At 51.0% G+C, this 142,566-nt stretch overlaps 2 protein-coding genes, 2 long non-coding RNA genes and 1 other non-coding gene across 6 annotated transcripts; 2 read left to right on the top strand and 3 right to left on the bottom strand.

Moving 5' to 3' along the window:
* Nucleotides 1–32,415: 32,415 nt before the first annotated feature.
* Nucleotides 32,416–51,314, bottom strand: LOC116576054. The gene is made up of 3 exons (XR_004280037.1): nucleotides 51,229–51,314; nucleotides 50,721–50,858; nucleotides 32,416–33,485 (listed from the first exon to the last, which is right to left on the bottom strand). It is a non-coding gene; the product is annotated as an uncharacterized LOC116576054 (long non-coding RNA).
* Nucleotides 51,109–51,182, bottom strand: TRNAR-UCU. Its single transcript has one exon. It is a non-coding gene; the product is annotated as a tRNA-Arg (tRNA).
* A 5,864-nt stretch (nucleotides 51,315–57,178) lies between the features above and the next one.
* Nucleotides 57,179–89,880, bottom strand: LOC116576055. The gene is made up of 4 exons (XR_004280038.1): nucleotides 89,312–89,880; nucleotides 64,832–64,900; nucleotides 60,133–60,204; nucleotides 57,179–57,859 (listed from the first exon to the last, which is right to left on the bottom strand). It is a non-coding gene; the product is annotated as an uncharacterized LOC116576055 (long non-coding RNA).
* CADM3 (cell adhesion molecule 3) lies at nucleotides 73,498–103,051 on the top strand. 2 transcript variants are annotated; one of them, XM_032317812.1, is made up of 10 exons: nucleotides 73,498–73,753; nucleotides 91,128–91,229; nucleotides 93,204–93,344; nucleotides 93,840–93,992; nucleotides 94,627–94,764; nucleotides 95,083–95,253; nucleotides 97,427–97,517; nucleotides 97,971–98,140; nucleotides 100,807–100,932; nucleotides 102,007–103,051. In XM_032317812.1, the coding sequence occupies exons 1-10, from the start codon at nucleotides 73,672–73,674 to the stop codon at nucleotides 102,123–102,125; spliced, it is 1,293 nt and encodes a 430-aa protein (XP_032173703.1). In that variant the 5' UTR covers nucleotides 73,498–73,671; the 3' UTR covers nucleotides 102,126–103,051. The 2 variants fall into 2 exon arrangements, with proteins under 2 accessions (XP_032173703.1, XP_032173704.1); XM_032317813.1 differs by lacking the exon at nucleotides 91,128–91,229 and having other exon boundaries at nucleotides 73,501–73,753.
* A 1,098-nt stretch (nucleotides 103,052–104,149) lies between these two features.
* Nucleotides 104,150–107,166, top strand: ACKR1 (atypical chemokine receptor 1 (Duffy blood group)). Its single transcript, XM_032317814.1, has 2 exons — nucleotides 104,150–105,745; nucleotides 106,145–107,166. Exons 1-2 carry the CDS (start codon nucleotides 105,722–105,724, stop codon nucleotides 107,114–107,116), a joined length of 996 nt encoding a protein of 331 aa, XP_032173705.1. The 5' UTR covers nucleotides 104,150–105,721; the 3' UTR covers nucleotides 107,117–107,166.
* The last annotated feature ends 35,400 nt before the right edge of the window (nucleotides 107,167–142,566 follow it).

Here is a 142,566-nt window from a genome sequence, read left to right as displayed (position 1 = left end):
AGTGCCCCCCGTCCTGTCTAGGGAAGGAGGAAGGGGAGCTGACATTGGCTGAGTGTCTACGACATGTAAGCCGTCCGGTCAGCATGCTTCCCACCACTTTGTAAGAATTTCTTCTTGTATAAGCCACTTACATAATGGCAATGGCGTTTGGATACATTTTACATATCGTAAAAGAAAATAAAGGCTTGGCTGCTTCTCCGAAGATCTGCTTTTATCTTGTAAATGTAAAATTTGCATTTTACTGCAGAAGATTTGTTGACCTAAAAAATGTTTTAAAGTATTTGTCGCATGGTAACATTTATGCCCTAAGAAAACGCATTCGGATCTCTTCTCTCTTAGAGCCCCAGGACTGCAGGGGGCACATGCTAGCACCGCGCCCCGCATGTGGCTGATCACAGTGGCACCCTTCCGTCCCCAGAGCCCTTTCACACCGCTTCCGGCAGGTGGGCAGGAGGACAACCTGCTGCTTCCCTCTGAGATGGGGATGTTAACTCCTACCTTTCAGGGTTGCTTGGAAAACAGGGGCTATAAATACTCAGCGTGGTGTGCCTGGTACCCAGTTTCATTGATTACACCAGGTACTACAGATTAAACTCGGTGTCTGAAGTGGAATGACAGACCCAAGGCCACACAGACAGTAAAGGGAAGTACAAGTTCACAACATCCCAGGTTTCTGAATCCAGGCGCTCTGCGCTTTCTATCGGCAACTGCTTTTTTATTGGGCAAAAAGTGTCCCGCTGAGTAAGGGACAGGCAGGGCTAGGTAGGGAGAGAGAGGAGGGAGCTATGGGATCAGGTTCAGGGAAATCCCAAAAAGGCAGAGGAGTAAAGAAACCAGAGATACGAGAACAAACCAGACCACCCTGCCCCAGGTGTCAGAGGTGGGGTCTTGTTCTAAGAGTCACTTGTGACCAACAAAGCATTACCAGGCGCTAAAAAGGAAGCAACCCATTAAAGGTGTTATCACTGGTCTTGACCCAACGGATGCTACTTATCAGTAGAGACGTTCCCTGCTTGCCTTCAATAATAGAGCAACCCTGAAAGCCCTCGGGGCAACCCTGTCAGGACGCCTCTCACTCCGGATTTTTCCTGTATCCTTGCTTAATAAAACTACGGCTTTACTCACTCTGCTTTGTCCACACGATTCACAGATTCGTTCTCAACTCCATGAGGCAAGAACCTCCCTCTCCTACTTCAAAATGATTCCTTGTGTAAAATATAGACATACATTAAAAAGCTGGTGCTATTGGCTGTGATTGGGAAGGAACCGGTCATCTTCCCTCGACACACATACACAACATCAAGCCCTCTTCAAATTCTGCCATTTTTAAAAAATGTGTACAAAGATGTTTATTCTCATTCAGAGAAATACAAAGTAAGACAATGGTGAGTTCATCACTTGTCATCCTTTCAGTTGTAAAAACTGTATACAAAGGTTTTATAATACGAAGTTTAGGTTAGGATATGACAAAATGGGACTCATAAACAGCATATAAATCATGGTCGTATGGTGGAGAATGACTTGGTAACACTGTCACAATATACGACAATATGTTGGGTCATAAATAGATGCCCCAATAAAACAATTTCTGATTGCATACATGTATTTACATAAACATGAACCTATATTTAAGGAGACTTATGTTTGCAAATATGCAGTGTGTCTCTAGAAAACACCCCTGTGATTCAAAAGTAAATATATTAACACTTTTTGACAGTTTTTGATCCTCATAAACACATAACAAATACAAAGAAGAGTCAAAATACTCAGATAGAAGGTCTGACTTGTGAAGTTACTTCTTTGAAAAGAACAGCTACTCTTTTTACCTCATACTTAATAAAAGACTTTTCCTTGAGATCTTGCCATTTCCTGGGGTCCGGGAATCTAGTGAGACTGGGCTGACTGACTGCTTTGGAGTGGTCTTGCCAACAGAATACGGCTATGCCCTCAGGGGCCTGAGGGATAGGTCCTACACTCTCCGAGGTCATTATTGGTCATTCTTTTCTTTGCCTGAACCATCTACCTCTCCTCACCTGGAACATCTGCCCAGGCTGCCAACACTCCATTTAGTGTTCAGGGCCCTTGTCTCACACTAAGCTCAATCTCCCCTCAGTGAAAAGGAGTTTTTCTCAGGATATATCAGTAACTGAGACCATCCCATGTGGCAGGAAGTCATGGTGATTTAAACCAAGAGTTTACACAGGATGGAGAACTGAGGGTCAGGTGGAAATCGGGGCCAGGCGTCAAGCCATCTGGCCTTTCATGGAATGACCTTACTTAGCAGCAGGCGTATGTGAATCCAAGCTGTAGGCGAGGGGCTTGGAGTGTCGAGCTTGCCAAGCAAGTTAAGCGTCAGAGAGTCTCACTCCCAGGAGGATGAAATGTCCATCGGGAAACAGAGGCAGCAGTCTGTGCTACAAACCCAAGCAATTCGGTGACAGGAGGTCAAGGGAGCGAACAGAAGATGTCCAGTTACATGCGTCTTACTGGCTCTGTGGCAGCAAGACAAATGTTAGACTCCTCTGCAAGCCTGGTTCTTCCTGTCATAGGCCAGGACGGGCTTAGAGATTCAGTGGGTTTTAGCATCTGGAGCAAATGACAATAACAAAGGCTAGAATTTGCAAGTGAATGTCAGGCTTCCCTCAGTGATGGAGCTGAAAAATATTCTCTCCAACCATGATGTCCGACTTTTATTACTCACACATCACTCAAGACATTCAATCACTGCCTGTTTCTGCAAGCTTCTAAGAGAGGCTCCTTTCTCCATCTTTTCTTTCCTTTTTTTTTTTTTAAATTCAACAAATATTTAACAAATACCATATCTATAATATCGTTTGGGGCACCGTGAATAAGGAAATAAGCAAAGGGAGAAAAGATTGCTTACAGTCTCTTTGCTGGAGGAGGAACTGAAAATAAACACATGTCCAAGGATATAAAAATACCTTGGATGGAAATGTGCAAGTTAAAACACTCCTCTTGGAGGAAGCAAAATGGAAGAGGAGTAGGACTCTGAAATAGCATCAGGTCCCAGGAGTTCAGCTGGTCATCAAACCATTCTGAACACCTACAGACTCAACCGGAGATAGACAGGAAGAAGAGCAGCAATTCCAGGAACAGAAAATCAACCACTTTCTGGAAGGTAGGACATGAGAAGTGAATCTGAAGTGAGGGGAAGATAGACCATGGTGGGGAGAGGGGTGGCTCCTGGCAAGCGGTGGAGCAGTGGAGCAGGAGATCAGAACTTTTAGAAGTCTGCTCCACTGAGGGAGCTCAGCAGGGTGTGGAGCCCTCATGGGGACGGTGTGGGCTCAGGACAGTGTGGGCTCAGGACTAGCGTGGTCACAGAAAGACCAGGGATGTCTGGGTGTGGCAGAAATGCCAGGTATCAGAGCAGGGAAGCCAGTGGCAGAGATGGAGCCAAGGAGGGGCTGTCAGCTCAGGGTTCCCTTAAACCATGATCCAAGGCACAGCCAGGCCACTGGTCTTCAAGCAGGGTTTCCATAAGTAGCAGTTGTGGGGAGACTCAAATTCAACGAGGAGGAGCAGCACAGGAGTGCACTGCAGATATCTGCTGGGTTTTGGAGACTCCAAATGAGGCTGTGCACTAGAGCTAGAACCACTAGCATCACACGCCGGGTGAGCTCAGAGTGCAGCCAGAGATCAGGGAGGCAGGAGGGATTAACTGCTTTTCTCTGAGGGTGCACTGAGGAGTGGGGCCCTGAGTTCTCAGCTCTTATGGGCTGGAGACTGGGAGGCTGCCATCTTCATTTCTGTCCTCCAAAGCTGTATGGAAAGTGTTCAGGGAACAAAAGATACTGAGACCAAAACTGTGCAGATTACTTAGCCTGGCGCCTGGCAAGGGGGGTGCAATTTCTCTTCAGGCAAAGACATTTGAGAATCAGGACAACAGGGCCTGCCTCCAGAAGATCAGCAAGAGCATCCAGCCAAGACCAAGTTCACTAATAGGTGGGAACTGTGGAACTCCAGAGCTAGGGGAAAGCAGCACATAGAATTCATGGCTTTTTTCCCCATGATCCTATAGTCTTGTAAAGTTAATTTTTTTTAAAATTTTATTATTTTCTTATTCTATTTTTTAACTTTTCCTCTTTCCTCTTTTAATGTTATTTAACTATTTTATCTTATCAATACCATTTTTTAAAAAAATCTTTTTAAATTCTCATTGTTATAGTCACATTTTATCCCTTCGTTGTATTTAACCTTATTTTTTGTATACATATAGGGTTTTTTTTTCCTTAAAATTTTGAGATATAGTATCTTCTAATAGATCAAAATACACCCTAAATCTAGCTCCAGCCTGATCACATTCTCTCCTCTTTTTTTTTTCTTTTCCAACCAACTTATCATATCAATTCCTTTTTTAGAATTTTTAAAAATTTTCATCTTTACAGTCATATCATCCCTTTATCACTTTAACCTTTATTTTTGTGTATATATATAAGTTTTTCTTTCATTATAATTTTTGTGAGGTAGTTCCTTCTAAGAGACCAGAATACACCCAAAATCAAGTGGGTGGCTCTGTTCTATTCACCATTCTAATATATGTGTGTGTGTATATACATATACATATATATATAATTTTTTATTTTTTCTCCCTTTCTTTTCCCCCCAGTTTCGGTTCTCTTCTGATTTGGTTAACATATAGTTTTCTGGGGTCTTTTCCAACCTTTTAGTATTTTACTCTGTCATTCATATATTCTTATCTGGATAAAATGACAGGTGGGAAAACTCACAAAAAAAAAAAAAAAAAAAAGAACAAGAGGCAGTACTGACCGTTAGGACCTAATCAATACGGACATTGGTAATATGTCAGAACTAGAGTTCAGAATGATGGTTATCAAGGTGCTAGCTGGGCTTGAAAAAAGCATGGAAGATATTAGAGAATCCATTTCTGGAGAAATAAAATTCCTTTCTGGAGAAATAAAAGAACTAAAATCTAACCAAGTTGAAATAAAAAAAAGCTATGAATGAGGTACAATTAAAAATGGAGGCTCTTACTGCTGGGATAATAGGGCAGAAGAGAGAATTAGTGATACGGCAGACCGAATGACGGAGAGTAAAGAAGCTGAGCAAAGGAGAAGCAAACCACCTCTGGGCCACGAGGGGAGAATTCGAGAGGTAAGTGACACCCCAAGATGAAACAACATTAGAATAATTGGGATCCCAGAAGAAGAAGAGAGAGAGAGAAGGGCAGAAGTTACATTGGAGCAAATTATAATAGAGAATTGTTGCCCTAATATGGCAAAGGGAACGAGCATCAAAATCCAGGAGGCACAGAGAACCCCCCTCAAAATCAATAAAAATAGGCCCACACCCCATCATCTAATGGTAAAACTTACAAGTTTTAATGACAAAGAGAAAATCCTGAAAACAACTTGGGACGAAAGGTCTATAACATACAATGGTAGAAATATTACATCGATAGCAGACATAACTGCAGAGAAAGCTGGGGTGGCAATCCTTAGATCAGACAAATTAGATTTTAAAGCAAAGACTATTATAAGAGATGAAGAAGGACACTATATCATACTTAAGGGGTCTGTCCAACAAGAAGGTCTAACAATTTCAAGTATCTCTGTCCCTACCATGGGAGCAGCCAATTATATAAACCAACTAATAACAAAATCAAACAAATCCATTGACAATAATACAATAATAGTAGGGGACTTTAACACCCCCCTCACTGAAATGGAATAAATCATCCAAGCAAAAGAGTAACAAGGGAACAAATGCTTCATGGCCTCCAGGAGCCTGGAGCTGAGATGAAGGGTGACACTGCAGGTAATGCCGTGGGTCCCATCAGAATACAGATGGTGTTGGTGGCGTAGAGCAGGGGAGCGCGTCAGGACAGGGCTCGCCAGTAAGGAGGAGCCGGGCCTGGGAGCCACAGGCGCTGGGACAGTTTGCAGCTGGGCCGAGGACGAGGAGTCGGCAAGGGGGACTTCCAGGGGAAGGCCAGAGCGGACGGGAAAGGAGCAGGAGCCGGGGGAGTCCCGGAAGGCCAGACCGACTTTCCAGAAGGATGAGGTTCAGACCTAGAAATCCTTCCAGGAAAGAGTCACTAGAGAGTTGTTCATTTTCTCCGAATGTCACCCTCCTGCCATGATTCCGGCTGGTTTGCTCTGCGGCCGCTGCCTCCCCACCTACTGACGCAGAGCCAGTGAAGGACGGCGGAGACCCTCGAGCCGATCCTCAAGCTTCCCAGCCCCGGGACCACATACATGTTTGCGTGAGTTCTCCGTGCCTCTTCCTGGCTAGTGCAGGCCCTGGCTGGGGGGTGTGGTCACCACCTTCTCTGAGTGCCGTGGTCGGGCCTTTCCCCACCTCCCTCCACCCCTGGGGTACTAAGCTCTAGGCCACTCCGCACCCCTGGCACGTAGCCCTCCTGCACTGCACAAATTTCCGCTCACTCTTCATAGTTCACTTTCTCCAAAAGTATTTTCAAGTCCTGCCAGCCTGAGTCCAGGTTCTGGGCTCCTACGGTTCATTCCCAACCCACCCAGGACTTCTCCAAGGCCGATCCTGTGCCAAGATGGGCACAGGCTCTGACACCTGCCGCAGGCGTGCGAAGCCCCACCCCACCCACCGTGTGACCTGGGGCCCATTTCTTAACCCGTGCGGGGCCGAGCGCCGACTCCACACGGGATTACGAGTCGATGCGCTTAAAGCACGAAGCGAAGGATCGGACAGAGCCGGCACCCCACAGCCACCACACACTCAGGGACACCTGCACCGTGACTGTCATGTACCCACTTACGAAGCCCCATGTCTTGTCCGCCGCATCCGCTGAAACGGAAACTCTGTAGGGGCAGAAGCTGAATCTATTGTGTTGAAAAACACGAGTAAAATCTCAGCACAGGGACAGGAATGTAGCAAGACTGCCACGGGTTAGATACTCGATTCTCTCGTGCTGCGTGTAAAGAAGGATTCACCCAAATGATCACGGTTCCCCCCTCCCCGGCCGGCCTGAAACTCGGGGTGTGCGTGCCCACCTCACGCTGCCCGTTTCCCTCCAGTGGAGGACCAAAACCCAGCCTCGGTGCACCTGAAGCAGCATGGCCGAGCCTTTCCCGGGCTTCGCCTCCTGACCCTGCAGGTGGAGCCTCCCTTCCCGCAGGGAGCAAGTCTCCCACCCCCCAGCCTCGCCCCTCCTGGGCCCCCACCACTGGCCAGTGTCGGTCCTCAGACAACTAGCCACTCGGCTGAGACAGCGGGAAGGCAGGAATGACAGCAGCCAGGCGACGCTGTGATGAAAACTCAGGGTGACCCCCATACCTGAAGCTAGGTTACCCTTCCAGCGTCCCCACCGGGAAGCCCCCTGGAGGAACCCACCCGCGCAGGGAGCTACGGGAGCAGCCCTGACTTAAGAAGGGGGGAGGGGGGACCGGGACGGCGATGTGGGCATTTAAATCTCAACATCTGTATCCATCGTGTGTTAATGGATCTTTAATGATGAGCGTCTGCCACACCATGTGTGCCATGAAAGACCACCCCAGGCGGCTCCTTCCGTCTGCGGAGCTCAGTGCTGAATTTCATCGTGACAAGTCACGCCGTCGGGGAGATGCCCGCAGAGCCAAAGGGCTCTGGGCTCCCTCGGGCTTTCTGGATCATCGGAAACTTACCTGTTTCTCATTTACCAGCGGGAAGGCAGCCTGTGACCAGCTGGGAGAGCCGGACATTGGGGACACCAGGTGGGCAACAGAGGGACAGAACAGCACAGGGGACTTTGACATTATCGTCCTCAGCCCACCGACTGTCGGGGGTGATGGAATTGGCTGCACGGCGTCACGGCCGTGTGGGGCAGACTCGGAAGCTGTGTCTGGGATGCCTGGATTGTCCCTCTCCTGACCCCAGGGCCAGGACCTTGCTTCCTGGGTGGAAGCGGGGAGACTCCGGGAGCCCCGGGAGTCACGCAGGCCTGGGTCTGGGCACGACCTACAGCTTCGGCCTGGCTTTCCCAGGGACATCCCAAAGCATACGCCCCTGAGGAGGCAACTGCTGGTCATCGATGGAGCCCAGACGCCTGGACACTGTGGGCTCCACTCGTGCCCCAGTGCTGTTCCCTCCGTGTGCACGGCTCAGAGTACCTGTTCCTGAGCTATCTCCATTTATCAGCTGGATTTTCATCGTCATCCAACCCACTGAGTCTCGCTCCCTCCTCTGTCTTTTAGTCAGAGAAAGCACAGTGGTCTTGCTAAGAAAGGACGGTCCCGCATGGGAGGTGGACAGGTTTGCACAGCAGCTCCCGGCTTGGGTGACCGGCCACCTGCCCAGGTGCTTCACATATGTTTCCGTTAAGGCTGCTAACCTGTGCCAAGGGAGCAGGAGCTCTACCCGTTCCTGTAGATGAGGAAGCAGAGGTTAGGGACCCCGTCAGGCAGATTAGCATTCTGGGAAGGGCGCTGCAAGCAGTGTCCTCTCCAGCCTGCGAACCCCAGCCCCTGCAGGTGGCACAACACTGGCGCCCGGCAGCAGCGCACACGACTACACTCTAACCGCAAGACGGCAGGAGGAGCAGGTGGGAGACACAGAGGCGCCTCTAGGTTCCGGAGGCTTCTGTCTGGGGCTGTTCGTCCTGCCCAGTTGCAGCCGGCTTCCCTACTCAGTCTCTCTCTCTGGTTCTTCCTTCACAAAGACACCTCCTAGTTTCGTTCCTTTGCTCTTGGGGCAGCTGGAATGCTGCACAAAGCGCAGGGCCACTCAGCTTGGTTCTTCAGGGTCTGGAGCAGCCCAAAGGCATTTCCCTGAGCCTCCAAATCCCAAATCCTGACTGCGCCTGTCTGGAAGCTGCAGAGTGCCCCACGCGTGCCGGAGACCCCTTGGAGCAGTGGCTGCCTGGAGAGCCAAAGAGGGCTGCCGACTTGAGGGTGCACCCTCGGCAGGGGTCTAGCAGAGGCTCACAATCCCAGCCCGCTCACCTGGCTGGGACAACTGCAGGCCCTCTGACTCCAGAGACCCCGGGAGATGAGCTGAGACCCGCCGCCCCTTATGTCCACTTCACCCTTTGCCCGGTCTGCCCCGCCCCCGGCTCCTTTCAGGGGCTCCCGAGCGCACCCTCCCAGAGCCACCCCACAGGCCAATCTCGTCTGTTTCTTGGGGGGCCAACCTGAGACAACACTCAGCCCCCACACTGGGCGTGTGACAAACGCTGTCCCTTTATGTGGAGCCCAGGGGCCCCGGGGAAGGTCTTTACCAGAAGGGCACCTGCCTGAGGTAGAAAGAACTCGTGAACTGGAAGTCAGGCAAGGAGCCTTGCCCTGCCTCGCCCACCAGAGGGGGCCTGGCCTCACGTTTCAGCACTTCGTGCCCCTTGAACTCCCTGACCTCGAGGCGTCTCGTCTCCAGACTAGTTAGATATTCTCCATGCGCACTCTAGGCTGAGTCCAAAACTTCATCTTAAATCTTCCTAATGAAACCTCTGTCTTTCCTACAAGGTCGTATGAAGGTTACTTTTGTTTCGTTTTTGCCCTGAGCTGAGCATCTGATGCTCTCAGGTGTGACGCGAGTCTGGGGTCTTTCCGCCAGCGCCCGCATCGGATGTGGGTAAGGCGTGGAGCGGCTCGAGGAAACCTCTGAGCCAGCGAGTCTTGATCCCCTTCTGGGGTAAAGCTCTCTTTCCAGGGGATGCTGAAGATGTTCACTAGGAAACGCTCTGCTCAACCACGTGAGCCGGAAGGGTCTTGGCCACAAAGACTCAAGCTCTTCTGGGTAACTTCCCACCGACCTTCCTTCCCTGAGCTACTTCTTCAAATGGAAATCCAGGCTGGAACGGTGGGAAAGACGAATCAGCTGAGTGAGAAATTTTAGTCTGAAGCCTTACAGAACTCCGCTCGTGAGGTCCTCTTCTGCCCTAGGAGAGCAGGGGAAAAAAAAAAAAAAAAAAACTCAGGAAAAGATAAAGCAATGTAAGTAACATAGTTGAAAAAATTTGTGAGATCAATTTTACTCACAAGCATGGAGGACAGGACTTCAATGGGATTATAACCATGCATGCTTGGAAGGCCCCTGAAAAGAACAGGGCTGAGTCAGTGCACAGTGACACACAGGCCTGGGGGACCCTGTCTTTCCATTTTCATTTTATAGGTTGAGTTCCTTCCCGTGTGCCCTCTGGGGAAGGGGAGGAGGAACTCCCGTGATCCCTGAAGACTCACAAGTCGCGAGACCACCCTGTATGTTTGGGGGCAAACAGCGTGTCGCCGAGGACAATGAACAACACTGCACCCATGGAAGATACCGGCGTCACGTGCGTCCTCATCATCTCTGTTGCGGGAGCAGCCTGGAGGATAGCGTGAATCAAGGCAACCAGCTCAAGGTTTCCTCTCTGGTCCTTTTTCACTCGGGAGGGCTGCAATGCAAATGAAGTGTTACCACGTGCCGTGTGTGTGTGTGTGTGTGTGTGTGTTCATCAAAATGCCTGCAATTTCCAAACCACAAGAAGTGTCTTTGTCCCTCTCCATTGGAAAACCCGTCGTAAAGGGGTGGATATCTAAACCCATCTCATCTACAAAGACGTTCTGTCACGAAGGGGGCTTCAAGGGCCCACGGGACACAGAGAACAGGAGGGAATGGTGTCCTTGGAGTTTCGCAAGGGAACCGGGGCGGAGGCGGCAAAGAGGGAGTTTGTCCAAAGACACACACCCTCTCGAGAGAGCCTTGATTCTGCTCACAAACGAAGGAAGACACGACCAACGTGACGTCCTTAGATTTGCCGGGACCTTGCGGTGACTTAAAGGTGCTGGAAAAGAGAGAGCAAGCGCCATAACGCAGCGACGCCCTTGCCGGCACATCACCGAGGGAGCACGTGAGTGAACTCAGATCTAGCGTAAGTGACTACTCATCCTAACCCAAGCTGAACAGTCAACACTGAAAACGCGACCTGCAGAACTGAGAGTCCAACCACCAAAGGTCATTGAAGAGGAACGTGACACAGGGACCCGTGTCCTGTGTGATCTGAAAACAGGAAGTCACTCGGTGCCGTACACGAGATGACCTACGTTCTGGGCATATATAGGCTGCAAGCGCTGGACAGCACGTAGTAGTTTCCACCCTAACTGGGCAGAAATTAAACTCCACGAACATGCCCCACCATTACACAGATTAGCAACTCGCCTGCCCCACAGCATCAGACGGGACCAGGCCGAGGTTCTCTTCTGGCGGGGGGAGCACATGGGGCCTGGGGACACAGACAGCCGATGTGGGGAAGCTGAGAGGGAGAAAGGGCATCCTCCTGACTTTTCGGGGATTCTCCAGGCCCAGCCACAGCCCTGCGGATGGGACCAATTCTGGTGTCCGTCGTTCAGCTAGAGAAACGAAGGGTGAGGAGGGTAGGTTACCTGCTCAAGGTCACAAGGACATAGTAGACGAGTCAGAATTTGATTCCAGGAAGTTTTTCTCCAGAGCCTAAAATCTTAACCAAATACCAATCTGTTTCTGCATAAATAAAAAAATATGACAGAGATGCTCACACAAACACACACACACACACACCCCTCCGTGACATTTACAAATAGAAAAAGTATTGGCGGCAGCACGCGTAATTCCCACGGCCTACGGGTCCTTCAGCTCTCCTCCCTGGCTCTGCGAATACTCAAACATCTGGAGTTCCTGCGGGCTGGAGGAGGGATCTCGCCAGGCACGTGCGATGCAGGGGGAAACTGGATTTAATCTCTACAACAGATCACCTAGAAAAATATATATATATTGATACTGATTAGTGCCTCTGCAGGTGCTTTGGAATGTGCACATCTAGAATTCTGATTTGTAGATAAAATTCAGCCTAGAGAAACACTATGTGTGTGTGGTGGGGGGTACCAGGATTCTGTCGTGATCTAGCTGTTGATCATTCCCTCAGAGCCACGGAGAACCCTGGGCAGGGGTCTTGAAAACCCAGAGACGGAAGTGGACGCTTACGGATATTTTGGTCGGCACCACAGAGAACTCAGATAACCTAAAAGCACCAGAAAATTCATACACCAAAAATTGGCAGAATTAATTTTCATCAAGTTAAGTTATGGAACAGGAAAAAAAAAATGTATCTGTGCATATTTGACCAGGAAGAACTGTGTTAATCGTACATTGCATATTTTATTCCATATGAAATAAAAAGGAAATGATACTCATAAATCCATTTCAATCGATCGAAAACCAAGGTGAGAAAGACAAAATCATAACACTTTTAGGTGAAAACATAAAACAAGAGCTTCACGGCCGTTGAGGGGTACAGGATCCAGGATGGAAACCAGAGGGAAAGAAGTTGATAAATTATATTACATTACAATAGAGACCCTCCGTTAATTAAAATAAATCAGAGAAAGTGTAAAGAACATGCCAGAAACGGGGAGAAGGTCCGTGCAGACCCATAACTGAATGACCATCCGTGTGCAGAACACACCGAGCAGTAAGTCTGTGAGACGGACGGAAGCCCCGCAGCAGACAAACGAGCCATGGTCAGGGGTGGCCCTAGGCACAGACGAACTCGGCAGAGGCCGCTGACCCTCCTCCCAGGGCATCCAGGAAATGAGCTCAGCAACCGCAGTGAGACTGAGCTTCATGGTCCGCAGGGAAGCACATGCAGGTCTGACCGATCCAAACCCGGGCGGGCGTGAGGCCAAACAGGAAATCCTACCCCTGCAGGCAGAAGCCTGGGGGGGCACGGTGTTTGGAGCGGAATGTGGCATTACCTGTTAACAGCAGTTTTTGAGATACGATTGACCTACGAGTGTAACGTCCACGACGATGATTCAACATCTGTATGCATCGTGAAAGGATCACCACGGTAAACCCAGTTAAGGCTCACCCACACCCAGAGTCACAGTCCTTTCCCCAATGATGAGAACGTTTCAGACCTACTCTCTTCGCTGTGACACGGTATTGTCACCTGCAGTCACTGTGCGGGACGCCACATCCTCAGAATGTTTTTACCTTACACGTTTGTACCTTCTGACCCCCTTGGCCCGAGCCCCCCAGCCCGACTCCCCGTCCAGCAACCATAAGCCTGACCTCTGCTGCTGTGAGTTTGGCTTTTTCTTCATCCCACCAGGAAGTGAGGGCACATAGTATTTGTCTTTCTTTGACTTGGCACAATGCTTTCCAGGTACATCTCGGAGAGAACGCCCTCTCGTGTGGCTGGATGACACCATGGCAGATACACCACGTCTCCGCTACCCGTTCGTCTACCGATGGACACTTGTCGTTCTCCTGTCTCAGCTACGGTGAGCAAAGCCGCAGTGAGCTCAGGGCTGCCCGGATCTGCCCAGGACAGTGATTTTGTTTCCTTCGGAGTTACACCCAGAAGCAGAATCGCTGGTTCGGGTGTGGTTCTATTTTTAATTTTTTGAGGAACCTCCCTACTGTTTTCCACAGTGGCTGCGCCAGTCTGCATTCCCGCCAGCAGTGCGTGAGGGTTCTCTTTCCTCTGTGTCCCTGCCAACACCTGTTATTTCTTGTCTTCTTGAGGATGGTCATTCTAACAGGTGTGAGGTGATATCTTACCATGGTTTTAATTTGCATTTTCCTAATAGTTAGTGATGTTGAGCATCTTTCCGTGTACCTGTTGGCTACCTGAGTATCTTCTTAGGAAAAGTCTCAATTCAGGTTCTTTGCCCATTTTGAAATTGGAGAATTTGTGGGGTTTTTTGCTATTGAGTTGTATATGAGCTTCTTATTTATCTTGGATATTAACCCTTATCAGATGTGCAGTTTACAAATACACACTGCTTACTAATTTTACAGATACACCTATCCTGGGGTGCCTGGGTGGCTCAGTCGTTAAGCGTCTGCCTTCGGCTCAGGTCATGATCCCAGGGTCCTGGGATTGAGCCCCAGATTGGGCTCCCTGCTCTGCGGGGAGTCTGCTTCTCCCTCTCCCACTCCCAGACCTGCTGGTGTTCCCTCTCTCACTGTGTCTCTCTCTGTCAAATAAATAACTAAAATCTTAAAATATATATATACACCTATCCTATGACAAAGCACTCCAAGTCCTAGAGGATTTTTAGAAGCAGTTTGTTAAAGCGAAAAAAAAAAATATTAACCAACTCCCAAGTGAACAGATAAATTGTGGGATATTCATAGATTCGTGTACTGGGGTATCACACAACTAAACTGTGGCAACAGTCCTGATAATAACACAAATCCGTCTAACCGAGCTGCAGAAGAATTGCACAATATGATTCCATTTATTTGACACATAAAAGTGAACGTATCAAATAATAAACTGTTGATGCAAAACTTGAAAGAAAAGGAGAAAGATAAATACCCACAAAGTTCAGGTTTGTAGTTATTTCAGGGGAGCGAGAAGCGGCTGGGCCTGGAGAGCAGCGGGGAGTTCCAGAAATGACAGCAATCCTGTATTTTATGTGTCGGGAGACTGGCGCGAAGGAATCCATTCTGCTGTGTCATACTATTTGCATCTGAAACAGGGGCTGTGTTTATCTACGCCGTATTTAATAATTTTGAAGAGTCAAATGTTCTCAATGTTTTTTTTAAGTCTTGGCAGCTAGGCACAGCACAAAACTCTTCTGCAACTGTTTATAAAGATTTTCATTTTTAAAACTATTTTTTCCATAGTTCAGGATTTTGTTCCACCTTTCTGTTTCATATGTTCAACTTATTTTCAGCCAGTTGTTCCTGCTCTAGGCGTCGATGCGAGAAAAAAAAGTAAAACAAGGAATATGAAAATAACTATTTTACTTTTCCTTTCATTAAGCTCATGCTGTTTTCTTTTTGTTGTTGCTACAAAAGCAATTGAAATCATGACTGAAAACCAGAAAATGTAGCCAAACAAATGCAGAAAAAAGCCAACACTCATAATCCGCCGTCTAGAGAGACAGGATCCCTGACCCTTCTGGGATGAGCCTTTCAGACCATTTTCCTCACTGGCTACGAGTCAGTGTAGTTAAAGGAAGAGAAGTGTTTTGTTGGACATGTTTTATAATCTCACATAATACGATCTATCATAATATAATCTCACATAATCTAATTCGAAGTGTAGACACGTCTGGGTTGTCCACTCTCTTTCTCTTCTGCATCCTAAGGGACTCGATCTTTTCCCCCAGGGCGGGACACGCTAGAGTCGGGATGGAGAGTAGTTTGCGCCATTAGTGTGGACGCCAGTCAGCCCACAGCGGTTGCCTGGGTTCTGTTTTGACTCACTGGATAGGGATGCAGCTAAGCCTCAGGCTCTGGGCTCCGTCCGTGCCCAGGGCAGGAGAGGCAGGACAAGGGAGCTCAGCCGAGTCTGCAGCCCTCTGTTCACACCAGCGTTCCCTCTGCTGTCTCCCAAGCTCAGAGCTCTCGAAGACTCTCCAGTCTAAACAAGGGGAGGTGAGAAGACTCGCCTCCCCTTGTTTATTTCCTATGTCACAGCCTGTATTGAAAGGAGCCTAGGGCACCTGGGTGGCTCAGTGGGTTAAAGCCTCTGCCTTCAGATCGGGTCATGATCTGAGTCCTGGGATCAAGCCCCGCATCGGGCTCTCTTCTTGGTGGGGAGCCTGCTTCCTCCTCCCTCTCTGCCTGCCTCTCTGCCTGCTTGTGATCTCTGCCTGTCAAATAAATAAATAAAATCTTAAAAAAGAAAGAAAGAAAGAAAGAAAGAAAGACAGAAAGGAGCCTAGTTCATCTAATAGCCCAAGTGTCTGTAACTTGAGCTCTCTAAGTACCACACTTGACTTGAGGTAGAAAGACGCACTCTTGAAGCATCATGGATGCCTGGAAATCCGCAGTGGTCAGAAACACTTAAAATTTTAATAGCCTACCTGGCAACACTGTACATTGTATACTAGCAAGAATTCCCCAAGGAGGAGGTAAGAACACTGAAAAGAAGACATCGCAGCCTGGATTTGTCCTTTATACTGATGAGTATAGAAGTTTCTGTTCAAGTCAAGGCCACCCCGGTGATGGGAGGAGCCAACCAGAGAAGGGACTGCGGACAGTATGGACTTGGACCAGGATTTCACATATTAAATCTCAACGAAACTGGAGCCATCACATCACACCCGTGCATTTTCATAAAATCTCCCCGGTATCCTAAACCAGACTGTAATTCATCTCGGGGGAATAGGTCTTGGCTCTAAGAAGGGTCTACCACCAAAAGAGAGGGTGCTGGTTCCTGGAACCCCTGTCTTTAGAACCCGGTGCGCCGCCTCTGCTGTGCACCCACGGTGTCACTGCACGCTGGGGACACCCCCTTTAGCTCGTCACCCAAGACGTCTCACTTGGGACTCAAGATGGCACACCAGTACAGGGATAGGAGCAGGGTCTGTACAGCGTCAACATACCTGCACATCCTCCAGGCACAAGTGCTGGCCTTTGGGCATATGGCTGAGCCTCTCTGAGTCTTATCGGAAAAGAAAGACATCGCGTCCACCTTGCAGGAATGTTGTGACGAGGGACAGCCCAACGTGCCACCATCACCCAGCCCCCAGGCTAGCTCAGTGGTTGCTGGCTGGGCCATGCATGGAAAGCCAGTGAAGAATCACCTAGGCTTTAACAAATCAATTTTGCCATTTATTTTCACTGGGAGTGCTTTATGGATCCCGATGCTGTTAATCCGTCACTTCCTTTTCCAGCTTTCAGAGACATCTTTAAGTTATTGCTTTGCTGGGCAGCCGTTCCACATTTTGTGTCATGCCCGTGGCCTTCCGGCTCTCCCGTGAGGGGTGAGCACAACCAGAACAGCAGGTGGTACTTTCAGGGAGACACATGTAGGGCTCCTCGCTGAGGTCAGAGCCGGAGCCGGCCACCAGGAAGGCTGGGAGCCTCAGGATGGAAGCAGCAATGAGCAAACCGGCCATATACGTGGACTGTGGGTGACTCATCTCCTGGAAGGGGCTGGCCTGGCCTTTACTGACATAACCTATTCTGTGTTTATGATCTGGGTTACCTCCCAGACGTTTGGTTCCTCTGATATTAAGGCAACTCTAAGACACAGAAAATCTGAAATTGCAATAAAGACCTCAGGCCTCTCTTTCACATTAGAGGAAAATGAATCCTTGAACTGCAGGGTATAGAAATGTCATAATTCCCCGCAAATCTTCGGTAACTCCCTAAGTCCTGTAACTGTGTAATCTCTGAGCTCTGGCACTGCTTAACAGCCGATGTGCTCGCATTTTAGGTTCTTCACTATGCATCCTACTTCGTGCTTTATAAAGTCCTTCTACCCACACGTTTTATGTAATTTTGAAAACCAAATGAAATAAGTAACATTTCCCAAAACTTCATCAGTAAGAAACCAAAGGCTCTAATTCCAAGGTGAATTCTTTGCCCTCCAGACTGTGCGCCACCCCATGCCTTAGTCATTCAGCCCCTGCCCTGCCAGGCTGGACACGAAACCACTGAGTTTGGGAAGCTCACCCCACAGGCACGCACACGATGCCACAGCCCACGGCACACCCGCGGTCGGACGGATGAGCACGGTGAGGGCGAACTACTGATTGTCAAGGCAACACAGCGAGAGCAGAGCCTCAGTGCGGGGGTTGAAACTCGTTCCTGCATTTCACTGACTCAGCACAGTGACCACAAGCAAGGCACATGTCCCAGGTTTTAACTTCCTTATCAGTAAGTGGAGAGAATGGTGGAACTTGAGGGTCGTGTAAATTAATGCGTATAAGTCACTTGGATGGACACTCGTCGTAGGGCTCAAACCTTGTTCGCTCACATCACTAAGAGGTAGTAGTCCATGCCCGGGGGGAGAGCCTTCATTTTTCTTATTTTGGAGACCTTCAGACAACTCATGAACATGCATTTTAAAGAATGCGCCATACAGTTCGGAGCAGAGGCAGAAGCAGCATTTCTGTCAGGAACTCCTCTACCTGGAGCCTCGCACGTCTGCACGCCTTCTGCACACACGATAGAAACTTCAATCTCTTGAGCTCCTCAGCACAGACCCCCAAAGCGCTGTAAAACAGAATTTCTTCACAGGTAGCCTCCATCTCAGCACTGTAGGGATCAGTCCGTAAGAGTCACACTGTCTACAGTTTTCCCGGGAACCTGTGCTGGGAACTGGGACAGAAGAGGGACCACGGTCCCTCGCCTCACAGAGCCCCTGTGCCCTCCAACAGCCATGCCCCCACCACACGTGGCTCTTTAAATTTAAAACTGAGTAACACCAAATAAAAGCAAATATTCTCTCGGTTCCTTTGGCCACACTGCGGGTGCTGGGCAGATCTCTCCTCTCATCTGCCCTGCTGGCTGCAGAGGTGACAAGGACTTCCTCCCCGAGTGCCAGGTCGGAAGCAGGGAAGGGAATTCTAGGGGGAGCGAGTTCCCTCTCTTTAGTTTCTTACCAATCCTCTTCCTCTCCCAAGTTCACCCACGCCAACTCAAGGGGGATGTGCAGGGCTTTCCGCGGAAATCAAAGGACTGATTCCAGAGCCTCATTAAGCAAAGGCTCTGGCCTGCAATCTAATCTGGCTTTTCTCTCCACCCCAGATGGCTAAGAGATAATCCAATCTCTCTGGAATTCTCTTGTATGTTAAGCAGAGCTAGTAAGGAAAACCCACAAAATTTTTTATTAGTTTAATGACCTTGTTTACATTTCTCCAAGCATGATGTGGGATCTGTGTAATTCGGGACATTGGACGTTAATGCTAAAGATGAAGACGGGAATTATGGGCTGAATGTCTGAAGATCCAGAAAACTCAGGAGAGGAGGGTCATAAGAACACTCAGGAATGGGGCAAATGGGGCCAAGCCAAAATGGCAGGGGGCCGCTCCCAGAAACCAGAGCGGTCTGGCGTCATGGGCATGGACCTGGCCTTCAGAGCCCCCTGCACAGCAGCCACCAGCCACAGGGCACTCTGGGCACTCAGAACGTACCAGAGAAGGTCTGAATTTTACACTGTATTTAATTTTAATTTAAAAACTCATACTCGGGGGTGCCTGGGTGGCTCAGTTGTTAAGCGTCTGCCTTCGGCTCAGATCATGATCCCAGGGTTCTGGGATCGAGTCCTGCATCGGGCTCCCTGCTGGGTGGGAAGCCTGCTTCTCCCTGTCCCACTCCCCTGCTGTGTTCCCCCCTCACTGTCTCTCTCTGTCAAATAAATAAAATCTTTTAAAAAAAAAAGCTCATACAGTTCAGTTACTGGAAAGCTTTAGATATGATTGAAATAATTTGAGTATGGAAATCTGCTTTTTCAACTATATGCATTTAATGAAATCTCGATATAGATTAAGTATTTCCGATTAAAATTTAGAATCCAAATTGAGTTGTGCTCAAAGAATAAAATGCACACCACACTTAGAAGACTTACTACCAAACTTTGAACTATTATATTAATAATTTTATAAGGTTGCATATTGAAGAATTCAAGTTTCGATATATTGGGTTACAACGGAACACATCTTTAAAATTCACTTCATTTGTTTCTTTTTACATTTGTTTCTTATTGAACTATAGCTGATGCCCAATGTTACGTTAGTCTCGGGTTTACAACATAGTGATTGCACACCTCTATACCTCTGTACCTTGTGCTCTTCTCACCACGAATGTAGCTGCCATCTGTCCCAAGACGATGGCATTACAGTACCATTGACTATGTTCTCTATGCTGTGCCTTTCATCCCTGGGAATTACTCATTCCATAACTAGAAGCCTGTACCTCCCACTCCCCTTCACCTATTTTGTCCCTCTTCCTACTCCCCTACCCCTGGGGTAACCACCAGTTTGCCCTTTGTATTGATGGGTTTGTTTCTGCCTTTGTTTTTGCTTTTTAGGTTCCACATATAAGTGAAATCTTATTTGTCTTTTGTATTTGTCATATCATATTTGTCTTTCTCCATCTGACTTACTTCACGTAGCATAATACCCTCAAGATTACATGGATGTTTCTTTTCACTTTTTTTTAAAGATTTAATTTATTTATTTGACACAGAGAAAGATCACAAGTAAATAGAGCAGCAGGCAGAGAGAGAGGGGGAAGCAGCTCCCTGTTGAGCAGAGAGCCCGATTTGGGACTTGATCCCAAGACCCTGAGATAAGGACCTGAGCAGAAGGCAGATGCTTAACCCGCTGAGCCACCCAGGCGCCCCATCTTTTCACTTTTTAATGTAACTACTGGAAGATTAAAAACCACATGGGTCTTCTATTTCTATTGGACAGCACTTTTCTGGAGCACTTTTCTGGGCCACGTGGGTTCAAATTCCCTCTCTTCCAATCTCTAACTGTGAGATGGGCTCAAATGTGCTTTTAGGACCTTTGCGGATATGGGCAAATAATAATGTCTGCTGTGGAGAGCTGATGTGAGATGTAGGTGAATTACCCACGCACTTGGAATAGTTCACAACATGCAGTGTGCTTAGTACAAGGTAACGATTATCACTATTGTTGTGTGTACAGTTGTCTTGGTTGTAAGAGTCGAGGGACACGGGGAGGGGACTGTAAAATATCACAAGAAAGAGATTTTTTTCTGTTTCTTATGAAAGCCTTTCATGAAGTGTCCATTTGGATCTGGATGGAAAATGCCCCTGACCTTGCTCCTTTAGTGTCCATTCAGCTGTGTCTTGGGACGGGGATGGCATCCTGTCATGTGCTGTGGGTCACGACATTCTGTCTCCTGCATGCTTTCCCCAAAGACCCCAGAAGGCATGACTAATGAAAGGGTGTCCTGATGTAATTAGAAAGGGACATCAGACATAGCGAGGCACTAAACCAGGCATGGGAAGTCACTTTGCCACTTAAACACTCTGCTTAAACATAACTAGCCATATATCTTGCAGGAAGTCATTATTCTCTCTGGATTATGGTTCCTCATAAACTGAAGAGGGATAATACAACATGCTATTTTAAGGATTAAATAAGACAGTGGGATTGGAGAGCTCCATAAACCACATAGCGTGATGCCAACGTTGATACTTTTTTACTTTTAGAACCATTTCTGCTGGTTTAGCCTATCTTTTAGATAAAATAGAGAGATGCTTCTGTGGGATTATTTCTAGGGATTCTAAACACTTGCCTCTTTTCCAGGTTTCCCTTAAACTGGTCTGTGACAAAATGGTCAAGTCCAATGCTGTAAAATGTTCCAGTACTCCTCGGAAATAAAAATAAAAAAGATATGCAGTTGAGGGAAACACTAGGAAGTCATCACCAGCTAGTAACCCCTCGGATCTTTACAGCTAGACAGTCACCTGGCAAGTCTTTGGGGAAAACAGAACTTGAGTTTTCATTCATTCTTTCAACAAGTGTGTACCGATGTTTACTGTGGGAGGCGTTCGGAGGCTTTTCTGATACACGAGGGAACAGAAAGAAGGCCTATGGTCAACCTATGTCTCACTGAGAAGGTAAAATTTAAGCAAAGACTTGAAGGAATTGATTATGCAGATAGGCCATGGAAGAGTGTTCCAGAAATAGAAACAGCTCCTGCGAAGGCTCTGGGGGCAGGAGCACAGCTATGGGCTCAAGGAACAGTGGGGGGCTGGGGACAGCTGTGGCAAGCGAGAAGGGGAAATAATAGGACAGAGAAATACATCGGAGGGGGTGGGGGCGGGGGATGGAGGGCCTTCGAGGACAAACAGATATATGCATTGTCCAAACCGGACCCACTTCAGAGTAAACATGGGGCATTAATAATGACGTGGGGACAATAGCCACAAACCAGGCAAACCGGGACGATGGGCGACGCTACGGAACAGACCTCTGGCTTTTACTTTAAAGCAAATGGGAAGTCACATGCAGAGCAACGTCTCCCTGTTCTCAGAAACCATTCCAGTGTCAGAAGGGTCCTTGGGAAGGGTACGTGCAGACCTTGTGCCAAGTTCCTGGAGGCGTGGGCGGGACAGATTCTGGCTCCGCAGAGCAGGTGCCCACAGGACCACCAACGTCCCAGAAGAGAGTCCTCTTCTGTCCTTTGGAAAAGGAGCAGGATGGGTTGGCCGTTGGGCGGACGCAGGGAGGCTTGGCCGATAGCTCGCTCAGTGAGCTCCGCGCTGCTGCACTTTGCTCCGCTCAAACAGCTTCCTTAATGCGACAAATATTGTTTTTTTCATTATTGATTTATTTTGCTGTGCACTCACCAATGGCAATACGGTTCAGAATATATTTTAGTGGGAGAAACAAATAAAAGTGCGTCAGGTGGCAAGAAAATCAATGAAAAGAAATCAATGAAATAAAATGACTGAACTCATAAATTAAACTCAGGTCACCGGAGCCACCGCTCCTCTCAGCGCTCCGTCCACTTACCTCAAAGAGATCCGGATACTCAGGCAGCTGCCGGAGAGCCCCGCGGCCAAGGAGGAAGGGGAGTCCATCACAGAAGCTGTGAAGAAGAGAGAATTTCCAGACCCCGCGGTGTGTGTCATCCCGGGTGGCCGTGACCTTGCTGAGTCACGGGACACAGCTGGGCAGTGACCGGCCCACAGAACAGAGGCCTCGGCGGTGACAGGACAAGACAGCTTCAGTCTCTTCCTGATGTCTGAGCAGGTGGCTGAGACCAAGACCGTGGCCCTTCCTCCCCAGGAAGGAGGCCTTCTCCAATGAAGGCTTTGGGAACAAGAGTCTGAGCTGCCAAAAACATTCAGGCACAAGCATTTATTCACAAAAATGTGACCATTTATTCAGAAAACGCCCCAACACTACAATCTTCCGGACCCTTCCATTGTGCCCTCGGTGCCAGGGTCTACGGGCCTCAAGTATCATTCAACAACAACAACAACAATGCAAAGCTCTTGACACAGCTGTCCCCCACTTTCCGGTGAAAGAGAAAGACACCAGCGCACAACCCTCACACCACCAGCAGCCCTTTGCCAGGGTGTGGGCGCCTCCCTGAAGCACTCGCTGACCGCAGTCTGAAGCCCCAGTGGACCCCCCCCCTCACCTACAAGCAAAACGTGTGGAAGACATTTTGTCCCTCCCCCAACTCCTGCCCCGTCAGGTTCCAGAAGTGGGGTCTGCACCACATGGAAGACTGAAGTCAGACCCTTCCCTGCACGTGGGTCGATGATTTAGTGGCCAAGATGTCACCCATTGTCATCCTCCTCCTTTGCCCGGACGCTCAGGACTTACCGTGTCTGCAAGGCAAGGGGAGACCGCGGGGCAAGGGTGAGGGCACCGGGCCCTGGCAGCTCCCATTCCGTGTGTGGGGATCACACACTTTCTCCCTAATGCACGCTGGTTGGGGGGAGCCCATCAGCCTCCAGCCACACCCCTCGCTGGGCGTCTTCCTGGGATACAGCGTTCAGTGTCTGTGATAAACACACACCTGAAACCAGTGCAGTGTTATACGTCCGTCACAGCTCAGTTTTAAAAATTACAGAATCAGGCAGGGGCGCCTGGGTGGCTCAGTGGGTTAAGCATCTACCTTTGTCTTGGGTCATGATCCAGGATCCTGGGACTGAGCCCCACATCAGGCTCTCTGCTCAGCAGAGAGTCTGCTTCTCCCTCTCTCTGTCTTTCTGTCTTTCTCTGTCCCTCTCATATAAATAAATAAAATATTAAAAAAAAATAAAGTCAGTAGGACAAGACTCAGAAGAAGGTATCCTTGCTGACACTAGCTCAGAACGTGTCATATTTTGGAACTAGACAGAGGTGACAGCTGTACATTATGAATATACAACATGCTGTAGAATTACTCACTTTAAAATGGTTAATTTTAGAGTCTGTGAATTTCACCCCGATTTACAAACGAGAAAGAACTTGTTGCTAGATATTCAGACAAAAAGGCTGCCTCAGGAAACAACTTGCTTGGACTTTAAGAAAATGGCGTGTGGCCACAGACACAGCAAACAGGGTTCAAGGGAAATGTGTGAATATCGGTCCTAGGAAAGGATTTTATTTTTTTTTTAAAGATTTTATTTATTTATCAGAGAGAGAGAGGGGGAGAGAGCGAGCACAGGCAGACAGAGTGGCAGGCAGAGGCAGAGGGAGAAGCAGGCTCCCTGCCGAGCAAGGAGCCCGATGCGGGACTCGATCCCAGGACGCTGGGATCATGACCTGAGCCGAAGGTGTGGGGAGCCATGCACTTGTGGATGGCAGTCACGTAGGTGACTAGGCCCAGGATAATGGGACTGTGAATGTTTAACCCAAAGATAATGGGTGCGCTCGTGGACGACGCACGTTCAATGCCTGGAGTCACAAGGAGGGTATATGATTAACCTGTAGTTTTGGGGAAGGGCACAAGATCTGTAGAACAATAGAAACCTATGGAGTCACGTAGGTGCTCACGAGCATCTCACATGCTCATGGATAAGGTCACTAGTAATCCTTCTGATTGGTGTTTAGGTGAATCGCATGATATGGTGATTGGGCATTTGTAACTACTGATACTATAATAAGGGGCTTAATTTGAGGAGCGGGGTTCCCGGATCAAGATATGTAGAAGACTGACAATAAAGAAGTTTGCCACTCAACCTCGTCTGCGGGTCGTTCTTGCGGGTCGAGAGCGACACGAAGGCAGCTGCTTAACCCACTGAGCCACCCAGGCGTCCCCTAGGAAAGGATTTTAAAAAGAACGATGGGAACCTAGACCAGAAAGCATAATATGAAAACAAATAGTAACACCAAGTCCAGACGTGTCAGTCCCTCCCCTACACATAAACTGAACTCGCCGGCTGACGGAGGGTGTCAGAGTAGATTGCGACGTAACGCAGCTCTGGGGCTGTTTGCAAAAACACACACTCAATGCATGAAAGCACCAAACCATCGGGAGGCCAAGTTGGAGAGGAGATACATCAGCCCCAATATCAACTGGAGACAGCCAGTGTGGCCACATTAATGTCAGCCGCAGAAGACGCTAAGGCAAATCGCATCATTCAAGAGAGTTTCTGCGGCTGATTCAAGCTACCAAAGCCATGCAACCCTTCTCAACACGGACGCGCGTGACGAAGGAGACTCTGGGTCCACACAGCAAGTCATCGACTTGCAGGCATGATCTGATAAATCACCGTGAACGTGGGAGCCACAGCACGCGGCTCGCCGTAAATCAGACCTCAAGCAGCCACCAACCTGCCGCCCAGAGAGAAGAGTCGAATGACACAATTAAAACTTCCATCCGACGGCACGTTTAGAAATATTTATTATATTTTCCATGAGGCTTTAAAGATGTCTCAGCAAGTTTTAAAGGGAAGTAATCACATGACATGAATTTGTTCCCCAAAGTCTGGGAATTCAGCTGTGACTGTGTGAAAAAGGGGGTCCGATCTCAAATGGACGGAAGTAAAATTTCTGTCATCAAACAGACTACAGAAAATGGAAATGAAAATGTGGAAGAGAAAGCATTTAAAAAGACATCCTTCTCCGGCTCCTGGCTAATCAGGGAGACTGCTTGTCCCGGGCCCTCCTCTCCTGTTTGTGCTCTCTCTCTCTCTCTCAAATAAATAAAACCTTCAAAACAATATAAAAAACCAAAAGGACATTCTTCTTGCCTATCTGAGTTTGTGGAGTGGGAGTTCACCTGCGAGGCACTTTTTTCCTAATTGCAGGAATACCGTAGAACGCAGTTTTGTGCTCGGATGTCAACCTGCTAATAAATTTTGTCACGCCGTGGCTCTTGCCTTTTCCCTGGGAACTGCTCCCCGGCTCTTAAGCTTCCCCCTCCTTCGGCCAGAAATCAAAAGCCTCCGAACACAAACGCGTGTCAATAAGACACCCGCCGACCAGCACCCCCAGAGAAATCAGAATTCCTTTTAGACTCCATCTGGGTCAACCTCCTGCGCAACATATCCTAACTCCCACCTCAGCCAAATGCATTTCCGTTGTTAAGGTCTCCGTCGTGGTAAAATAAAAGGTGACATCTACCCCCTCCCCGTCCCCTGAAGGTTTAAATTCAGACAACCCACGGCCTTTCCTTTTCTGGAATAGAGTCAGTAGCTGCTCTTCCTCCCACGGCAGAAACCGGTAACTAATGTTCTGATCAACAACTGGCTCCCCAGAGCTTCTTCCAGAAAACCCCACCCAGGCCTTACCTGGCTTGGCCCTGGCTCCTCAGCATACTAGTCCTTGAGCCAAAGGCTTCAGGGGGGACTGTTTGTCCTGGTGGAAAGACATGCTCGGTTAAGCTCTGCGTTTATTAGCAATGGGACATGATAAAAAGAAGGTTTTGAAAGACAAGGACAAGGTGCTGCCTGCTTGCTTCTACTTGCCAACTGGACCGGCTCCTGTAGGGTCACTGGGTGCTGAGCCCCAGAAGCAAGGGTCTGCTTACAGCAGGGCTGTAGGGTCCCTCCCTTCAAGTTCTTAGCCTTCTGTTCCCTTTTCCACTCAAGCCAGAACTGCTTTTCTCCTAATCACTTGAGACCTCAGCCAAAGACGTTTCAGGTGCAGGAAGCGAAAGCAGAGAGCTCTTGCTTTGCCTCCTCTCCCTGTTCTCAAGGGAGTTCGCGCTTAGGGTTGTGGTCCCTGGGCCAGCAAAGTCAGCGTCACCTGGAAACGTAGTAGAAACGGATCACCCAGATCTAATAAATCTAAAGTTCTTGGTCCCCCGCAAGCTGTCGCCATGGGTAAAGTCTGAAAACCACCGCTCAGAACATGCCTCTTTGGTTAGGTTTATTCCTAGGTGTCTTACGGTTTGGGTGCAACTGTAAATGGGGTCGATGCCTTAGTTTCTCTTTCTTCTGTCTTGCTGTTGGTGTAGAGAGATGCAACTGCTTTCTGAGAATTGATTTTATATCCTGACACTTCAATGAACTCCTGTATGAGTTCTAGCAGTTTTGGGGTGAAATCTTTTGGGTTTTCCACATAAAGTATCATATCTGCAAAGAGCGAGAGTTTGACTTCTTCCTTGTTGATTTAGATGCTTTTATCTTTTTTTTTTTTTTTTTTTTTTCGTCTGATCGCTGAGGTGAGGACTTCTAGTACTGTGTAGAACAGCCGTGGTGATAGTGGACAGTTCTTGTGGCTCTTATATTTCTGCTGGACATCAGCCTGGTCAGCTACTGACTTGAATTTACTATTTCTAATATGGTCCGTCCGATCATCTTGTACCTTGTGTTTGAGCTGACACCATGCTGGACATTACCATATGCAGAACCCACCTCTGGTGTGGGGGTGCTTCCAAGAGAATCTAGACATGGCTTTACGTGCCCCTGCCTCGGGGCTGGGAGAGTATCTCGATTTCCTAGTGGACCTGCCCACGCCAGCTGGAAGACCTCGGCGTCGGACCAGTGTGGTAACTGGTGTTACCAGCCGCCTCACTGCCCCGTTTCTCTGGTGGGGTTTGCCAGCTCACTCACTGCTCTGCCTGGCTACAAGGGTAACCATGACTGCAGCCTGGACCTCACTCGAAGCTCCAAGAATGTATCAGCACAGAGAGATCCAAACAGGATCGTCTGAGGCACACAAAGCCGTACTGAGATTGAGAATTCTTGTCTACACATCCCAGAACAGGGATAACCCCGTTCTTCTGGTTGCAAGACTGAAACCCCAAGTGTCGTGACAGGCGCAGTCTCATCCGAGAGCAGCTGGGCATCCTGTTCTGAGACCCTCCCCCGGCCTGACTGCACCCTTAGTTGTCACCCGGAATCAGGGAGGAGGCGTGGGGAGGCTGCCCGCGGCGGCCGGCAGGGCCGTGAGAATGGTCATTTAGCAGACAGCACCTGGAGGTCAGCTGTGCTCATTGCTCCGGGGCAGAACTGCTTCCTTTCACTGCACAAAGCAAACTCCGGCATCTTCTCTCCCCGCCCCTTCTCCCCGCCTCCCCCCTACATATGGATCTATAACATAGATTAACCCTTCACATGGATTAGGTCGTATACAATACATGCTACAGTTTATATGGATTATGTGCGATCACATGACACATGATTTTGAGCTTGTATTGATGTTAAACTTAAACTTCTTTGCTTCCGTATTTTCTTTTCTCATATAATGAAAACCTTGAGCAATGCACCTGATGGTCCACAGATCTGTCTCTTGCTTCAGCAGGGTTTGGATGGAACAGACCCAAGGATGCCCCTTACCAGCCTCCGACCATCTCCGACCTTTCTGTCAGTCCTAACCTTCAGAGCCCTCTCCTTGGCCACCCTCTGTCTCCAGGGCCAGCCAACACCCTATTTTGAGCTTCACTCCTTATTAATAATCAACCGTGAGCTCCCAGATTCGACAGAATTATTCCACAGACGTTGAAGCCTCTGTCCACTCCTGATCACCCTCCATCTGTGGGCCTCCTACACCGGCCTCTCTCTGAGCTTCTGTTTCCACCAGGAGGGTGTGGATCTCAAGGGTGTCGGCCATTTTTGCAAGCCCACTGAGAAGTGTGAGGGTGCTGAGTGTCTCTCAAAGATGCAAATCCCTCGCCGCAGCCACACCCCCTTGGCACACTTGCACAGAAGCCACCCTAAGAGGAGTGGGGTGAAGCCTCCCTGATCTAGAGGATGAGCCTGACCAGACCGGTGTGGATCCGTATGGCTCGGGTTCTGCCCACGCAGACCCCATCTCTGTGCCTTCTCTAGCCACTTCCTAGACGAGGAGTGAAATTCACCAAGATGGTGCGCAACTTCCTGCCGCCTGCCTGGCCCCTAGGCGGAGCTGGGCAAGCATCTCTGCAGAAGGCTCATCCCCAAGGGTAAGTAGGAGCCTCTGGAGCTCAGCAGCCTCCGAGGGGCCCCCCGGCCTCCCTCTGGTGCCAAGGTTTGTGCCTGAGCTTCTCCCTACGGCTGTGAGGCAGCTTTTTAACTCCCCTGAGCCCTTTTCCAAACTGTGGGCCAAATGGAAACAATAAAGCTTTTTGCAGAAAAAAAAAAAAATGTGTGTATATATGAAATGAAAATATTGGATTCTAATATCACCAACAGCTTTTACTTATTTGGTTTATTCTACAACACACATACAATAATCTCAAAATTATAACATCTACAATGAAACAACTCATTTCCCTGAGTCCTTTTTATACTTAGAAAACATTGCCCCAAAAGATGTTTGGAGTCTTATGTGCAAAAGACATTTGAAATCACTCCTTTTCCGGGGCAGTCACATGTTACCTACCATACAGGCCACCCAGCCAGCTTGCCGCAGCCTCTAGGAGCCTGGCTCACAGGAGCTCACAGGAGCCTGGAGGACCAGGCACATAAGGTCTGTCTTGCACAAGGAGCCTTGGGCCACTTGCTCAGGGGGCCAGTCCCCTTTCTAAAGGCCCATGGTATTGTCACAGCTGTTGTTCTGTCACTTGCTCCTAGACTTAACTGTTGGCCGCCACAGAGCTGGGGAAACTCGAGGTAGTCCATACCCTTACACCAACTTCAAAATCTCCCCCACCGTTATAACTCTTTAATAATTGAATATTTGCATACATTGAGAATGATAACCACAAGAAATCTAGTTGACATCCATCACACAGTTACAAATAGTTTTTCTCGTGATGAAAACTTTGTAGAGCTAATCTCTGAGCACTTTCCCTTATGACGGAGTCCGTACGTGGTGTGCCTTGTTAGAGTTCTTGAGCCAGACCTCCAGGCTTGGACGTGCGTGTGTGTAATGGCCAGCAGGGTGGGGCCAGGATTCCAGGGAAGACGGGGAGAATCCATGGGGAGAAGGGACAGAGCTGCCCGCAAGAGAAAAGCCTTGCGCCTGACCGTGCTGCTGGAAGGGAAAGCCTAGTTACGCCTGGCATGACGCACAGACTGGTCGAGTCACCATGTCGTATACCCAAAGCTGACGTAGCACACCGTGTCTGCTGTGTTCACATGGAGGCAAGAGTCTGAGGGCACGATCAGCTGTGTTCCGTTCCAACAAAAGCCCAAAAAGGAGGAAATGTATTTAACCCACAACAGAAAAACAATAGCGATGGCCGATTGTGATTGAGCCGTTACTGTTATAACGATTCACATCTACTAGGTCGTTTAATCCCTCTGGCAACTCTCTGTGGTAGGTCATACGATTATTCCCATGACTGATGGGGAAACTGAGATAATTTGCCCCAAGTCCCAGAGACAGTAAGAGGCAGCGTCAGGCTTCCAACCAGAGTTCCCGTCAGAATCCAGCTCATCACGCTCTGTCCCCAGGAACCACGTGTTTGGGGACGGAAAAGTTAAAGGCTGATTCAAGACGGATGGGATTCTCTAGTTCCTCTAGGAACGAGCGGTAGGAGCTGTGGAGGGAGCCCTCACACCCCATTCCCTGTCCCGGTTAAGCCGCTGAATCACTCACGGGACTGGGGAGGGATTTCCTTGCTTAGAAACCAGGCTTACCACTCGGCTGCTCAAGTGACAGACATCCTGAGCACAAACTACTTGACACTGTGAGTACCCGTGAGCACACGCCCCTAAGTGGGAAAATTATGGGATCTCAGGGACTAGTCTGGTGTGCTTTTGTAAGAGCCTATTTTTGTTTGGTTTTCTTTCCTAGATTTTTATTAATTAGCCGAGTACGGGTGACTTCAGCTTTCGGCTTCTCTTCTTTCCAAGTATTTAAACCTGGGCTCTGGGCACTGAGCACGATCTTAGGTGGGAACAATGGTCTGGTCTTCCGGGGTCAACCTGATAAACCAGGTAACGACCATAGGGTGCTCCACCGACAGATCCTACATTTCAAGGGCACACTGCCAAATAGAACATAAGAAATGAAGAAGAAACAAACCCCCTAGGTGTAAAGTGGTGGCAAACACTTTTCCTCTCGGCTCGCAACATGGAGTCCCACCAAGGGAACTTATGGACTTTCCCGCCACCCAGCACAGGAGCTTAGACCAGGTGCCCACCAACATCTGTCCCTGGGTCCCATCCAACTCCTGGGCTGTGGCCATGCTGCCCAGTCACGTAAAGGGAAAGAAGTGAACGGGTGAAGAAAAGAATTCACGAGTGAAACAATCATTGTTCTGTTCCCTCTGCTCTTTGTCTCTGTCATTATTCATCCGAGGACACGACAGCGGGGAGGGTAGAAAGGATCCGGAGAGCGGAGGGAGAGGACAGGCTCAACAGGAAGGTCTAGTTGATCCCACATACAGAGAACAGAACAGTCTGGGAAGGTTTGAGAAGATCAGAGACCATATTAATCCACGTCCCAATAGCTGCTGCCCCAGAAAACCCCAAATCCCACTGGAACGCGGACTTGCTGCTCACATTCCAGTCCCGTGAAAGTGTTCTCAACCGGGCAGCTCTCCTTCAAGCAGTGACCCGGATGCCCCGTTTCCTTCCATCTGGGGACCATTTCATCTTCAAGACTTGGTGTCATCAATATCTAGTAAGCAGCAGACAAGAAAAAAGAAAGCAGACAAAAGGCTTTTGAACCACGTCGGCTGTAAGAGACACACATCAATCCACTCACGTGCCTTGGCATCCAGCCCCATCCAGACACAAGGCGGCCCTTGGAAGGGGAGCATGAATTTTTGGTGGAAACGTATCAATCCGCGTCATCATAGCTTCAAGAGGCTTTGTCAGGACGCTGTTCTAAGAATATGTGTTGGGGAAACACAGCCCCAGGAAGGAAGTCAAAGGAAGAAAGGTCACCAGCTGTCATGTCTCAGACACCCTACTCCTGGGCAGAACAAACCCGCCTCCATCACAATTGTGCAGCCCGGTGCCCAAGACCTTTGCTCTCTTCCTGAATGCCTTGTTCCCACCCAGTATTCTTCTGACAGGCATCTGCTGTTTTCGTGGTGACCCCAAGCTCTCCAGACCCCTTCGGGGCAACTCTGCTGCTTTCCCTGAAGACATGGCCAGGGGACCAGTTAATCAGGAGCACGGATGCCCACGGGTGAATCGGGTCCCATCCTTGATACATTTGGTTTTAATGTTTCTTATTTTCATAACCTGAGGACTCTAGAGACTTCAGATCCCTGGAAATGATTTAATCACGTTGTCACAGTCCGATTCTGCAGAAATCTGACAGGCAGTTTGTCCCTGGGAAACCATCCATCCCAGGACACAGCCAGGGGTGTACCAGGAAAGTCAGCCAACTACTGCAACACTAATAAGTAAGAATAAAATACTGAAACTAATAATATCTCTGCCATAATCATAGTTCTTAATACTCTACAAAGTGCTTTTGTGCCCGTGTGCAAATCCAAACAGTGGAATGAAATAGAAACAAACAAACAAACAACAACCACCCTATTATCTCCATCTCCTCGATGAGGAAACAGACTCAGCTGAGCTCACCGGCCGGCGGCCTCGGCTGGGAAGGAGCCGGCTAAAGATCAAAGCCAAGATACTTCAGGTTTCGGTTCAGGGCTCTTCCGGAATTCTGGGGAAATGGGTCTTTCTTGGGATGGCCGCTGTTTCTAGGGTATTTAAAAATCTGTCTTTCAAATTATCTTCTGGCGAGGAGTAGCCGGTTGCCCTGTGTTCCCACCTGGCTTAGCGTGGGACGGTCCTTCCTGCTTTTCTCCCGGACACCTGTTCCCTCTCAGCTCCTGTTTGGATTTCCCCTTCTCTGCCGTGAACAATTTCTGATGATCTGGGCGTGAAAACGGCTTGTGTTCTGATGAGAGTTACACCCCTGCTATTCCTGCATCTGTTCCGCGATCCACAGAGAACGTCCGCAGCTCCTGCTGCCTTCGGACGCCCCGCGGCAATGACTCCTTCCCTCCCGCCGGCCTCCCCCTCTCTCTTTGACCCTGAAACGGATGGAAAGAGCATGAACCAGCCGGAGAGCGGCAGGGAGGTGAGTGAAGGGCCGTGACGGGTCATGGTTGAAAGAGGACAGCAGCGGCGGCCACAGAAGGGAACGAATCCCCACTCAAGCCCCCACTCAAGTCGCCACACAGCAGGACGCGTGTCTGCCGGCTTAGGAGAGAGAGACTGTGCCTCGCTCCCTGCGCTGGCCGGAGCCTCACTGTGCTCCGGACGCTGCGTGCTTCCTCTCCCTTCCCTTGTCCGTTCTGCGCCCCAGAAACTGCCGCCCGAGTCGTCGCGCTGGATCCGCTCTCTCGGCTCCCGGCTCCCCTCAGAACTGAGGCATTCAGACGCCCGCGGCGCCTCCCCTCATATCCCGGGACTCTCGAGTGGAGGGTGTCCTCACAGGGCTGGGGTTGGCAAGCGACAGGCCGCGTCAGCCTGTGGTCCAGCTTCGTAGGGATCCCAAGCTACGAACGGTGTCTGTAGTTTCGACGGGACTGTAAATCCACACAAAGGTTTATGTTCCACAGGACAGAAGGGCCCACAAAGCCTGAAACATTTCCTACCTGACCCTCGGCCGAAAACGCTGGCCAGCCCCTGTTCTAGACCCCGCAAAGCCTCAGGAGTCTTGTCTGTTGCCATTCCCAGAAAACTTGATTTTCTGAGATGCTCTCCCCAGTTTGAAAGCAGAGGATCCAGGTTCCAGCAACCAGCTGCCAGAGGAACTGAAGCCAAAGGCCCCGTATTTGCCTTCCCGGGCATGACCCTCACGAGAAGAGTTTAGGATTCGTTCCACTCCATCGTCCTGTCTTGGGGCTGGCCATAGAGAACAACGCCTCAGATCATGGCCTGGACATTCCCGAAGCCCACAGGGTCCGCTGGAGAACCAGGTGAAGCGGCCCCAGCATGGGAGGCAGCAGGATGGTGTGCGGGGGGAAGGGCTGAGCCATTTCTCCTCCTGGTTCACCCCACGTGGTGGCAACTGGACGTCCCGAGCCTGCAAGAAGGAGACAAATATTCCTCTTTTCCTACATTTGAGTGATATGGCCTCGCTCTGGCCCTGCCCCGTCAGCAGGCTGAGGTGTTCTCAGACAAGTGAAGGGCCTAGGAGGCCGTGACGGCCACGTCCCCAGGGACCGGGACACTGGCACGCTGGGTGTGCTGTCAAGCCTGACTGCTTCTCGGAGACAATCGTCGGAGCCAGGGGCGGGGGCGTTTGTGCGTTTGCACGTCCCAGGAAAGCCTCCACTAAGAGCCCCGAGCATTAGGAGGGGGATATGATCTTGGCCAGCAAAACAGGGCGCGAGCAAAATAACACACGACCCCCAAGACACCGAAGCCAGCCTGAGAGCCAAGACCGGCCGGACGGAGGCACACGGGAGCGGCAGGCTAACCCCGCAGGCAGTGCGTGCCGACCTCGGAGACAGACACCAAGACCATGAGCATAACAAGGTCAGGGAGAAGGACCCTGCGGGGTCCGGAACGCCGCTCTTACTAGCACGGACGGGGCCTCGTGGTGATTTTCACTGTTACACAAGGGGTTACGGGAACAGCTACTTTTTCGTCTAATGTCCTTGTTGAGGCCACAGGGCGACGAAGGACCGGACGACAGAAGAGCGGGGGCAGATTCCACAGGTGAAATCGGACAATGCGGATGCACTGCTTTGGCCACCTCGAAACAAGTCCCCGTCCCCCCCCACCCGAACCTCTGTTTTCTCATCCCCGAAGTTAGCACGGCCCCCACTCTTCACGGGTCTTGTGAAGATTAGACTCTTTCTCTAACGTGACTGGCTCAGGGCTGAGCCCGCAGGGAAAGGGAGGGCGCGCAGGGTGCGCGGGGGCCCGGCCCGGCGTTCCAGGAAACGCGGTGGCCCGAGCGTCAGGACGGCGTGACTTCCGTCAGTGATCCCACACTTCTGTGTCCGTTCGGGATCAGTGACTCTCGCGGCAGCCCCACAGGGACTATGGAGGTCCCAGCTGCAGAATCCCTCCACTCTGGTCCAGGAATTACGGCCAAATGTGTGCCAGTCAGCCCACCTCCGCCCAGGGCCCGACAGGCCTTCCAGACTCCCCAGCGCCCTCTGCCTTTTCTGCCTCTGACCTCTCACACCTCCTGCTTGCAGACATCCTCAGCCTCTGGGACGCCCCCAAACACCTCCACGTGGTCCGAGATCCTCCTGTCTGAGAACAGGAGTTAGTGAAGGAAGAAATGAAAGGAGGAAAATGTGCGGCCAGAGCGTCTCCGGCCTGCCGCGTCCCCCATTTCCTGCGGCGCAGCGGGCTCCGTGAGGGGACCCGGCGGGAGCTCTGCCTCCACATCGGCAAAGTCTCTGGGATTATCGGTAACAGAAGTGCAATCCAAAATTGGGAGAATCGCTGTAGAAGTAATGACACATGTGCCGGTAACAGGAGTATAGCCTAAGATTCAGCAATCTCACTCCCGAGCGTGTAATCTGCACAGTCTAGCGCTGGAGATACAAGACTATCCCAGCAGCATTGCTTATAAACGAGCAAGCGTGGAAACAGACCACGTGTCCACCAAAGGCAGGGGAAGTTAGTGAATTGGGGTGTCTTCCTGCCATGGAGCCGTGTGCATGGATGAAAGCAGGTTAACTGTTTTGCCTCTAAAAGCCAGGATAAATCTCAAAAAACATAATCACTAGCGAACAGAGAGAACATATCTCCGTGTATAAGAAGTTTAAAAATAAGCAGAACCAGGTAACAGCATTTCGGGATAGCTACGTTTGAGGTCTAACCATGCAGACAGCTAAGGGGATGGGTGAGGGCTGTGCACGGGGGCTGAGGGCAAACACCCAAGAGCTGTCCAGGGAACGGGCAGTGGTCTCATTCCCAGCCGACTCGTTGGGACTTGAGTATTTTATGATTGAAACTACATGTTTTCATCTGTGTCTGTATTTTATAGTCGTCATTGGGTAGGAATAATTTATTTCACAATAAAGAATTAATGGAGCCCAGATGAGCACGGGCCCCTTGGGCAGTCCCCACTCTCATGCACACTATCCTGTGTCCAGCAAGGGCACCGGAGCAGCCTCCAGAGTCGTGGCGACTGGACTACGTCTGCGGAGGGTGGAAACGCACTTTCTGTGCGGCACGTGGCGAAACTGGGCCTTTGCCTCACGCACCTCCATCCCGCTTCTTCTCTACGAGGCTCTCAGGTGGTCCTTCTCCAACAGCCGTCTCCTCCGAACCTTCGAGAAGCCCCTCTGTCAGCCCTGATGAGTTCTTCTCCCACTTCACAAGGCCCACCGCCCTGCCGGCTGTTGCCCGCAAAGTATGATATGCTGCCCCAGGCACCGACACAGAATTTTAAATCTCATCAAAAAAAAAAAAACCAAAATAAAGCAAAAACAAAAACAAAAACAAAAAAAACAAAAAACACAACAACAACAACAACAACAACAACAAAAAACCCCAATAGAAACTGCCACAACCGGTGATGCAACATGGGGGCTTAAGTGGGTAGGAGAAGAATAAATGAAACAAGATGGGATTGGGAGGGAGACAAACCATAAGTGACTTTTAATCTCACAAAACAAACTGAGGGTTGCTGGGGGGAGGGGGTTTGGGAGAAGGGGGTGGGATTATGGACATTGGGGAGGGTATGTGCTTTGGTGAGTGCTGTGAAGTGTGTAAACCTGGTGATTCACAGACCTGTACCCCTGGGGATAGAGTATTATGCCTCCATCAGAAAGGATGAATACCCAACTTTTGTAGCAACATGGACGGGACTGGAAGAGAGTATGCTGAGTGAAATAAGTCAAGCAGAGAGAGTCAATTATCATATGGTTTCACTTATTTGTGGAGCATAACAAATAGCATGGAGGACATGGGGACTTAGAGTGGAGAAGGGAGTTGGGGGAAATTGGAAGGGGAGGTGAACCATGAGAGACTATGGACTCTGAAAAATAATCTGAGGGTTTTGAAGGGACGGGGGGTGGGAGGTTGGGGTACCAGGTGGTGGGTATTATAGAGGGCACGGATTGCATGGAGCACGGGGTGTGGTGCAAAAATAATGAATACTGTTATGCTGGAAATAAAAAAAAAAAAAAAAGAAACTGCCACAACCAACAACTTTCAGAAAACAAAAAGCACAGGTGAACAGGAATCCACTCATGGCCAAAAGCAGCAGAAATCCAAGACGGGCTGCCAGACGGGCGTTGATGATCTCTAACCAGCGAGTTAGCGTCAACGCCACGGGGAGAACGGATGCTCCCTCGGGGAAGGACGTCACCTCATTGCTCGGTGAGAAAGTAGAACCGCTGGGTGCACAGTCCCCTCTCCTACCTAAAACCCACCTCCGAAGCCTCTCTTCTTCCAGATCTCCCCAGATCAGTGCACGGCCACCCATTACCTGCCCTCCGTTTTGTCGTCGGCGCCCGCAGATCTGATCACACACATCAGCAAACCTAAATCAACGCTTATCTTTAGAACACCTCCGACCTACAACCTTGTGTCTTTCCTGCCATTACTCCCTGGACGGTACCGTCCCCTCCGCTGTGATGCTCCTGCTGTGCCTCCCCTCCCCGCAGTACACCCTGGACAGGGACCAGCCCAGGTCCCTGCACAGCCCCGTGCGCCTCCCGGGGAGGGTAGGGGGTGGGGCCAGCCCTTTCCTCTGTCCCAAGCCGCCTCTGGAGGATTCCCCAGTTCCCTCCCATGTCACCCACTGACCAAGACGTCGAGTTCCTCTTCACCAAAGTAAGGCCACCGTCCTCTCTTACTTATTCCCGTCACGACGAACTCACTACAAACGGCAACAACTCCGCTTCCTGCTTCCGGCGGCTTCCCCTTCCATCTGGTCAGTCTCTGCGACTGGCACCCCGGCCTCGCGAGGGTCGGGACCCTGTGGGTCGTGTTTCTCATCACTCTCCCGGCTCCCGGCACCGTGACCTGCATCGAAGAGCTGCTCCATGTGGCCACAAGCGAGAGAAGGACAGACTCATCCTAAGCCCACAATAAAATGACATCAGTCTTGAAGAAGTCACCCCATCTACAGTGTTAGTCATTGCGGGAGGCAGGGGTGGGGGGAGAAATAAAGGACAAGCAATCCCTCACGGAGAGCACCATGGCAGGAGCACTGGCGATGTGATGTGACAGCCAGGGCGGGGGGGGGGGGGGTCAAGAAAGGCCCCAGGGAGGAGCCCATTCCCTGAGGGCAAGTCCGCTTCCTGAACCTGCAGGACGAGCTCACCCGAGAGGGCACGGCTCCAGCACCACAAACGCGCAGGGAAAGCAGAGCCTCTGCAACCAGAGCTGGGACCCGCTATCCAAGAACCTTCCGGAACTGTGTGTTAATGAGAGGCTCCTAGAGCAGCAGTGTTGAAGGTGCACTTTAAAAAAAAAAAAAAAAAAATTATTTGTCAGAGAGAAAGGGAGAGAGAGAAAGAGCTCAAGCAGGGGGAGAGGCAGGCAGAGGGAGAAGCAGGCTCCACACAAAGCAAGGAGCCCAGTGCGGGACTCGATCCCAGGACCCTGGGACCACGACCTTAGCCCAAGGCAGAAGCTTCACCAACTGAGCCACCCAGGCATTCCAGGTGAAGGTGTTCTATCAAAACCTTTATAACTGGGGGTTTGGGGGAGAGGCAGGTAAGGAGACAGTGACAGTCAGACCCTGAGTGTAATCGCCAGTTTCTAAGATCTGCGAATTCACAGGTGCCGTTTCTGAATTATACTCCATTAAGAAGATGTTTCCACACCAAGAACTTGGAATTTTGCTTTAAAACACAAAAGTTATAATTAGAAGGACCTTGAGAAATAATCTTGTTCACCCTTCATTTTATAATTGAGGAGAGTAAGACCAATATATTGAGATGATACGTGCAATCAAGGCAGTTGTGATGGTTAATTTTATGGGTCAATTTCACTGAGTCACGGGGGCCCCGACAGTTAGTCTAACACTGTTCTGGTGTGTGAACGGGTGGGCTGAGTAAAGCAGACTGCCCTCCCCAGTGTGGCGGAGCCTCCGCCGGTCAGTCCAAGGTCTCAGTGGAATTAAAGGCAGAATAAGGCAGAACTATTCTGTGCCCGGCTGTCTTTGAGCCGAGACATCAGTGTCCTGCCTTTTGAACGAGTACTTGGACTGGAACTTAGATCACGGACTCCCGATTCTCAGACCTTTGGACTCAGACTAGAATTATACAATCAGCTCTCCCTGGTCTGAATTCAGCCTCGGTCGTGTGGGAGCCGATTCCTTAAAATAAATCTCCTTCCTCCCCTCTCGGTCGCCTCCCCTCTCCTTCTCCCCTCTTCTCTCTGTCTCTCTGTCTCTCTGTCTCTCTCTCACACACACACACACACACACACACACACACACACCCCGTTGGCTCTGTCTTTCTGGACAATCTGCAGGGATGAAAGGCACCCCGGGACAATCACCGTGCCCAGCCTCAGCACCTCCTCCAGCCGCCCCCGGTCCTGGAGCCGGCTCTCACTCCACACCCTCAGCAGCCTCCTCCACGCTGGCCCTGCCACCGGCCCGTGGGCTCTGTGTCTGCACGGGTGGCCTGTCCAGACTCCTGCCTTCTCCATGCTTGACTTTTCCATCTCTCAACCGTCTCTTTAATTCTGCTGCAACCGGTTTCTTTTCTTCCTGTGAAACACTACAGCCCCAACCCCATGCTCTGAGCATAACTTTGTATGAAGACAGCCGGTTCACGGACTCCTCCCAGGGTCCTGTCTGCAGGGACCGTCCATTCACCCCGTCTGACTTCACTTCCCCGCACATCTGGCTTCAGGTCCACGGCTTCTCTAGAAAACCACGCTCGCCAACATCCTAAACCCCGTCGGTCTCTGCCTTCCTTGGCACTCACGGCCCGCCCCAGACTAACTCAGCCGTGTCAGTGGTCGGCCCAGGTGGCTTATTGCCACCAGAGGAGCTTGCAGGACTCTATGCACATGACAGCTGACTTGCTCTGCACAAACACTCAGCCGGCTCCAGAGGCCAACAATTGCTGCAGGGTCACTCTCCGCAGAAACTCGATCCTTCCCCGTCTGAGTTCGCACTCAGAAAATGACTCACGTTCCCCCCTCCCAGAAGATACGGCGTCCCTTAGGCAGGGCTCCCTCAGTTTTCTAGTTGCAGCAGAACACACAGGCTGTGCCCAGATCTTCCAACCCATGGGCGTGACCTTATTTGGGAAATGCATCTTTGCAGGTGAGATGAAGTTCAGGATCTGGAGATGAGACGGTCCTGGGTTTAGGGTGCGTCTTCGATCCTGTGGCAGATGTCATCCCAGGAAAGGGGCAGAGAGGTTTGGGATGCAGAGAAGCCAGCCGCACGAAGACAGAGGCAGACAGTGGAGGTGTGCAGCCCCGCGTCAGAGAGCCCCTTCTTGAGATCTTGCTGGCCTGTTAACTGTAGACTTCCAGCCTCCCAAACTGCGGGAGAATAAGTCCCTGTGGTTTGTAAGCCACCCACTTTGGGGTAACCTGTGACGGCAACTCTAGGAGACTAGTAACACCCACCACCTTGACACCTGCACCCCCCCCCACAGGGTCACAGGGTGGGGCTGGACATCTCCTACTTCAGCCTCCAGCTGGGCTGTGGATCCCGTGACAGGATCTCAGGGTTAGTGTCTCGAGTCTCAAGACAGATGCCTGGGGATGAGTCCCAGCTCCACCACTTCCCTCAAGGCCTTGGTTCCTCCCAGTATCCAACCGTGCCTCAGTTTCCCCAACTCAAAAACTGGGGTCCTAACAGCAGCACCTCTCTGAGAGGGTCTGCATAAAAGGGACAATGCTCTCGGAACGGTTCCTGCATCCGGATGGGCACGACAGCAGTTTGATTAACTCTGGCTGCCTCCTCAGGGACTCCACTCCCTACGGACGACCCCCGCTGGATCCCTTGGCCTTCCGTTCTGTATGTGATGACTTCCATGAGTAGTGAGACACTCTCAGTTACCCCATTTCCAAAACCAGAACATCCCTCCCTCATCACCTCTGCCCCTTGCCTCCCATTCCAAAGGGGGAGATGAACTTAATCAACTCGCTGTCTCCACTTCCTCCCCTCCACGCACTGTGAACTCCCAGAAGCCCACGGTCACTGCACCAGGACCCCACCTGACGAGGCCACCCACCACTAAATCCCAGAGAAAGCATCGGCCCCTCTCAGGAACGTGTACGCTCTGTCGTCTGCACCCTTTCCAGAAGCTTCTCCCAATCGGCTCCGCGCCGGCCCTCCTGGTCTCTCCCCTTCTGACTGTCTGATTTGCCGGCTTCCTTGTCCTCTAACAATTCGTCAGACGGCGGGGCCTCGGGGCTCCTTCCGGGCTGCTCTTCCTTGCCCACTCTGCCTTCTGGGAGCTGCTGACCACAGCCAAAACATCGATTCACTCCCTAGAGGACGGTGACTCCCAACTTGGATCTCTGGCCCAGATTTCTCTCCAGGGCACCGGGCTCCTTCCTCCAGACGCTCCCTGACATATCTGCCTCCACACGTTGATGTCTCAAACTCGGCACGTGCAAAGGGGAACACTCATCCCCCGGCCATTTGGTGAGTCTACTTCCATTCCGTACTCCCTGTCTCGGTAAATGAAACCTCCATTCTTCCCTCTGCTCAAGACAGAAAGATAAGCCCTTCTCCTTCCCGTACCTCGACAACCAATTTCCAGCAAGTCGCAGCCCTGCAACCTCTCTCCGACCCATTCGCTTGTTTCCGGCTCCCCTGCCCTAGCAGAAGACGAGGCCCCATCACGCACTGTACCCACGTCCAGCCTGTTTCCCCCTCAGTCCTGCTCCAAACTTCAGCAAGAATAACCTTTCTAACATACAAGAACCTTCCCAATATATAGATCTGAGTGTGAACAGCACCTCCCTTACACATACACACTGAGAATCTACCTGGTATTTGCTCCTAAAATAAAGTCTTGGAATTAAGTCCAGGGGTACTGGCCAGGGTGGGCGACATGAGTAAAGGTGGTCAAAAGGTGACAAATTTCCAGTTATAAAATAAATAAGTCCTGGCGGTGTAATACACAGTGTGTTGAGTATAGTCAATAATATTGCACCGTATATTTAAAAGTTGCTAAAAGAGTGGCAGTTTCAAAAAATAAGTTTTTAAAAACTTCTTAAAAATTCTCATCACAAGAAAAAAAAAAAAAACTGGGGCGCCTGCGTGGTTCAGGGGTTAAAGCCTCTTCCTTCAACTCAGGTTATGATCCCAGGGTCCTGGGATCGAGCCCCGCATTGGGCTCTCTGCTCAGTGGGGAGCCTGCTTCCCCCTCTCTCTCTGCCTGCCTCTCTGCCTGCTTGTGATCTCTGTCTGTCAAATAAGTAAATAAATAATCATTTAAAAAATAAAAAAATATAACTGGGGATGGATACTGACTAGACTTATTGTTAAAAAAAAAAAAACAAAGTCCAAACACCTTGAAAAATCTTCTCAGCTTGTCCATGATCTGGCTCTCACCATTAGGCTTCTGCCCCACAGCCCTCCTGGCATCATTCTGTTCTCCCCTTCCGTCATGGTCAACACCCCTTCTTCCAGGAAGCCCTCCATAACTCTAGCTCCCAGGCACTGCGCAACGTTCTCCGGACTTGCCCCGCCAGGGACCTCACCGGGAGTCCTCTGGGATGAGCTCATCACTGTCTCCCACACTGTGTAGAAAGTCCCGCCAAGACGAGTGGAGCCGGTCCCGCTCGCTGAGCCCCCACGGGCTTCCCACCCTGACACGCAGTCGCCCCGCAGGAGGCCGCCGGGGTCGGGGACGTCTCCGTCCCGCCGTCGGGCGCTGGTCCGAACCCCCGTGAATCACGGCTGAGTCTGTATGAGTAAAATGACCGTAATTAAGAGTCAGTGACCGGACTGAAGGAGAGGACGCCCTCGGGGTGACTCGCCGCGCCCTCCCGCAGCGCGAGGGACTCCGGAGGACGGGGACGGGGTTCCTGGACGCAAACATGGACCCCGAGGGCAGTTCCCTGTGACCTGGACATCTCGCAGAGAAAACTCTTTGACGGACACGCTGCTCTGGGCCCGTCGGACTATGAAAAGGTCACTCGTGGCAGAGCACAGGGTCCTAAAGGGTCGCCCTGGAAACCCGGAGGGAGCCCGTGATGGAGCTGGGCGGAGCCGGGGACCGCGTCCGGGCTGACCGCTGCTGAGACCCGCCTGCCCCGCCTGGACCAGCCGGTTTCCATAGCAACCGCGCCTCCCCGCGGTCCCGACGGCCGCGCCCGCTCCTGTGGCTGCGGGTGAGTCGGATGCGACCTTCGCCTCCTGTCGGGCGCCGCGGGGCGGGCGGATGCGCGGACGGGGCGACGCGGGCTCTGGCCGACACCAGTCGGGACCGAGTCAGGGAAGAGCGCGCGGCCGCGTCCCCGCCCGAACGCGCAGCCGAGCAAGGGGGACTCACGGCGCGGGCGAGCGCGGGAAGCCGCCGGCAAGAAGGGGCCTTTGCCCGGAGGAAGCGTCGTCGGGTCGCGCGGCCGGCGCCGTGGCACGGGCGGTCCGGCAGGAGGCGCCGCGCAACCATCGGTGGAGACCCGCGTCGCGCCGCCCCAGTCCCACTGCGCGCGCAGAACCGGGATCGCCTCCGCCGTGGGATCTGCGCGCTGCCCGCACTCTCGGGGCTGCGGGAGCCGTGTCCTCCGCAACACACGCGCGCGCGCACGGACAGACACGCGCGCACACACGCGCGCGTACACATGCACACGCGCGCGCGCACACGCACAGACACACGCGCGCACAGACACGCACGCACGGACAGACACGCGCGCACACACGCGCGCGTACACATGCACACGCGCGCGCACACGCACAGACACACGCGCGCACACACAGACACGCACGCACAGACACGCGCACACACACGCAGACGCTCCTCTGCCAGGGAGCAGAGCAGCCGCGCCCCGCCCGGAGAGCAAACACTGGACCGGCCGCGGCGCACGCACGCCCGATGTGTGCCACCGGAGCCTGTTCCTCGGGGCCAGTCCAGCTCCCGCAAACGGGCCTTGAGACGGTCCGGGAAGGGGTCCACGGGTCTCCGCACCGACGAACCCCGCCTCCCGCGCTCCCTTCGAACGCCCCGCGCCTCCTGCTTCCACCTGCTCGGAGCCTAACTGAAAGGGAGGCGGCGGCGGCCTCGGGGGACGGGAGGAGCCGCCGTCTCTCCTCTCTCCTCTCCCGACGTCAGGCGTGCAAGCCGGCCCCGCGCACACCTGCACTGCACGCTGTCCGACCGCAGCGAGAAAGGAGTGCCCGCCCGCTTCCCCCAAAGCCTCGGCAGGCCGGCAGTCTCCTCCCCTCCACCTTCTCACACCCTCGCAGACCCTGGCTATCCCCAGGCCTCCCTTCTCTCTCTCTCCATCTCTCCGGAATGTTCTGACTCCCCTTCGCGATGACCTCCTTCCCCCCGGGGACACAAACTCAGTGGGGTGGCCACGAGCCGATCACCGTCCAGACGGAGCGATGGCTCTGGGAGGGTTCCCGACACCATCCCACCTGGTGTATTTATGTGTGAAAGTGTCCATAATTGGACATTTAACGGTAAGAAAACAAGAAAGGCCTTTCTTCTTGTTCTTGTTTGCCTTCGGGCTCACCAGCTTCTCAGCCAAACTTCTGAGAGTTGCTTCAACCTGCCGACCTCCCCCCACGCTGCCTTCTGCTCCCCGTCCAGTTCCTTGCTCTGACGCTCCGCAGACGCCGATTTGGCTCCCACCACCAACTTCCATGCCACTTAACCTAACGGTGGCTCGGGCTATGACCATTCTGGACATGCCAGGAACATGTGGCACCCACCAGGGCCTGCCGTGGACACTCCCTGGGCTTTGGGAGTGGGGCGGTTCTGGTCCCCAACCTACCCCTCTTGTGTGACTTCTCTCTCTCTCCTCCGTGTTGGAGTTGTCTGACCTCCTCCCTGATCCCTCTCACTCCGCACTTTCCGCCAGGTAACCTCACGCAAACATCTGTCCCCACACGCAGAGGACTCCCCAGATCAGATCACCACCCCAGGCCCAGCTCCCAACCTCACACACACCCTACATCTCTTGGAAATCTCCAAAGCACCTGAAAATGGGAAGCCCAAAGCTGGGCTCACCGTGTTCTGCCCTGTCCCTGCTCTTCTCACAGTGGTCCTTACCTTGGTCAGTGGGACACGAGCCAGAAATCGTGGAGCCGTCCTGGGCAAGTCCTTCCTCTTTCTACCATTTCCATCCTGTCACCAAGTCCTGCATATTTCAGCTCCCACACTTCCCTCGAACCCGCTTCTCCACTTTATCTCCACCGCCACCCCCACAGCCGCCACCGCCACCTTTCCCGGAGCCGTGCCACGCCCCACTCGTGGCCACTCCGCTCCAGCATCTACCCGGGCACCTTCTAGGCTGTTCTCTGAGCTGCAGAGGGATCATCGTCCTAAAATGCAAATCTAACCCCGCAGTCTTTGGCTTACACTCTCCAGTGACTTCCCTTCGTTTCTCAGAAAAGGACAAAACGCGCTAGAGTTCCTACGCAGCGCTGTGGGGTCAGCCCCCTGAGTCCCTCTCCGGCTCCGCTCCCCGCCACCTTCTGCCTCCCTCTCCCCAGCGGGACCGCCCTTGCCTCCCGTCCTCGGCCCGCTCTGCCACCGGGACACCTCGAGTTCCCTGTTCCTCGGTCCAGGAAGATCCTTTCTTCGCTCTCGGCCTTGCCATTTCCCAGTGATCGTTCAGACTCAGCTCCAGAGCCGCTGCCTGGAAGAAGCTCCCCGCCTCCCTGAAGAGCTCAGCGCGCCGGCCTCGGGCCTGCCTGCCCCATGGATGGCCCCTTCACTCACAGCCCCAATTTTATTGTGATCATCTGTGTCATCTGCTCATCAGTGTGTCCCAGGGCCTAGTTCAATGCTTGGCATGTAGTAGGCACTAAATAAATGTTTGCTGAATGAGTAATGAATTCATGTGCATTCCCGGCCAGGTTTCCAGCCCCTTACCCTGTCTCCAGAGTATCTACCCCTTCCGCTCTGAGTGGATGCTCAGGGGTCGCAGGCTTATTTTTCACAGGAATGTATTTCTTTTCTTTGTCACTCGGCTAAGCCAGGCAGCCGTATGTGCAGCACACCACGTACCAGGCTTATCATCAGATTTAAGGCCAGCTAATTATTTCTGTACTTAAAAAAGTGCAGCTATAAGGAAATAGAACCCCAAATTTGTACTAGAATGTAGCATAAAGGAATGTAAGCCTTCAAGAAAATGCTGTGCTTGGCAAAAGTCACTTTGCCTTTGCTCCTGACATCTGGGGTCAGCAATCCTGTCCTCTGCTGTCAGGAGCAGGCTTGCGTATACAGATCTTAACAAACATTGTTAGAAGTTTGTGCATCCTTAAAAAAGAAAAAAAGTTTGGGATTCCTTCAAAATAAATAGAATCGGTACAGAATTGTCTGCTATTCTGAATGCTGCCATTTCTCCCCCCCAAAGTGGTCTGTAGATGTAGCAGAAGCAAGAAGGGGCTGTTAGTGATTCCCGGGGGACGCTCGTCCCAGACTTGGGATGGAGGAGGGTCTGTGGCAGGAAACGCTCCCAGGAAGGGCCCTGGGCAGGAGCCAGGAGCCAGGAGCCACTCTCTGGACTCCTCTCCACACACCATGGGGATGGACTGGCCTCATCCCCGGCTTTAAAGCCCTGTGCTCCTCACCAAAGAGGCTTCCCAGGGGCCTCTCCACAGGCCTGCCGAGGCTTGTTCCCCATCCCTGCACAGTCCCCAGGGTCAGCCCCAGAGAGAAAGGTGGGGTCCCCACAGCAACCGCAGGGAGAGGATGTGCCCTGGAAAGGTAACTCTGTGCCTGTCTACTCCCCCCGCACTGCATGACAACCAGGCATTTCCAAGGGACAATGACATGTGGCCCATGGCCAAGTCCCCCATATCCTTACCACGGTCTCCAGGAAACCAGCCTGATGGCTGGAACACTGTCCACAAACAAAGGAAGCTGGTTTGTGTTCTTTCCCCTACTGGGTGTCTTACAATCCAGACAGTTTGACATTTTACCTTATTTAATTCTGGGAATGATTTGGCTCATCTCTAGTTGAGGAAACCAGGCTCAAGTGGCCTCGTGAACCTCTGGGTCATACAGCCAGCAAACAGCAAGACCTCAGACTGAGTCCCGGGTCCTCTGTCCCCCAACCACCACTTCCTCCCCAAGCACCTGCTCCCAGGGTCGTCTATCATATGCACGTCCCACGTCCCACCACTGCTCTATCAAGGACCCCTCCTCGGGGTGCTCGGGAAACAGCGTCCCCATCCCAGAAGCAGACGGATCCAGCTCCCAGGGAGGACACAGCGAAGTTTACAGACATCCGGTTCTATTATAATTTATAGAAATTACTGAGGACGTAGACACTGAAATCCTGTCTGGGGGAGTCAGTTCCATTTGCTATGGCTTTTAAACACAGACAAAACGCACATTTTTGCTCGTAGGTGACAACCATTGTAATGGCAATAAATAAAAGTAATTAGTTCGCAGACAAAACGTAAGTGATCCATGCCAGCTCCGCTCTGCCGAGATGATAAATCACTTTTCTGGGAGGATATTGTTACAAAGCCTCCGCGGCCGGTGGTACCATCACACCACTTGGGAAACGCCACGCCGCATCTCGCTGCTTCCACCTGCGACATGCCCCATCCCCGGCCATGCTCTTCTTCACCCACAGCCCAAATCAGCCTCGGACCATGTGAATGAGAAGCCATCGCTCCTCTGCTCAGACCTGCCGATGGTTTCCATGAGCATGAAGGAACGCCCGATCCACAAGCCTTAAGTCAGAGCTGGCTGGTGGGTCTCAAATTGCCCCAGGAAAGCATTTTGAAAATCTGGTGTAATTTCTGATTTGGTGAAGACTGGGCACCGCGACTCACTATAGAGAAGAAGGGTCCCTGGGCCTGGCGCGTCTCCCGCAAGGGGCAGGTGCATCTCACATGATTCAGGCTTGCCTCCTGCGTGTACTTCCTTTGAATGACCTATTGAAAAGCGAGCTGTTGGTATCTGGGCCTCGAATCTCACTTGTTTTTACATATAAATACAGAGAGCTTTCTGCATGGTTGAAAATGTCCTAAAATATCCATGAATGCAAAATGCTGCGATCTTTGCCAGAAGATTGAATTTGTTTGGATCACGAATTTATTGACAGCGAGCTCCAGTCTGGAAAGTGACAACAGCATCCCGTGGGGTCTTTAAGTCGGGCGGGAGGCACACCTGCTCTGTCCCGCCCTCACACAGCCCCAGCCCGGCACTGAAGTGGACTCTTCAGGTCCACGACTGCAGGTATGCATACAGGTCAATTATTACAAACTTATTTCCTTTTACTTTTGTCTTAAATTACAATGAGGATATTATGTTGATTTAATTTTGTGCACAAGAAGCTTACATGACCTAGGAATGTCACTGCTGGAAAGGAAAGAAGAAGCAAGCAAATCTGGCCTGACTTTACAAGGCCAAGTTGGGTGTGACAGGCCAACAGTATCACCTGTGTGTCACGCCCCAGATTAATGTCTGACCTGGTCTCCCCATGCCTTCCTCTGCCCTGACCACGCGGACCTTGGTGCTATCCTCCAAAGCCATCTAGCTGGTGCCCACCTTCCGGGTCTGATTGCTCCCTCTGGTTTCACTCATTCTTCACCCAAATATCTCCTCCTGTGACAGTCCTCCGTGATCGCCAGGCCTATCGGTCTACCTCTTCTCTTCAGTTAAGTTCCTCCCGCAGGTACCTCTACCTAGCATGCTACCGTGATGGTATCTGCCCATCTGTCCTTCATTTCAGCCACAGAAACACGCACCCACTGCAGGAAGTGGGCGATGGTGTTGTGGACCCCGGGACGGACATGGCAGGTGGCAGGAAGCAGGAGCCCGAGGAATATTTGTAAAGTGAATGAATTCCTGCATGAAGATACTGCCTGTGTTCCTGGTTCCTAGAAGCTACATTTCTTTCTCTCCCTTCTACATAATTTATAGCCAATCTAAGTCAGCATTAATTCTCTAAATATATCCATCAAATGCCTACCATATTTCAGACACCAAGAAAACAATAATAAATAAGGCACATCTTGCCCGCATACCTGGGAATTAATGACCAGCTCTAGCACGCTGAAGCATTTGACTCCTCCACTGAAGTGACTTTATAGAAAAAAACCACCGACTTCTATTCTGCATTCTGAGTAACGTGACAATACAGAAATTATGATCTTCATAAATCAGAAGTTACTGCTCATGTATTAAGAAGGAAGCTATTATCTCATATAAAGAAATTTTTACCAGTGTGAGAAATCTTGCCCCCAGGGCTTATGATATCCTTCTTCAAGTCCCCAGGACACCACTCTCAGAAACTGGCTGGTGTGTGAGTACGTGGAAACTTCTAGTTCCCCTTGAGTGACAGAACTAGCGGGGACCTCAACCTGCCTGGCTGAGACCCAGCTCCCAGCTAAGACACAGAGGGAGTGTCTCCTCTCTGAAGGACTCCACCAGCTGGCAAGATCAGTCCACCCTCTCTCCTGGGCAGCCCAGGGCAGTGCCAGCCCCAGCGGAGGGCCCACAGCCTCCCTGGGTGTGATGCAGAGGGGCTGACTGCTGGGACCCTATCCTTTCCTCACCTCGCAGCCAGGTCTCCTTCCCACCCATGGAAGAGCTGGAAGGCATTGCTGACACACCCTACGCCTCTGTGCAGAGCCGCACCATGGACTTTCTCATTGTTCTCCCATCTGCAGGACACCTTGTCGCTCTAAGTAAGCCGCTCAAGTTCAGAGAGGTTTTCTTAACCCAAGGTCTTCGAATTCCAAGGTCCCCAGTGGAAATGACTGGCTGAAAGCAGGTTTGGGGTAGTCTGTGGGCTTCAGTGCTCGCTGGCGATGAGCCACGCCTAGGAGCTGGCCATATTGTACCCTCATCAGACTTGTCAACAAATCGGAGTGCAGTGCCCGCAGGGACACACAGCCCCTCCCTGATTCCCCAACCTCCCACCCCCAACAATGTCATGTGGAGCCTTTATTCCTAGAAAGCTTCTAGAATTGAGCAAACCTTGGAACAGGCCACCATGAAATCGCACCCTTGTCCTGACCTTGAACGACCTCTACCTCTCACTGCGAGCAGCCCTGGTCCAACAGAATGACAAGGAGGAAGCAGAAGGAGGTAGTACGCTGGCCATGGCTGAAGAAGGTGACCGGCTGCTTTGCCAAACGCCCTCCCCACCCCAGCCCACCCCACAAACACCGATTTTCCCTCTCAGGCCAGAGCTTAGAGCAAAAAAAACACCTAGCATAGGCAGAGCTAACAATAAAAGAAAGACTATGGAAGGGTCTGCCTGGAAATTTCTGGTCCACACGCGTGTCCTCCAAAGGGCACATCCACGAGGCTGGTGGGAGAGAGTTAATATCTGAATCGATATTCTGCCCAAAGAACTCAGAAAGGGAAATTTTTATGGGCTCTGAACGGCAAGAATTTTAGGTCCCTTTAAAGCACCGGAGTACTTTGAGAGAAGCTCAGGTGTTTCAGTTTGGTACAAAGGTCAAGTGTCCTAAAGGCAGGAATATCCCTCTCCCACACAAGTGCTCTCCCCTGTCAGTTCCCGCCTCTTGGCAGGGTTTGGTGGAACCCTGTGTGGATTGGCCCCCTCACCCCACGCCAGCTTCCTAGAGCCTGAGGGCAAGCCTGTGTCCGCTGGATGCCCGTGCACAGCCGCACATGGGAGAGATATTGACTCTCCGGCAAAGGGAGGAGAGGTGTGTGTCTCAGGTTTCCTGGGTTCACCTGGGGTGGAGGTCACTTCCTGGCATGGGCAGCTCCCTCTAGCTAATAGGCTGGAGGCCACGATATGCAAGAGAGAGTGAGAGCCAGCCCAGCCCAGAATAGAAACCCAAGCTCCCGATCTTGCTGAATGTGGCCATTCGACGGGGCAAGGAGGGGGAGCAGAAGTGAATGCCGAGCGAGAGAGGGGTGAGATGTCGTGGTGGAAACAGAATTATGGAAAGAACCCCACCACACCACCGTCCAAGCTTGCAAACAGGCAAAGCTACCAACTTTTTGCAGGAGCATGAGACCTTTGAGTTTCCTGGGACAAGTTTATCAGCACTGATCATTCCTCTGCTGCTGGGCAGCTTATCCCACCGAGACAAAGAGCAATGAGTACCTCTCACCTTGTCGATGAAAAACTGAGTGATGAACGTTCGCACAAAAAGCCCCAGGAGTGACAAAGATGGTGAATAAATTGTCCTCTGCATGACCCCATCCATCTCCTGACCGACCCCGGTCAAGGCGGCCCTTACCTTAGAGGGCAGCTGGACATTTCCTCATAGGCATGTGGGTCCGTCTGCCTTTTTGTGTTCTCAGAGGAGAAGGAGGGAACCACCGTGGTCCCAGAACCCGTGGTCTGGCACCTCGGTCCCTGTGAGCCGGTGATCCTCCTAAGAAGCACAGGAATCAAAGGCTGTGTCAGTCCGGCTGCCGACATCTGAGCCTTCGCTAGACAATGAAAATCCATAAAAGAGGAACAGAGAAAGAATGAAGGGGGAGGGAAGGGAAAAGGAGAGGAGGTCCAGGATTTCTGGGGAAAGGGGTTTGCTTTCTCTTCCCCAGAACCTCCGGGGACAGATAAATACAATTACCAACCTAGCATGACAACACACAAAATAAAAGAGGCACCTGCCAGGTGACCATCTCTGCCGGGACTCGAACCCGGAACCTCTGGATTAGAAGTCCAGCGCGCTCGTCCATTGCGCCACAGAGACCTCACCACACACACAGCATCAGCACCAGAACTGAAAAAGCACATACCTTCTGCATCACCAGCCATCTCGGCATCCTGCTCCGAGCGGTGGGGGGGCAGGGACAGCTGGAAAATCTGGAGTGGAGATCCACCCGCCGGCTCCGTCAAAGCTTTTCTCAACACTGTGGGTTCTGGGTCCTCGGGGATCGGAGGAATGGGGCGGCAGTCATTTTCAGTCCCAGGAGCTCTGATGGGGTAGGATGGAGCTAGAGCCTTTGCTCCTTCCTCTCCATCTCTGAGGGAGGATGCAGGAAAGTCTCTCTATTCTCATGCTAATCAAGCACAGCCGACCCAGCTCAGGGAGCAAACAGAGCTGCTCTACCTCCGCACCCCTCTCCCTCACTGTGGTTTCATCCCAATCCCGCTACACTCAGATAGGGGCCGGGCAAAGCTGGGGGATTCAGGAAAGCCCTCCTTCCCCGAGACAAAGGAGCTGCTCCCGTAAAGAAGCCATGTGAACGGCGGTGGCGGCGCAGCCCGGCAGGGAAGCTGGGCTCCCGGAGGCAGGTCCAGCTCTCCGCTGTAAGAGCTGCATCTGTCAAGCCCAGGAAGAGAGAACCAGAGTCCGATGTGATGTGCCTTCAGCATCTTCACTGGAATGATGAATGGGGAGGAGACAGGAGAGTGGTGAGTGTTCGTGGTGTGTGAGTGTGTGTGTGTGTGTGTGTGTGTGTGAGAGAGAGAGAGAGAGAGAGAGAGAGAACACAGGGAGGAGGGGAAGACTGGCGCTCCCTAATGAAATGCAGGTGGTCCACACTCAGCCCTCCGGGAACACCTACCTGCTCCCCTTCCCCCACTGTCCCTGGCTCCAAGGCCGCCATCCTTTCTCCCGGGACTGCCTAATCTAAAGAGCAGGCTCTCTCAGCTGCTGGGTTTCACAGAGGCATCCCAGGAGAATCAAATGGGCCAGCCCTCCGCAACCATATATCAAGACCTCCACACCCAGCCCAGGTCCAAGAAGACAGCTCCTCTTTTTAAAAGCCTCCTTGAGAAGATGCAATCCCTAATCCCTGCTGGTTGCGGTTTTCACTGTCCTGCTTCTCAGGAATGTCTAATCCGAGTCCTGCCTGCCCCACCTTCAGCCCTCTCTCTCCTGTTTGGTTGCCAGATGCACCAGGGGACAACTGCCCTTTCTGCTCCCAATGACAATGCATTGATTTAAAGACAGATTCAGTGTTCCTCAGCTCACTCCCACTCACAAGGTTACAATAAAAGCAGAGAACTGACTCGGGCTCCCCGCACTCCCCTCCCAGTAAGAGCTTCCTTGGCCCACCACCCGGGACACCGCCAGCTGACCCCAATCTCAACTCAAGACCCAACCTTCTAACCTGTGAGACTGGCTGATGGCCAAGAGAAGAAGAACGTAGCAACACAACGTGGTTAGACTGGAAGGTCTTGACGGGCCCTTAGAACTCTGAGACTCACGCTTCCCTGCCCATTCTGAATGAGATCTGGGCAAGAACAAGACCAAGATGCTTCAATCAGGTCAGGGGGTCAAGGAGATGACCAACGCCCAAGGGAAAGCAGCCACCCCAACCAAGCATGTCTTACCCCTGGGACCCAGGGCCAGGAGCTCAGAATAGGGAAACTGATGTTGTATCTATACTAAACATAAAGCAAAAGAGCCCAGAACAGGCCATTCTTAATCCATGTACCCCAGACCACTCCAAGAGCCGGAAGCACGGAGACTTACCCCGACCAGATATTGCATTACTTGGGGGCAACTAGGAACAAGATGTCAGTGGAGGGACGAGTCAGGAGGTCCAAGTGCCTATAAAGCCCGCATACCAGCCAAGAGCCACATGGCTGCCAAACAGGTTCTCAGGACATGTCCCACCAGGCTCAGTCAAAGTGCTCTTAGATGTAGACACCCGCCCTGCTCTTCATAAAGATGTTGTCCTCCATGCAAGACATCCATCTGTCCTGAGCCTTGCCCAAAACTTCGTTGCGTCTGAGGAGCTCACGTGTCCTCCACACCCTGAATGAAGAGACCAGGTCCCCAACATGTTCCAAGAGCCTCACTCACGGCTTGCCATGCTCCACCTTGGCACTGGGGATAGAACGATGAGGGAAAATAAGGACACGGTCCCAACCTCCAGGACACTGTGAGCAGATCCCAACGTAGGAACTACACTGAAGGACGTACGGGAGAGAAGGGAACCAGTCTTACTGCCCACCAAATAAGGCGCCAAGTTTCCAAGTGCCCACAAAGACTCCAACTCTCAAAGCAGAAAGATCCAGCTGAAATAGCCAGCTGTAGCCCACTGGCCTCAAACCCTGTGAAAATTACCTTCTAAAAGCCCACCAGTTCCCCATTAAAAGTAGGGCCAATACTCGACACTATGGACACAGATGAGCCAAGCCTTCACGGTGCAGGAGTCATCATCCTCTTCCTGCCTCTGCCCCACGAGTTACAAGTGTTGGCTCTGCTGCCTGAGTCACCTCCTTCCTGAATAACCTTCCCTTCTCTTTCTCTTTCTCTCACCCCCACAGCAATCTCCCCATTCTAGCAAAAAACCCCTTTCAGGACCCCTTAGACTCATCATCTATATCAACAAAAATCCTCCAGACTCCCCGAGGGCAGAGATGTCTTCACTTCATCATCCACGAATCAGCGACAGCTTCTTGATAAGTGTGAATAATGCCTCTAAACTTGGTTTTTAATTTAAAAATAAGGAGGGAAATAATCAAAGGAAGTGGCAACTTTAACGAGGCAGCCACTAACGGGTAAGCCATTCCAAATGACTGAAGACTACACATCTTTTTCTTCTTTGAAACTAGGTGTGCCATTTCGGCTTATGCAAACCGAGTCGATTCCCCTTCCAAAAATTTTTCGTGCTGATTTAATTCTCTGAAGATCTGTGACTCAAGCATGACTCATGCTCTCGCTGAATACCACTCTTTGACCCCACAGATAAACTGGTGATGCTCATACATTATTTCATTCATAAAGTGTTGCTGGGATACATATGATAAATGCCAAAAAAATGTCTCCCATTGGCCCAGGAACAAATACAGTTAAATCCTACACGCTACTGTGGTCTTACTCACAGCTTCCCTGGGGGCCTGTCCCGACCAGCCCGAGTTTTAAATGCTCAAGAATTTAGATGGAGTAGCACCATGAGCCAGACATTTGGACAACACAGCCTTGGACAATCCGTGGTAGTCTCACCTTCCAGGGCCCGCCGTGACCCAAACCTGATTCATTCACCTCCACTGTGGGCATTTAGAAGGGGCTTAGATAGGCCATCTCCTGTGTCCCCAACCACCACCTGTCTCATCCCTTCTTCTGCTCCTCCCGCCCACTCCCCTGCTGAGCACCTCTCGGCAAAGCTGAAAAAGAGCTCAGTGAAGTCAGGCCCACTCGGCACAGCTCGCAGATGCGCAGCTCAGACCTCCCTGTCCCTCAGAGAAGGGCGGCATGGACATCCCTCCAAAACAAAGGTCCCTCCATTCTTTTCCAGACTTTTCGTCCTCATGGGGCTTGCCCGGTGCCCGGGTCTCTTTTTCTCATGCATTTTTTCTAACCCATCGTGACGAAGCATTTATGTTCCTAAAGCATTTTGTTTCCTTCCTTCCTCAGCTGAAAAACTGGCTGAAGATTGTTTATTCTCTCCTGGTCCCTTTTCCTATCCTCGAAGAGAGAAGAAGTGAGATGATCCAGGTAATTTGTGGGTCTAGAGTCAAGCCAAAGCAAGGGAGTCTGAGGATGGCATCTTCCTGTTTGCCTGCCTGTTCCTCCCCTCTCAGCCTCCTCTAGGAAACTGTCCGGAGAACTCTAGAGCCTGTGCTCCAAGGATGCAAATTCTCTGTGGTCAAGAAGCACGAGGAAACCAGCAGCATGTAATGAACGGAGAGGCAGTGGGCTAGCACGTCCCACCAGATCCTTCTGGGAATTTGGAAGGAGATGTTCTCTCTGCTTTCCTCCAGTTTCCCAGAGAGTGAGTTAATTCCTGGTGCTACCCCTCCAGCTCAACCCCCACTTTTCCTCTCTAGAATGCAGCCTCTCTCTCTATGCCTGTAACCCTGACCTCAGGCCACCATCCTCGTGTGTGTCCAGTACTAGCTCCCCAGTCTGTCTTCTTCTTGTGCCTTGTCACGCCCTCAGTCTGCCCTTCTCCTGCCGAGCAGACGCATCACCTGTGGTCCGTCCTGACGACGCATGACCTATGGTCCGTCCTGACGACTCGTCACCTGCGGTCCGTCCTGACGACTCGTCACCTGCGGTCCGTCCTGACGACTCGTCACCTGCGGTCCGTCCTGACGACTCGTCACCTGCGGTCCGTCCTGACGACTCGTCACCTGCGGTCCGTCCTGACGACTCGTCACCTGCGGTCCGTCCTGACGACTCGTCACCTGCGGTCCGTCCTGACGACTCGTCACCTGTGGTCCGTCCTGACGACTCGTCACCTGTGGTCTGTCCTGACCTGGATGCCCTCTCCCTCTCATCTCCCCCTCCTCAATTTCCACATGTCGTCGGCATTCCCTACTCCTTCCCCACGAAGCTCTATCCTCTGACATGCCCAATTTCTTGGCCACTCCCATCCATTCTCATCTAGGGTCCATCTATTCCAAACACCACCATCCACATGCGGTGTTCCTTGTCTCGGGCGCACTCGGGCCACTGCTCCTGTCTCGGCCCCCAGTGCCCCTGGCCGTAAGGCTGTCCAATCTCCCAGACCTCCCAGCGCCTCCGTCCTGGCCTGTGATCTCTGGGTCTGCCACTTGCTCCAAAGTGTTGGCTTGTCCGTTCCTTCGCCATCAGGCCCATCTTCCTTTCCTCTGGATCCCATGCTCCAGATCGCTTTACTTCCCACCCCACCCCGCCTTTCCGTCCAGATCTCTCCTGTTTCCCAAATCTTCCGTCCATAGGACCCGTTCTTCTGAACCTCCTTCTACCCCATCCACACAGGCCACATTCCTGTCCAGAACGGCCCTTGCCTTGTCCACCTCCAGACGCCCGTGAGCTTTCTGCTCTGATGGGCACCTGTGTCTGCTCTCCGTCTGTGCTGGGGCTCCGTGCAGCTTTAAAGCTGGGGCCTTACTGGGCCCTGCTGGTGCCCCAGCTCTGAGAGACCGTGAGGATGGTCCTGCTGGTGCCCCAGCTCTGAGAGACCGTGAGGACTGCCCTGCTGGTCCCCCAGCTCTGAGAGACCATGGGGACGGCCCTGCTGATCCCCCAGCTCTGAGAGACCATGGGGACGGCCTTGCTGGTCCCCCAGCTCTGAGACACCGTGGGGACACCTGGCAATGAGGCTCCCCAGTCTTCACAGACATCACGGGGGCCCTGGTCCATGAAAGGGCAGAGGCTCTATCTAGGCCAGATACTCCAGGCCAGAGGCCAGAGAGTTAGAAGACAGACCCTTCGAGCGTCAGTGACTCTGGCCACAGGCCCAGGGGCTCGAGAACCTCGGCTGTGCCTAATATGGGAGTAAAAGGGATTTCTTGGTCCTTTAGCTACCTCAGCTCCTCTTCCCATGCAGCCTGGAAGAAGCCAAGAGGAGAACCTCGTACGGAGACTCTGTAACAGCCGGAGAAGAACGGCGTCCATCTTCTGCAAGGCCTCAGTTTCGACAAAGCGTGACCAGGAGCATCTCCCTCCCAGGCACTAAGGCTGCCCTCACACAGGAGGCCTCCGTCTGACGAGTCGAAAGAAGGCCTGCACCATTGTCCTTCTCCAAGAACATCCAAGAGCCGGTCCTAGCCTCCGTGGGACTGGCCGTCCCGAGGCTCTCCCAGCGAGCACGCGGTCTGCACACTGGACACGGGCTCAGAGGACGGGGTTTAACTTTGAGGAACCAGCTAATCTCGAGGCTCAGATTCTCTTCCTCTCTAAGGAAGGCGCGCTGCATTTCCCCGCCCTCCCTCATCCATCGAAGAGTCTAAGAAACAGCATTAACAGGGGGCATCGTGATGATAAAAGTCTTTTGAATTAATTAATTAATCCTTTAATTAATTAATTAATTCTTTTTAATTCTTCATCTCATCTTATCATCAGAACTCTCCTCGATTGTGGAAAGAGTGATGACCATCATCCTCGTTCTACAAAAGGAAGGCCTTGACCGAGGACAGTTTGGGGCTTGCCAAAGTCCTCAGTCAGTAAGCAGTGGGCTGAGCAGAGCCTCTGGTGTTACTCAGACCTCTACTCTCCGACCTCTCCCGCCATAGGCAGGTGTCCCCAGACGGTGTGCTCTGAGAACCAGGCATCCTGTGACACTGGTCTGAGACCCTCCCCACAAGTCTCTCCTCTGCCCTTGTAATCGAGGGGTGGTGGCCCAAGGGCAGGACGGGAGGACATGTGACGGCCACGGGTCGAGAATAGGTCTGCAGGCCAAGCAGATCCAGGCTAAGCAGACAGAGGGTGGCGGCTGGTGAGGGTGAGTAAGCCCCTGCCCCGTGGTCTCCCCTCAGTGATTCCTTGTCCCTTCAGTCACCAGAGGTCAAGCAGAGGAACCCACGTCCAGATAAACAAACTCCCTTCCTCCAGGTCGGCCGGTCACTCACAGAGCTGCGTCCAGTCCCGGGCTTTCTGGTGGCTCCTTGAGGGCTCTTGGTACACTGCTATGGGGTCAGACCGGTGGAGTCTCCATGCAGAATGGAGTGTGGGGAAGGGACCGTATGCTCAGTCTTCGGTCATCACTGAAAATGAGAAAATCGAAAGGATCAAGTAGCCTCGTCTTGGAACCACTGAATGCCCAGAACGGAAAGAGATTTTAAAATAATTTAAGTTTCATGTTTAACATTATGCATGAGTTGAATTTTTACCATCTGATCTTATTACTTTAATAAATTAAGAAAAAAACTAGTTTGAAGATTAAGTCGATAATGCTAAGTGCGTGAATATTTGCTCTTTATTTTGTATATTTCTGGAGTCTATAATTTTTGTCAACCCTCTCATCTGTAATTACATAGATTAGTAAACTCATGCCCATAGAAATTAAATTACTTACCCAATATTACAAAAATAGACTAACTGCTGTGGTCCGACCAGAAAAATACAGACTTTAAAGTCCGGATGGACCGAGGTTTGAACCCCAGCTCCGTCACTTACTGCCTGACAGTGAGTGCCTCAAGGAACCTTCCTGGGGCTCAGCTTGCCTATTTCTTTCAGAACTCACAGAAGCGAGAGCGCCTGCCTTGTGGGCCCATCACAAGGCATCAATGAGACAAAGAGGAGAAAACCCCGGCAGCCCCGTGCCTGGGTCTCTGTTTCTACAGAGGAGGTGCTTGCTCAGGTCGCTAATGGCTTCCTCGCCATCAGATTCACAAGGATCCCGTCAACTTTCTGCAACATTTCACACCAAACCCACTTTGCTCTCCAGAACATTCACTCCCCTGCCGTCCGTGGCGCACTGGCCTCTCCTATCTCTCGTCCCCTCCTTCTCTGGCCCCTTCCCAGCATCCCAAAGAGCAGCGGTTATCAGACCCCCAGTCAGAATGTCCGCAGCATTTCACATCATTAAATAGAAGAGACGAGAAATGGTAGCTGAGGTTAGGACAGGAGGAGGTAGAGCACAGTAGAACAGAAAACGGCAGAAGGCATCACCTTCTAATAAGACCCTGTATTATTTCCTGAAACATTGTTCTAGTTAAACGTACAGGTCTTTGTGTAGACATGTGTGTTCTCGGTTGTAAGAAAAAATAAATTGATTTCCTCTGTGGGTTGTGGTCAAACACACGGCCCTCAAGTGTGCGTGGCTTCTCTTATCTTCTATTTTCTCCCTAAATCATCTGAAAAGACACCTTAGCACAGATTACCCACTAGGAGCTGAGCGCGCCGCTCTTGCCACCTGACGGCTGGCCTGGATTATTCAGCAACCTTGAAATAACCGCCCCTCTGTGACTCATGGGCATTTCAGCGGTAAAATGTACAAATCCGAACTTACATTTCCCCGTAAATCTTCTTCTTTCCACGATCTACTGATTCATTTAATGGCAGCGCCATCCACCCCTCGTCTCTTAGTTTATTTATTCTGCCAACCCATGAACATGTTCTCCATGTCGAGAGATGCGCTGGGCACCGGGAACACAGAGATTCTGAGGAAGCCACATCTGTCCTCCCCAAAGTCAGAGTCAGAGACAACAACCAAGCAGAATCACATGGGAGATTCACGCAGGGTGAATGGTAATAGGGACTGTGGGCAGACTAACCCCGATGAGGGTCTGGGGAGGTTTGCTGGAGCCACAGACATAAGCTGTAGAAAGCAGGGAGCGGTGTTCCCCGGAGCAAAAGAAGGGGTTGGGTCAGGGAGTGTTTGCATGCACGGGCGTGTGTGTGTGTGTGTGTGTGTGCGCGCGCACGCGTGTTGGGGAAACGGGCAGAACAGGGCTCTAAGAGAGGACAGCAGGATAGAGAGAGGCCCCAAACCCTCTATCTAGTCTGCACAGCGCCTGGCCAGTGGTAGTTACTCAGTAGATGTGTGCTGGGGGAAATATGGATAAACAATGGATAGAACAGGTCTCTGTCTCCCTAGCCTGGAGACTATTCCAGAACGCCATGTGTGTTTATTTTTATAATGAAAATATGACATGGGAACCCTTAAAATGAGACCTGAGAAGTTAAGACTTTTCCCGCCGTTCTGCCTCACAGTGGTACCGGAACAGTCAGCTCTGTCCAGGACTCCAGTTGCTGCGCCCCGTCCACCGAATGTGTGGTGTTAGTGTGGGCCCCAGAAGCCCACCCTCAACACAACTTACACAGAACGAATCTCCCTCCGTCTCAAAGTACTACACCTCACGAAAAGATCCCACGGTTCAGCGTCTCCCAGGTCCATCTCTCAGCCTGAGAGCGGCGTCTGCCTTCTCCCTCGCTCCTCCTACAACCGCCTCCAAACAGAGCCCCTCCTTGTGTTCCCAATGTCACCACCCCAGCTCGGAACCTCCTGACTGCATCCCCGCATTTCTGTAATTACCTTTTGACAGATCTCCTTAGAATGAGCTTTTAAAATTGTTTTCTAATCACTCCACTCAGAAGCACGGGTTCGCTGTAAATATATTAAATATATCATATAAACAATTAGAGTTCCCCTCCCTTATGACTTACCTCTCACTGCCACCCCAGAGCTCCTAATATTCCAGGATCAGAATCATCGGAGCGCTCCTCAAGTGCCTATGTGCCATGTACCATTCAAAGAACTTTAAATAGATTAATTTATTTCCTCACACTCTACAACCCTAGGGGATATGATGATTATCATTATCTCTATTCTCCACACGGGGAGAATAAACACTGAGAGGTTAAGCACCTTGTCCAAAGTCACACAGCCATAAGTAGCAGTTCGACTTAAAACACACATTTACGTGGACATGAAATGTAACCGAGGCACATCAACTATTCGAGGCTTCTTTCTTATTTTTCACAAAAAGGATAATAGCATGTGTACCTTCTTTGTATTTACATTTAACAATGCATCTTGGTTATCTTTCCAAGTTGGTATATATAAATTCACCTCATTCTTTTTAACTGTTATGCGTTATTACAAAGTATGGATATAGTATAATTTATTTAACCAATTCTCTATTGATGGATATTTTGGTTCTTTGCCATTTTTCACTGCTGGAAACAATGACATGATTCACATCTATGCACATAAATTACAGCACTCGTGTGTGACTAGACGTATAGCACAGATTTGTGGAAACAGCACCACTGGTGTTTCAATTTTTAATTTTGATACATTCTGCCAAAAGATCTCTAAGACGGCTGCCCCAATTTACATTTTCACTAACAATAAATGAAGGTGGCTATTTCCCCCAAACACTTGCCAACACTAGATGTGATCCATCATTTTAATTTTTAACAATCTGATGGGTCTTTGATACTTTTTAAAAAATTGATGGATTTTGAAAGAGAGAGAGAGACAGAGAGAGAGACCACACAAGCAGGAGGGGCAGAGGGAGGAGAGAGAATCTCAACCAGCCTCTGTGCTCAGTGTGGAGCCAGGCAGGGGCTCAATCTCACGACCCTGAGATCTTGACCTGAGCTGAAACAAACAGCCGGATGCTTAACCCACCGTGATACCCAGGTGCCCCTAGGTCTTTGATACTTTTTAACAATCTCAGATCTTTTTGTTACTTTGACTCCTATTTCTCCAAATTCAAATGCCCTTGACCATGTTTTCAGATGTTTAATAGATAAGTGTGTTTCTCCTGAGAATTCCTGCTCACATACTCTGTCTAATTTTCATCTGGACTGTTTGGCTTTTTATGTGATTTATTAGGTATTTTGCATGTTATCCATGGAACACTTAGCTATATGTATTGTAAATAAATTGTCCCCTGGCTATAACTTACTTTTATTATTTTTTTTAATCTATGGTATCTACATTTATATCATTAAAAAAAAAACAAGCAGTAAAACTTGTCAATCCTTTCTTCCATGGATTCTGGGTTTTGTGTCTGGCTTAGGAAGGTCTTTGCCACTCTGAGGTTAAATATATTTTTCTACAGTGTTTAACGATTTCTTTTGGTTTGCTTTGTTTATAAAATTTAGTACTTCAGTCTAGCTGAAATTTATTTTTGCATTTGGTATGAGGGAGGTCTCAACATACCCCATGCCAGTTGGCAGATAGATCATCTATTATTCTGATACCATACATTAGGCAGTCTAACCCTTAGTCAGTGACTAGAAATAGTGTATGATATAATGCATGATTCCTCACATACTAAATCTCCATACCATTTTGTGGCCATGACCTCTTCTTTCCTGCTCCCTTGAATCGGTTATGTGTTCCTGGACAACACTTCAGTGTTCTCATTGCCGTAATTTTAAAGTAACTTAAGATAGCCAGAGCACCATATCTCTAATCTCCCCGACCGCATGTGTTAATATATATATATGTGATCTATGGTTATTCTTGACTTTCTTTTATAGGGGAATGTTAGGATCAACTGATCAAGTCCCATACAAATAAAATATTAGAGCCTAGGTGGTACAGTCAGTGAGGCATTTGACTCTTGACTCTCAAATAAATAAATGAATGAATAAAATCTTCAAAAAACAAAAATAAAATAAAATATTGGGATTTAGCATGGGATTGGCACTGAATTTAAAGATTGAGAGGGATGGGGCGCCTGGGTGGCTCAGTGCGTTAAGCCTCTGTCTTCGGCTCAGGTCATGATCTCGGGGTCCTGGGATCGAGCCCCACATCGGGCTCTCTGCTCAGCGGGGAGCCTGCTTCCTCCTCTCTCTCTATCTCTGTCTGTCTCTCTGTCTACTTGTGATCTCTGTCTGTCAAATAAATAAATAAAATCTTAAAAAAAAAAAAAAAAAGATTGAGAGGGAGAGAGAATTAACACCATCGTGAATCTGACCGCTAATCTTTAAACACCGATTCAATCACATAATATTCTGCCATGAAATTTTTCTCACTGACATTGGGATAAAGATAAGACTCTGCAGGGGCACCTGGGTGGCTCAGTCAGTCAAGCATGTGACTCTTGACTTCAGCTCAAGTCATGATCTCAGGGTTGCGAGACTGAGCCCTGAATCAGGCTCTCTGCTGGGTGTGAAACCTGCTTAAGATTCTCTTTCCCTCTCTCCTTGTCCCTCTGCCTCTCCCACACTCTCTTAAAAAACAAACAAACAAACAAACAAAAAAATCTGAAAACCTTTTCAGTGTCTAGTATTCAAGTCCTACCCTTTCAAATTTAGTTCAAAGCCACTTCACCAAGTGAATTTCCCTTTATTCTCATCCTCAAAGTTTTTCAAACAGAATAGTGTATTTACCGTATCCCAATAACGCTTTGTCTCTCTTGCTAGGCAACCACGCCAGTAGGAGAAGTGGTAGCAGAGATCTGAATATAAGGGCAAAAAGAGAGGATTTCTATGACTAAATAACCTATGGAGGGGCACCTGGGGGGCTCAGCTGGTTGAGCATCTGCCTTCGGCTCAGGTCATGATCTCAGGGTCCTGGGATCGAGCCTCGCATCGGGCTCTCTGCTCAGCAGGGAGCCTGCTTCCCCCTCTCTCTCTGCCTGCCTCTCTGCCTACTTGTGATCTCTCTCTCTCCGTCAAATAAATAAAATCTTTACAAAATTATAATCTACGGCAATATGCTGTTGTCTCAGCACTTACGGGTCAGGGAACTTTGTGTCCAACAAGCAACATCATGGGACTTTGAAACCCAAAGCGACCTCTCACCGTCTCTCCGGTGGCATCTCTCACGGATGAGATGCATATTACAAGGGATGAGGACTGTTTAGAAGAACTGATCTCACACTACCTGACCAGACAAGGCCGAAATTAAACTGAACTCCGGTTTGTGTGTGTGTTGGAGAGACGGAAGAGTCAGGAGCCGGTTGGCGAGGAAGCTGCGAGAGGCTGCATTACAGCAGAGCGGCCACGCGAGGGGAGCAGAGGACCGGGAATGGGGCGGGGTCAGGGCGGCCACACCGAGGGAGTGGAGGACCGGGAACCGGGCGGGGTCAGGGCGGCAACTAGAGGGTCGCAGAGAGCAGGCGGAATGGCTGCGCTCAAGGGAGGCGGGATCAAGGAGTTGGAACAGAATCTCTAGGTCCAGGTAGCACTTTCTACTCAGACAAGAATCTGTGGGCCACCCAGGCAGCCGGAGACAATCCCTCCTACCTCTGCTCCAGGGCAGAGGGGCACAAAGAGAGGGACAATATGTACTGAGCGCTTAGATCAGACCAGGATTTCCCATGAATATGAATGTCCTCCCTCTTCACCAGGAGACCGTGAGGACAGTGCTGGTGATGGCTCATGACTAACAAATGAAAAGACTGATCTCAAAGGAGGAGGCTCAGTGGGTCCGTCTTCAAGCACAGGGGAGCCCAACTTCAAAACCCAGTTTCTCCCTCTCCGAACTGTGTCTTCAGTGAGTCAGGAGTGGCTCCTCAAACTTGCTTAGGCTTCGTAGAACAGGACACAGTCACTCGGCCCAACACTAGCCAGAGCTCCCAGGAGTGGAGTGAAAACACCCCAAGCGTGCCCCCGTGTCCGGTTCAGCCATGGGAACAGCGGCAGCACTGAGCAGCCCAGCAGGTATGCACACGTGCGCGAACTAGTCCACGAGGAAGCCCTGGGGTGACAAATCTCATCAGGTATCACCTGGCAAAGGTTACCCTTAGCAGTAGCAAGCTCTGGAACTGTAGGGCTTACAAAGGTGTTCAGACCAAAATGGACCATAACTGACCATGAGAGAGCTGAAATCAAGAACAGCCGAAAAATGGGGCGCCTGGGTGGCTCAGTCGGTGAAGCATCTGCCTTCAGCTCAGGTCATAATCCCAGGGTCCTGGGATCGAGCCCCACGTTGGAGTCCCTGCTCTGTGGAGAGCCTGCTTCTCCCTCTCCCTCTGCCTGCCTCTCCCCCCGCTTGCGCTCTCACTCACTGTCTCTCTCTAATAAATAAAGTTTTTAAAAATAAATAAATGAAAGTGGTCATCCCTCCTGAAAAAAATAAATAAATAAACAAAACAGCAGGAAAACATACAAGAGAGCCAGGAGGAGCATGAGTGCCTGTAATCCTCAGACAGGGCCTTCCTCACCCTCCAGGACCTGTTCTGAACCCAACGATCTAAGTGAGGACGGTCAGAGACGAGGTTCCAAAGAGATGAGAATAGGCAGGAAGTCAGGAGTTAGGACACACTCACCTGACACCCGGGAGGTGGAGGGGCAAGGTCCCAACAGTCTCAGAGCCTGTGGAAGATGCTACATCGAGCCTAGTGAAGAGAAAGCGATGTTTTCTTTCATGAGCCAGAGGGAAACAGCTTACATGGCGCATGATGAGTGAGAATGTTCTCCTTCGTGCATTTACGCAAACATTTAAGAAGCACCTACTATGCGCCAGACGTTGTTACGCACGATATCCTTCAGCTCCTGGCAGCACTTCCGATCCAAGCTGACAGGGCTCCCCTGTCTTGTGGAGTTTCCCTCTACTGGGAAAAGCGGCACAGACCGCGAATACGCAAACCAGAGACACATGATTAAGATTGTAGCCGAAAATAAGAGGTGTTTACAAGGCGGTGGGAAGGCCTCTCAGAGGAGACGACACTGAAGCTGAGATGTGCCAGTGAGAGCAGACTCCTGCAGAGCAGAGGGGAAGGTCCCGGCTCCGGAGGGCACAGCAGCGAGCACCAAGGCTTGCGTGGCTTAGACACGGATGCTCAAGGCAGAATCGTGTGGCCACCAGGTTACAGGGCGTCAGAGAGCTAAGAAAGGGCCAGAGTGCTCTGGGCTTTGTAGATAATAAACATTCAGCAATGGTTGCAGAGAAAAAGTCAAGAAAACTACTTACTGAGAAACTCGGTCATGTTTTGCTTTTAAAACTTAACACAACTCGATTCTACCAAGCGACTTACACATGGGGTCCTCTCACGAGTCAGCGGGGTCTCTGCGAGGAGACGTGGACTCAAGACTGTTGAGGTCTGGGCCTCCTCTGTGGGCACTTGCTAACAGTGAGGCTGGGAATCTTGATTATGAAGTTACGAAGCCAGGAACCCTGAGTAGCTGTATCATTTGTGCCAGGTGGACATGCTGGATTGCTGGAACGCCGGGCACTTTGGAGACACAGCTGGGCTGAGATCTCAGTTCTGCCAGGTAATGTGTGACTCAAAGGAAGTTACCACATTTCCTGAGACTCTTTTTTCTCATCTGGAAAATGGGAATAATTCTACCTCCCAGTCAAAGAGAAGACTAAATAAATGAGAGAGCACCTGCCCGGCGAGCCCTCCGCGAACGCGGGATGAGTAAGTGAATGGATGAATATCAGAACCGGAGCGTGAAGAAGCTAAATGCACACGTTCAGTCTCGGCAATGCCTGCTCTCCTCGGTCTGTAATGTTCCCTACCACCAGCAGAGAGCCCAGCGCCTCGGAGAGGGAGGTGGGGTCCCGGGCAGAAGCCAGCCTCCACACTCTGTCTCCTACTCAGTCTTTTTCTCTCTTTTCCCTTCAACTGGCCCAGCTCTTTTGAATCACCACTATCCGCACTGACTCCCACCTCTCCCCACCCCTAAAACATGAACTAACTCAGCTTTCCTTCCCCTCCAGTGTGCCCTGGAGATGACCCCCGGCAGGTTGCCCGGGAGACCGTCCGAGTACCAGGTGCCACTGAGCAACTGTCTGTTGACCGACCACCCCAGTTTGTCCAGCACTTTCCCAGTCTTAGCACTGAACGTTCTGGAAAGTGCTTCAGTCCCTGGGAAGCAGGACGGTTGGCCTTCGTACCTACCCCCTTCCTCGACACAACCCTTTCCTGTGTCCACAGCACTGTTGGGGGGGTGGGCGGTGCGAGGTAATACAGTTGGCTGGGTCCTAAAGCTGGGCTCTGGGCATTATCTCTTCTCTGCCCACAGGATCAGACAAGCCCACACTCCGTGGGTCCTACACAGTGTCGTGGTACCGGATCTGTGGTCCCCAGAAGGGTCAGTCTTCTGAATCAAATGATGGGCATCCTCCAGTCCATCCATCCACTACTGACAGAGCTATCGCTCTAAAATGCAAATCTGGCACTGACAGTTCCCTGCTTAAAACCCTCCAATGGCTCCTGGTCGACAGAATTAGGAGCTATTTCTGGTATAAATTCCTTTCACAATCTAGCAACAACTGACCGTGCTGCTTCTTGCTTTCCTGCTTTTGCGTCCACTCTCCCCTCTCTTGTTAATGCCTTCATCCTTTTTATACCTGGTCAACTCCCAGTCCTTCCTTAACGTTTCCCACAAATGTAATCCCTGTCTCTTCTGTGATTCTACGGGCCATATTCGGAATCGTATCACAGTATTTATCACACGGTGTAGCAATTATGTGCGTACATGTCTGTTTTCCCTACTGGACTCTGAGCTCCTTAAAGGTTAGTTTCAGACTTGCTCATCTCAAGAGCCCCGCACCAGACACTGACATTTTGCTGTAGCATTTTTTAACATTCACTCCTATCTTGTGATTCTAAAAAGCAAACCATTACTGCCAGACTAGTCTTAATTACCAAGTATTTTGAATCCCTGAATATTATCCTATCCCTGACTTTCGTATATTTCCTCACAGATAAAATAAGACTCAAAACTGGGTTGGAAATTGGAGAGGGGTTAAGAACAGCCACTGATCATTTTATTTTGTAATTGGAAAAAATAAAACCTGAGGGTTTACAGACTTTTTTTTTTTTATAGATTGCAACAAAACAGCTGGGTCAAAACACCCGATTTCAACTAGCATTGTGCACTGCACATAAAAACTCCATAGCTACAAGTGAAAGAATGAAGGAATCATCAGAGAGTTCTATTCTTGGACATACGATCTCTTGTGTTCTTATATCCAAGCAAATATGTCCACCAGGTGTGAGTACAAAATGACAACACTCTTGCTTAATTTTGTTTGTATTAACAAATAGACCAGAATGCCATTGCTCAGAAATTTTCTAGAACTTCTCTTTGGGAACTGCCTTAAGAACCACCATGTTAGTCAACCAGTCATCTACTATTACCTCTCGGTCAAATCCTGTTTTTGTATTACCCAACACGAACCACCACTTATCCATAACGCTTGGATCCTAAGGACATTCGGCTATTTTCAAAATTAAAAGCCATCCTCAAAGGATGAGTATTTCCCACAACTGAAGATATGCAAAAGGATATAGCAAGCTCTCAAGTCAATTCCCAGAATGACCAAAATGGATCTTGAATAAGTAGTTGGAAATACGTACATGTATATTAGACATGTATAAGTATACATGTATAAGTACATGTATATTCGAATCATTCAACTTATTTTGGATACATTGTATCTACTTGAAGGCATATGTAGCGGCAGGGGATATGCCAGTGAAATGTGCTTGGTTATATACATGTATGTACTTCTGGAGAAAAATGGTTCATCAAGCTTCTGTGTTTATAAATACGCTATTTCAGCTAAATGCAGTAAAATTAACAGAATCTACTATTTTTCTGTTTCTACACTAAGCACTGGGAATATAAGATTTGTGAAATATCACGTCTGCCCTCAAAGAGCTCACAGTCAGTGAAGAGAGACACAGACAAATCCTTGCACCACCATGAAAGGTTAACAGGGGGAGTTTATACCCCCTTTAGTGTTAGCACCTAGCAAGGAGTGATCATCACTGGCTAGAACACTTCACAGAGGCAGCGGCACCTCATCAAAGTTGGGCTAGATAAACACAAGCGCCAGTTTCATCAGGCTTAATGAGATGAGCAATCCAGGTATAGGAAATAGTATGTGCAAAGACACTGAGGCATGAAACAAAACAGTGTGTTTGGGAAATTACAAGCCATTTAATACTGCTGGAGCACAGAACGCAAGGAGAAGGAAGCCGAGATACTCGTTGGAGAGGCTGCAGATACCCAAGTAACTGAAAATGTGCATTTCTGTTTGCAGATGATTCTGTGTGTCTACTGTCTTTCCGAAAGACATCAATCACCCCATTGCCGAAGAAATAGTGGCACACACATTTATTGCATGATTTTATATTTGCCTGAATTTATCACAAAAACCGTCCCCAGTCTCAGCTCGTATTTGTTCCGTCCCCGATGACTTGCACCTTGCGCTCATTCCCCTCCGTGTCCCGGTCATCCCGCTCAGTTTCCCCTTGCATGCCTCCTCCCGGATCGATCTGCGTCCTCCTACAGGCTCTCGGGTCAGCCTCCTCTCTAATGTCAAGCAATGCCTCTTCCCTCCTGAAGAACAAAGCTCAAATGACCTCTTCTATCTAACAAGTCTGCGGGCTAAACCCAGGCGCCGAACACGTAGGCTCTGGGGTAAGACGCATCTGGATCTGAAACCTGGGTCTCTGTGCCCTTGGGCCAGTCGTTTGGCCGCTCCAGGCTTTTTCTCCACCTGAGGCTCAGACACGATCACACCTGTCTGTCCAGGAGGAGTAATGCACACTGTCGAGAAAGCTCGGGAGCACCAAAAGGAATACTAACGGGAAAGAACTTTGTGTAGCACCTGGCATATCGTTGGCCTTTAACAGTTACTGTTAATCATAAATTCAAATTGTCTTGCGATTCTCATGCCTACGTCATATATGGCAATTTCATGGGCAGGGACTGACCTTGACTCTTTTTGCTGTTGTGATATGCTGTGGGAGGCAGTGTTGCTGGACAAATGCAACGCCAACAATGTCCCTCTCCCCCCGAGGTGGAGGGTGGGCAGAATTCGATGAGTCTGGGAAGGAAAGGAGGCTTTTCTTCCAGAGTGTTTCTGTCTATAGTTTAATTATTTCAACTTCACAGATACATCCATGTTTTCAAAGTGTCAATGAGATTTCTGGGCAGGGAGATTTGGGCTTCTTCTTCTTTTTTTTTTTTTTTTTGGTTGATGTATTTGCTTGGTTTCTATTTTGTGCCACAATTCACTAAGCAAACACATAAAAACCCTAAATTAATAATACACTGCAGGGAAACTCAGTATTTTAGAAGTCATTCTAGTCAAATTTAGTTAGGATTTTAGGAGAGGGTTGATCAGAAAGTATGTGTCGACAGAAAGAGGAATGAGCACAGGCTTTCAGCTCAAGCAGACCTTAAATAGTAGATCTGGACCCACTATTGACAAATGACATAATCTCGTTAAGCCTTTGTTTCCTCATATTTGTAAGGCAGCTAATAACTCCAACCACTTTCAGGTACTTTCTAGCTCCTCAATGAGATGCTCTGCACGTAAAGTACCCAGTGCCAAATGTGGCAAACATCGGGCTCGGTACCCGTGATCGTTTTTGTTATATGTGTGTCGCTGTCCTAGTTGCTGGCTCATAGCAGGTTAGAATGAAGATGCTGGCTCAAATCGACAATTAAATTGGGGTTGGTATGAGGATTAATAGTTAGAGTCTGTAATAGATTAGGGTTGGGATTGAAATTAGAATTCAATTAAGGTTAGAATTAAAATGCATACAGAGGTGATTATTAAGGATGGGGTTAATTAAAACCGGATAATGGGAGAAGGAAGCGGTATGAGGAGTACTGGTCTAGTTGGGCGGAAAATTAAAGAGGAAAGAAATGTGGAGACCCACGTAGAATTCACTGATAAAGGGAAAGTCTTAGAGACAAGAAGGATTAGAGTCCAGAGCAGAACTGAGCCCAGGCTTCTGAGCTGTTTCCTACAGGTGCGGTCATCCCCTTATTGGATGAGTAATACCTAGGATTCCCCCCTCGGCAGAGGCCCCCCACCCCCATTGGGAGCAGGAGCAGCCAGCGTGGGGAGAGGAATGCCCAGGGCCCACACAGCTGCGTCCAGCCCAGCACCGATGCCAACACATTCCACACCCCCCGCTCCCCAGGCTGTTGCTGAGTGGACAGGAGCAGCCAGGAGCCAAAACCCGCCTTCTCCCTACCCTCCTTCTACGCGTCCCCCCCTCCCCCAGCCTCCACTGTAACTACCAGCTCTTTAATCCCACAGACAACCTACTCCACACTTGGTGCAAGTCTCTTAGAAATGCATATTGTGTGTCACAGCATTTTAGAGTGGAAAGTAAACATAGAGATCACAACCCAACATGGATACTTTTATTTTACCTATTTACATGATGGAGATAATCCTTGTAGGTCAGACTTGCTTTGCAAAGACTCTCTACTCCTAGTGAATGGGACTGAGACGCTGGGTGTGCATGCATGTACAAAGGGCATTAGAATGATTATAGGCAAGGAGCTTTTCCCAATGGAGACATCCACATCCACAGGAGAAACTACCCTTGCCCTCAGAGACATGCAGGAGTGAGCAGTTCCTCAACCTGCACGCTGCTCACAAGTACTGACGATAATTCTTATTCCTCCTGCCCCCGAGGGGACGATCTGCACCCCTATCCAATGTGGGTCACCCCTTTCCTGTGCACCTGTGTGATCATGGGAAGTCACTTAACTTCTTCTCGCCTCATCTTCCTCCCTTCAACAAGGGGCATTGATGAGGTAATCTTGAAGGTTGCTTACAACTCTAATACTCTTTCATTCTGTAATTCTAAAAGCCAGTGTCTGCTTCCTATTCCCAGGGCCTAAAGTGCTGCCAGACCGATGCTGATGATGCAGAAAAGGGAAAAGGAACCAGTAGGGAAAGAGCATCCCGGAGTCTCGTGCGCCAGCTCTTCAGAGTCCCTCCAAAACCGCTCTCCCTCCTCCCACCCTGGGGTCCTCCTCCCCCGAAGTTACAGCTGGGGGAGGGCGCGCGGCGGACCAGCGGTCCATAGCCAAGGAAGTGAGGACAGGCAGACAGGCAGAGGGGATCACAGCAGAGCAGCAGATGGGAAAGATGATTAGTTAGAGGAGCTTGGGACCTAAGCCCTCCTCCTGCCTTCCGTCCTGCCCATCCCCTCCTGGTCCCGCAGCAGTCACCCGTCCTCCCTTAAGCCCACTCAGATGATCTCTAAGGCTTCTTCTACCTCCAAAGATAATACTCTTTACCCATCAAGACCTCTAACTGGGAAAGCCTGATCCTTCCCTTCTGAAGCCCCATTCTCTCTGAAAACACACCCACTCCCTTTCCTCTGTAGGACCGCACTCAGGCCAGCCTGGCGCCGCCACCATCAGAAAGCCCGAACTTCCCTGCGGGCCTCTCCTCTCTCTTGCACCCTGGTCCGTACAGCCTTCAACCACACTCTGCCTCCCCCTCCATTTTAATCTCTCAGAGATTTTAAAATGTCAGGGAACCCCAGGGAGCGGAATGGTTTGGAGTCACTGAAATAGGGGAATGCAAGCAAGTCAGACAGCCCAAGGTGGCCAAAAACATCTGCAACCAATTCCAAAAAACTACCCAGACACTCAGGAAACATGTAAGAGGTAAGAAGAGCTCTTCTCCCAGAGACCCCACACAGATTCTAGAAACAGAGAAACAGTGGGGCAGCATTCTGACCTCCTGAAGGGACTTGCCAGAGAACATTCACTGGCAACTCCATCAGTGACTAACATCGATAGGGAGCCTTCCCGATTATGGAGAACCTCCCCGATCCTTGTCCTTGAACTACGAGGGGGCAGACAGTTGAGCCCATCACAGAGGGCTGAGAAGACCTGTCAGAAGGGGCAGAGATGACCCAAACATGAAGGATCCGCACAGTCCCTGTGCAGAAAGGGGACTGGCGTAGGGGTTAGGAGACCTACTGCCCCACGTCCTAACCACAATTTGCGTTTTCTACTATTAACTGTCAGTGTGACCTGGAAACCTTGGAAAGGCAGTTAACCCCCATCACCTCAGCGGCACTTGTATAATGAGGGGTTCTGCCAAATATTTTTAAAGAATCCTTACATAGCTCAAATTCTTTGATTCAGAGAGTCTAAGATTTGGGGCTGTATACCTAAAACCGAAGCTTGAGCAAAACTGACTTCCAGGGATCCCTTTCTGAGATGTACCAAGAGTCTTCCAGAAATGCACGGATCACACAGAACAGTAAACCCTAGGGACTGGGGCCTTGGAACTAAAAGCAAGTGCAAAGGCCCTTCCCTTCTCCCCAATCTTACATCTGGCCTCAGGGACAAGAACCGCGCTCGCCACGGAGGCATGGCTCCGTAAAGAAGGCCGATCAGACCATTCACCCAAGAATCTTCCTTACTAAAACTTGAGAAGAACGAGCTCCTCCGGAAGACTGAGAAAGAAGCAGAAATACTGGGGGGAAGCGCTGTTAGTGAAGGGAGGGTAGGCAGGACTAAGGTGAAACTACAGAGTTGCTCTGGACGCTGCTTGCTTGGGCAAGACTCTGGAGTGGGTTTTTAGAGGGGGAGTCATTTCTTGAACAAGGGGTTGAGGGAAATGTGGATTCCCATGGCCTGGGAGTTTGCTGGAAGAAGCCTTTCAAGGGAAATTGCCTGGGGCCGCACATTGTTGCTGGACGATAACTGGGGGCTCTTGGGTCAGAGGAGCTAGGGACGTGTGCGTTTAGGAGAATGGGCAGGGTAACTGGCTACCCGTGGGGAGATGTCGCTGGGCAACACTCCTGATAGCCCCCCCCCCAGGCTCATGGGGTTCCCCAGTTGCCAAAAGAGGGAGGGCGGGGCCGAGGATCTCTGGCTAGTGGGCACGCCCTTGCCCAGGCCTGCAGTGGCCGCTCTCGCCAGCTGGCCCGAGGCCCTGCCCGGCTCCCCTCCCTCCACCCAAGCCTAAGAGGGGTGCGAGCCCGGTCCCACTGCTGAGCCAGCTCCCTCCCTCGGCTCCACACCCGCGCCCGGCTGGCGGAGCTCCCGGGGGAGAAGGTGGAAGGCACCACGAGGGCGCGGAGGGGGTGTGGGAGGCGGGGGGAGTGGGGAATGCGGCAGCCTGGCCCCCCCGCGACCAGCCCAACCCCCCGCCGCCCCCCCTCCACCTCCAACGGAATGGTTTGCTCCGAGCGCCCTATTTAATCCCCGCGACTGCAGCAGCGCCGGCTCCCTCCCGGTCCCCGCCTCGGCCCCGGGCTCCGAAGCGGCTCGGGGGCGCCCTGTCGGTCAGCGTCGTCGCCCACCCCCTGCCCAGCCCCAGCCCCCGGGGACCCAGGCTCGCCAGCGCGCGGCGGGGAGCCGGCCGGGACGCGCCATGGGGGGCCCCTCCGCCCTGCCCCTGCTGCTGCTCCTCGCCTGCTGCGGGGCGCCCGGTGGGGCCAACCTCTCCCAGGACGGTGAGTTTGGGAGGGGAGGGGGAGGCGCTGGGGTGGGGGGATGCCGGGGCGGGGGCTCCGATCGCAGCGGGGCGGGGGGAGCCTGTGGGCTTTGTCTAGAAGCGGGGTTCCAGTCGCCGCCGCCGCTGGACCCGGGTGGGTCTGCCCGGGCATCCGTGTCGGTGTGGGGCTGGGCTGTGCCGGCTGTGCACCTGCCGTACGCCTCGCTGTCTGCGTGTGCACCGGGGCTCGCTCTGCTCGCAGCAGCCCGGGCTCTGGCTGTGCCTCTGTCCGTGTGCGTGTGTCTGGGTGTGCGCGTCTGTGTTGGTGTCTGCCTCTGCGTTTCTGTGTCAGTATCTGTGTGTATGTCTGTGTCAGTGTGTGTTGGGGGCGGAGTGAGATCTGTCGCCGGTTCAGTCAGGGCGTGTGTCGGGGGTTTGTGTATGTGTCTGGAAGGGTTGGATAGCCAGTGCAAACCCCCAAACTGCTGTGTGCAAACATCACTCCCCCCGCCCCGCCCGCCCCCACCAGCGGCGCAGCTCCGAGTGGGCAGGGAAGGGGGCCTGGGTGAGGCTGCCGAGGGGGGCGTGGGCAAGGAAGGGGGGGGCTTCTCCTTGGAGCAAAACAACAACACAGGGCGGGGGGCCCCAGGATGGCAGTATCCCTAGCGGTGGCAGCAGCTGGGAAAAGAAACCCAGACAGGAGCGGAGGAGGTGGGGGAAGGTTGGGCAAAAGGAAGGATCAAGATATTTGGGAAGGAGGATGCCCAGAAAAGCCAAAGCTGTCCTGGGCTAAGCACTGATTTTGCCAGACTTGGGGGTGGCGTAGCTCGCCTGGTCCCCTTTGCCCCAGGTGGGAACTCAAACCCTCTTGGGTTTGTCAGGGACGAGACAAGGAAGAGAGTGGGGGGAGCAGGGAGGCGGGGCCAGGGCGAGGGGACTTGGGGAAGAGCCCCTCCCGCCCCGGACCAGGCTATGTAGGTCAGCGCTGTGGGGGCCCCTCGGTTTTCTTAAAGGCTGCTAACGGTTCATGGGGTGGCAGGGCACAGTTTGTAGGGAGCCCAGGAAGGGAGCCGCGGCTCTGAGCCTCAGGTCCCCAGAGGAGGGAGGGCAGGCAGTAGAGGGACTAACTAACGGAATGCACCGCCTGGTCTTCTCCCCCCCACCCCCAGTCGGAGGAGGGCTGGGCTGCCTTGGGGGAGAGGGGACAGGACCTCTGCGGAGCAAAGGGATGTGGGGAGAGTGAGGGACAGGGTGGTGGCTATGCCCGGACAGATGCCAACGAAAAACAGAAAGAACCGCAGGGGAGGAGAAAGGGGAGGCGGCTCCTGGGCTACGGACCCAGTGGCCAGCAGGGATGGGCATAGGGCCAGGGCGGGGCGGGGGCGGAGAGGGGAGGGGTTGAAACTGGGGAGGATGATGTAAAGAATTTCATCTGAAGAAAACAGGCGGAGAGCCAGGGTGCCGGAGGAATAACTGCTCCGTCTCCTCTGACCTCCTCCCCCAGCCCTGTCTCCATCCCTGTAAAGGAGCTTCAGTTGGGATGAAGACGCTGGGGATCCCCTCCCTGTAGCTGGCTGGCGGACTCCTTCCAGGCCGTCCCCAGCAACACCCCAAAGGGAGTCCCCACCCCAGTCACCACAGAGACAGCAGCCCCTCCCCTCCGTGGAATCCCCCTTCCCCAGAGAACCGCAGTCATGACCCTACTCACTGAGGAAGTGAGGAGAGTCCCAGGGGCCAGCGAGATGCAAGGCAAGGAGAGACTGCTGGTTGTACATCTCAGTAATGATTCTCTACTAGGCCTTGACTTTCAGCTGCCGCCCCTGGATTTCTCATCCCCCTGGCTGCATTCAGCATAGGCAGTGTGACCCCAAACTGCACCTGTTCAGTGGTGGGGATGGATGGTCCCAGCCTGGGGCCCTGAGTCACCCCAGAAAGCTGGGAGCTCTTCAGCTCTAGGACATAAACATCGTAGATCAGGGTTACTCTGTATATAGCCAAGTATTTCTTCACCAAACACAGTATTATATCTTGGCCCTTGATTCGGGAGCCCAGCATTACTTAGGTGTCGGGTTGAGAGGAAGAGAAACCCTCTGCCCTCACATTTATAAACACATCCCAGCAGTGCTGGAGGGAAAGAGTACGAGGCACTAACTTGGGAATGGAGAATTTCCAGAGGAGAGGTCAGGAAGTCAGAGATGGGAAGGGAGGTCTGCTCCCAAGGAAGAGTCAGATGAAGCCTCCTTTTCCTTGTAGAGTGTTATCTGTCTGGATAGTGGACATATGTCTGATGTGCAATGTCTTGGGACTTACGGGTGTACAAGACACACAGCCACACACAGTCTTTACCTGAATTAATTCCACCTCTTAATTTCTGGACCTAAAAGGGCCAGCTCTGATGCAGGGGGGAGTAGTTCAGCTCTGAGGCTCATGGGTGGTGGTCTTGATGACCATTCTGACCAGGATCATGCAGAAGGTGGGTGCGGTACCCCTGACGTGACCTGGGTCCCCTGGCAGAGGGCAAGGCCGTGTATTGTCTCCCTGTTTGCCCAAAACGAGATGCGAAGAAAAGCATGAGCACAACATGCCCTAACACATGGAGGCTTGAGTGGTCTCGGGTGTGCGGCGGAGTGGCTAGTTCCACGCAGTGGGAGCGAAACAAACATCAGGTGCTGCTGGGGTACAGAGAGCCCTGGAGGAGAGCACGTTTTGAGGGTTCATAAGGCTGAACAGGGACTGAGAGGCTGGAGAAGGGCGGGAAATATTATGGGAACCTGACCGTTCGTGCTGTCGCTGGAGGCCCAGGACCTGTTTGCCCATTCAGTTTGCCACCTGCCCCTTCCCTCTCACATTTCCCCACTAGTCCCGGCAACCCCAGGTTTGGTAGGTAGGAACCCCATGACTTAATGTGTTCTGTGGTGATCTCTGAGAAGCAGCTCAATATTCAACACTGTGACCAACCTTCCTTGGGCTCCTCCTTCTCCGGTCATTTCCGGAACCCCGGGAGCTGAGCGAGTGTAGAGCTTGGGTGAACAGCCTGACTTTGCTTCAGCCTGTAGCAATTTAACCTTGCACCGCACGGCCCCACACACGAATATCTTTCCCTTTCCAGTGACCTTCTGTCCACTGCCATCCATTCTTCAGCCCCCTGGCCAGGTGCCCAGTGTAGAGCTCATGCCCAATGTGCCGGAGAAGTCCAGAAAGCATTCACTCCAGAGCTGCCCACGGGTCTGCTTGGCAGACCTCCTCCATCCTGCTTCTTCCTCCCTGCAGCTGTGACCGTTCTGTCCCTGTTCCCATGCTCTCCCTAGTACAGCGGTAGCCCTTGGGAAGGATAGACATGCGTTTCCTGGCACTGAGAAGCTGAGGCCTTCAGGGAGAGGCTGGTGTGGCAGGGATCTATGAACTCCATGCAGGACCAGTCTATCTGATGAGGGCTCTAAGCTGTGGCATGTCCACTGGCCATCGAGAGTCCCACCAAGGGCTCTGCCCCAAGCTCTCTCTGGCACTAGGCAGCACTGCTGGTCAAAGGATTTTTTTCCAGGACTAGGACAGTGGTTTTCTCACTTTAAGTTTTGAAGATGTGAAATTCCTGTATCACATAAGAAAAACAGATCAAAGGAGAATTGTTCTTCTTGAAAGAGAGAAGATAGACCTGTGGCTCTTTCACCCTTCTTCCTATCTGCCCCCTCCACTCCCAACAATCTTGACACCCGGGTGCTCTGCTACACACAGCTTGAGGTCCTCTGCCCTCGCCTGACAGCAAGGAAGCCTGCCCACTGCCCTCAGATGCTCTCTGTCCTTCTTCTTCCAACTGAGGAAGACGAGGTCCAAGTCTAATTTCAAGAGTGCCTTGCTGGAGACATTCCCTCTTCACTTGGAGAGTGACTCACAGTCCTGCAGCCATAAAATTTCACAGATGGCATCTTTTGGGTGTGCTGGTCACTTTGCAACAGCAGATTGGGTAGTTGTGCCATTGTTCTGTAGATCTTGAGATCTGACGTTGGTACTCCTCACCGATAGTACTTCCTTATAGTCCGCATACGATGCACAGGGGGATTAAAAGCTGCTTGTCCTTAAGTCACATGCTAGGACCAATATTTTCACAGTTATCACTAAAGAGATAAATCCTCGGGGAGGATTGGCTGTGAGGCATGACATTCTTTGTTGTTTCCTGCTTCAGTAAATTGCTCTATGATCCCTACTCTGTCATCTGCTTCTCAGTAAGGGAATGTCACCTAAGGATGGTGACCTAGGATGCAGATTCTCCATGAAAGCAACTGGCGGCCTGGACTACCTCCTTACTTGACCAGTGAATGAAACATCCCCAAGGCATTAGAAAGTTTTGGTAATTATATCTCCCTCTCTCATTTTTCATGTTAAAATTTAACATTTCCTGTTTAACCACTGGCTATAGGCCCATATACTGGAACATTCTGTTTCCTGGATGAGGTCATGTCCTAGAGGTCTATGCATAAACTCTGAGAACAGCAATCCCCATGGGAATGCTTATAAGAGATAGAGAGAAACAAACCATCAGAAAAAGAGCCCGAAGAAACAAGCCATCCAATAAAGATTCAGGTCCCTAAAAACTCAGCCAAATTAAGAAAAAAAAAAAAAAAAGCAACTATAAAATAGAGAAGAGTTAAGTCTCTGGGACCAAGGACCTGCCTCTTCCTCTAGGATCAGCAGTAGTAATGATTCCTTACAAGGTCAGAACCAGCTGGTGCTCAGAGTTCCTATAATCCAAGTAAAAACCCAATCCAGTCGTTATAACGAGGAGATCCATCCCTTCTAGCACTGAGAAGCCAAGCTTTCAAGTGTCTTGAAGCTGCTGAGACTTTTGCAAAACAGAGGTTTAGCAAAGCTACATATTCTTCACTGTAGCAACAAGTACTGGAGAGAGAACTAGACTTGTCCTTTTACCAAAATTTATCTAAGTGTAAAGAGACTGACCAAATGTCCCAGCTATGTCATGAACAAAATGCCTTCTCAAGAGGCGTGATCCATTCCTCTTTCCCATGCATGATGAAGAATGGACTGTCCATGGCAATTTGGGGAAGGTTCAGGGCACCCTGACTCTGGCACATCTCACAGCCTATCTGATGGTAAGACACACTTTGGCGTTCTCATGCCCTGGTGTCTCTGAGGGGACACAGGTCTGTGGCACTATTTCCCTCATTAGAGAATACTTTTATTCATAATTGACTGTGGCAAATGAAAACCCCCTCCACCACCACTAATACTCAGGTAATCATAATAATTACTAAGGCTCATGTTGACAAACTCAGTCTGGTGGTTGTCCTCACTTTTTGTTTTGTTTTGTTTTATTTTATTTCGTTTCAGTATTCCAAAATTCATTGTTTATGGACCACACCCTGGTCCTCACTTTTTATATGATCTTGGAGATATATATCCATATATATATGTATATATATATGAATGACAGGTTCGAACAAAGTATTTCAGGAGGGCTTTTAGAGCAAGTGATGGGTATAGCACGATCATAACAGAAGTCCTGATGTCTGTGGTTTCAGTCTGACTTCTGGCCAGCTGGATGCCTTAACCCATGATCCCTGTTCCCCTCTGCTTTTTGAGGAAGGAACTGGAGCTCTGAGCTCTCCATGGTGCTAGCCCCCACAGCCACTACAGGCTCTCTTTGCTGCTCTCCGTGGTCCTGCCCTCCCTCCAGACTTCCCAATTTCCACCTTTCCTAAGGTGCCTCTCCTTGCCCTCACCACAAACACATATGATCTTGGCTATGATCCCTGACCAGCTCCACCAGGAAGAGGAGACCAAACCTTGAGATATACATATGAAAGGTGCTCACGACCACCTAAACAACTGTAGGAAGGGGACAGAAAGAGCAAGTGACCCTGAGGTTGAGAAGAAGAACTGTTTGAAATGCTCAGGAGACGAGGGCCTACAGTGACCTCAGATGGCCTTGGAAGAACTGGATGTTTTGCCACATGTGGAGTCATAAATGAAAAACAGAACTACAAGTAGTCCTGTTTTAGATTAAGACAGTATTGCTCATACATAGTAGTACCACATCTGCCCTGTAAGTGTGGAACACATAAATGTGCCCACCTCAGTTTGCTAAGTACGCCCCTCCTAACGCCACCCTGAGACTGATGACCAACTCAAACTGTCCTGTCACAGTGCTTATTTTGTCTTTTCCCTCAGCCTTAGCAGTGAATACAAAGATCATACATAAAGATGAGTTATCTGAATAGATAAGGGAGGAATTTAAGATACGAGAGGCACCAAAACAAATACCAAGACCCTGACTCACATCCCCCATCTTTACAACCATCTTATCCCAGAGGCCAAGTCCTTGGCCAAATCTCAAGAGGTATGTCTTTAAACTGGACTCTGCTACTCTTTGGGGGTATCTGCCAATACTGATGACGTCATATGCAGCTAGGAGCGGAGAATGCTCAGCCCCTGCCAGTCTGAGACTAGACAACCTGTTCCTCCCATTATGTTGGAACCACACAAGTTTATCGTCCCCTACATGCTGATTTCCCCATATCAATTTCTCAGTAATAGTTCCTCTAAGAGATAACACTGGTGAATGACCTACAACAGCATCTAGTTGGGGAGGCAAGCTTCCAGGATGAATTTCCAGGGCCCCTCTTCCATCTCCTTATGTGAAACAAGGAGAAACTTCATTCCTCAAGGACAGGTAATGGAAGTGATTTATCTCCATGAGCGAGCCTTCAGGAAGACAAAAGTTGGGTTACAGTAACAGCTGGAGTATCTCCTATCTACTCATCTCTCTGAGAGCCCCCTGTCCTCCTGGGCAGCAGACATGTTTCAGAAAGGATTCTAATGCAGAGCTTCCAATATTTTTTTTTTTTTCAAAATGTGTATCATTCTTCTGCGCTGAGTTCCTCCCTCTGGGATTCCTTAAACCTCTCTCTCCCTGTCTCCTAGAGATCTCCAGGAGAATGATAAGAAAGCTAAACAACAAAAAGAACTTAAATGTAGTCTTCTCTAAGGATTTATTTTTCCTTACCCCAGCTAGACCTGCACTAATTGTGTATTGATTGCTAATTATAAGCACCTTTGGTTCATTTACTTCCAGTTCAGGGTCAGGAAGGTCAGATGCATCACCTTGCCCTAAGGGAAAAAAGGAACAAGAAATGAAGGCTGCTTTCTCGGCCATTCATTTCTAAGCTAACCACTACTTAGCTCTGCACTTCCTTCATATAATCCCAGATATTAGCTAGGCAGAGTGGGGAACCAGTACTTCTAATACCAGATTTCATTGTGAATATGCAAATCCTGGCTTCCTACACTTATTTGTCTTCTTCTGTTGCCCCGATTCTTTGCTTCCAATCCTGATTCTAGAATTCCAGCCAAAGCCTCATGGTAAAAAGCTTCAGAGAGTGAACTGGTTTCTAGAGTGTCTGACTGAAATACCTAGTACTTCTTAGAAACCCAGCAAGACTCTCATAATTACACTGATGACAAGTAACTTGAGACTTAGCATGGCTTAGGTCAACCTCCGAAGAGCCTAGAGCCAAGTTCTTTCCTTATTATGGAACAAGGGGCCAATTTTGCCATCTGCTCCTAACCAGTTGTCCCTCAGCAAATTCAAAAATGACAGTAGGACAATTGTATTCATTCTTACTAACTCTTACTCTAATTCCTAAGGCTGAAGTCTCTCCAAACACATATTATGTGTTTTCTCCTCTCATCTCTATTCTATCATCTCAATCAAATATAAAAACCACCACTACTAAGCCCGTGGGCCTCACATATTCCCATTTATCCTCAATTACTGTTTCATGCCAACCCTCTTCTGGTTTCCAAGCCCTGGAGTCCAGTGTCAGTGACAGATGGCCTGAGCCTCAGCCCTTGGGAGGAGAGAGGATTCTGTCCCTCTCCTGGGGAGCTTGAGCAGAAGAGAGAGCCTAAATTCTGCTTTGGGGAGAATCTCTGAGTTTAAGCCATATGGTTTTCTGGACGTAAGGGGCTCTGACTAATAATGGGCTGCGGAAAAGGGCTCTGTATCTGGGTCATAAGAAAAGCTGTGTTTGTGTCAGAAAAAAATAAAAACAGAGGTACACATAGTGAAAACTCTAGCGTGTGATGTGTGTTGAGGGACACATGTTGAATGAGAGAAAGAGGATAAGTCGCTTGGACTATATGTACATCATGGAGAACAAAAACTGAGTATATACCCTCCTCAGAGAAGGGACTCCATGAAGGTTTAAGAAAAGAACAGGAGATCTGTGAGGCCCCGTTGTGGGGACCATGAAGTCTGTAGCATGGAAGAATATGTCTGTTTCACAGAAAGTCTCAGCTGCCCCCGGAAGGGCCAAGTCAGGCTAATTGGACAACGTGCCACCCTCAGGAAAACACATTTTTTAACGTGAAAAAAGTGAAAGGAAGAGATGAAGTCTGTTAGGACGGAGCGAGGGGGCCTGGAGCAGCGTGGGTGTGCACAGCCGAACATATCTGTCTTCATGTAATTCTCCTCGTGGCTGCCCTGAACCCCCCGGCCACACCTGACTCTCGTGACGCAGGAGGGAAACAGTAGAACCAGAAGCAGCAGAGATGAACACTTGCTTGCCTGACTTCAAACAAGCGAAACTCTTCCCAGCATTGTTACCCCCACACCAAGCCAGTGGGCTGAGGCATCTAAAGTAGGACTTCAGCGCCAAGGAGAGTACGAGAGCCTGCGGAGAAAGGGAGGCTGTCCCTGCACCCAAGCAGCCTGAGGCTCCGCAGCCCAGACAGGGTCCCTCAGGGAACCCGCTCTTTCACTCTCGCCCGTGCCCCCGCTACCTTACCCATCCCCAGTCCCTCCTTTTCAGCAAACGTTCTGTCCAGGAATCTGGTGGAATTCTGCTTTCGTGTACTCCCCCTGCCTCTGTTAGGTGTCCTTTCCCATGTATGTTCCAAGACGGGAGGTTTTTCCCCAGTTCTATTCCACACGTGTGAAAGCAGAAAGGAGAACTTAGGGGAGGGGTATGAAGTGCCTGCCGCTGGTTCAGGGGGACATCGCAGAGTTCAGACAAAGCCCGGCTTCCTGACTCCCGCATCAGCCTGCAGACCCCGGGTCCCACCTGTCCCGATGTCTGCGTGCGTGAGCGTGTGTAGGAGAGGAATGAGGAGCTGGGCTAAATGGACGCTCCCAAAATGGCTCAGAGCTGCTCTCCAGGGAGTGATGTCATGCCCAGCCTTGCAGGCTTACCTGGGCAACAACGGGTGAGACAGCCCCTGCACAGACCCGGCCGTTCTCCCAGCAGCTCCTCTCCTCCTCCTCTTTGTTCTGCCTCATCCCCTCCCAGCCTCTTAGTCCGGAACACTAGATGCTTGTCCCCAGGACACAGCCCAGTCCTGCAGGGAAAGAGCTCAGCGTGGGGAGGGGCTCTCTGGGGATCAGAGACCTTCCTCTCTGCAGTTCTTGCTACGAGACAGTACTGGCTACAGAGGGGCTTGTTTCTGCTGGGGGCCAGCCCGGGGCTCCCTCCCAGTGCTCCTGCACCGAGAACACTGACTCAATAGCAAATCAAAGCAACAGCTGTCCCCACCTCCTTCTCCGCCACCCACTTCCCAGTCTCCGCTCCTCGGAATCTTAACTAAGTCTCTGAGGGGCCCCCTCAGCCTACCACAAGCCCACTTCTGCCTCCAGATTTTTCTCTCTCCTGAGCTCAAGAATAGGACATGCTCCTCTGCTTTTTCCTCTCTCGGAGCTGTCCCCCTCCTCACGGCCAGCCCTGCATCCCGCCACGCTCCACCGCCAGAGGCCAGCACACGTGTGTGCGCACACAGCCTGTCCTCAGCCAGCCTTTTCACAGCTAAGGGCAGGGAAGTGCCTTCTGCCTCTTGGTGTCCTCTCTGGGGAGACGTGGAAGCAGCCAGTAAGGCCCTGAGTCTGTGAAGATGCCATTCCTCACGGCTGCAGGAGCTCACACCTCGTCTCATCCCACCTCTAGCCTGCCTGGCGTTTAGGAGGCTTCCCTGCTTTGAGGTCCAGGGTGGGGGACCTGCTACCATCCAGAGGGGGGGAGCAGAGAGGGTAGATGTCACAGAAAGTAAAATCACACCAGCTGGTAACTTCGCCTCTCAATCCCTTGGCCCACAGGACTGCAACCAAATGATAGTAACCACTGGGGACGGGCTTCTAACCATGGGTTCCACCGACTGCCTGTGTGACCTTGCCCAAGGGCCTCAACCTCTCGGAGCCCTGGTTTTTCTTCTTTAAAATGAGATTTGCACTAGATGTTACTTTGGGTTTGCATCACCTCTCAAAGTCTATGCTTCTAAGAATGATAGAGGAGAAAATATTTTGGGGAGGATTAGGCATAACAGAAGGAAGAAAGGAATTACTGTTTGCTAAGAGGGGGTCAGAAAGGACATGGATTCCATCCTCTGTGTGAGAGAATCAAAAAGATTTTAGGATTAACTACCTCTGGCCATTAGGGGTCAGTAGAAAATGACCAGATGAGTTTTAGGAAATATACAAAATGTATTTATTCATGACATCTTAGAGTTTGGTACTTTTTTCTAACATTTGGATAAGATAAAACATTTGAATAATGAAGTTCGCTTTTGGGGTTTTGGGGAGTTTTTTTGTTTTTTTGTATTTTTGTTTGGTTGTCTTTTTTTTAGTGAAAAGAGGGTTAACACACAGATAAGCTTTTCTTCTTAACCCCACCCTCACACCCACCACAGGCAAGCTAGCCAACGAACCCAAAGTTCCCTCCTCCTCATTCAGCCTGGAAAAGCTTAGCCACACACCATTCCAAGCCCAGGAAACAAAAGCCTTTCATTTTTAATGACCTGCTTAGGATGGAACCAAAAGGCATCTGCCAACGTTCAGTAATAAACCTGTTGGAGCCTGGACCAGCCCCTTCCAAACCTAAATCTCTTGGACTATCGACTAGTGTAGGATCCCTGGTTCTGCAGATCTGAAGCTCTTGGCCACGCTTCAACAGGCCACGGGGCAAGTCAGCATAACAGGCACTTCTTCTAGTGAAGGTTCTCTTTCTCACTCTGTTTACCATCTATTTTCACTTATATCCTGCATGCCTCCTGGGACAGTACAGCAAGGCTGAGAGAGTTGTGCCTTCTGGGCCCAAGAGGCTGCTGGGAGCCAGAGGGAAAGGAGGTAAACACGACTCCAGGAGGAAAAGCCAGACGGCAACAGGGAGAACAGAGGGAGGAAAGAAGCAATGGGGTCTCAGTGGCCCTGCCACAGAGAGGGTGGAGGGGAGGCCGAGGTGACGAGGCAGGCTGCTGGGGCGTGACTGAGCTCGGAAGTCCCACAGGAACCATGAGCTGGAGCATCCCTGAGCTCAGCCAGGTCACCCTTTAGGCGATCCTGCAGCCTGGGCGGGGACAGAGGCCGATCCCAGTGGAGCCACAGAGAGAGCAGGAAACATACCTGGAAAGACAGAAAATCCCAAATTGACAAAACTCCCACCTCTCATGACCCCAGCTTTTGTCTGACTGCACTATAGTACAGAGAGAAAGAAAGAGGGATTGAGAGCTCGGGGGAGGGCAGAGTTCGAAAGGGACCAAAGGTGGAAGTAAGAGTTTTTCGACACTCAGGCCCTCAGTGCCCTAGACAAGAACCACCACAGTAACATCAGCAGAAGTAGCGTAATTCCCGGCAGCACACAAGGAAGTGTAAAAGTATGAAACAAATTCTTTTTCAATCAGGGTGTTGTGCTCTAAAGTCTCTCGGGTCAAAGGGACTCCCACCAGATCTCAGAGTTAGCATCTAAATCAGGACCCGCACAGGACTGGCCCACCTTCCTCCAGACACAGAATCAGACATTCACTGTTAAACGTGAGGCTCTGGGCACACAGCAAAGGTCCAGGGGCTGAGTTCTAAATCTGATTTTGCCAGACCCATTCTCTTCTGGGTGTGATCCACACGTACAGAAGGATTCACGAGTAGCTCAGGTCAGGGAGGAACCCGAGAGAGATCCCCTGGCCGGGACGCCTCGCAAAGGGTGTGGGTAAATGAACCTAAAAGTGGGTCCCTTCAGTATTCTGGGCCACAGCCCCCAGTGTGTTTTTCCCTCGGAGATAACACTCCTCCACCCACCTGTCATGGCAGTCGTGAGGAATAACAAGTCGGCTGGGATGAAGAATATTTTTAACCGTGGAGTTAGAAATGCTGACTCATCACATCACCATCACCATCATCATCAACTCCTACTCAGGGAGCTGGTTTTCTCTAGTCAGGAGAGCGAAGCTCCGGACCCAGGTGTCTGCAAGGCGGGCAGTGGTGACCTGGGAGCGCTTCGTCCCTGTCCCCCCACCCCACCTGTGACCCTGTTCACGGGCCTTAGGGCAACGCACCATAGATTCCCAGAACAGACAGGGCAGGGAAGACAAGAACCGAGCCATCGGGGCTCATACTGGCACATTCTCTTAGGCTTCCCTCCTAGCATCCCTCAGTCAGGAGACATCCTACATTGCCATTCATTGGTGTCGCTCATTTATTTATTCAATAAATATTTATTGAGCGCTTACGCTTTGTGAGGACAAGCGTTATGAGTGAAAACCTGAGTCACAGGTAGCACTGCGCTCCAAGGACACGCTGCTCAGTCCCCAGTTCCCACCTCTGCTACTCTTAATGTGAACAATGCATCAGAAGGACATGGGTGGGGGAAAAGGCTACTTTGTCCTTTAAAATGCCAGGAGTCCTAAAGATACTAGAACCCATGGGTAAATAAACCAGGAATTAAGAAACCCCCAAGGCAACTGAAGGCAAACAAGACACTCTTTTGGTTTTCAGCCCAGACACTGGAGTCCCATGAAAACGTGAGAGGATTCTGTTGGTTTTAACTACACGCATCTGCTGCTTGGTTAACGGAAAAGTCCCCCATTGTAAAGCTCTTGGGGGTAAATGAAGTATCCCCCAGAGGTATAGATGAAGCCACATGAAGAAATCCAATTAACAAGGAAATTCGGCGGGTGTAAGCCATCCCATCACCACACAAGCCCCCATTCCCAACTTGCTACATTGTTACATTGATCGTTTTACAGATGAGCCTGTGAATGTTGTTTCGTAGCCACCCCAACCAGCAATGAAAGAAGGAATCTTGACCCCTAGAACCCCTGTTCTCCCCCCTACACACACACACACACACACACACACACACAGAGGGAGACAGTGCAGCAGAGATGTGCGTGAAGTCTGGGCTCTGAGGTCAGAGGGGTCTAAGTTTGACGACTTCCCCATCCCAACATTTACTGGCTGTGTCACGTGGATGAATTATTTAACTTTTTTGAGTCCTCGCCAACTTATCCTTAACGTGCGCATGATAATACCTGTTCTGGATAATGATTATAGAGCACCTAACTTGGGCTTTGACGCACACAAGGTGATCAATAAATATCGATTCCCACCCTGTTGTAGCTCCTAGAGCTTCAGCCTCAGGATGGTCTACCTTCTCCTTTGTCCTGTTGCTGCCTCCTCCTGTTTGGTTTGCTGGTCCCTCTCAAATGGCACAGGCTGAGCCTAGTTCTCATAACAGAAGACGCTCAGCATCTTGGATTCATTTATTAAATATATATTTATTATGCCCCTCCCTTGTGCAGTGTGCTGCATTAGAGTCAATGCTGGATACGGAGATGAATCAGATATCAACCCCACCTGTGGAATCTTTATAGTTAGGAGGGAAGCCAAACTTCCTGTACCGCATAGAGCAATGCACAGCTTAAGGAAAGTAGATCAAGTGTTGCAACTCAGAGAAACCAGAAGCTCGTTCCATCTGGGACAATTAAGGAAGACTTCTCGGAGGCAGTGCCACAGAGGGTAGGCTTTAAGCACTGGTGGGGCTTAGATGTATGAAGATGGGTGGAGGGCATTATCAGCAGGGTTATGGTAGGAAAGGGTATGTAGGCAGGAAAGCCAAGGGTTTATAGAAAACTCAGACTGGCATCATGCCTGGGATATGGGTAGGATAAAGGAAATACAAAGCTGGAAATCACAATGGCATCAGACTGCCTAGGATCTCGAAGGCCAGCCCAACACATCTGGGTATTATGTGCAGGCCATGGGATTCAGTGAAGGCTCAGAAGCAGAAAGACCATAAGGCCCATTTGAATAGAATCTCTTCATTGCTTTTCCCTATGATTAGCCTGATTTCTACCCCCACCCCACCCCCCACGACATACACACACAAGGGACTCTGTGGTCCAGACTGCACTGCCCTCCGGTGTCCCTGCCTGAGCAGAAGGTCAACTGTGTCCACTGCAGAAGTGTCCGATGCCACCCTTTCAGGGGGCTCGTGAGCTTTCCCGTGCAGCTGGAGTGCACAGAAGGAATCTACGCTGATGTCATAAATGAACAGCACGATCTGAACCCAAAGTCACAAGGTCTTTGCAACCCCGGTCATAATTTCTGCTATTTATCCATGTTTCTGTTAATAGCATTATAATCTCTTGTCCACTGCTGGGGGCCATTCTGAATTTATCATTACAGGTGCACAATGCTATAAGAACAGTGAGGAAACTATCAGGCATGCTAACAGACAGTTCTCAAGAGAAGACATGAGATCATAAGTAGTTTTCAGAACTAGAGGGAGAAATATCACTGCAGCGGGGAAAAAAAAATACACACAGTTATATGTTCACCTGCTTAAAACGCTACAAGCCAGACTGAGTTCCCTGGAAATCTACAGACAATGTAGGCCATTTATTGGAGAGTATCGGTTTTAATTATCGGTTCCCTCATCTGCACCATTCAATGTGGTTTGAATGGCCTACCTTCCCATGTCCCATATTCATCCTACAGAGGAGGAGAAAATGCCAACGAAAGCAAAAGCCGGGAGGAGGGGAGAGACGGAAGAAATAGAAACAGGGGGGAACACCAAGGGAAGGCAGCAAAAAGCACTGAGGAGAGAAGGAGCAGGAGAGTGGAGACGAAATCCGCGCTGCCGTTGGGCAGATCCATCCGCTGCCTGACCGCGAGCACACCCAGCACCGCACCAGGTGTGTCTGAGTGAATGACCAGAGCCAACTTAATGCACCAGGAGCCCGATCTGCCCTAAGAGCTGAAGCTACGAAGCTGAATAAGGTCAGGCCTCTGCTCTTCACCAGCTCAGAGTTTAGATGGGGAAACTGATCAGCAAACAAGTGGACAGCAGCACAATGGGCAGAAATGCCACACGGAAGAAAAGGGAGCTTGCTGAAAAAGCTTTGAGAGCCCCCGGGAGAGAGAGAAAGCGGATCCTTGAGAGGTGCGCTGTTTGTGTGCCTCTAGGTAAGCCACAGGACCTCTCTCAACCTCATCTCTAAAAAGCGATTGTTTGGCTGCCCGTCTCTCAAGGTCGTTTTGTCAGCCAATGAACCGGTGGCTGAAGATCCGCCCTGCAAACTGAAAAGTCCTGTGCCAAAGTTTCAGAGGGCTCTTCCCTCCGCTCACCTGAGCAAAGGCCTGTTCTGTGCCCACTGCACACAGCACCAGGACTGGGGGTGGGCACCTGAACACCCACTCCTCTCTGGCTTCTCCTTGTCCCTCTAGCACCCCAACCTGCCTTTCCGCCCCCTCCGTCCAAGCACCCACAAATACACAACCTGAAGAAGAAGATGAAACACTCACCAGCATCAGGTTGCCTCCAGCCTTGAAGTCCGGGGAAGGCAGCAGGCAAGGGCCCGGCGCGGGCTGGGGTGGGGTGGGGGGCACTGCAGGGTCTGAGAGCCCCCCCCCCCCACCCCATGCCAGCACCGGCCACCTCTCCGGGCAGCCTCAGCCTTCTTGCCTCCCTTCACCAACACTTTGCCGCCTGCTTCTCTCCACGGGGCGCAGGTGCTCCGCTGTCTCTACTCGACTCTCCTCCCCATTTGGGCATTGGTGCTTCTCCTCTTGGAGATGTTTTCTCGGGTCTCCTGGAGGGTGTGTGTCGGGCCGTGGAGGCCGCTGACCCTCGGAGGCGCGCTCTCAGGCTCTAGCCCTCTTTCTCCGCCTCTCCCCTTCCTTCCCCTGCCCCCCCCCCCACCTGCCCCTTCTCCCCTTCTCCCCTTCATTCGAATTCCGCAATGCCCCCCTCGTCCCAGTCCCTATCTTGAGGCCCACTTCTCGGTCTGGTCTCGCACCCCTGGCCCGCATCCCCGACCTGCCTAGCACCGCGGGGGCAGCGCTGGCCTGTCCGTCTCCCGCGCGCCCGCCGGTCTGCCCGCCAAGTTCCCGCGACTCCCGGCCCGGGACGCGCGGCGGCTCCGGACTCTGCTCGGCAGCCGATGACGTCACCGAGCCTTGCGCCCGTGATTGGCTGGTTCCGGGCCCGCGGCGGGAGACTCGGCCGACTCGCGGGGCGGCTTTCTTTGTCCCCCGCGCCTTCAGGTGGAGCCGGGGAGTCGGGCCCTGGGCGCCTGCGGCGTGTGTGCGGCGGGGGCAGGGGCCGCGGCCCGGGAAGACTAGCGGTGACTCAGGCCCCGGGGTTGGCTGTGGCGGGCAAGGAGCAGAGCCGGGGGGATCGAGCCGGCAGCGGCCCGGGCGCGGGCGAGGGTCCCAGCTGCGCGCTAGCAGGTGGCCGCGGGGGCTCCCGGGCCTGCCCGCAGTCGTAGGGGCCTCAGCTGGAAAGCAGCGGAGCTCTGCACTGGGGATCAGGCCTGCATTTCCAGTCTTCGCCCTTCCGTTTGTATGACCTTGGGCAAGTCACCGCAGCCTGTTTCCACGCTGCAAAACGGGAACCAGCGCGTTTATTCCACAGGCCTACGAAAAGGGTTAAGAGTAAACCAAGAGTAATCTAATTGTTAGATCTGTTGCTATTTTAGTAGATAATATGGTGTAGCCGAAAGGATCCTGGATAAGGAATGAAAAATCTTCCTTTATCTTTTCTTTACTGGGATGACCTTCACCAAAGTGACTTTTAACCTCTGTAGGCTCCATTGTCCTCGTTTGTAAAGTGGGAGAACCGGACCAGAGGACCTTTTTTTTTTTTTTTTTAAGATTTTATTTATTAATTTATTTGACAGAGAGAGAGAGAGATCACAAGTAGTCAGAGAGGCAGGCAGAGAGTGAGGGAGAAGCAAGCTCCCCACTGAGCAGAGAGCCCGATACGGGGCTCGATCCCAGTACCCTGAGATCATGACCCGAGCCGAAGGCAGAGGCTTAACCCACTGAGCCACCCAGGCGCCCCAAACCAGAAGACCTTTAAGGTCTCTTCTGGCTCTGACGTGCGACTGACTGGTAAAGCTTAGCATTCTCCGTTTATCCCGCCTTCGGAGGAAGAGCTCACTTCCTTCTTCGGGACTCTCCTTAAATCTCTCCCCGTTGTGAGAAACCCACTTCGCTTAGGGATCCTGGCAAACCTTTTCACTAAGGGCCTGCCCTCCCCCACCCCCAACCACCAAAGTGTCCCAGACCATAGCAGCAAATAGGTAGGGCTCATCCTTGATGGAGATTCTCTCCCCAGGCTACAGGCAGGAGCAGGATTTGGAGCTGGGAACTCTGGCTCCACTCGGCGAGGCCATCAGCTCCACAGTCTGGAGCAGCCCTGACATGCTGGCCAGTCAAGGTGAGAATCCAGGCCCCTCATCTCAATGTCCCTCGGTCCCCTCCACCATCCTCACATCATCTCCCACTCATGTTGCCTCTGCCCTGTGTGCTCACACTCCTCATTACCACGCAGCTCCATCCGACCTCTTAGTCCTTAGTTCCACACCACCGACTTCTCTCGCACCCACGCCTCTTCCCTGTTCCAGTGTAGAGCCCTCTCTATCCCCTCCACCTTTTCCCCCCAAAGTAAAATGACTCCAGGAGGAGGGTATTACTCAGAATAAAGAGGATCTGGAAGACACAATCGAGGTAGAATTCTTCAAAGGGACCCACAGATAAGGGGATCGCTTGTCAAAACTTGGTATAGGGTGAGCGGTAAATGACAGGTTTCCCAAACCTTTCGTTCAGATGCTTCAGGGATAAATCACGTCCTGGTTTACTCAGCCAGCTCCGTCTCTGGCTCACTAATCTTGAAGTCATCATTTAAATTTTTAAGCCAGGCAGTTACTTGAGGAACAGTCCCATGAAAAGGCCACTGCACTGAGAGTCGAAGAACAGGGGCGCGGTCCCCACGGGAGTCCCCGGTTAGCAGAACGATCGTAGGCCATCATTCATGTCCATGGCCTCATTGTCTACATCTGTAAAATGAGGGAATTGGATTCCATGATCCGTAAGCTCCCCCTCAGTTCTGTAATTATTCTAAACACCAAAACCAGCGACCAGACTTTGTGCTCCCACGTGGAGACGGACACCCCGAAGCACCCGTGCTTCTTATCAAGCCCAGCACATGCCGCCTTCTCTCCTTGGGGCCCCTTCTCTGCTAGGAGCATCCATTATGTATTTCTTGGAAACAGAGCTCTGGTGACCAAGGAGGAAAGGAATAACAGAGAGGACAGGGGTAAGGTCAGTGCCAGGGGGAGAATGGGGACTGTTTAAAACTACTCAATTAGGGAATGCAGGGAGTAAGTTTCTTGGCTTCCGATTCAGAGAATAAAGCTGCTGCGCTAGCTTAGCCCCACCGGAGGGATGGTGAAGACGCTTCGGAACCAGCCGGAGGGTGTTGTGGATTTTAGTCCTGCGGAGGCCGCTGCTCTCAGGTCGCAAAAAGTCAGTCCCAGAGACGGGGGGGCTGAGCATGGGGAGCAGAAGCCATGCTGGGGGGAACACGGAACAATGTCGAGGGGGAGGGCTCCCGGTCAGGCCAACTAGAGGGCCCCTCCCTAGGATACCTTACCTGTCCTTGGTTGGTTTGTTTGATTCGCTTAAGAAGAGAGGGGTGAGAAAGTATTTCCTTCGCATGGCAGAGAAAACGTGAATCCTCTAAAATAACGGGAGGGGGGTGACTTGGGTTGGTGTGTTGAGAGGACGGTTGTCCTGGTACCAAAAGAGTGTCAGCTGATGATGAAGGGAAGTTACTGTGGGAGGAAGTAGTCTGTGCCAGAATGCTTCAGCTTTTCTTTCTTCTTCTTCTTCTTCTTTATTATTTTTTTTTAATCTTTTTGGTTCCTTATTCCACAGTTTTATCAGCTCCCTCTTATGTAAATGAACGTGGGACCCAAGGCTGGCTTGGCCTTCTCCTCACTTTTAGTTTGGGGATTACTTGTCTCAAGTGCCTCTCCGGTCCTTGCTCGCAGAGGCAGGCAGAGGCAGGGGCGGAGCGTAGACTGCCAGGTGCGTGTGCGTGCTTTCAAAGTGAGCGGCAGCGCCTCTCAGGAGAGTTGCTTGTGCGGTGCTCTGTGTAGATTGGGACGCCTGTGTTCCCCTCCACTCAGCAGACATTCAACAAATGACTATTTTTCTGTGTATTGCAAGCCAGAGGAAATAAGGTCTGTCTCCCCTTCCCCACCACCTCTGCTCCTTCTCCCACGATGCCTTACGAGAACGCAGACACGGGCGCCTTGGACCGCCTGGGTTAGATGAGGCGCGCTTTGCCCCAGAAGCGGGTGGAGGGGCCGGCCTTCCTCGGGATGCTGACCCTCTTGCGCTCCTGCAGACAGCCAGCCCTGGACGTCAGATGAGACCGTGGTGGCTGGAGGGACGGTGGTGCTCAAGTGCCAAGTGAAGGACCACGAGGACTCGTCTCTGCAGTGGTCCAACCCTGCCCAGCAGACTCTCTACTTTGGAGAGAAGAGAGGTACTGCCTCAGTTCTCTCTCCAGCGGAGCTGTGGGCTCGGGCGGGGGTCCGAGGAGCCCAGGGCAGCATGTGCCTGGGGTGCGGAGGCTGGGCGTCTGGAAGGTGTGCTGTTTGAGGAGGCAACAAGCCAGGGGCTCATCTGCACGCTCCAGAGAAACCATGGTGTGACAGCTCCGACCTGAGCCGTGCACCATCCTCCGGGGGCGACACCTCAAAGCAGCCCCAAGACTTAGCTGGTGTCGAGTGTTGCCCCAAGTACTTCACAAGTCACCCCCACGAGATTCAGGCCTACTTTTCTGAGCATCCCTGAGGCTACTGTGCCTGCCCAGTGGCTCAGGAATGTGAGGGCGTAAAGAGGGCTCAAACTCAGGAGGAGTTTCCCCCGCCCCAAACCATGCTAGAGCCCTTCTTCCAAAGACACTGGCCTGGGACTGGAAGATGACCGTGGAAAGTGCTAGTAAAAGCCCTGCTTCCCCTTCTCCCAATGTCCCCAGCCCTTCGTGATAATCGGATCCAGCTGGTTAGATCCACTCCCCATGAGCTCAGCATCAGCATCAGCAACGTGGCCCTGGCGGACGAGGGCGAGTACACCTGCTCCATCTTCACCATGCCCGTGAGGACGGCCAAGTCCCTCGTCACTGTGCTCGGTGAGGCTCCCTAACCCCAGGGGCTCCGCAGCAAACACAGCTCCTAGGTGAGCCCCCAAGGCAGTCAGAGGCCCAGCGAGTCTCTGAGCATTTGGGGAAACTTCAGTCTGTGCTTCCTTTGCAATGGAACAAAATACCGAGAGTACTGGGTTCTGATCCTTTCTGCTCTACTTACTGTGTGCTCTGGGAGGATCCCTTACTCCCTCTGAGCCTGAATCTCCTCAACGATGATAAAAAAGATGCTGACGTCTGTTCTGCGTACCTCCTAAGACTGTATGAGGGAAACACGAGAAGTCTTTGCAGTGTTGATTCTAAGGTCCAAGTACCCTCCTGCTGCTTATGTGCTCTCAGCGGGTCCTGTGTTTCAGTTTCCTTCCTTGCTCCCCTAGGCTTCACATCCTTTCTGTAGCCGGCCAGGGGTGCTGTGCGGGGCCGGGCTAAGTACTAGATCTTCCCTGCGGGTTCTTAGGGAGGAGATGGGAGAAAAAGATGCTTTCTCTAGTCTTCTACGCATTCTAACCCAAAGTAGGACTCACGCATCCTGAGTCCCTGAGAGGCCATCTCTGCAGGCAGAGCTAAGGTCACCTCATGGTGCCTCTCTCCTTCCTATCTTGGCCGTCCCCCTCCATGGCAGGAATCCCACAGAAGCCCATCATTACTGGCTACAAGTCATCATTACGGGAAAAGGAGACAACCACCCTAAACTGTCAGTCTTCTGGAAGCAAACCTGCAGCCCAGCTCACCTGGCGGAAGGGCGACCAAGAGCTCCACGGTAAGTTCTCCCTGCTTTGGGGCTCAGGGGGAGAGGGTAGGATGGGTGAGGAAGAGAGGGGTACACGTCTGTGTGTGCGCACATCAGCATGGTGTAGGAGGAGGAGGACAGGTGTTTTGTGCACACGTGTGTGTGTGTGTGTGTGTGTGTTAGGGCCCACATTCTCCCTGTGTGTACATCAGCATTTCACAACTTTCTAAGTTTGTCTAAGTGGAGACTCGCCATCTGTATGCCTGCCGTGGGCCCACACTGTCTGTATGTTAGGGCTCACTCTGTGTCTGTGTGTATGCGCGTGGACGTGTCTGTTCTGTACTCCAGGAGAACCAACCCGCGTTCAGGAAGACCCCAATGGTAAAACCTTCACCGTGAGCAGCTCAGTGACATTCCAGGTTTCCCGGGAGGACGACGGGGCGGACATCGTGTGCTCTGTGAACCATGAGTCTCTAAAGGGAGCTGACAGATCCACTTCCCAACGCATTGAAGTTCTATGTATGTGGTGGGCTTGTGGGTGAAGAAGGGTCAGGTATGAAATGGGGGGAGGGGACGAGAGTGCGCGTGGCTACACGCAGCACCTCACGCAGATCAGCGATGAGTCCACGGGTGACGGCACCAGGCTAAGGGTCGGCAAGCTTCTTGGGAGAGGGCCCAATAGCAAGTATTTGAGGCTTTGGCGGGGGGGGGGGGGGTCACACGGTCTCTGTCTCAACAACTTAATTCTGCTGTTGCTGTAGGAAAATAGCCATAAACTGTATGTCAGCACATTAGTGTGGCTGTGTTCCCATAAAGCTTTATTTACAAAAACACACAGCTGGCAGGATTTGGACCCAGGGCAAGTTTACCAAGTCCTGAGCTAGGCCAGGGATGTACCGCTAGACCGTGAGCTCTGGCGGCGACTGTAGCAAGCCGGGAATTGGAAGACGCAGGGCTGGTCTCCGCTTCCCCCCGCCCCCCACCGCTAGGGGCTGTGCCAGCTTAAGGAAATGGCTTCATCCAGTGAGCTGGACTCTTTCTTTCCTCTAAGGAGGATGAACCTGGTGATCGCTAAGGCTTCTTCCTAGACCAACACACTGTGATTTCAGGATCCCAGATCTTCCCTGTGGTCCTCATCGTCTGCCCCAGCCCCCAAAACCCGAGGGTTCTCTGGTTTCTGACCTACAATGACCATCGTCACAGTCCCTACTCCAAGCCTTTCCAAGGGTCCTCATTTCTCTGTGGACTCTGCCTTGAGTATGGACAGGAAACTTTCACCCTCTCGTGAGAAACTGGAAATTTTCTGAGTGCGGGAACCAAGAAAAAAGAAAAAGTGCAGAGACAGAGTACAGAGAATCATAAAACAATGCATTTCTTGTCCTGACTTCTCTAGAGGCTGGTCATTATCCTCGAATAACTCAACTGCTTAACCTTCTCTTTTATGGGAGATCCAGGACTGACTCTGGTGCCCTTTCAAATCATTAGACCCCTTGCTGAAAGCTGGACGTGAGGCAGGTTTCCGGGGGTGCCCCTTTCCATTTGGCCGCAGACGGCCCGGATTTCTGTGAGTGGGACTGCCGCTGACTGGCTCTGCCTCTTTGACCAAAGCTTGCCCTCTCCCAGGGGCCGCTCTGTGCTTCACTGATTAGCAGGAGGGTCGAGGGGAAGATCCAGAGGAAAGAACTCAGCAGACTTCAGAGTTCTCAATCACCCTAAGGTGTTTCTCTGCTGATCGGTCATGCGTGCTGGGCCCCCGGCCTTGGGGTCCTTCCCTCAGGCCCTGGTCCCCTCTCCCATGTCCGAACCCCACAGACTGCCCTGCCAGGTACTAGATCCTCTGGCGCTGACTCTCGAGGCCCAACGGTGATCAGCAGTCAGTCAACAAGCGCTAGACTCCAGGCAAGGCACTAGAGGCTTCGATGGGGGTGGGGCCCCCGTATTCACTAACGTATGCACTAGCTCACCCGGCCTGATTCTCTTTGTCCTCTTTGATTTGACGGAAACACGTTCATAAGCAGGTGGTTAAGGTTGGCTCTGTCCGCAGGGGAAGCTCGGCGCCTTTATCTGTTGTTCTAAACCAGCCTCTGGCTGTATTTGAGCAGCCATCTGGCCCTAGCCTCCTAGCAGCCCTCTGGTGCCCGTGGCAGATGCCATCCTTTCTTCCCAGAGCACATCTCTGCAGCCTAAATATGACCCCCATCTCTTGTTGTTGGGAAACTCTTCCTTCACTTTTGCTCTGACCCCTGAAAATGATACTCGGTGCTCACAGGCTGCTCCGTAGGAGCAGAGGAGAGAGGGTGGGGAGATTGTGAGCTCAGGAAATGACCCAGGTCAAGTTCACTGGCTCCATCAGAAATGTGCATGAAGTCCCACTTCTGTGCCAGGCCCAGGTGAACCAGGGGCCTTTCTCGGCTCTCTGTTAGGACACCCCTTCGGTGTCCACCACAGACAGAGCTTCAGAAATCCTACCTCTATGAGGTTGCAATGCAAATCCCGTGCACACTGAGTAGTAACCATGGAATTTGCTCGTGAGACATTGGGGCAGGAGGTCTGTGTTCCCAACCCCGCCCATGCCTGAGACAGGTGGGAGTCGAAGCCTTAATGCACAACAGGGTGACGGCAGGACTGTGGTCCTTGGTCTTCTCCTGGACGGTGTGACAGCGGTGCACTGACATCATTTCCTTCTCCACAGACACACCCACGGCGAAGATTAGGCCAGACCCCCCGCACCCTCGCGAGGGCCAGAAGCTGCTGCTCCACTGTGAGGGGCGTGGCAATCCCGTGTAAGATCTGCTTCCGGGCCTGACACCTCCACACCTCCGACCCCGATCTCCCCTTGCAGTCTCCCCGTCTCCCCCCGTCCTCAGCCTTTCACTTTCCCTGCCCCTGCCCTTCACCGTCCAGCCCTGGACGGCATCTCCTGCAAAGCAGCAGAAGAGGGGCCCTCCCCGGCTGCCCCCAAGGTCCCCATGGGAACCACCAAGACACAGCCAGACATGGGGACCGGGGTGTTTGTGCAGATGGGGTGATTCTGACTCCAGGGAAACCTCCCTCATCCTGGGGTCAAATCCCGAAGGGTCACCCCTCCCTTCAGCAGCTTGTGCCTGGGGCCCCTAGAGCCCCTGAGCCTGGGTCAAACCGTCATTGAGTTCCTCCTCCCAGATATATTTTTGTTGTTCCCTTTAGCCCCCTGACCTGCTCGCTCCCAAACACGTGTGATTCCTCTGCCTCTGCAGCCCCCAGCAGTACCTGTGGGAGAAGGAAGGCAGTGTGCCCCCGCTGAAGATGACCCAGGAGAGCGCCCTCATCTTCCCCTTCCTCAACAAGAGTGACAGCGGGACCTACGGCTGCACGGCCACCAGCAACATGGGCAGCTACAAGGCGTACTACACGCTCAACGTGAACGGTGAGCCCTCCCGGCCCTCCGGGCCCTCCCCGGGCATCCCCCTCCCCTGTCTGCCCACCCCATGCTCTGTGACTTCCTTTCCTGAGAGCAGCCCTCACTGTGCCTTGAGGGCAAGAGGGCCGACCGTGGGAGTGTGGAACTCGGGCTCTAGGTCTGCTCTGGAATGTGCAAGACGGACACCGTCAGCAGAATGGCAGGCTCCGGTGAGCCCTAGCGGTGCCCCTACCCCTCCTCTCCCCGGGCAGCACTAACTACGCCTCTGTGTGGAGAGGCCCTAGAGTCTCGCCAGGGCCGGTGTGGGGGTTCCCCTCTCCAGGGGCCTGTGTCAGGGCTGCTATTCTGGTGACCAGCAGGGGACCCGTGGTGTCACCGCCACTTCCTGGCTGCAGGCACGGTAGGGTGGGTTCAGGCAGAACACAGAGGCCTGTTGGTATGATGCTGAGACACTGGCCACTTTCTGCGATGCCTTATCTCCCAGAGACACCAGTGATGCTTCTTCTTCTCTGAAATTCTTCCCACAGCTGTGACCACAGAACCTCAGGAGCAGTGACAGGCTGGCACAGAGGTCCCCTTATTGGAGAGCGGGCAGGATTTTTGAAGATCCTAGTGGCAGCGGGGTCCTGTCAGAACACCTACAAGCTCAGAATAGGGGAAATGCATTGTTGGGGGAACACTAGAGGCTCCCGTACCGGAAATGCCCGTTCAGTCAGTGAGGTGACAGATAAGAGACCTGAGACCTGGGGACCGGGGTGTTTGTGCAGATGGGGTGATTCTGACTCCAGGGTCAGAACTCAGCACGTGGGAGCTGCCTCAGCACCACAGACAACGCTGGTGTAGGATGCCAGCGGCGAGGACCAGCGTCAGCCCCCGGAGCTCCCCCGGCCAGTTCTGAGGGTGACTGCCAGGGCGGTGAGAGAGTTCCTGGCCCCTGAGGTTGGTGGCTGGTGTCCCGCCGGCCCCTCCCCCACGGTCCCGTCTCACTGCGACCGCGACCAGTGCTGACACCCGGTGGTGGGAAAAGGCTCTGCAGCTCCTTCCCGGGGACTCCAGAGCAGCCCTGACCCTATCAACAGGGAAGGGAAAACAGGGAGTTAGTTCCAGCAGAGACAGCGATCTGCAACTGAAGACCCAGAGGTCCTTTTTGGCCATGGGAAGCTCTGTTTTTCTGAGGGATTTCCCTTTCCATAGCCTCTGGAACAACTATCCAGGATGATGATGATGATGATGATGATGATGATGATGATGATTTTTTTTTTTAAGATTTTATTTATTTATTTGTCAGAGACAGAGGGAGCGCGAGCGAGCACAGGCAGACAGAGAGGCAGGCAGAGGCAGAGGGGGAAGCAGGCTCCCTGCCGAGCAAGGAGCCCAATGCGGGACTCGATCCCAGGACCCCGGGATCATGACCTGAGCCGAAGGCAGCTGCTCAACCAACTGAGCCACCCAGGCGTCCCTATTATTATTTTTTTAATGTGAGACTGTGTGCACCTACTGCCTGGGAGAAAGGGGCGACGTCCCTCTGCTCCTTCCCACCCAACACCTTCCCACCCACCCCACCGTATCATGGAGCCCCTAGGCCCATTCTCTCTCTCCCTCCCCAGCAGAGCATAAAAAATCAGAACATAAATGTTTTCTTTTCCAATTAGGCGTAGACAGTCAAGGAACGAAAAAGCTGGCCCAGTCAAGCTCGAGGAGACGTGAGGCAGGAAAGACAAAATATATAAGGAGTCAGTGAGGCATCAAGACTCAAGCTGACTCTGTAGGAAAACAGTGGCCTTCCCGTGGGTGGGACAGGTACACCTAGGGCTCATGTAATTTTGGATGCATCAGAACTGGGTCCCGGGCCTGGGCGCTGTCTCCTCGGGTATTTGGGACTTGGACGAGGCTGGTGCTGACCTCGTCGTGCCTGGCCCAGTGTGCACTCTGAGGATCTACCCCTCCCCCACCCTGCCGTAGATGCTGCCGTGGAAGGCAGATGGCGGAGACGTTGGCCATCATGGGAAGAAGCTCAGGGTGTGGGTGGGGGAGGGGCATCCATGAAGGAAGTCCTTGACTTTCCCACAAGCCTCTGGAGGCTGGGATGTGACGCTGGAGTCCGAGGCCTCCCGGCGGAGGCAAGCTGGAGGGCTGCAATGTAGTTGGACCCCAGAACTGCTCTTCACACGGTGACCTCAGTGCACGGCCTTCTGGAGGCGCCGTCAGGGTCCCCTTCGCAGCTGCATCGGTGTCTCACTGTCTGGGCTTGGGGCAACGAGGAATAGGCTGGCGGCCCCCTAGAGAGGCCAGCTCTGAAGGGCAAGCAGTCAGGAGAGAGAGAGAGAAGGAACAGTCTGATCGCCCCGAAAGTAAAAGCAAGAGCGAGAACAAGAGACGACATGGTCGTTAACGGGATGAATTTGACCAGAGCTTCCGGGCCAGAAACACAGCTGAAAGGGTTGAGTGTGAGCAGATCTGTCAACTTATTCACGAATACACGATTTTTAAGGAGAATTACTGCATTCCAGACGGGGTGCAAAACCAGGCATGTCCCCTTTGCTGTTCGATCCGGTCCGCTCAGCCGATGTCAGCCCGTGTCCTGTGCCGTGTCAGACGGCCCATGGCCGGGCCAGAGATGCGCTCAGACAAGGGCTCTTCCAGGTCTGACTGTGCCCCCCCCCCCCCCGCAGACCCCAGCCCGGTACCCTCGTCCTCCAGCACCTACCACGCCATCATCGGCGGGATCGTGGCGTTCATCGTCTTCCTGCTGCTGATTCTGCTCATCTTCCTGGGCCACTACTTGATCAGGCACAAAGGTCAGAGGCAGCGGGGAGCCGGGGTAGGGGGTGGCGGGCAGGGAGGCAGCAGGGAGCTGGCTGCCCGACCTCCTCTGGGACTCCGGCCCTTGGAGGGCGAGAGGAAGAAAGAAGACAGCCGGCCCTGTGATGACTGAGCACCACCAACCCCACAGTAGAGCCCCATCACTTGGTGATTCTCCAAGTCAAACGGACCCTCCATCCGCGCTGCACGCCCCCCGGCCCCCGCCCTGCCGCTCTGCCCCCAGGGCCTCCTGCTGGGAGAGGAGACCTGCCGACTCTGCGGTCCCATCTCTTTCTGCACTGGCTTCCTTTCTCCGTTCTTTGTCCTTCCGTCCCACAGCGTCTCTGCTCCTCTCCCGTTTCCACGCCCGCCCACTCCTCAGACTTTCCCCTCTGTGCTACTTCAGCCAGCAGCCCCGCTGCACGGCTGACCCAGACCTCAGCTTCCTGTTCACGGCTGACCTGCAGTTTCCCTGTCCCCACCTAGGGTGTGCATGTGTGCACACACATGGAGGCACATATGTGCACACACATACACAGACGGGAGCACACGTGCACAGAGGTCCATGCCAGTAGTACACGTACAGGTGCACACACACCCGCGCACACGTACCCACAGGTACACACAGACATACACGCACCTATCGGCACACACCTGTACGCTCATACACACCTGCACGCACGTACCCACACATGTGCACACCTAGGTGTGCACATGCACACTCGTGCAGACTTGCAGGCGCATAGGCGCATGCATACACCCACACACACGTACACACATGCACACACGCATGCACACATGCACAGATGTACACGCAGGTTTTTTCTTGTTTTATGAATGAGATTCTAGTTAAGGGCAGCATTCAGTCACTGTCCATGGGTGTGGTCAGGTGATGGGTGTTGGCAGCAGGATGCCAACTGGCTCAGGTGGGGACGTAGAGAGCTCCAGGCCGGAGAAATGTTGCAGGAGCAGGGCGGGCAGTGCGCCAGCAGGGCAGGGGTGGGGGGTGGGCTTTGGAGGAGTGGAAGCTGCTCCTGCGACTGACGGGAGGGGTCTCTCGGTCTCTGCAGGAACCTACCTGACACACGAGGCCAAAGGCTCTGATGACGCCCCAGATGCAGACACGGCCATCATCAACGCAGAAGGCGGGCAGTCGGGCGGGGACGACAAGAAGGAATATTTCATCTAGAGGCGCCCGGACACCCCCTGCACCCCAGGGGCCCCACGGGGACTGCTGGGGCCATCACCAACCTGGACTTGTACAGAGCGACCCCAGGGCCGCCCCTCCCGCTTGCTCCCCAGCCCCCCCCCCACCCCCTGTACAGAATGTCTGCTTTGGGTGCGGTTTTGTACTCGGTTTGGAATGGGGAGGGAGGAGGGGGGGAGGGAGGGTCACCCTCAGCCCTTTCCGTGGCTTCTCTGCGTTTGGGTTATTATTATTTTTATAACAATCCCAAATCAAATCCGTCTCCAGGCTGGAGGGCCAGGGGCCCTGGGTGAGGAAAGCAAAACCCTGGAGTGTAGGAGGAGAGTGAAGGCGGCGGGGTAAGGATAGGGAGCCAAGCCGGGCTGGTGTGGGGGCCCTGCCCGCAGCTCTCCGTCCTCCCCCGCTTCATGGCCTCCTGGGGCAATGGGGAAGTGGTGAGCAGAACCTGGAGGGGCTGGAGGGGGCTTTTCCTCTGCTAGTCACGCACCTCAAGTTACGGACAGGGAAGCGGGCCGCCCGGTCACCCCTCCTCCTCCATGACAGGAAAGGGGTGAATGGGGGTCCCCAGGAGGTGTGAGCCAGCAGGTGGAAGGCAGCCATGCAGGGACCCGGGGCTCCCACATGAGAAGGACCCAGGTCCCTGCCAGGACGGGGTAGTTCTACAGGGGGAGGCTGGCAGAGAGGGGCCTCTACCCCTTGCACCCGATGTCCAGTGAAGCCCGGCCCCAGGGGCGAGCGCTCTAGCAGCTGTGGGAGAGGCGCTGCTGCGGGCCCCTGGCTCTGACCCGAGCCCTGACTGTCGCACGGCAACCGCGGCTCCCGTCCTGTACGGCCTGCCCTGCCCCTTCCCGCTCCCTCAGCAGCCAGGCAGACGTAACAACAAAAATACTAAAAGGAGCTTCAGTGCACTGAGCTGTGTCCTGCCCAAACGAGGGGAGTGATGTGAACTCTGTGAGCGTGTGGTTCTCGTGTTTGTGCCTGCATCTGTGTGTGTGCACGCGTGTCGAAGAGGGGCGGAGGGAGCGCCCAGGCGGGTGGGGGCTGCGGGACGCTTCGCAGAGGAGGGCTTCAGGCGGGGAGGGCTCTGAGTCGGGCTGTGGACCTCACCTGGGCTGGGGCTCCGTGCCCGTGTGTCCCGGGTCGCCCTCGGTGCCCATCTGTCATGGAGAAAACAGTCCCAGGGGGTGTTTTGCTCAGTTGTCCATCTCATCTGTCCCTGCCTCAGTTTCCCTTCTCAGAGCCACAGAGTCAGGGCCACAGCCTTTGCTATGCACCCCTCAGGCCTCTCCCCGGCACTGACCCTGGAAGGACCACTGTCACTTCTTCCCCCCCATAGTCTGACCCCGGGTGGCGAGGGCCGGAGCGCACCTCTGTCTCCTTCCCATCTCCACCCCCGCTTTTGATTTCCTGTCTTCCTGCACTGCCGCTGTGGAGATGAGGTCGCTCGCCCTCCCTGTCCCGGCGGGGCCCGCTCACTCCCTCCAGCGCGTGTTCCCTGCTGCAGCCGGCAGGCCTGTCCACCCCGCTCAGTTCAGGTAATATCCCCGGGATTCTTCCAGCCGCTGGTTAGAGCCCTTGGGCAGCACGGGCACCCCCCCCCACCTCAGCCAGGGCCTCCCCCCTCACAGCAGCAAGGCAGCCTAGGGCCCCAGGCCTGTCGGCTCCCTGTCTCCCAGCACCCGCTTTTGGGAAAATGACCTTTCCTCTTTGAGCTGAACCACTCTGTCCATATTACACAGAAGCCATATTTGTACGGGGGCGGGGGGGCGGGGCTGTTGTGCTGTGTGTGTCTGTCTGTGGGTGGGGGAGGGAGCGGGGGGGGGTCGTGTATCTTTATAATCTTTCTAACTCTCCTGTGCTAATCTCCGAGGGGCCACCCTCAATATATCTGGATTATCCGTGTCGTCCTGCTGCCTCCTTCTTGCTGCTCTTGCTCCAGACGGGGTGTGTGCGCGTGAGGGGTGTTCTGCTGGTGTCCCCTGCGCCTGGACCCCCCCCCCAGGGGTGGCCCCCTCTCCCAAGGGCATCCCTGCGCGGAGACAGCAGAGCTCTCCAAGGGACAGCAGGCTGTTCACCCCCTCCGGCAGGGTCCTTGCTTTCTCACATGGTTGGGGAGGGGTGTCTGCCTGCTCCCCGCTGCCTCCCACCGGGTACCGGAGAAGGACACAGTGACGGCAGAGACGCCGCTGGCCCCACAGCAGGGCAGACCTCCCCAGGGCTACTGTCTAGCCCTGCTCACGCTCACGTTGAACATGAATCCGGAGCAGTCATCCTGGGAAGAAAGGGGTTGGCGATCTATGTAAGGCACCCACCTTTGCGTCTCGGCTCCCCTACTCTGACTCCATGCACCCCTACCTGAATGCAAAAGTGCTTCCTGGTGAGATTGCGTTGAAACACCCCAGGCTTTCCTGGAATGAGATAGTGTCGCCTAACCAGCTCCTGAGACCCTGTGACCCGAAGGTCTGGCCATTTCCCCACCCAAGAAAATGCAGGGAAAGAGCAGAGACGGTGCAGAAGCCCTTGGAGGGGTGAGGCTGCCAGCAGCAGAGGTGTGGGTTCTAGGGCCTACATGTGCAGAGTAAATGCTTTCACTCTGCCAGCCGGAGAGAAACAGAAGCCCCACCCCTGTAAGGAACTGCACACATCGCCCAGAGGCCCTCCAGTGAGTCCGTTCAGAGGCTTTCTATCCCCAACACAAATATGATCGAGAGCGCCCCATGGGCGACAGTCCCATTGTAGAATGTGCTGCCCCATTGTCCCTCAGAGCCTGCTTTAACTCGTCAGACAGCGCATCATGCTTGCTATGGAGAATGCATCCGCGGCGCCCATAGGTGGCTAGACCAACGCCCAGCCGCTCCCTGAAGCAGCTTCCTCACACAGCCTTGACCGCTGGCCCCCAGCCCTTCCTGTCCTCACGTTGAAGCACCCAACACCCACCTACCGCCCAGCCCTCGGCGATGTGCTCGCGACACACGACACACACAGCCACACACAGAGACGGCATGCGCAGCACAGGGCTATCAACGGGGGCCGGTCCGACCTCGGGCACCACTCACAGCCCCTCCTTCGAATGTCCCCCTGGAGCTGTCTTTCTTTGGATCCAGTTCAAGGGGGTGGAGACTCGGTGAGAGTCATCAGCTGCCCCTTCCCTCTGCCTTCCCAGCAGGTCTCTTATCTCTGTCTCACAAGTCACCCCTGGCCCCTCTTCCTTCCTGGTGCTCGAAGACTCCATCCCTGCTGGAAACCCCCCTGGCTTCTCAGCCCCCCTTTCCACCTTCGGGAAAACACCCGCTATCTGCCGGCCATCTTTTTCCTTTCCTGAGTGCAGGTCCCCACCAGTGAAATCCAACCTCAAAACAGGAAGCCCCGGGCGATTGCCCCTTCTGGGCCTGAGCTTGAGGCGGGCCATGGGTGTGGGGCGAAGGCTTCCTGAATGCCCGGCTCCCCCCCACTGCCTATGCCCTGGCCCTGCCCAGAACTGATGGCCTTCATTAGCCCCTGGCACTTATCTTGGAGCCGCAGCCACCCACGGGACGTTCCCAGCCCTTCTCTCTGCCTGCCCTTAGCCCAGCAGCGCCATGGGGAACTGTCTGCAGCACCAGGTGAGTGTGGGGCTGGGCCCACAGTCCCCCATCTCTTTCCCCCACCACCTCTTTCTGTCTGCCCCAGGGCCTTTGCACCTCTTTCCTTCTCCCCTCGCCTCTTACCCTTCCCTCTGTTTCCTTCTCCTTCTCACTCTGGGCTCCGGGGTCCCTCATCCATCCAGGTCCCTGGCGCCCTGACCCGGACCTTGTCCGGCTCTCGCAGCCTGTCCGTTCCCGTCCCCTGCTCTTCCTCCCAGGCTCCGAGGCTCCTGTGCCATCCTTTCCTGCTGCCCCCACTGCATCCCCTCCTCCAGGCTGGCCTCCGCTCCATCTCCCCCTCCCGCTCCCTTTATTCCCAGGGACTGTTGAGTGGGGTAGACAGATGATCTGACTGTCCCCTCTGGGGCTGTCCTCCAGGTGGCGAATGAGGACGCTACTAAGTTCACCTTCGAAGATGACATTTGGGATGACTTTAATGATTCCTATGGCCTGAACTATAACTACAGTAACGTGGACGCCGCCGCCCCCTGCCGCTCCTGCAGCCTGTTGGACGACTCCTCCTTGCCCTTCTTCATCCTCACCAGTATCCTGGGCATCCTGGCCGGGGGAGCCGTCCTCTTCGCCCTCCTCAGACCTCTCTTCCACTGGCAGGTGTGCCCCGAACGGCCTTTCCTAGTACAGCTGGCCGTGGGCAGCACTCTCTTCAGCATTGCGGTGCCCTTCCTGGCCCCAGGGCTTAAAGAGCTCCAGGGCACCCCTCTGTGCCACCTGGCCCACATGGTCTGGTACAGCTCAGCCTTCGCCCAGGCTCTGCTGATAGGGTGCCATGCCTGCCTGGGCCCCAAAATGGGCACAGGTCAGGTCCCCAATCTCACCCTGAGGCTTGGTGTGGGACTCTGGGGAACGGCTGTCCTGCTGGGGCTGCCGGTCACCCTGGCCAGTGACACTTCTCATGGATTCTGCTCCCTGACATTCAGCAAGAGCCACTGGTTTCTGCCGCTGTCACACGCCATTGCCTGCTGCGCCATCTTCACCTTGCTGCCGCTGGGTTTGCTGGGAGCCAAGGCGATAATGAAAATACGGGGCAGGGGGCAGTGTCCCTGGGCCAATGTCCTGTGGGCCTGGTTTGTGTTCTGGTGGCCTCATGGGGTAGCTGTGGGCTTGGACTTCCTCGTGAGGTCCAAGGCCTTGGTCCTGTGGACATGTCTGGCCCAGCAGGCTCTGGACTTGCTGCAGCACCTGGCGGAGGCCCTGGCCATTCTGCACTGTGTGGCCACACCCCTGCTCCTGGCCCTGTCCTACCACCAGACCGCACGCGCCGCCCCGCCCCCCCTGCCCCTGCCTCTGAGACGGCCTTCTCATCTGGACGCCCAGGGAGGAAAGTCCTAGCTCTCTTCCTGCCTGTCCACCTGAATTAAAGTGTACGCTGCTTTAATGAAGCTGTGGTTTCTTATTTTATCCGGGGACGTAGAGCAGGAAGAAGAATGGAGAGAAACCGGACCTTCCTGCCGGCGTCCGTTTCTCTAGCCGGCCTGGGGAGAAAATGAATGACATACAAACTTCCTCAGGGTGCAGAGATGTTCTCCAGAGGTATGAGGTTATTGCCGTCTCAAAGGGGAGGAGAGTCGCCTGAGTATGAGGGGAGCGGGGCGCCTGAGAAACCAGAAGAGATGGAGGAGGAACAGCAAGTGCTCGGGAAAGCAAATGAAACAGGACTCAAACGGGAGAGAGAAAACCAGAGGACAGAGAAGAGCCGAGAGCATGGCCCCTGCCCTGTCCGACTTGTCTAGCCTTCCTCTCGGACTACTGTCTCCCAGACCGCTGTTGGCTTTGCTTAGAGATCAGGCAGAGCAGCATCCCAGGGGGCCTCACTTTGTCCAGGGAACATATCAAGAGAATTCCAAAAGCCACTTCTTAGGAATCATCTCCCCGAGGTTTGTTTCTCGGCTGGACACTAATCCCTGTGTGTGTGAGTGTGCATGTGCATGTGTGTGTGTGTGTGTGTGTGTGCATCTGTGTGTCTCCATCTGTTGGAACCTACATCCTTGCTGGGTGCAAGCACGGAATCGCACCGGTCCACGTGGGGCTGCCTCTGCACCGCTGCCTGCGCCGCACCCCCGCGAGCGCTCCCTCAGACCCTCCCTCCTCGGGGCTCCTCCCTCTATCCTTGTTTTCCGAATGTGGAATCAGGATTAATGACTCACTCCCTTACCCAAATGGGTTTTCTTTCCCCTGGCTTCTATGCCGAGCCTTCTCTGGGTGTCTGTGTGGGATGCATACAGGGAACGAAAAACCAAGAAGTCAAGGGGGTTGAGGCACTTTGAGGGGAGGGGCCTGATCTGACTCGTCTTCTGCTTAGAATCCTCTGGATTTTTCCCCCGTTCAGCTCCTGAAACGGGTCTTTCTTTCCATCTGTCACACCACAGCCCCATGCCCTGCTCATAGTCATAGTCCTGGAGGGTTTTTCTCCAAGTCTGGGTAGTGGTTGGAAGGACAGTGGATAAGCCCTCTCCGTAAGGGCGAGAACTTCGGCTGCCACCGACAAACTCGCCCTCTGCCCAAGAGGCCACGCCCCCAAGGTGCCTCCAACCCAAGGAAAGCTGGGCAGACTTGAAGGGTACCTCCCCTCTGTCTGAACCCGGACAGCCTTCCCGTGTTGCACAGATGTGCTCTAGCCTGCTCCCCCTTCGCCGGCTCTGCTCGACTCTGGGCTTGGAGACACTGCGAGAGCGCAGGAGAGGCCCAGGCACGAGCCGGAGCATCCTCGGGAATTTTCCCGGGTGGGTGCGTGACAAAGCCTCCGACCCCCCCCCACTCCCGTCGCTTAGCAACCGTCAGGGTAGCGGCTGATTGGTGCATCCTAAATTGAAAGGCGGGACTTAGGGCCGGAGGAGCCGCAGGAGCCGTTCGTTCTGAGACAGGAAAGAGAGAAGGAAAATGAAGAAAAAAGAGAGAATTTACAAACCTAAATTATGCTAAGGCCTCCGACCACAGTTCGCGAAGGCGGCACAGGGATTTCTCTCTCAGCCGCTTTCCAGAGAGGACTTCTCGGAACCCGCCAGCCCCTCCCCCTCTCCATCCTACCTGACATCCCCCCACAACCCCCTCCTCCAAGGACACCGGACACCCCCCCCACCCCCGCTCAGGGCCCTGCCTAAGAGGCTGACCTAGCGGAGGGGAAGCGCAGGGTGGTCTCCGTCCCAAACTTTCCAGGGTCAACCTGATGCTCAGCGGGCTGTCCCCCGGCCTCCGCGGCGCTGTGCAACCCGGCCCGGCCCCAGCCCCGGCGACCCCAGCCCAGGAGACACAAACTGCGCCTGCAGGGTCTCGCTGGAAAGAAGCCCAGAGAGCCCCCTATCACATCCCTCACCAAGCCAAGGACGAGGCAGAAGCCCGCGGCTGATAAGAGGTCCTCGAGGCTGGGGAGGGAGGTCTGGGGAGGGCCTCCCCACACTTATCTCCCGCCCAGCCCACCCCTGCCCTGCCGCTTTACCCCAGTCCTTGCCCGCGACCCTTTCCTGCACGGTCTCCTGCACAGGGATGCTTCTTCTGAGTCTCATCCCGACCTCGGGTGTTTCTTCAAGGCTTTCGTGGGGTCCTCCCGAGCCCAGGCTGTCACCCCAAGCCACTAACCCACCCACCACCTGCCACCAGCTTCCCCAAAACTGGTCCGAACCTGGCATCTTCCCAACAACCCCTCAGGAACCCAGCTCCTGTTTCCTGAGAACCCTTCAGAATTTCATCTTAGGGTTGGCAGGGACGTTCCCTGTGTCTGAGTTAGGGGGCCTCCGGGCTAGGGGAACAATTGTTTCCCACAGAGAAGAGCAGGGAGCAGGCCAGCATGGGGCGCTCGCCAGGCCCTGGGGAAAATCCACCTGCACTCCTGGAGGGAGACTCATTCCTTTGGGGGAAGACTGAAGATCACAATGACACCCACAGGTCATTTATTCCAGGCCCGGGGCCCCTCCCAGAGGTTGCAGGAAACAGATACCTGTGCTCACACCCTTTTTCCCACTCCCATGTCCTGACCCCACAGCCCCATCATCATCTTCCCCCAGAGGTGGCCCTCTGGGGAATTCTGATTGAGAACTTCACTGGGATTTCAAATCCAATTCATCGCCAGCTCTAATTGCCAGGGATTTGCATGAAAACCATCGTATGCTATCTAATTATTCTGACAAGAGCAGCCCGCCGTCTGGGCACAAGGAGAATCGCAGCTTTAATTAACAATAATGCACCTTGTAGACGAATGTGACTGTTTAGGTTAATTAACAAGTCCAAGTCCTTCCAGATCGAATCCGCACATCTTCTGGGTGATTTGGGCAGGTGGGACGTGGGCCAGGGGACAGGACCGGTTGAGAAATGAGTTCCGCAGAGGTGGGCGTCAGCTTTCTCCTGCCCTGTGACTACCGGTTGGTTGTAGGATCTCCAGAAAGCCCCTTGAAAAGCTGGTTCAGGGGAATTAGGGGGGCACAGCTGTAGGGGATTTCAGCCGTCTTGATGTTACACTTAGATTTAGGACATCTTTCAGACACAGTTGTATAAACGAGAGGAAGAAGTCCTTGCAGTTCCTCAGATGTGCCTGATTCACCATCCAGGTGTTTGGGAACCAGGGTCTCAGCATTAGAGCCCCATCTACCCAACACTGCCAAGTCTCTCTGCCTTTCCTTGTCTCACATTTTGGGAGCACTGAAAGGTGCCTACTCCCAAGATTCCCAGATGATGTTCCAAGTCCCAGCTTTGTCCTCCTCCAGGCTAATGGTTTGAACCTTTATCCGGCGTCATTCCCTAGGTTCTGAAAGAATGATACACTGTCTATGGCTGCAAATGGCCTCTTTCTGAAGGACCTGAGCCTGCTTTTCTCCCTCAGAGTCGGGTATTACTAATGCTTGGGGAAGGGGAAATCCTAAGTCTCTTAGAAAATCCAGTGAAAGTGATGAATCTCTCTTTAGGAAAATAGAATATTACACCCACAATTTGGCACAGAGTTCTTCCCCACAGCCCTTGGAGTTAAACTCAACACAGGAATTTCCGTGATCAGACAGTGGCTTCATCTCCCGCTTGCTCAGGAAGCTTGAGGCCCAGGGACCTAAAGTACTTTCTGTTCTCTGAATGGGCAAGTCCCGTTTCTACTCTGGGCTTTGCACTTGGCGTCCCTTCGGCCAGAAACGCTCTTCCCTGTGCGTTTTCCGTGACTGGCTCCTTCTCATCCTCCAGATCTGAATGCAAATATCACCTTTCCTGGCATCCCGTGAGAGAGAGCCCCCACCTACCCGGCCCTGTTACTCTCCACCAGCTCACCGGGGATGTTTCCAGCATGGTGTGTATCACACTCTGAAACTGTCTCCTTTCTTCATTGTTTAGTGGCCAGTTTCCTGCTCCTCTGCACCCCCCAAAACAACAAGTGTCAGGAATGTGGGAACTTCTTCTCTTTTGTGACTAGAAGTCAGAGCTCAGGAAGTAGGTGCTAAGTATGTGAATTAATTAACTTCACACAAATAAAGTGTGGTGCTCCAACCTGGAGGGCTTACAGGCCCCTGGGACTGAGGAATAAGTAAGCACAGGATTCCCCCAGAACAAATGTCAGGACATGGCGCTCCTCCTCCCGAAGGCCTCCAGGGCATCTCTCCCAGCCCTAAATCATCTGTGGGCTGAAGAGACCGGAGGACCATCAGCACAAGATTTCTGGCCTGGGTAGACGGGGGACAGTGGGGGGGATGGGGTAAGTGGGGGGTGGCCATCGAGGGGGCACTTCTACATAAGTGATGAATCACTGAATTCTGCTCCTGAAACCAGCACCACACTCCGTCTTAACGAACTTGAATTCAAATAACGTCTCAGAAGAAAAAAAAATAAAAGATTTCTGGCCTGAGAACCTGTTTTCTGTGTCCACGAGGGCCAGCGGCAGCCAGGGGACTCTGGACTCTCCACAGGCCCCAAGCCCAGGTCGGAGGAGCGAGGCTCACTTTCCTCTGGGACAGTACAGCTCTGGGCGGCGGGGGAGGGCTGGAAGACCTGTCACTCTTCATCTTTACTTGAGGGAAAGTGAGTCCCCAGGGACGTCCCGAGTTCAAGGAGACAGTCGTCCAGTGGCTCAGAATCCAATTTGGAGTCCAGCAGCCTTCTCAGATTTGATCACACTCAGGGAGGGAGCCCACAGTCTGCACGGACCTACGAGAAGCTCTGGCCTCCCTGCTGCTGGCTTTTTATCCTTCCTTCTCCTCCGCCTCAGTTCCAGCTCAGCCTGTGGCCCCCACTGCCCATTGCCACTGCCCCCTCCAGACCTCTGGGCTCTGGCTCCTTCTCCAGCCTTCTGGAACCCATCCCCACCCACCGTGGCAGATTCATTCTCTCTGCAGTTCTGGGCCCTAGGTCAGGTTAACCCTTTAAGGCACTTAGGGGTATGTAACGCATTTCATTTAAAGGATGTACTGAGTGACTCCTAAAGTCAGCACACTGGGAGAGGTCCCAGAAGACACGAAAAGAACCCAGACACAATTCTAGACATCGACATCTCCCTGAACCCACCTGGTCCCTCCCTGTTCTCTTCCTTCTTAGGTTCTCAGGACTTCTCAGCTCTCTCCTTAATAACCTTTCACGAATTTGGGTCCCAGGACACATGGACACCCCGCAAGATCCTTGGTCACCTTGATGGCTCAGTCCCGGTCCTGGCTTCTATTTCACACCCACAGACCCTTAGCCAATCACAAAGCCCTGCATGAGCGGGTGGTCCTGCCTCCCTGGGGTGGCCGGGAACATTCTTTCTGTACAGACACAGAGAAGACACAAGAAGATACAAGAGGGGGGGGGGTGTTTTCCCTTCACACTCTTCCAAGGTGGGTGTGGTGGATTATGAAAGCCAGTACAATGAGAGCAATTACCCAGAGCACAGGGAAAGGGTGGGGAGCTTCGGGGAAGAAAGCCCTTTACAAATTAGTCGGTCCCTTTCCGTCTGTGACCCGAGGAAGAGATGAGGACGAAGTGGACTGTCTCTGCCAGCAGCCTGCAGGCTCCAAAAGCACGCCCCTGTTTCTCCTCTGTGGCCGCTCCTTGAGTCTCCAGGACAGGGCTGCTCCCGCCACGTTCTGGGCTGACTGACAAGGAGAAATCCATGGAAATCTCCAGGACCCCAGAGTCGGAGGGACACCCACTGGGATAGCAAGAATCGCAGAAATTAAATACGAGTTAATAGAAATTAAGGCAAAACCTGTGTTTAAAAAAAAAAAAAAATCAATTGCACCAAAACAAAATGGAAGAGACCTGGCTCGACAGACGTTCTTATTAAAAAAAAAAAAAAAAAAAAAAAAAACAAAACAACACCAGCTTAGAGGTTTCACTTGGCCACAGGCTAAAGATGATTCAGTAGTGTGTGCGGCAGCCAAAAAGCTAATGCAGACTCAAGCTCAGATCGGGGATCAGGCAGGACGAGCCACCGCTCCTTCCTGCCCTGCCCTGGCCAGTTTGGGAACCAAGAGCTCAGCTCTGGGGCCCACACTAATGAATTAGAGCTCTTTAAAGGGGAATGGTCGAAATGACAGACCCCCACCCCTCACAGAAGGGCTGAAGGAGCAGGGGAGGTGGGTGAGACCCTGACTCTGTGTGGGTGTAGAAGACACACAGCTCTCTTCATGTCACTGAGGGGCTGTGCTGTGAAGGGAACATTGGAGAAAAGTCAGCTGTAGCTTAGAACTGGGGACCCTGGGTCGGGGGGAAGTAACAGATTGGTTTAGGCTGAACGTTAAGAAAGTCTTTCTGCAGTTGGAATACAGATGACAAGGATGGGCTATGGCATCCTTGTTACTATAAAAAACACATGCACACGGACGCACTCACGTGTGTGCACACACAGTCCTCCACGCACGCACACACTCACACACGGAGCTCCGCACTGCTCTGTGCTCTTGTTTTACTGTGGCGAACACATGTGAGGACGGCCTGGCCCTTGCGGACTTTAGAGACAAATGTGAGCGGCAGAGATGAGACACTAAGCACGCAGATAACTTGCACGTGCTTCTAAATGCTGCTACAGGAGAACAGAACTGGTATCTTGCAAGAGAATAAGAGGACAGATCTGATTTGAGTTACGAGCTCACAGTTACAGAAAGGACTCAAGCTGAGGCTGAACAGTAACAAATCATCAGACACAGCGGAGGGATCTCCCATGCACGGGGACCCAGCCAGGGCTAGTCCAACTGCTTTCCCCCAAATTGGCAGTGCATCCGAATCGCCTGGGGAGAGGCTTTCAATAGTCCTTGACTCAATTCAAGATGTTCTGAATCAGAATATTTGGGGCCAGAAGACTCTGAAATCCCTGGGATGATACGTTAAATGAAAGAGCTAGTAATTCTTTGATTCCGGTGTCTGGGTCCCACTTGTGATAATTTTAATCTCTTTGCTTGGATCCTTGAATTAAAGTCCTCTGGTTCAGAGCTAGGATACTTTGGTCTCTTCCAAACCGGGTCTGTAGAACAATGAAGGATTCTTAGCCAGATAAGCACCTGACCTGAATCTTTCCAAGAGGTGGGGACCATTCCAGGCACCAACTGCTGCAAAAACCCGAAGCTGGTGCCTGGGGTCCCTCTAGTGGCCAGAAGTGGTCACTTCGGCCCCTCCTCTCTCCAGACCCAGGTTTAGCTAGAAATTACTAGTTGATATGGGCCGTAAGAGGACAAAGGAAGGGAAAGCAGAGAAACCAAAATACGTATTTTTAGAAAGCCCTCAATAGAATTAGCATTAAGAAATGGAGGTGTTAGAATGAAGGCACCGCTGACCGATTACATCCACCTGCCCCTTGTTGCCAAGCCTGGGATGATCCTAACCTAGACCCCCTCCACTAACCAGAGTGCACCCCTCCGCGGGATGCCCAGCCACCAGCCAGGGACTCCAAGGTTGCCTCTGTGCCCTGGGAAGGTACACAGTGGTGAGGACGCGGTGCTTGGCCGAGCGCTGGGCTGAGATGGGACGGCCAGGTCCAGGCGTTCTGAGCCCGTCACTTGGCTCTCCAGGCTTCTGTCTGCCCACTTGATGCCAGTCCTGCCGCGCTCCCAGATCTGACCTGGAGATTAAATGAACTGACAGACGTGGAAGCTGTCAAACGAGTTCCAGCTCGGAGGAAATACACCACCATTAGTATTAAGGAAGAGTCTGCCCTACAGGCAGCTGGGAAAGCATCCACTGCCTTCGGGGCCGCTCACTCCCCCGGCCCATCAGCTCCGCCAGAAGGAGCTGGACTGCTGGATGCTCTCCACCTCCGCTCCTGGGTCTCCACTTGGCCCGGGGACCGAAAGGCTAACACACTGTGCCCGAGACAGCCTAACAAGAAACTCCGAGGAAACGTTCCTTTAAAACAGAGGCCGGCCCCGCAAGGGCGACAATGCGGCTGTTGTAGGCATTTTCCGGGCATTTGGGCAGGCTTTGGCTGCATTACAGTATTATTTAGGGCAGAGCATAAAATGTTCTTGGACTGCCAAAAAGCAGCGATACCTCCTCCATGCTGTTTATGATACTGAGCCCTGCCCCAGGGACCCCAAGGTGACCACGCCTAAGCTCCTCGCACATGGTAGCCTGTGGTTTCTCTCCCTTGGAACACGGGTCCTTTCGGAGGCTCCTTGTTGTGGGAGAACCGGTCCGCTCGGGAGACACTGAGCTGCCCTCAGCAATCTGGCAGTGGATTAATGGCACATGTTCTATGCCTTTGCCACTCAAAATATGGGCTGCGGATCCCAGTATTGGCAGGACTTGGAGCTTGGAGGACATACAGAGTCCCAGGCCCGGCCCCAGACCACGGCTGAGTCAGAATCCGCACTTTCACAGGATGCCGGGCAACTCGGGCAATCCGTTTGAGGGGGAGGAGCACTGCACGCTTAGGCGGGCGGTCACCCCCAGCCCTCACACCCCTCCCCCAGCGGGTGAAGGCCTGGCTCCTAGGATGTTTCCCTTCTCCAGTCTCCTTGCCCTCCAGACTGGACTTCAAAGTTCAGACCTTTCCATGCACTGGCTCTGCACACGCTTAGTTCCCACAGTTTAGAAAAAGTGAGAAAAGAAAAAACAAAACAAAACCCACAAAAACACTTTCCCGTTCCTTCCCCGGTCCCCTGTCTCATCTTCCCCCACAGGGCACAGGTCGGAGGGCGGGGTGATGGAGAACCGACCTTCCTGCCTTTCTGTGGTTCCCACGCTCGTGCTCGGGCTGGGAGGGACGCCGGGAAGGTGACTGTGGGAAACGGTCAGCCGACCAGGGGTGCAGTGAGTGTAGGCACAGGCAGGACAGAGCATCTAGGGGCCCCGAGGCGCTGGCCGCGAGCCGCAGGAAGGAAAGCATCCCTTCCTCGAGGTAGCGAAGACCACAGAGCGTCACACGGAACACAGGGTCTCACACCAGTCCACGCAGTCAGGGGGCAGGTGGACGTGCTCACACGTGCGTATGTGTACAGCCCCACACGTCTTTGGCTTCGGACCCTGAGTCTGGGCACCTTATCCTCTAGCAGAGGCCAAGCTTTGCTGCGTCTGGTGGCACAGAGCCGACCCCAGCAGGCGGGTCTCTGGGCAGCAGGAGGCAGCCTCGCCCTGTGATGGGAGCACCGGGTGGGCGGTGGGAGGGCCTGGCGGATCCCTCAGACGCCTGCCCTTAGCCTTCCGCCTCTCGCGGGCCAACACCTCCTCTCACCCAGGGTTCCCCTTTTAACGCAGAGTCCCTCTAAGCCGGGCCATGAACTAAAGCCCAGACCATATGTGCAAGTTCGTGTATTCAAGATGCCGCTGCAAGAGCGCCACGGGCCGCAGAAGAGAACCAAGCGGCCGAGGCCCATCAGGAGCCAAAGGGAGGAAGCAGCAGAGATGCGGACCCCGGGCTCGTCTTTCCCAGCCTCGCAGTTGGGCCGAGGAGCAGCTCTGGTTCACAGGGCGGGATGTGGGCACAGATCCGCCTTCTCTGGGGCGCGCGGGGGAGCTAGCGTTTCTAGCCTCTTGATGGGCTTCTCGGGCCCACCATGACCGTTCCTGAGCCCACGCCCCCCGCAGCAAGAGAGATTCTGAAAACACACCCACCGTTCCACCGGCAGTCACCGGCTCCCCACCATCCTCGAGGAAAGCCCGGCCTCAGCCTGGCACAGACAGCCCTCCCTTCCTTCCTCGAACCCGCCTTGCCAGTCACGCGAAGTCCCAGACACCATGTGTGGCGAGCTGCTCCCCAAAGGAAGCCGCCTTCTGTCAGGCCCTGCGCCTCTGCGTGGGGCTGTTCCCCTGGACTGAGCCCTCTCTACAGCCCCTCCCCCTTTGTCTGGCCAATGCCTACTTGTCCTCCAAGTCCGCCTCAGGTGTCCCCTTACCTGCGGCCATCCTCTGTGCTCCCAAAGCATTCTGGGATCTTAGCACCCCGGGTTATGTCACCTCTGTCCTTGGGTGCCCCCTCCCCCCAGGTTAGATGTCTGAAGGACAGAGTCTATGGCTTCCTTGTCTTTCCGTTGCTAGAACCTTGCCAGGGCTGGACACAAAGCATGCATTTGCAGTGTCTGTTGTATATACTGATGCATGTATGCAGGACAGAGGTCAAGTACCAAATGGGAAAAATGGGACCCTTAAATCAGAAATTATGCGATTTGTCGATGCAGGAATTGTTAGGACCCAGAAGAACCGGAGATCTGAACCCAGGCCCGTATTGCTGGTTGACTTTCAAGCATGCTCCCTTCTCACTCGCATCCAAGCTGCTGGTGAGTCACATCCGCACGGCCCTGTTGCTCTATTTTCCATCACAGATCCCAGACATTCAGATCCGAGCTTCTGGGAGGGACCTAGAAGCGAATCAGGCTCAGCCTTGTTTTCCAGCCCTCGGCTGAGCCTCAGGGGTGTGGAGGTTTCCCCGGTCCTTGTGATCCTCCCATCAGTGCCATAGCGGCATCACAGACAGCCGGGGTGGGTTGGGAGGGGCTGGCAATGAGGAAGGGGCCAGGGAACAGAAGGCCCGCTGCTCCCGCTCCTCCGCTTCTCCTGGCCAGATCAGGCTGATTCAAAACCAGAGACGTTTATGGGGCGGGAGCCTACCCAGGGGCCCTGCCCCCTCCCCAAAGGGCTCAACAGAGCATCTGTTTCTCCAGCCACGCCCACCGCCCAGGGGAGAACTGGACAGAATCCACCACTTGGAGCCCACTTCCTTCTGGCCTCACCACAAGGGGCCACAACCAGATGGAGAAAATAGTTAAGAGGGTCGCACATTTACATACATTTGCATGTGTTTGCATATCCGCACAAGAACATGCGGTTCATTCTCAGGCAGTTTTCAAGTGGATGTGACTATTGCCACCAGGTTGTCATGGGTTGATTCTGCTCTTCTCACCCGCCGCCCACAGGCCCTGAGCCCCGACACTGGATGCCTGCGTGTGGTGGGGTGGGGAGGACAGGGCTGAAGGCGAGCAGCAGCGCCCAGGGGCGGGTGGCGGGGGAGGGGCGGCGAGGGCAGCCAGTGAGCCTCCGAAGAAGCAAGAAGCGGCTGGATCATATCTGCCGTGCTCACATGCAGCGAACCTGCAGGGAACAGCCTCGCAGCTTGGACTCTGGGCAAGGGGCTCTCTCTCCCCTGTGGCCCTGGCAGTGCAGTACCTCGGCCCCCTGGGCACGCGGGACAGTGGCCCAGGATGTGCACTGTGTGCACAGAAGCTGGGAAGCCAGGCACCAAGCTGTCCATCCCCCAGAATCTTACATTCTCCCCCTTCTCAGAACCACGCTTCATACTGTTTGGCTCACACTGCGTTATTCCCAACCATTTTTAATGGTGCCAAGGCTCGAAAAGGCCCAGAGGGGAGCTCGTTTGGTCTTCCAGGTTGTAGAACAGTTGGCAGGCCTGGCTGGGTGGTTGGAGAACGCAAGAAAGAAAGGGCAGGCTGGGTCCTCGCTGTTCTCCCTGGCACCGAGAGGCATCTGAGAAGCAAAAAAACATCAGGACTTTCCTTGTTTGGGTTGTTAAGTCAGAGAAAAGACGGTCTCTGCTGATGATTCCTGTGAGTTTGAAGATTCAGCATATAAATTAAACAAGAGTACAATTTTACCAATTGCAGAGATGCATCACTCTCCTACACAAATTTGCTGACCAAACCGTTAACAAGTGTCTTTTGGGTGTCTTCTGTAAATTCGGAGCTGACTGGCCGACCGCAGCCGGCACGGCACGCATGCTGCTGATTTTGTCGACTGAGTAGACATAGTGCATTGACTATGACCATGAAACACAGAAATAAAAAACATACGGACCTTGCCATCCAGGAGCTCGGGGTTTCCAAAAACACTTGAAATATCATATGAGTATTTAATAATCAAAGGGCTGTAATATGGTCATTGAAAGCAAAGGCACTGAAGACCGAGACCAGAGCTGGATTCCCAGCCATGTGACCAGGGTCGAGCCCCGAGACCAGAGCTGGATTCCCAGCCATGTGACCAGGGACGAGCCCCGAGACCAGAGCTGGATTCCCAGCCATGTGACCAGGGACGAGCCCCGGGCATCTCAGGGCCTCAGTTTCTACCAGAAGTGTGCAAGCAAGCACCCCTTCCAGGGGTTCCCTGAAGACTACACTGGCCTAGCATGTGAAGTTCTCGGCACCGTGCTTGGCACGGAGTCTATGGTCCAGAAGTTGGATGCAACAGGAGAAAGCCGTAATTAAGTACCCAAATGAGTGATTTGGAGTTGGTCAATTTTTAGAATTAGAAAGAACCTTAAAAACCCTCTAATCCAATGTTTCCCAAATACTGGTCTGTGGATTCTTGCCAGTTTGTGACAAATCTTTTCTCAGTCTCCAGCAAGATGTAAAAACAAAAGCTGATGTAGTAGTAAGTTGCTCTTTCTTTGGCCTTGAATTTTCTTCTTCTTCTTCTTCTTTTTAAATATTTTATTTATTTATTTGAAAGAGAGACAGGGAGAACGAGCGTGGGGAGGGGCAGAGGGAAAGGGACAAGCAGACTCCCTGCTGAGAACAGGGCTGGATGTGGGGCTCAATCCCAGGACCCTGAGATCACGGCCTGAGCTGAAATCAGACACGTAACCTAATGAGCCACCCAGGTGCCCCGAGTTTTCTTTCTTTTAATGGGCGGATGCAAGGCAGCGGGCAGGATGGTGACTCCCACATCAGTCCTCCGTTTGGGATGATTCCTGCTGGTGGTGTTCTCTTGAGGGACTGTGAATCTAGCAGGCCAGCCTGGAAGCAGTCACCAGTCCCTCTGCCCCACGTGAACACTCCTGGCCCTGCAGAGCGCAGACGGGCCCCCCACACCCCGACACAGGGAAGTCCTCTTTTCTACCACTGCCCTCCAGGTGCCAGAACCCGTGGTTAACTCCATTCCAGGTCTGCTAGCATGTTGACCCCCTCCTACAAACCTCCATTCAGTAAGCCTGGAGCATCTACTATGGAACCGTAGTGTGGGGACCGACACGATGACGCGTGTGGCACCACTCTGGAAAGGGTGACATGCCTTGTGACTGTCACATGCGTTGTGACAGGGGAGCCCCGTGGCCAACAGGAGGACTTGGTACAGCACCCACCCTTCACCATCAGCTTTATTCCCCTGGGCACGGGTGGCATGGGGGTGAGTGCTCTCTGCCAGACGTCACACGCAGAACTGAGCCCCGTCCAGTCTACCACAGGGACTAAAACAAGACAGCGGCAGCAGGGGGCGTCTTCAGGATGGCGAGTCCCAAGACGGTCACTCCTTAGCCCCTCCCACCCAGGGCTCCCATTTCCTTTCTGGCCAGCTAACAGAATCCCCAGGACAGCTATGATTTTGGAGCAACGAGAAGCTGTTTTCTTTTGCCATAGGCTTCACTATCACAGCATGGATTAGTCTACCTGCTCCCACTTAAAACTCTTCGCTTTGGACAAAAGGGCAACACAAGAAGCATTTCAGGGGAGCCTCTCAAAGCCGTACAAAGCGACTGCTTTGCCGAAGACCGAGGCATTCGGCCCTTTCACCTACTTCTAGTGCCCTGAGAAGCGCTGTCCAGAGTGTGGGTCCTGGAGGCAGCTCGCCAGGTTCACATCCCAGCTCTGCTCAGTGTTGGTTTTTGACCTTGGGCCAGTGACTTAACCACTTTGTTCCTTAGATTACTCATCCGTGGAAACAAGATAAAATGTGCACCTACTGCATCACGTTCTCCTGAGGAAACCGTGAGTTAATATATGTGAAGTGCTGAGAATGGTACCAGGCACCCAGCAAATCGTCAGTAAATACAGGGCATTAATGTTCTTCCTCGGCTTACAGGACTATGTGAACTTGCGGATTTGCTAGGAGTTCCACTTTCCTAACATCTTTTGTGCAGGTCTTTATTCAATCTGAGCTCATCAAAGAGCTCTTTATGAAGCCCCGTGGGTTTTGTTAGCTGCCTTCTCTTTTTATCAGGATGACTCATGATTATTTTATTTGGATTTCATGTCTCAGAAGTGCCCATCCCATTAAAGAATGGAGTTCCATTACTATTTTGCATCGTGGGTCACAAGATCATAATCCTTCACTCTGAACTTTTCGGCTCTCCTGGTGTCTGGGGTACACTGATCTGAATATTTTAATTAACTTATTCATACATTGCCCGTTTCCCAAAAGGAATGGAGGTGGCCGCCATGTTTTATTAGAAGAGGGCACACTATCCTTTATTATTCGTTTTTGGAAATGCCAGTCACTTGCCTACAACAGGCACATCATGACCCAGGTCTTCTTTGCTGGTCATAATTAAGTCCTGAGTACCTGTTCCCCCTCATTGCTTTCTCTGCCTACAGAGAGATTAAGTTGTCAGCAGGGCAAGGCAGGAATTCATCAGATGTTCTGCATGAGACTTCCAGCAGATGTCCTGCTAGTTGAAGTCCCTCATCACCACTAGATCTTGCCTCTCTGCCAATTTTTGCGATTCGGAGAAAGGAGATAGAGTGATATCCATGTGCCAACGGCCCATACGCCTGCCTCATCTCCGTAAGAATGAAAGTTCCCGAAAGACTCCCTTTTCTAACGGACCTGTATGCGTCCCTTAGACTCTGCTACATGTCTTTATTTGTTTAAAATAAATTCTCGTCTAGACTTGAGGATGTTTCCTAGACGTGCGGCTGATTTGAAAGGAGCATCTGTGAGCCGTCCCTTTGGTATCTGACTCTATGCAGGGGTCCGAGTACTTACCACCCTTCCGCAAAGTGGGGACCTCCTCCAGGACCCGGAGAGAAGGGAGAGCACGTGGGCTCCTGCTGGACTTAGAGAAGCTCCCAACTCATGCTGAGTCATCACAGCTGGCCAGTCCGCTCATCTGAGCTATCAGTTGTTGGTTAGCTAAATATATCTCTGTGTCTTCCATCTGCATAGTAATTCTTGGCGTCTCATCTACCCCCTCATCTCAGGAAAGGACCGTTATTCATGGTAGTAGTAATTAACGTTGCACTGGATGTAAGACCCTTGAGGGCATGGGTCAGCGCTCACATGAATCCCAGATATCAGAGGAGGGCATGAAATCCAACAAAACAAGAACCGTCCTGTCTTGAGCACCTACTGTGTGTTGGGCACTGCTGTTGGGATAAAGATCACGAAGGTGAATGAAGCACAGCTCGTGCTCTCCAAGACTCGGGCGTGCGGCAGACAGGAGTATGAGCAGACCTCACAGTGTGGTGCCGTGAGGGCAGGACCAGAGCCGTCTCTCGCCCTGTTACGGGGCACGGAGGAGAGGCATGCCGCCCGGCCGGAAGGAGAGGGCAAGTCTGCTGTTCAGAGTGGCTTCTGGTCAGTGCTGGTGCCCAACAAAGCCTTCAAACTCAGCAAAATGCACTATCGTAAACAAGTGTCATCAACTTCTCTTTAATTAGAGAAACACCATTGTGGCACAAAACTAACCACTTCTTCCCCTCATTGGGAAAACGATCAATCTTTGGGTTTAAAGGCTAGACAATAGAAACTACCCAGTAGCTGTGGATGGCCCAGGCCAGAACCTCCTTAATAGGCTTTTAGGTTAACGCTTGGGCCCTAAGGGGCCAACGCTCCTACTGTGTAAGGAGGATGGAGTCCGTCCTTGTGGAGGAGATGTGGAGATTCCCTGATTTGACTCCCCTGCATATACCCCTGGTGACCGAATACGGTGATGGGAGAATTACATAGGATTTTCTTCTTTCACCACCGCTGGGGTAAGGGGCTCAAGCTGGCTGAAAAATTCTGGGTGGCGTGTGGAGGCAGAAGCCAGATCGCACGCAGGGACTCAGTCCCCAGACAAGAGCTGTCATGCCTCCGGGTGTGGTCTGGCTCGCTGGCCTTCAGGACAGTCCCAAGCAGGCCCTGCTGGAATTGTCCTCTGCGTGGCGCTATTTCTAGGCAGCCTGCACGTTTGTCCCCCATCCCTGGCCATTCCTGGCTCCGTATCCTTGCTCTGCCTTCTCAGGATCTCAGGGTCCTGACACGCATCTCTCTCTCTCTCTCTCTCTCTCTCTCTCTCTTTCTCTCTCTCTCTCATGTCTCCCTCGGGCCAAGGACCCGGAGGCCTGACAGCTCTTGTCTGGGGACTCAGAGTCCCTGTGTGCGATCTGGCTTCTGCCTCGGAAACGCCACCCAGAATTTTTCAGCCAGCGCAACAGATCCATAACATCGCAGATTCCCTGATTTGACTCCCCTGCATATACCCCTGGTGACCGAATACGGTGATGGGAGAATTACATGGGATTTTCTTCTTTCACCACCGCTGGGCTAAGGGGCTCAAGCGCTGTGTTCAGGGGACAGGCTGAGGCAAGCTGGAGGCAGAGCAAAAGGGACACCAACGGCTGACTGGGACTGGCCAGGGGAGGGGAGGCGCTCCGGGCACAGGGGAGAACACGAGGCATCGTGGTCTGAGCACCGTGTGACAAGTGGGTCATGCCCCAGTAGCACCAGGGGCACCAGAGGGCCAGGCAGGCCGTGACGGCGAGGAAGGGAAGAGTTGGTCCTGGAGAGGTTTGCAGAATAATTAGGCTGCATGTGTTTATCCAGGAGCCAACAAGACTCATAGGGAGATTCTAAGCAGAAAAATGAGATGATCTGGTTTGTATTTTAGAAGTTGTGGATCCGTCACTTTGGAGGTTGTACAGGAAGCTGGTAAATGGGCCGGAGGAGGAAGAGGCAGCCTGAACGGGGAGGGGTGGGGGAGAGGAAGCGGATCTGAGGACCGCCTGGGCGGAGGAACCGGCAGGACGTGCTTGCAACACGGGGCAGTGGAGGCCGTGGCCGGTTAAGGGGGGCGCCGGGGTCTGCAGCGGCGTGGAAAGGCATTGTCACCAGAACCCGCCTTGTGATGGGGGTTGGATCAACGGTAACGCAAATGCAGCCCCCTGGGGGCGATGGTGGCCTTTTCTGTTATGGGCAACGACTGGGACCGAAGTGAGCACTTCACGGGGAGTCGAGTGACCCGATTCCGGCTTCAGGCCCTCGCCCGTGAGCTGACAAAGTCACACCACAGCCTCCGTAAAACGGGAGGGTTTGGCCGGATAAGTTCTGAAGTCCTTTCCATCTTTGGCTTCTGAGGCAAAATACCATGGATGAGTATTGGGAACAGAGTGTAATTTATGACAATGTTTCCGTAGGTAAATGTACTCCAAATTTCAAACAACTCACTTAAAATTAATTTTTGGAAGAGGTTTCTAACTCAAGGACTGCCAGTACCCTCTTATATCACTTCCTTTCCCCCCTCAGGTATAATTTCTTCATGAATCGAGGCCTTGCCCCTCCAAAAAATTTTACAGACGATGACCTGTGCTTTGGATCCCTCTATAATTTTGGGTGCAGTGCCAGGAAGGAACCTTTCCACCACTCCAAATTTCCTTGAGCTGAATGAAATCAGGTCTCTCTGCAGGGGCCTGATTCTGACCTCAAGGACGTCACCACTTCAAGCGCAGCATTTGTCCGTCGTCCGCCAACGCGATCAGCAAACACCTGATGGCACGTGGGGAGGGACCCAGAGAGTCAGACAGCAACAGTTCCCTCTGGGAGCGAGCAGTGCAGGGGAGGAGGTGGGACGGAGGTGCGGGCTTCCCCACCATGTGCAGGGAAGTGCGTGATGCCACGCGGAAGGGCACCGATGAGGTGACATGAGAACAGTCAGTTCCGGTGGAAAGGTAGGACACCGGTGTGTGCCCCAGTCCCACAGCTGAGCAGTCCGTAGCCCGGCTGGCAGGTTCACAAGACCGCTGTGATGCAGATGAACAAGATAGCTGATGGGACACTGGGATGCCCCAGCTGCCCTGGGGGCAGATTCTGTGGGAGTGAAGCTCATTAGAAGAGTCAGCAGTCAAAGTCCAGGCAGGGGTTCACAGGGGAAGCCCCATGTGTAGAGAGCTCACCACAGGAAACCAGCTTGCCTGGGGACCACACTCACCAGTAGACACTTAGAAGTTTTGTGACTTTTGGCGATTAGTTTGACTTGCCTTCTCCCCCAGCTGTGGCATCTGAAGGGTCGCCGGGAATGCCTGTTCTGTCCTGTGAAGGTCGATGGTCACAGTGAACGTTGTAGCTCATGATCACTGAATATTTGCCTCGTGCCGTGTGGATGTCCAGAGCACTTCAATGTATTAATTTATTTAATCCTCACAGTGACACATAAAGGGGGTCCTCTTATATTCCCTTTTGTAGCGGTGGCACCACAGAGCCACCAAGATCCTGCAGCTAAGGTGTGGTGAAGGTATCAAATCCAGGCAATTTGCCTCCTGAGCGTACACTGTTTGATCCTTATGTCCTATTAACTTCTCGTCCAGCATGAGGGCACTTTGTGAGCTGTAGACGACAGTCAGTGGGAGCCATCACATTGTTCCAACGCAGTAGGCTAACCAGTCCAGAGTAAAAAGAAGTAGGAACACAGTTAAATAGGAAAAGATGCACATTACATAAATCTTCAGCATTAGAACGAGTCCTCTTAGACTAGCTTCTTGGTGGGTCGCTCTGCTCAGGAGGTAAAATTAAAAATGATATGAATTTCTTCAAACTCTTAACCCTTGAAAATCACATAGGGTTGATCTAGCTTAGCCTTTTCATCGAGTATTTCAAGGAAATACGTAAGGAACTTAAGTGACTTGACTAAGGTCCCACAGTCGGCAAAGCAGAGAACACAGAAACATTTGGTGATTGTCAAGTTCAGAAGTAAAATAGTGGGACACTCCCCTGAATTAATGCTTTTACGTGTCTCAGGATTGGTGATGGACACCCTTTTGTCAAGGTGAATTTCTCAACCACTGAAGTACAGAATTGCTTCTCCAGGTCAATGCTGGAGGCATACACTCTTCACGTGGAGTCCTGCTTGTAAAAGATGATGTGGGGTAGACCCCGACTGCTCTCTTTGTATTAGATTACTTGATTATGACACAGAGAGTCTACAAGTTGACCTTCTTTGGCATTGACAGCACTTAAAGTGGCGACTGTCTCCAAGTGTATGACAAGAAGCTTTACCCACGTGGGTGGCTTGTTGTTTTCCTGTCACAGTCATTCCAGGTGTTGTCCTGTGTCTGGGACCAAGGAAGCGTGGCCTCTTCCAAGCTTCTGCTGTGAGTGTTCTTCTCTTTGGAGGCGAGGGAGACTGTCTTTCCTGACCAGGTTCCAAGGCTCCCCAACTTCGATTTCTGTTATGCGAGCGAAGCCAATCTGAGGAACTAACTTAAGCTGTGTTCTGGCTGATAACTGCTTTCCATGTAATTCCGACATGTCCCTCGACAGAGTCCCATAAAAGGATGGTAGGGTCCCAGGACCCCGGGAGAGATGGGAGCGTGGGGCAGAGGTTGTAAAATAAAACAATCCGTGAAAACTACTAATAAAAACATAAGCAAAGCTGATCCTTATGAAGTACTTGATCTGTGGATTCTGAATGGGATTTCCTTCAATGCCCTTTGAGAGAATCCGTTAAAGATCAGATTTTTTTTTCCTGGCTTTATTTTCTGTTTTTAGGGTATCTTTAGATGAAACCTGGACACAGGACTGGATGGCATAAGGACTCTGAGTTTTCTATATATCATCTTCTATTTTCTCAAGGAGTTTGAGTTTGGGAGAAATGAGAATTTCATCTTGGGGTGGGCCTGGGTCAACACAGTCTTCAGTCTTTCCTACAGAAGCCTTAAGTTCAGAAGCCATGTTTTAGTTAATTAAGTAACGAAAGAATCAACTCCTTTTCACGGAATTACAGCACATTTTCCGGATACCATGCCCTGAGAAGGATTTATTCAGAGACAGACCGAGCCCCTTTCTGCAGCTCTCGGGGCTCCCGCCAGGGAATGGTTTTGCCCTGAGTGTCTGGGCTGGGGGAAGGGGGTGCTTCCCACCCAGACAGCAGAGTCGAGGGCGTGAGAACTGCTTGCAGGCTCAGGCCGGCAGCTCTGATTTAGTCAGGACATAACCCTTTGGCTATGCTCAGGACCCAGGAGTTCAAGATGTTGGCACAGAAACAGGTGGCGTCCATCTGGGCTGGAGAGAAAACACGATCTTTCATGAACATGTGATAAAGCAGGTGCCCGGGGCAGCCCCTAAACAGCAGGCTCTGTGGCCGGGGTGGCCACGGAGCCCGTCTCCACCACCACCACATGTGGGGAAAGGCGTGGCTTCTCCACACATCAAGTACCGGAACCCACAACCTTTCCCCTTCACTTCTGCTCCGCCCCTCCCCCACAGCTGTTTCAGAGGACAAGGACGTTTTACCACAATACCCACAGCTCTCAGGATACAAATTGTATCTGGGTGAATACTTTTTAAACACAGTTTTGCTCCTTCAGTTCGGCATTTGCTGCCACACAGAGCAATGTTTGGTCATGTCCATCCTGCCTCCCACTGTTAACTTCTGTTCTTCCCAGCCCCCAACTCTAAATCCAGAGCTATTTTCTCTGCTTCCCTGGGTCACTGGGGAGGTGACATCTCTCCTCCCTCGTCTTGAGGTCCACATGTCATTCCGAAGCTGAAGCCGTCACCCTGGCCGATCCCAGCGTGGCGAGTCCATCATTTCTACCCCTGGATTTCCCTGGAAATCCTGATAAACAGCATGTGTGTGAGAAAGCTTACGCTGTCTTGCAAGCAGGGTTTCAGCCATCTCCTGCCTAGACGAGAGAGATAACCATGCGAAGGGAAGGTGGCCAATCTTCACGACATTTCCCTGGTCACATCGCACCTCCAGTGTTAATTACAGGGAACTGGTCTGTTAGGGAATGGGAATAGTGAGGGTCTGGGGCCACATAACGAATCCATTTAGAAATACATACTGAGACGTCTACATTAATAACAACAGCAAAAGATGTTTTGGAGTGTTTAGTGTGTACTAGTCATGGTTCCTAACACTTTCTATGGAATTTCTAATTTGACCTTAAAACCCTAAGAGCTATGAAAGGCAAATGTAAGAGTTATACTTGACTAAACCAACTAGGAAAACATCCAGGATCTCGCTGACGGAATAAGTGGGGAGACATGGTGGACAGAGTCATGGAACCATGGAGAGAAAGGCCGCGGAGACATCATGGATCTAAGGTATCTAAGGCAACAGGTTTTTGTTTCTGTTTCAATGTTTGTTCCAAGCCTGAGCAAGAGGAGGATGGAAAGTTTAGGTTTTAGAGTCAGTGTTTCCAGGCTTCGAATGGGGCTTGGGTTGCCCACTACCTGTGTGATCTTGGGCAAAACACTCCAACTTTGTGAGCTGATCTTTTGTAACCATGAGAATAACACATCTCAGAGAAGTTAATTAAATGGTGGAGGAGATGATAAGTGCTTCCATATATGGGAAAAAAGAACAGTAAGTCTTTGTTAGCCTCATTCACTCTTTTATTCAATGTCACAGGGATTTGAATGGGGAAGTTATATGGAAAATGCTACAGGGAAGTACATAAAAGAAAAAAAAATCCAGAAGCCAGGTGGGAGGAAAGTTGTGTATTATTTGGAACACTTTGGTTATGAGTCCAAAAATTTAACCTGAATTAGATAAAGAAAAAAGACAAGAATAAAAGAATGTAATTCATCATATACCCCCAAATCCCAGTGGGCAAAGCCAGATCCAGGGGCTCAAATGACATCAGCAGGTGACTTTCCTTAATCTCTTGGCTCCTACTCTTCAGAGTTGGTTTATTTCCCCCTCAGGCAGGCATTCTCTAGTTTGTAGCAAAAAACATCTGATGGCATCTCTAGGCTAACGTGGTCCTTAGCTCTTAAAATTTTGTAGCAGAGAAGTCTCCAAGATCATCTCAACCTCTGTAAATCCACGTCGCTGCAGGGCCTCTGTGTCCGTCTCTGGACTCCTCTTCATGTCGGGGTCTGGAAAGCAGCTCTGATCCACTGACATGTATCACGTACCCAGCACGGCTGTGGGATCCCTCTACTCCCAAGACTGTCCTGAGTGGACAACCTAGGTTGGTTGGTCAGAAAATCCCATTCCCCTGAACACTGCCCAGAGTTGAGGAGGTACAGTTGCTAGAAAAGCAGAATTTTATTACCAAAGGAGAAGAAAAAGATGAAGGGAAAGAAATTACAGCCAACAGACACAGCTGGGAAGGAGACTGAAATTCAAGGTATATAAGGTTCTTGATGTTGCCGCTGACAGAGGAGGTAAAGCTGAAAGGGAAGTTCCTCACCTCCAGGACTCTGTAAGAAGCTGAGCTAATTATGTGTGACCACTGGTCATGTCAGTAACACTTTTTGATTCTGGTAAAGGGATTCTGCCCTAGGTCCCACATTCCAGAGGGACTCATACTAAAAACATAGTCAAGAGTGAATTTATTAAAAAAAAAAAACATAATAGTGTTTCCGCCCTGGGGATCCAGTGTCCAGCAATGGCCCAAGGACAGATAATTCTGACATCTGCTCTTGTAACTAACACTTTCACCTCCCTCAGAGAAGCACTTCTCCACATCTCTTGTCCTTTGTCTTCAAAATAAAAAGCAATTGTGTCTAAATACCGTTAAGTTGGTAGGTTGCCGCACTATGAAATGAATACTGTCTAGATGAAAAGAGGTCTGAATGGCGGCAGCTCTTAGGACAGAACAAAACAAATTAATTAACTTGTCACATTTGTGCTCTCGATAACATGAATGCAGCGAGTTCTTGGATAAAAGATGATCATTTCCCAATAGAGCCAACTGTCCATTCTCTGGCTTCTCTTTGCATTTCAATTTGTAGTTTCCACAGAGAATCACAAACCAGCTCAGGTTACACATGGCAGGTGAGGGATGTTCTGCAATGTTAAACAATTCACGTTCCTCTTAGTTTAGATTGTCACAGCCAACACAATACACGAAAAGCATGGCATTGATTCTTTACATTTGCAAATAGAGACATCGAACTCTAGAATTATGAATACCTTTGTATTTTTATTTATTATATTTTATAAAAGATTTTATTCATTCATTGAGAGAGCATGCATACAAGTAGGGAAGGGGCAGAGGGAGAGTGAGAGACAGAATCTCAAGCAGACTCTATGCTCAGTGCTTAGCCAGACATGGGGCTCGAACCCATAACCCTGAGACCACAACCTGAGCCAATATCAGGAGTTGGGTGCTCAACCGACTGAGCCATCCTGGTGCCCCAGAATATCTTTATAAAGATATTCAATGTAATTCTAAAGATTTATTTATGTATTTATTTGAGAGCAAGCAAGAGAGAGAGAGAGCACGTGCATAACGGGGGGGGGGGGGCAGAGGGAGTGGGACAAGGAAACTCCCTGCTGAGCAGGGAGCCCGACATGGGGCTCGATCCCAGGACTCTGAGATCATGACCTGAATTGAAGTCAGATGCTTAACTGACTGAGCCACCAAGTGCCCTGATATTCAATATAATTCTAACAAAATTTCAAATATGGACTAAAACTTTCAGCTTTAAATAATTTTAATTAGTTTTATATTTATTAATTATAATTCATACTTACTTTTTAGCATACTTAAACACTTTAGAAGAAAAATGACTTTCTTGAAAACAAATTTATTTTGTTTGTAAAATCTCTCACATTTACTTTAATTTGAATTTTTAATGAAAATAAGACATTTTTACAAATTCTTAGGTCAATAAGTCAAGGATAGAAATAAAAATTTATAAATTTCAAGTGTCTGTCAATGGATGAATGGATAAAGGTGGGCAATGTTTGTGTACACACACACACACAATGGAATATTTCCAGCCATGACAAAAGGGAATCCTGCTATTTGAAACAACATGGATGAAATTTGAGAGCATTAGGCTAAGTGAAATAGGTCAGACAGAGAAAGATAAATACTGTATAATATCACTTATATATGGAATAAAAATAAAAACTCAGAGAACAGTTTATTGGTTTCCTGGGGCTGGAAGTGGGGGAAATGGGGAGATATTGGTCAAAGAGTACAAACTTGTAGTTATAAGGTGAATAAGTTCTGGGGATCTAATGTAATAATAGCTGATAATACTGTGTTATATATTTGAAAGTTTCTAAGAGAGCAGATCTTAAATGTTCTCACCACAAAAAAAGAAATGGTAATCACCAGGCGTGATGGATCCCATAGCAAAAACTATGGTGGTGATCATTTTGCAACATGTCAGTATCAAATCAATGTGTCGTACACCTGAAATTTATACAATGTTACATGTCTATTACATCTTAATAAACCTAGAGGAAAAATAAATAAATAAACCTAGAGGAATAAAGGAAATTTTGGTCTAATTTTCAAAGAGCAAAAAAAGAGGCTGAACTATTTAGACTGTAAACAATGAAGGTGAACCCATTTCTGATGTGTATGGCCAACATAAGATTGGTGATGATCATATTACAACTTCCAGTGAAAGGTTTCAACATTTACAAAAACAACATACATGAGTAAGAAAACTATCCTCATCAAATCTGCAACTGGAACAGGTGAAATGAAATGCCTACAACTCTCTGTCCCTTACCGAATGAAAATTGAATTACTAATACAAACAATGATAATGAAAAGGAGAATTACTCAAAGTTACAATTTGGAAACAGCAAATGTAATCTTGACCTGCCCATCTGAAGATGAAGAAAACCTCATTAGTGGAACTAGCAAATTTCATAGCTGAGGAAAACTAACCCTCTTGCACTTTATTGGATGAAAGTCTTAGAAAATGGTCGTTGCATTATTACGACATGATATTAATATTTTGCACAAAATAGAATCCAATTCAAGTTAATGTGTCTATCACAGAATTTTAGGTGAAAATTCAGAAGCTTTCTTTGGTGACATACAAATTGCATAATTTAAATTTATCACTAGAAGACATGCACCCAATTGTGTCAAAAGAAATGACATTCTTTGGAACAAATAGAAGATTACATACAATACTTTCTGGATCAGAGATGAAATATCTTGATGAAATGCCTAGTAAATTGACCTTAAAACCTCTGTGGGATGCGTGGCAGGAATGTCACTAGTCATTGTTAGAATAATTACAGTGGGTCAAACAAGGTAAAATACTGGGATAATTACGGGAAACAAAAGAAGATCCTAAAATAAACAGCAAATCAAAACCACAATGAGATACCACCACCTCACACCAGTCAGCGTGGCTAAAATTAACAACTCTGGAAACAACAGATGTTGGCAAGGACGCAGAAATTAACAACTCTGGAAACAACAGATGTTGGCAAGGATGCAGAGAAAGGGGAACCCTCTTACACTGTCGGTGGGAATACAAGCTGGTGCAGCCCCTCTGGAAAACAGCATGGAGGCTCCTCAAAAAGCTAACAATAGAACTACACTACACCCCAGCAATTGCACCACTAGGGACTTATCCAAAGGATACAAACACAGTGCTCCGAAGGGGCACCTGCACTCCAATGTTTATAGCAGCAACGTCCACAATAGCCAAAATATGGAAAGAGTCTGCCTGTCTATTGACAGATGAATGGATAAAGATGGGATGTATAGGGGTGCCTGGGTGGCTCAGTGGGTTAAAGCCTCTGCTTTCGGCTCAGGTCATGATCCCAGGGTCCTGGGATCGAGCCCCGCATGGGGCTCTCTGCTCAGCAGGGAGCCTGCTTCCTCCTCTCTCTCTGCCTGCCTCTCTGCCTCCTTGTGATCTCTGTCAAATAAATAAATTAATTAATTTTTTAAAAAGATGGGATGTATATAAATATACAATAGAATATTACTCAGCCACCAAAAAGAATGAAATCTTGCCATTCACAATGATGTGATAGAACTAGAGAGTGCTCTGCTAAGCGAGAGAGGTCACTCGGAGAAAGGCAAATACCATATGGCCCCACTCCTATGTGCAATTTTTTTTTTAAAAAGTCAAAACATTTTAATTTCTTCATGACATTACAGAATATTATCATAAGAGGTAAACAATAAGTCATAAGTTAAAATTTAAAATAAAGATATTGTGAATGTTTATAGCTTTTTGGAGAGAAAGGGAATGAAGAGAGATATTGTGTACATTTATACATAAAAGACACCCATTTTTTGAAATAATATTATTTTCCACAAAACCTCTGACGTCTCAGAGGTTTCCATTTACCTCTGGTCTCCGGGGCACTGGTTCAGTCTCTAGCGGCTTGGTGTCTGCAGCCCGTGCCCCACCCCAGCGTGCCCCACCCACGCGCTCACCTTCCCGTGGAATCCCCTCTACGCCCTCTTCCAGATCTCCTGTGCGATGCGTATGAGGCTTTGCTATTGAAGTTCAGGACGGTGGGGAAGACACCAGGGATCAGAAGTCACTGCAGAATGCACAATTACGGGTGAATGTTGGTCATCCCCGCGCTAAAGGCTATGCTGGCCACCCTCCCAAGAAAAGGGCTCAAGTGTGCGGCGCGCGCTGAGAATTGACTCCCTCTCCCTCCTGTCCTTCTATTTTTCCTCAGCCATTTCTCCCACATCCACATCCCCCTGCTAGGAACTCTGAACTCTTTTCCTACAGAAAGCAGAACAAAGTTCTTGCTAATCTTCACTCTAAAACTTAGTTCCAGGATCACATGTGTTGTACCCAAACCCATTAAGGTGCTTGGCAAAGGGTCTGTCTACTACATCAGGGCACAAACGACCAGCAGTCCCTGAGATTATTTCTAACAAAATCCATCACCTTCCCAAAGACTGCTGTTGTTTAAAATAGGAGTATTCTTTCTTTTCTTTCCTTTTTTTTTTTTTCCCCAGAACTGGTTTCATAGAAGCACAAGAAGGTATGTATGCCTGTAGCATGCTCATGGCTGCTGCCGGTGGATGTTGTATTCACTCAGAATCACACAGTCATTAGACTGATAGCACAGCTCTATCTTGAGTGAAGCCTCCTTGCACAGAAGAAAGAACAAGGTCAAAATGTAGGTATCACCATGGAGCTTCCAGGGGTCAGTCCAAATAATGGATTGCCCCCAGACGAGGCCCCTTACTTACCTGTCAGGATGCTGGTCTGGCCATGGGACCCTCATTGCTTCCCAGGGACCCGCTAGAGGTTAGGACTTGGGATGGGGGAAGCTAACTGGCTCAATCTACCATGTGATTCTTCACGAAGGAACACCTACTTGCTGGCGGACAAGAGGGTCTTGGGGAACATTAGAATCCCCCCCCCCACTATCCATACCATCTTTAGAAAAGGCAAGAATTAGCTACTTTGGCTTCCTCCTACCCCTTCTATCATCAAAAAGACTCTTATGTGAACTCATATTAAAATCCTTCTTTATTCTTGGTGCAGAGAAGCTTCTACATTTTTTTCCCCCTAAAATATCCTGATTGCTTCCCACCTTCAGGAACCTGAAGTCAGGGGCTATGCAGTAGTGCCTACAGGAGCTCAGAATGGCACCAGGTTGTGGGCCCCAAACCCACCACTCTGAGCATGGTTGACAGGACCCCAGAAGTGGGTGTGCTGGAGTGAACACAGCATCGAGAGGTTGGCCCCCTCCCAGGGTCCATGTACAAAGTCCGGAGCCTTGCCTTTCTACTTCCTAAATACTGCTCCTTCCCTTCTGTTCACTTCTTTCTCATCACACCCATCATCTCTTCCTCAGATCATTGGGAAATCTCAGTAACTAGTTTCTTTGTGTCAAGTCTCAGTTGGCTTTTTCCAACTAACAGCTAACAGAATGGTATTTTGGTATCTGTTTCCAGCTAACAGAATGGTATTTCCGAAATGCCAATTGGACTACGTCATTTTCATGGATGAAAGTCACCAGTGTCTCCCCTTCAGGGGCATTAAGGATCAAGTTCATACTTACTGACCTGATTAAAATGTCTTAATAATCTGACCCTGCTTATCTTTTAGACACTATCTTTCTATTTTTCCACCCCATACTCCCCTGTTCCCCATCCCATTCTCTACACTGCAGTCACCCTAAACGGCTTTCTGTTTCCCACACACAATGGTATTTCCCTAGGCCTCATACACACTGTCCTCTTTGCCTGTAATAAAGACTCATGCCAATAACCTGGCTGATAAATTCCCCCCTCTTCATTTACTTCTCACTTTGGGTGACACTTCCTACAAGAAGTGCTTCTGGACCTTCATACCTCCATGAAGCTCTCCTTCTATGGACTCCCATCACATACCCAGTTTCCCTATCATAATATTCACGTGCTAAATGAACAGCTTCCTTGTCTTTCTTTCTGGGCTGCATGTTTTCCTTATTATTTACAAAGCCTCGCAGAGTGCCTGGCACACAGATAGTGCTCAGTAGGTCTTCCTTCACTCAGTCAATCAGTGACACACATGGACAAGAGTAGGAGAAAGGGTCGTCACCCAGAAGGTAGAAAGAGTTGGGGAAGCAGATGTGCAGGAGCTGTCCCCACATGGATGACTTTTCTAGGGTCGTTACCCCTGCCCTGGAATGAAAGCATTTATTGTTGTATCTTGAGCTAGTAATGAACGACGTGACAGTCACTTGTGGGGTCTGGTTGTTTGGCTGTTTTGTCCTCTCCTTACTCTCCCATCTATCCTGACAATAAGTCTCTATTAACAGGAGTGACCTGAGCATATTTCTGTTATGAAAGTCTGATGAAGCCTCACTAACACCAAAATCAAAGAAAAGTAAGCAACCCCCATACTACCCTAGACACTTAATTCAGCATTTCCTATATGCTTGATATATCTTTAGGGCAGCACAACTAAGAGTATAATAGTTGCATGAAAGATTGTTCCTCACATAAAGAGCTTGTAGTTGAAAAGACAGTTCATCATCTAAAATTAAAGGTTACTAGGTAGTATTCAATTAAGTCCAAATCGAGATAAAAGGACAGCAAAGAAAGGGATGTAAACTCAGATGAAGGTGAGTTCAGTGCAACGTGAAGTCCTCACAGAATACTTCAAGGAAGAGTTAGCACTAAGACAAAACTCCAAAATAATTGTATTATTTGTGTAGACCTACTATTTCCACCTGGAGTTCAGGATGAGCATAAACCAGGCCGTACTGACCTAGAGAGGGTTCCCTTACCAAAAAAAAAAAAAAAAAAAAAAATCCGATCTTTAAAATAAGATTAGATGCTTTTCAGTTCCAGCATGTAAAGAACTTTGAAGTTACTCCCATTCTTACAACAAAAACAAAATAAAAGACAAACAAAATTGACAAATTTTCATGGATATCTCAAAATACGGAAGTTGCAGAGGGAACTGTCCTTGCCATACTGGACACATGGGTGAATCTAGAGAGAGCCCCAGACACATCTGCTTCCTGCTGGAGAAGCTGCTGGAGCCATACGCTGGAACACTTACAAGATGACTTAGATGAATTGCTTTAGGCTGAATGTGGAGTGTCCTGAGAGTGAGAAATACCTGGGGGATATTGCCTTAAGGGGCCCCTCATACGTTCATGAGTCTCACCTCCAGATGTCCCAAAAGGCTCTCATGGTGAAGAGCTAAGAGAAAACCACAGAGCTCTGGCAGAGGCAGGGGAATAACTGTAGTGAAGTCCAAAGTGAATATCCTCCATAAAAAGACCTCTTCTCACAGGGTGAAGAGCCTTATCCCATCTGGGGAAGAACACTGCTCTCACTCCCACCATTCTAGATGGCTCTCACACCCAGGAGTGGGGAGGGAGGATGAGATACACTCATGAAGTCACATCCCACAGACATAGACCAATTAAAAGACTGAAAATTGATCATAAAATTACAGAATGCACCCCTGCCCTGTACCTTACCACCACATCAGTAGGACTCCTGCATAATAACCATGGTTCACAGTTGGAGGATTTATAAGAGGAGAGAATCCCCAAGTCAATAGAGAAGACAGAAACAAGGATCCCAGAAAAATTTGAAGTCTCTGGTACCTACAGATACAGCAAATATTAAACACAGCCCAATTCCTTGCCAGATCAACATAAAGCCTCACCTTAAATTCCCATTTGCCTCAGTTTTTATTCTAATACAAGATGTCCAACTTTCAACAATACTTACAAAGTATGATATAAAACAAGAAAAAAGATCTGAAAGACAAAGAATGAAGAAGCAAACAACAGAAAAGAACATCCAGAAACTGTGGGACAATTTCAAAAAGTTTAATTGGAATAACAGAAGAAGAAGAAGAGACAGAAGAAATATTTGAAATTAGAATAAAGAAAATTTTCCAAAATTCATGATAAACAAACCACAGCAGATTCATTAAGATCAGTGAACACCGAACAAAATGAATATCAAAAAGTCTATAACCAGGCATATCATTTGAACTGGAGAAAACCAAAGACAAAGACAAAATCTTAAAAAATATATATAAAGGGAGAAAAAAAGCACCTTATCTATAGGGGAACACTGATCAGAATTTCTCATCAGAAACCATGCAAGCAAGAATAAAGAATAAAGTGAAATATTTAAAGCTTTGAAAGAAAATACTTACTTAGAATTCTGTATTCAGAAAATTCTCTTCAAAGATGAAGAAGATATTCCTTTCAAACAAATGAAAACTGAAGGAACCCATTGCTAAGAGATTGGCCTTGACAATAATTTTAAAAGAAGTTTTTCAGGCATAAGAAAGATGATATAGTTCAGGACTAGGATCTACATAAAGAGAAGAAGAGCATCAGAGAAGGAACAAATAAAGCTAAAGTAAAATCCTTAGTTTATTCTTTTTAAGTGATATAAAAAAATAACTGTTTAAAGTAATAATAGTCACATGTATTGGGTGATTATAGTAAATAGAAAACTGAAATAAATGACTCAAAATCATAAGATGGGAAAGGGACATCGAGAACACTTGGTTATGGGGTACTATACCACACACGGAGCAATATAATGTTATCTGCTGGTGGGCTTCGACTGGGTAAAAATGTATATGCAAATTCTACTGGCAAACTCTCTTTTTAAATATTTTTTATAAATTATATTTATTTATTTGAGAGAGAATGTGTACACGTGGTGGGAGGGGCAGAGGAGAAGATCGCAAGCAGACTCCATGCTGAGCACAGAACTTGAAGTGGGGTTTGATCTCACCACCCTGAGATTAGAACTGAGCTGAAATCTAGATTGGGCACTAACTGACTGAAGAATCCAGCTGCCCCTCTTTTTAATGTTTTTTTTTTTTTTAAAGAAACGTAATTTTAAAAAAAGAAACATAATTGACATGCTAAGAAAGGAGATAAAATAGAATCACATAAAATAAGAGAATCTAGAAATACAGGGGGAAAATAGAAACAAAACACATGCAATGAGTAGAAAATAGATATAAACATGGTAGATGTGAGCTTCACTTTATCATGCATCACTTTAATTGTGAATGGTCTAAATACACCAATGAAAAGACAGAGATTGTGTTTCAACATTGCTAAGATACCAATTCTTCCCACCCTACTCTACAGATTCATCTCAGTCCCAGTCAAAATTCCAGCAAGGTATTTTGTAGCAAAATAGCTTTTGACAAAGGAGCAAAGGTAAATCAAAAAAGAGAGGATAGTCTTTTCAACAAATGGTGCTGGGAATATTGGCTGTCCATAATGACAAAATGAACGTAGGCCAACATGTTGTATCTTTCATCAAAAGTAATTGAAAGGGGATCATGATGCTAATGTAAAATGCAAAACTATAAAACTTCTAGAGGAAAACTGACATGACTTTGGATTTAGTGATAGGTTTATAGATAAAATACCAGAAGCACAATTATTGAAAGAAAATATTGATAAATTGGATTTTATTAAAATTAGAACTATTCTTTGAAAGGCTTTATTAAGAGAATGGAGTAAAGTCATAGACTGGGAGAAAATACTTGTGAAGCACGTATCTGATAAAGAAATTATTGCAAAATACAGAAAGAATACTTAAAAATCAATAATAAAAAAATCTAATTACAAAATGGACAAATATCTGAACATATCCTTCACCAAAGGAGGTAGAACATAACTCCCCACTTGTTAAGTACGGGTGATGCTTGGTGACTTTCCTGCAAAGACTGGTATATGTCATGACAGAGAGAAGGGAAACTTCGCCGTGGAGAAACCTGACAAACACTACTGCATCCCTGTGGTCAAGGTCAACATCAGCAGTAATAATGTGTGCCTCTGACATAATGTGATGAGAAGGGCACTTTTCCTCTGCAGTCCTCCTCTCCACAACTCACAACTCCAGTCAAAACATGAGAAAACCATCAGACAAATCCAATATGAGAGAGAGTTTACAAAAATACACGACCAATGGTCCTCGCAACTGTCAAGGTCACCAAAAGGAAGAATCAGAAAATGTCATAACCAAGAGGAACCTAAGCAGATGTGACGACTAAATACCACGAGGTGGCTTGTATGGGATCCTGGAAAAGAAACATCACAGTAGGTAAAATCCAGGGAAACCTGAATGAAGTATGGCCTTTGTTAATAACAATGTATTGCCATTGGCTCATCAGCTGTGACAAATGTACCTCACCAATATAAGATGTTAATTATAGGACAAACTGGATTCAGGGTATGTGGAAACTCTTTGCACATCTTTTATATTTGGTAAATATAAAACTCTCCCAAAATTCTTAAATTACCAGGGGGAAAAATAGAAAAACCAGAGTGGCATTGAGGTTGAGAATTCATTAGGGTAAAATTCACCATAGCACTAAGCCCATAAGATTAACTTTGTGGTGGGACGCCTGGGTGGCTCAGTGGGTTAAAGCCTCTGCCTTCGGCTCAGGTCATGATCCCAGGGTCCTGGGATCGAACCCCGCATCGGGCTCTCTGCTCAGCAGGGAGCCTGTTTCCTCCTTTCTCTCTGCCTGCCTCTCTGCCTACTTGTGATCTCTGTCTATCAAATAAATAAATAAAATCTCTAAAAAAAAAAAAAAAAAGATTAACTTTGTGGTGTGCTTATCACTGGGAAATTTCCAGGTGCCACCAGGGCTCAGGGCCTGGCATTCTTGTTGAGAGGTGGGAACATCAAGCGTCTACGTAGCCAAACCTGTGGATAAGATCAAGCCATGTGACGATCATCTTGGACAACTGTCTCTGGAAATACCTATCTAATTGAAAATCTCATAATTGTCGATATTGTGGTCCTGATTTTCTCAGAAATCTCTGCACAGGACCCTTGACGTTTGGCCAGTGTCTCTCAGCTATGCTGAGCAAAATATGGGGGAGAGACATGACCAGAAAAGAATGGTCTCAGCCAACGTTGCCCAACCCCCCGTGAACCCCAATCCAAGAAGAAACCCTCTCTTGATCCTTTATATTTGGAGTCACTCCCAGCAAACCTCAACACATCAGTGAAGTTCTGGATCCTTTAGCCATTTTTCTTTTTCCATTCCCTACCTTCCAAAGCTCTTGCTGGATATTCCAGCAAGGTAATTATATTAGTTTTCTAAATCTGTTGTAATAAATTATCACAATCTTGTAGCTTAAAGCACCAGAGAGGATCCTCCCACATTTGTGGGGGCCAGGAGTCCAAAATCAAGGTGCCTTCAATGGCACTCCCACAGGAGACTCCTTAGTGGCCCTGGGTACTCCTTGATTTGTGGCAGCATAAATCTAATCTCACCTTTGTCTTCATATGGCCTTCTATGCCTATGTCTTCTCCTTTTCTGTCTCTTGCAAGGATATTTGTCTTCAGATTTAGAGCCTGTCTTAATGCAGGATAAATCTTATTCTGAGATCCATACCTTAATTGTATCTGCAAAAACCTTTATTCCAAGTAAGGCACATTCTGAAGTTCTGCATGGACATATCTTTGGGGTGAACACTATTCAACCCCTTATAGTAATCTTTGCAAGCTCTGGCTCTGACCTAGTATCTAAAGATTTTGCCTGGTGGAGACCAAAACATTCTTTCCTCTATCTTATGTGTCCTAAAAAAAAAAAAATTGTATTTTTACCTTCTATAAGGTAGTATAGGTTAACCACATGTCAACTTCCACTGCTTTTGTTCAAATTACTTCAATTAACTTTGGTAGCACTGGTTTGGAAGACTTCGATGTCTTTTTTTTTTTTTTCAATGAGAACATGAGTTATTTAAGAAACAATTCATTTGGGGGAAAAAGAAGACTTTAAAAATATGCAGTTCCAGGAAGATATACTAAAATGGACCCTTTCTTATTATGCTGAGCAAAATAAGCCAATCAGAGAAAGACAATTATCGTATGATCTCTCTGATATGAGGGATTTGAGAGGCAGGGCAGGGAACAGGGTCATGGTGGGGAAGGGAATGAAAAAAATGAAACATGATGTGACTGGGGAGGGAGACAAACCATAAGAGACTCTTAATCTCAGGAAACAAACTGAGGGTTGCTGGGAGGTGCGGTGGGGAGGGATAGGGTGGCTGGGTTGTGGATATTGGGGAGGGTATGTCCTACAGTGAGTGCTGTGAACTGTGTAAAACTGATGATTCACGGACCTGTACCCCTGAAGCAAATAACATATTATATGTTAATAAAATAAAATGGACCTTTTCTAGAGGTAATAAACTTAAGATCCTAATCTGATAACTACGCTGTGTTGTATGACCAGCACTTAACATCTATTTATAAGCAAGTTATCTATGGTATAGTCTCCTGATAAGTATTAACTAATGCCTTCCTCTTCTAAGCATGCTATTGATGTTACATTCTTCTGGTAATTCTTCTGATAAGCATGCTATATTATACTACCCATACTTAGTATCTTACTCTTTTGATCAATATAAACAAAGAGAAGGGAACTCCCACTGAAATAAAACCAGTCAGCTCACACAATTGAAGCTGCTTCATCTTAACTACAGACCTGCATGGGGTGGGGGGGAATGTTTTTTTAATCAGCATTTTCTATGGATTTTGTTCTAACAGATAGGAAGCCATCCGTGGTGTGTTTGTCGGGCTATACCGACCTCATTTTGAATAGTCCCTGATCCTCATCCCACCCACCACCCCGCAAAGCCAATACACTCACTTGAAATGAAAAAAACTGGGTGGGAGTGTCTGGATAACCCAGAGAAGTAGTTATCTCTAAGGTCTGGATAACTCTGTCCGTGGGAGTCGGTGGCAACGGGCCTCACTGATTAGGACTTAATTAGGAAGAAGAATCAGGAAGACCCTGAAGAATGATGAGTGAATGAAGGAGATTGAACATTCTGTCTGGAGGAGGAGAAAGTCATTTTGAGGATAATCAAGAAGAATTCTTTGGAAGGGAAAAAAAGCCAGATGTTGTGAATGACGGTGGAAACCAGTGCATCAGATATAGTCAGTAAATCATAGCCGCCATCAAAAGAAACAATGAAACAAAACAGATGAACACAGAGGGAAGAAACGAGAGAGAAAGAGAAGGAGGGAAACCGTAAGAGAGACTCTTGAAGATAGAGAATGAACCGAAGTTTGCTGGAGGGGAGGTGGGTGGGGGGTGGGCTAGATGGACGGTGGGTATTAAAGAGAACACTGGTGATGAGCCCCGGGAACTTTATGAAAGTTATGAATCACTAAATTCTATTTTTTTAAAAGATTTTATTCATTTATTTGACAGACAGAGATCACAAGTAATCAGAGAGGCAGGCAGAGAGAAAGGGGGGAAGCAGGGTCCCCGGC

Source organism: Mustela erminea, chromosome 17, assembly GCF_009829155.1.
Source record: "Mustela erminea isolate mMusErm1 chromosome 17, mMusErm1.Pri, whole genome shotgun sequence".
Taxonomy (NCBI): Eukaryota; Metazoa; Chordata; class Mammalia; order Carnivora; family Mustelidae; genus Mustela; species Mustela erminea.
This window is presented reverse-complemented; position numbering and strand designations above follow the sequence as displayed.

Coding starts and splice junctions, on each gene's coding strand:
- CADM3 (XM_032317812.1), top strand. CDS start 73,672: ATGGGGGGCCCCTCCGCCCTGCCCCTGCTGCTGCTCCTCGCCTGCTGC. Junction 73,754..91,127: donor GGCCAACCTCTCCCAGGACG/GTGAGTTTGGGA, acceptor TTCTCTCCCCAG/GCTACAGGCAGGAGCAGGAT. Junction 93,345..93,839: donor CTACTTTGGAGAGAAGAGAG/GTACTGCCTCAG, acceptor CAATGTCCCCAG/CCCTTCGTGATAATCGGATC.
- ACKR1 (XM_032317814.1), top strand. CDS start 105,722: ATGGGGAACTGTCTGCAGCACCAG. Junction 105,746..106,144: donor GGAACTGTCTGCAGCACCAG/GTGAGTGTGGGG, acceptor GCTGTCCTCCAG/GTGGCGAATGAGGACGCTAC.